Source organism: Hydra vulgaris, chromosome 09 (assembly GCF_038396675.1).
Source record: "Hydra vulgaris chromosome 09, alternate assembly HydraT2T_AEP".
Lineage (NCBI taxonomy): Eukaryota > Metazoa > Cnidaria > Hydrozoa > Anthoathecata > Hydridae > Hydra > Hydra vulgaris.
In genome coordinates this window covers 35314740-35458918 of record NC_088928.1, presented here as the reverse complement: position 1 = coordinate 35458918, position 144179 = coordinate 35314740, and the positions used below count along the sequence as shown (strand labels likewise).

The window sequence follows — 144179 nt, the reverse complement described above, 5'->3', positions numbered from 1 at the left end:
ATTTGTATTATACTCTTGATCTTAACATTTGTATTACACTTTTGATCTTAACATTTGTATACTCTTGATCTTAACATTTGTATTATACTCTTGATCTTAACATTTGTATTATACTCTTAATCTTAACATTTGTATACTCTTGATCTTAACATTAGTGTACTCTTAATCTTAACATTTGTATTATACTCTTGATCTTAACATTTGTATTATACTCTTGATCTTAACATTTTTATTATACTCTTGATTTTAACATTTGTATTATTCTCTTGATCTTAACATTTGTATTATATTCTTGAACTTAACATTTGTATTATACTCTTGATCTTAACATTTTTATTATTCTCTTGATCTTAACATTTGTATACTCTTGATCTTGACTTTTGTATTATACTCTTGATTTTAACATTTGTATCATACTCTTGATCTTAACATTTGTATAATACTCTTGATCTTAACATTTGTATACTCTTGATCTTAACATTTGTATTATACTCTTGATCTTAACGATTGTATTATACTCTTGATCTTAACATTTGTATTATACTCTTGATCTTAACACTTGTATTATACTCTTGATCTTAACATTTTTATACTCTTGATCTTAACTTTTGTATTATACTCTTGATCTTAACATTTGTATTATACTCTTGATCTTAACATTTGTATTATACTCTTGATCTTAACATTTGTATTATACTCTTGATCTTAACATTTGTATACTCTTGATCTTAACATTTGTATTATACTCTTGATCTTAACATTCGTATTATACTCTTGATCTTAACATTTGTATACTCTTGATCTTAATAATTGTATTATACTCTTGATCTTAACATTTGTATTATACTCTTGATTTTTTCATTTGTATTATACTCTTGATCTTAACATTTGTATTATATTCTTGATCTTAACATTTGTATTATACTCTTGATCTTAACATTTTTATTATACTCTTGATCTTAACATTTGTATACTCTTGATCTTGACTTTTGAATTATACTCTTGATCTTAACATTTGTATTATACTCTTGATCTTAACATTTGTATTATACTCTTGATCTTAACATTTGTATACTCTTGATCTTAACATTTGTAATATAATCTTGATCTTAACGATTGTATTATACTCTTGATCTTAACATTTGTATACTCTTGATTTTAACATTTGTGTACTCTTGATCTTTACATTTGTATTATACTCTTGATCTTAACATTTGTATTATACTCTTAATCTTAACATTTGTATACTCTTGATCTTAACATTTGTATTATACTCTTGATCTTAACATTTGTATTATACTCATGAGCTTAATATTTTTATACTCTTGATCTTAACATTTGTATTATACTCTTGATCTTAACATTTATATTATACTCTTGATCTTAACATTTGTATTCTTTCGATCTTAACATTTGTATTATACTCTTGATCTTAACATTTGTATTATACTCTTGATCTTAACATTTTTATACTCTTGATCTTAACATTTGTATTATACTCTTGATCTTAACATTTGTATTTAACTCTTGATCTTAACATTTGTATTATACTCTTGATCTTAACATTTGTATTATACTCTTGATCTTAACATTTTTAAACTCTTGATCTTAACATTTGTATTATACTCTTGATCTGAACATTTGTATTATACTCTTGATCTTAACATTTGTATTACACTCTTGATCTTAACATTTGTATAATCTTGATCTTAACATTTGAATTATACTCTTGATCTTAACGATTGTATTATACTCTTGATCTTAATATTTGTATACTCTTGATCTTAACATTTGTGTACTCTTGATCTTAACATTTGTATTATACTCTTGATCTTAACATTTGTATTATACTCTTGATCTTAATATTTGTATACTCTTGATCTTAACATTTGTATTATACGCTTGATCTTAACATTTGTATTATACTCTTGTTCTTAATATTTTTATACTCTTGGTCTTAACATTTGTATTATACTCTTGATCTTAACATTTGTATTATACTCTTGATCTTTACATTTGTATACTTTCGATCTTAACATTTGTATTATACTCTTGATCTTAACATTTGTATTATACTGTTGATCTTAACATTTTTATACTCTTGATCTTAACATTCGTATTATACTCTTGATCTTAACATTTGTATTATACTCTTGATCTTAACATTTGTATTATACTCTTGATCTTAACATTTGTATTATACTCTTGATCTTAACATTTGTATTATACTCTTGATCTTAACATATGTATTATACTCTTGATCTTAACATTTGTATTATACTCTTGATCTTAACATTTTAATTATACTCTTGATCCTAATATTTGTATACTCTTGATCTTAACATTTGTATTATACTCTTGATCTTAACATTTGTATTGCACTTATGATCTTAACATTTGTATACTCTTGATCTTAACATTTGTATTATACTCTTGATCTTAACATTTGTATTATACTTTTAATCTTAACATTTGTATACTGTTGATCTTAACATTTGTGTACTCTTGATCATAACATTTGTATTATACTCTTGATCTTAACATTTGTATTATACTCTTGATCTTAACATTTGTATTTTACTCTTGATCTTAACATTTGTATACTTTCGATCTTAACATTTGTATTATACTCTTGATCTTAACACTTGTATTATACTCTTGATCTTAACATTTTTATACTCTTGATCTTAACTTTTGTATTATACTCTTGATCTTAACATTTGTATTATACTCTTGATCTTAACATTTGTATTTTACTCTTGATCTTAACATTTGTATACTTTCAATCTTAACATTTGTATTATACTCTTGATCTTAACATTTGTATTATACTCTTGATTTTAACATTTGTATTATACTCTTGATCTTAACATATGTATTATACTCTTGATCTTAACATTTGTATTATACTCTTGATCTTAACATTTTTATTATACTCTTGATCCTAATATTTGTATACTCTTGATTTTAACATTTGTATTATACTCTTGATCTTAACATTTGTATTGCACTTATGATCTTAACATTTGTATACTCTTGATCTTAACATTTGTATTATGCTCTTGATCTTAACATTTGTATTATACTTTTAATCTTAACATTTGTATACTGTTGATCTTAACATTTGTGTACTCTTGATCATAACATTTGTATTATACTCTTCATCTTAACATTTGTATTATACTCTTGATCTTAACATTTGTATTTTACTCTTGATCTTAACATTTGTATACTTTCGATCTTAACATTTGTATTATACTCTTGATCTTAACACTTGTATTATACTCTTGATCTTAACATTTTTATACTCTTGATCTTAACTTTTGTATTATACTCTTGATCTTAACATTTGTATTATACTCTTGATCTTAACATTTGTATTTTACTCTTGATCTTAACATTTGTATACTTTCGATCTTAACATTTGTATTATACTCTTGATCTTAACATTTGTATTATACTCTTGATCTAAACATTTTTATACTCTTGATCTTAACATTTGTATTATACTCTTGATCTTAACATTTGTATTATACTCTTGATCTTAACATTTGTATTATACTCTTGATCTTAACATTTGTATTATACTCTTGATATTAACATTTGTATTATACTCTTGATCTTAACATTTGTATTATACTCTTGATCTTAACATATGTATTATACTCTTGATCTTAACATTTGTAATATACTCTTGATCTTAACATTTTTATTTTACTCTTGATCCTAATATTTGTATTCTCTTGATCTTGACATTTGTATTATACTCTTGATTTTAACATTTGTATTACACTTTTGATCTTAACATTTGTATACTCTTGATCTTAACATTTGTATTATACTCTTGATCTTAACATTTGTATTATACTCTTAATCTTAACATTTGTATACTCTTGATCATAACATTAGTGTACTCTTGATCTTAACATTTGTATTATATTCTTGATCTTAACATTTGTATTATACTCTTGATCTTAACATTTGTATACTCTTAATCTTAACATTTTTATTATACTCTTGATCTTTACATTTGTATTATACTCTTTATCTTAACATTTGTATTATACTCTTGATCTTAACATTTGTATTATACTCTTGATTTTAACATTTGTATTATACTCTTGATCTTAACATTTGTATTTTACTCTTGATCTTAACATTTGTATACTTTCGATCTTAACATTTGTATTATACTCTTGATCTTAACACTTGTATTATACTCTTGATCTTAACATTTTTATACTCTTGATCTTAACTTTTGTATTATACTCTTGATCTTAACATTTGTATTATACTCTTGATCTTAACATTTGTATTATACTCTTGATCTTAACATTTCTATTATACTCTTGATCTTAACATTTGTATGCTCTTGATCTTAACATTTGTATTATACTCTTGATCTTAACATTCGTATTATACTCTTGATCTTAACATTTGTATACTCTTGATCTTAACATTTGTATTATACTCTTGATCTTAACATTTGTATTATACTCTTGATTTTTTCATTTGTATTATACTCTTGATCTTAACATTTGTATTATATTCTTGATCTTAACATTTGTATTATACTCTTGATCTTAACATTTTTATTATACTCTTGATCTTAACATTTGTATACTCTTGATCTTGACTTTTGTATTATACTCTTGATCTTAACATTTGTATTATATTCTTGATCTTAACATTTGTATTATACTCTTGATCTTAACATTTGTATACTCTTGATCTTAACATTTGTAATATAATCTTGATCTTAACGATTGTATTATACTCTTGTTCTTAACATTTGTATACTCTTGATTTTAACATTTGTGTACTCTTGATCTTTACATTTGTATTATACTCTTGATCTTAACATTTGTATTATACTCTTGATCTTAACATTTGTATACTCTTGATCTTAACATTTGTATTATACTCTTGATCTTAACATTTGTATTATACTCATGATCTTAATATTTTTATACTCTTGATCTTAACATTTGTATTATACTCTTGATCTTAACATTTATATTATACTCTTGATCTTAACATTTGTATTCTTTCGATCTTAACATTTGTATTATACTCTTGATCTTAACATTTGTATTATACTCTTGATCTTAACATTTTTATACTCTTGATCTTAACATTTATATTATACTCTTGATCTTAACATTTGTATTTAACTCTTGATCTTAACCTTTGTATTATACTCTTGATCTTAACATTTGTATTATACTCTTGATCTTAACATTTTTATACTCTTGATCTTAACATTTGTATTATACTCTTGATCTAAACATTTGTATTATACTCTTGATCTTAACATTTGTATTATACTCTTGATCTTAATATTTGTATTATTCTCTTGATCTTAACATTTGTATTATACTCTTTATCTTAACATTTGAATTATACTCTTGAACTTATTTTTTGATTACTCTTGATCTTAATATTTGTATTATACTCCTGAATTTAACATTTGTATTTTACTCTTGATCTTAACATTTGTATTATATTCTTGATCTTAACATTTGTATTATACTCTTGATCTTAACATTTGTATTATACTCATGATCTTAACATTTGTATACTCTTGATCTTGATATTTATATTATACTCTTGATCTTAACATTTGTATTATACTCTTGATCTTAACATTTGTATACTCTTGATCTTAACATTTGTATTATACTCTTGATCTTAACATTTGTATTATACTCTTGATCTTAATATTTTTATAATCTTGATCTTAACATTTGTATTATACTCTTGATCTTAGCTTTTGTATTATACTCTTGATCTTAACATTTGTATACTTTTGATCTTAACATTTGTATTATACTCTTGATCTTAACATTTGTATTATACTCTTGATCTTAACATTTTTATACTCTTGATCTTAACATTTGTATTATACTCTTGATCTTAACATTTGTATTATACTCTTGATCTTAACATTTGTATTATACTCTTGATCTTAACATTTGTATTATACTCTTGATCTTAACATTTGTATACTCTTGATCTTAACATTTGCCTACTCTTGATCTTAACATTTGTATTATACTCTTGATCTTAACATTTGTATTATACTCTTGATCATAACCATTGTTTACTCTTGATCTTAACATTTGTATTATACGCTTGATCTTAACATTTGTATTATACTCTTGATCTTAATAATTTTATACTCTTGATCTTAACATTCATATTATACTCTTGATCTTAACATTTGTATTATACTTTTGATCTTAATATTTGTATACTATTGACCTTAACATTTGTATTATACTCTTTATCTTAACATTTGTATAACACTCGTGATCTTAACATTTGAATACTCTTGATCTTAACAATTTATTAAACTCTTGACCTTAACGATTGTATTATACTATTGATCTTAACATTTGTATACTCTTGATCTTAACATTTGTATACTCTTGATCTTAACATTTGTATTATACTCTTGATCTTAATATTTGTATTATACTCTTGATCTTAACATTTGTATTATACTCTTGATCTTAACATTTGTATACTCTTGATCTTAACATTTGTATTATACTCTTGATTTTAACATTCGTATTATACTCTTGATCTTAACATTTGTATTATACTCTTGATCTTAACATTTGTATTATACTCTTGATCTTAACATTTGTATTATACGCTTGATCTTAACATTTGTATTATACTCTTGATCTTAATATTTTTATACTCTTGATCTTAACATTTGTATTATACTCTTAATCTTAACATTTATATTATACTCTTGATCTTAACATTTGTATACTTTTGATCTTAACATTTGTATTATACTCTTGATCTTAACATTTGTATACTCTTGATCTTAACATTTGTATTATACTCTTGATCTTAACATTTGTATTATACTCTTGATCTTAACATTTTTATTATACTCTTGATCCTAATATTTGTATACTCTTGATCTTAACATTTGTATTATACTCTTGATCTTAACATTTGTATTGCACTTATGATCTTAACATTTGTATACTCTTGATCTTAACATTTGTATTATACTCTTAATCTTAACATTTGTATTATACTTTTAATCTTAATATTTGTATACTGTTGATCTTAACATTTGTGTACTCTTGATCATAACATTTGTATTATACTCGTGATCTTAACATTTGTATTATACTCTTGATCTTAACATTTGTATACTCTTAATCTTAACATTTTTATTATACTCTTGATCTTTACATTTGTATTATACTCTTGATCTTAACATTTGTATTATACTCTTGATCTTAACATTTGTATTATACTCTTGATTTTAACATTTGTATTATACTCTTGATCTTAACATTTGTATTTTACTCTTGATCTTAACATTTGTATACTTTCGATCTTAACATTTGTATTATACTCTTGATCTTAACATTTGTATTATACTCTTGATCTTAACATTTTTATACTCTTGATCTTAACATTTGTATTATACTCTTGATCTTAACATTTGTATTATACTCTTGATCTTAACATTTGTATTATACTCTTGATCTTAACATTTGTATTATACTCTTGATATTAACATTTGTATTATACTCTTGATCTTAACATTTGTATTATACTCTTGATCTTAACATATGTATTATACTCTTGATCTTAACATTTGTAATATACTCTTGATCTTAACATTTTTATTATACTCTTGATCCTAATATTTGTATACTCTTGATCTTGACATTTGTATTATACTCTTGATCTTAACATTTGTATTACACTTTTGATCTTAACATTTGTATACTCTTGATCTTAACATTTGTATTATACTCTTGATCTTAACATTTGTATTATACTCTTAATCTTAACATTTGTATACTCTTGATCTTAACATTAGTGTACTCTTGATCTTAACATTTGTATTATACTCTTGATCTTAACATTTGTATTATACTCTTGATCTTAACATTTGTATACTCTTAATCTTAACATTTTTATTATACTCTTGATCTTTACATTTGTATTATACTCTTGATCTTAACATTTGTATTATACTCTTGATCTTAACATTTGTATTATACTCTTGATTTTAACATTTGTATTATACTCTTGATCTTAACATTTGTATTTTACTCTTGATCTTAACATTTGTATACTTTCGATCTTAACATTTGTATTATACTCTTGATCTTAACACTTGTATTATACTCTTGATCTTAACATTTTTATACTCTTGATCTTAACTTTTGTATTATACTCTTGATCTTAACATTTGTATTATACTCTTGATCTTAACATTTGTATTATACTCTTGATCTTAACATTTGTATTATACTCTTGATCTTAACATTTGTATACTCTTGATCTTAACATTTGTATTATACTCTTGATCTTAACATTCGTATTATACTCTTGATCTTAACATTTGTATACTCTTGATCTTAACATTTGTATTATACTCTTGATCTTAACATTTGAATTATACTCTTGATTTTTTCATTTGTATTATACTCTTGATCTTAACATTTGTATTATATTCTTGATCTTAACATTTGTATTATACTCTTGATCTTAACATTTTTATTATACTCTTGATCTTAACATTTGTATACTCTTGATCTTGACTTTTGAATTATACTCTTGATCTTAACATTTGTATTATACTCTTGATCTTAACATTTGTATTATACTCTTGATCTTAACATTTGTATACTCTTGATCTTAACATTTGTAATATAATCTTGATCTTAACGATTGTATTATACTCTTGATCTTAACATTTGTATACTCTTGATTTTAACATTTGTGTACTCTTGATCTTAACATTTGTATTATACTCTTGATCTTAACATTTGTATTATACTCTTAATCTTAACATTTGTATACTCTTGATCTTAACATTTGTATAATACTCTTGATCTTAACATTTGTATTATACTCATGATCTTAATATTTTTATACTCTTGATCTTAACATTTGTATTATACTCTTGATCTTAACATTTATATTATACTCTTGATCTTAACATTTGTATTCTTTCGATCTTAACATTTGTATTATACTCTTGATCTTAACATTTGTATTATACTCTTGATCTTAACATTTTTATACTCTTGATCTTAACATTTGTATTATACTCTTGATCTTAACATTTGTATTTAACTCTTGATCTTAACATTTGTATTATACTCTTGATCTTAACATTTGTATTATACTCTTGATCTTAACATTTTTAAACTCTTGATCTTAACATTTGTATTATACTCTTGATCTGAACATTTGTATTATACTCTTGATCTTAACATTTGTATTACACTCTTGATCTTAACATTTGTATAATCTTGATCTTAACATTTGAATTATACTCTTGATCTTAACGATTGTATTATACTCTTGATCTTAATATTTGTATACTCTTGATCTTAACATTTGTGTACTCTTGATCTTAACATTTGTATTATACTCTTGATCTAAACATTTGTATTATACTCTTGATCTTAACATTTGTATACTCTTGATCTTAACATTTGTATTATACGCTTGATCTTAACATTTGTATTATACTCTTGTTCTTAATATTTTTATACTCTTGGTCTTAACATTTGTATTATACTCTTGATCTTAACATTTGTATTATACTCTTGATCTTTACATTTGTATACTTTCGATCTTAACATTTGTATTATACTCTTGATCTTAACATTTGTATTATACTGTTGATCTTAACATTTTTATACTCTTGATCTTAACATTCGTATTATACTCTTGATCTTAACATTTGTATTATACTCTTGATCTTAACATTTGTATTATACTCTTGATCTTAACATTTGTATTATACTCTTGATCTTAACATTTGTATTATACTCTTGATCTTAACATATGTATTATACTCTTGATCTTAACATTTGTATTATACTCTTGATCTTAACATTTTTATTATACTCTTGATCCTAATATTTGTATACTCTTGATCTTAACATTTGTATTATACTCTTGATCTTAACATTTGTATTGCACTTATGATCTTAACATTTGTATACTCTTGATCTTAACATTTGTATTATACTCTTGATCTTAACATTTGTATTATACTTTTAATCTTAACATTTGTATACTGTTGATCTTAACATTTGTGTACTCTTGATCATAACATTTGTATTATACTCTTGATCTTAACATTTGTATTTTACTCTTGATCTTAACATTTGTATACTTTCGATCTTAACATTTGTATTATACTCTTGATCTTAACACTTGTAATATACTCTTGATCTTAACATTTTTATACTCTTGATCTTAACTTTTGTATTATACTCTTTATCTTAACATTTGTATTATACTCTTGATCTTAACATTTGTATTTTACTCTTGATCTTAACATTTGTATACTTTCGATCTTAACATTTGTATTATACTCTTGATCTTAACATTTGTATTATACTCTTGATCTTAACATTTTTATACTCTTGATCTTAACATTTGTATTATACTCTTGATCTTAACATTTGTATTATACTCTTGATCTTAACATATGTATTGTACTCTTGATCTTAACATTTGTATTATACTCTTGATCTTAACATTTTTATTATACTCTTGATCCTAATATTTGTATACTCTTGATCTTAACATTTGTATTATACTCTTGATCTTAACATTTGTATTGCACTTATGATCTTAACATTTGTATACTCTTGATCTTAACATTTGTATTATACTCTTGATCTTAACATTTGTATTATACTTTTAATCTTAACATTTGTATACAGTTGATCTTAACATTTGTGTACTCTTGATCATAACATTTGTATTATACTCTTGATCTAAACATTTGAATTATACTTTTGATCTTAACATTTGTATTTTACTCTTGATCTTAACATTTGTATACTTTCGATCTTAACATTTGTATTATACTCTTGATCTTAACACTTGTATTATACTCTTGATCTTAACATTTTTATACTCTTGATCTTAACTTTTGTATTATACTCTTGATCTTAACATTTGTATTATACTCTTGATCTTAACATTTGTATTTTACTCTTGATCTTAACATTTGTATACTTTCGATCTTAACATTTGTATTATACTCTTGATCTTAACATTTGTATTATACTCTTGATCTTAACATTTTCATACTCTTGATCTTAACATTTGTATTATACTCTTGATCTTAACATTTGTATTTAACTCTTGATCTTAACATTTGTATTATACTCTTGATCTTAACATTTGTATTATACTCTTGATCTTAACATTTTTAAACTCTTGATCTTAACATTTGTATTATACTCTTGATCTGAACATTTGTATTATACTCTTGATCTTAACATTTGTATTACACTCTTGATCTTAACATTTGTATAATCTTGATCTTAACATTTGAATTATACTCTTGATCTTAACGATTGTATTATACTCTTGATCTTAATATTTGTATACTCTTGATCTTAACATTTGTGTACTCTTGATCTTAACATTTGTATTATACTCTTGATCTAAACATTTGTATTATACTCTTGATCTTAACATTTGTATACTCTTGATCTTAACATTTGTATTATACGCTTGATCTTAACATTTGTATTATACTCTTGTTCTTAATATTTTTATACTCTTGGTCTTAACATTTGTATTATACTCTTGATCTTAACATTTGTATTATACTCTTGATCTTTACATTTGTATACTTTCGATCTTAACATTTGTATTATACTCTTGATCTTAACATTTGTATTATACTGTTGATCTTAACATTTTTATACTCTTGATCTTAACATTCGTATTATACTCTTGATCTTAACATTTGTATTATACTCTTGATCTTAACATTTGTATTATACTCTTGATCTTAACATTTGTATTATACTCTTGATCTTAACATTTGTATTATACTCTTGATCTTAACATATGTATTATACTCTTGATCTTAACATTTGTATTATACTCTTGATCTTAACATTTTTATTATACTCTTGATCCTAATATTTGTATACTCTTGATCTTAACATTTGTATTATACTCTTGATCTTAACATTTGTATTGCACTTATGATCTTAACATTTGTATACTCTTGATCTTAACATTTGTATTATACTCTTGATCTTAACATTTGTATTATACTTTTAATCTTAACATTTGTATACTGTTGATCTTAACATTTGTGTACTCTTGATCATAACATTTGTATTATACTCTTGATCTTAACATTTGTATTATACTCTTGATCTTAACATTTGTATTTTACTCTTGATCTTAACATTTGTATACTTTCGATCTTAACATTTGTATTATACTCTTGATCTTAACACTTGTAATATACTCTTGATCTTAACATTTTTATACTCTTGATCTTAACTTTTGTATTATACTCTTTATCTTAACATTTGTATTATACTCTTGATCTTAACATTTGTATTTTACTCTTGATCTTAACATTTGTATACTTTCGATCTTAACATTTGTATTATACTCTTGATCTTAACATTTGTATTATACTCTTGATCTTAACATTTTTATACTCTTGATCTTAACATTTGTATTATACTCTTGATCTTAACATTTGTATTATACTCTTGATCTTAACATATGTATTGTACTCTTGATCTTAACATTTGTATTATACTCTTGATCTTAACATTTTTATTATACTCTTGATCCTAATATTTGTATACTCTTGATCTTAACATTTGTATTATACTCTTGATCTTAACATTTGTATTGCACTTATGATCTTAACATTTGTATACTCTTGATCTTAACATTTGTATTATACTCTTGATCTTAACATTTGTATTATACTTTTAATCTTAACATTTGTATACAGTTGATCTTAACATTTGTGTACTCTTGATCATAACATTTGTATTATACTCTTGATCTAAACATTTGAATTATACTTTTGATCTTAACATTTGTATTTTACTCTTGATCTTAACATTTGTATACTTTCGATCTTAACATTTGTATTATACTCTTGATCTTAACACTTGTATTATACTCTTGATCTTAACATTTTTATACTCTTGATCTTAACTTTTGTATTATACTCTTGATCTTAACATTTGTATTATACTCTTGATCTTAACATTTGTATTTTACTCTTGATCTTAACATTTGTATACTTTCGATCTTAACATTTGTATTATACTCTTGATCTTAACATTTGTATTATACTCTTGATCTTAACATTTTTATACTCTTGATCTTAACATTTGTATTATACTCTTGATCTTAACATTTGTATTATACTATTGATCTTAACATTTGTATTATACTCTTGATCTTAACATTTGTATTATACTCTTGATATTAACATTTGTATTATACTCTTGATCTTAACATTTGTATTATACTCTTGATCTTAACATATGTATTATACTCTTGATCTTAACATTTGTAATATACTCTTGATCTTAACATTTTTATTATACTCTTGATCCTAATATTTGTATACTCTTGATCTTGACATTTGTATTATACTCTTGATCTTAACATTTGTATTACACTTTTGATCTTAACATTTGTATACTCTTGATCTTAACATTTGTATTATACTCTTGATCTTAACATTTGTATTATACTCTTAATCTTAACATTTGTATACTCTTGATCTTAACATTAGTGTACTCTTGATCTTAACATTTGTATTATACTCTTGATCTTAACATTTGTATTATACTCTTGATCTTAACATTTGTATACTCTTAATCTTAACATTTTTATTATACTCTTGATATTTACATTTGTATTATACTCTTGATCTTAACATTTGTATTATACTCTTGATCTTAACATTTGTATTATACTCTTGATTTTAACATTTGTATTATACTCTTGATCTTAACATTTGTATTTTACTCTTGATCTTAACATTTGTATACTTTCGATCTTAACATTTGTATTATACTCTTGATCTTAACACTTGTATTATACTCTTGATCTTAACATTTTTATACTCTTGATCTTAACTTTTGTATTATACTCTTGATCTTAACATTTATATTATACTCTTGATCTTAACATTTGTATTATACTCTAGATCTTAACATTTCTATTATACTCTTGATCTTAACATTTGTATACTCTTGATCTTAACATTTGTATTATACTCTTGATCTTAACATTCGTATTATACTCTTGATCTTAACATTTGTATACTCTTGATCTTAACATTTGTATTATACTCTTGATCTTAACATTTGTATTATACTCTTGATTTTTTCATTTGTATTATACTCTTGATCTTAACATTTGTATTATATTCTTGATCTTAACATTTGTATTATACTTTTGATCTTAACATTTTTATTATACTCTTGATCTTAACATTTGAATACTCTTGATCTTGACTTTTGTATTATACTCTTGATCTTAACATTTGTATTATACTCTTGATCTTAACATTTGTATTATATTCTTGATCTTAACATTTGTATACTCTTGATCTTAACATTTGTAATATAATCTTGATCTTAACGATTGTATTATACTCTTGATCTTAACATTTGTATACTCTTGATTTTAACATTTGTGTACTCTTGATCTTTACATCTGTATTATACTCTTGATCTTAACATTTGTATTATACTCTTGATCTTAACATTTGTATACTCTTGATCTTAACATTTGTATTTTACTCTTGATCTTAACATTTGTATACTTTCGATCTTAACATTTGTATTATACTCTTGATCTTAACACTTGTATTATACTCTTGATCTTAACATTTTTATACTCTTGATCTTAACTTTTGTATTATACTCTTGATCTTAACATTTGTATTATACTCTTGATCTTAACATTTGTATTTTACTCTTGATCTTAACATTTGTATACTTTCGATCTTAACATTTGTATTATACTCTTGATCTTAACATTTGTATTATACTCTTGATCTTAACATTTTTATACTCTTGATCTTAACATTTGTATTATACTCTTGATCTTAACATTTGTATTTAACTCTTGATCTTAACATTTGTATTATACTCTTGATCTTAACATTTGTATTATACTCTTGATCTTAACATTTTTAAACTCTTGATCTTAACATTTGTATTATACTCTTGATCTGAACATTTGTATTATACTCTTGATCTTAACATTTGTATTACACTCTTGATCTTAACATTTGTATAATCTTGATCTTAACATTTGAATTATACTCTTGATCTTAACGATTGTATTATACTCTTGATCTTAATATTTGTATACTCTTGATCTTAACATTTGTGTAATCTTGATCTTAACATTTGTATTATACTCTTGATCTAAACATTTGTATTATACTCTTGATCTTAACATTTGTATACTCTTGATCTTAACATTTGTATTATACGCTTGATCTTAACATTTGTATTATACTCTTGTTCTTAATATTTTTATACTCTTGGTCTTAACATTTGTATTATACTCTTGATCTTAACATTTGTATTATACTCTTGATCTTTACATTTGTATACTTTCGATCTTAACATTTGTATTATACTCTTGATCTTAACATTTGTATTATACTGTTGATCTTAACATTTTTATACTCTTGATCTTAACATTCGTATTATACTCTTGATCTTAACATTTGTATTATACTCTTGATCTTAACATTTGTATTATACTCTTGATCTTAACATTTGTATTATACTCTTGATCTTAACATTTGTATTATACTCTTGATCTTAACATATGTATTATACTCTTGATCTTAACATTTGTATTATACTCTTGATCTTAACATTTTTATTATACTCTTGATCCTAATATTTGTATACTCTTGATCTTAACATTTGTATTATACTCTTGATCTTAACATTTGTATTGCACTTATGATCTTAACATTTGTATACTCTTGATCTTAACATTTGTATTATACTCTTGATCTTAACATTTGTATTATACTTTTAATCTTAACATTTGTATACTGTTGATCTTAACATTTGTGTACTCTTGATCATAACATTTGTATTATACTCTTGATCTTAACATTTGTATTATACTCTTGATCTTAACATTTGTATTTTACTCTTGATCTTAACATTTGTATACTTTCGATCTTAACATTTGTATTATACTCTTGATCTTAACACTTGTAATATACTCTTGATCTTAACATTTTTATACTCTTGATCTTAACTTTTGTATTATACTCTTTATCTTAACATTTGTATTATACTCTTGATCTTAACATTTGTATTTTACTCTTGATCTTAACATTTGTATACTTTCGATCTTAACATTTGTATTATACTCTTGATCTTAACATTTGTATTATACTCTTGATCTTAACATTTTTATACTCTTGATCTTAACATTTGTATTATACTCTTGATCTTAACATTTGTATTATACTCTTGATCTTAACATATGTATTGTACTCTTGATCTTAACATTTGTATTATACTCTTGATCTTAACATTTTTATTATACTCTTGATCCTAATATTTGTATACTCTTGATCTTAACATTTGTATTATACTCTTGATCTTAACATTTGTATTGCACTTATGATCTTAACATTTGTATACTCTTGATCTTAACATTTGTATTATACTCTTGATCTTAACATTTGTATTATACTTTTAATCTTAACATTTGTATACAGTTGATCTTAACATTTGTGTACTCTTGATCATAACATTTGTATTATACTCTTGATCTAAACATTTGAATTATACTTTTGATCTTAACATTTGTATTTTACTCTTGATCTTAACATTTGTATACTTTCGATCTTAACATTTGTATTATACTCTTGATCTTAACACTTGTATTATACTCTTGATCTTAACATTTTTATACTCTTGATCTTAACTTTTGTATTATACTCTTGATCTTAACATTTGTATTATACTCTTGATCTTATCATTTGTATTTTACTCTTGATCTTAACATTTGTATACTTTCGATCTTAACATTTGTATTATACTCTTGATCTTAACATTTGTATTATACTCTTGATCTTAACATTTTTATACTCTTGATCTTAACATTTGTATTATACTCTTGATCTTAACATTTGTATTATACTATTGATCTTAACATTTGTATTATACTCTTGATCTTAACATTTGTATTATACTCTTGATATTAACATTTGTATTATACTCTTGATCTTAACATTTGTATTATACTCTTGATCTTAACATATGTATTATACTCTTGATCTTAACATTTGTAATATACTCTTGATCTTAACATTTTTATTATACTCTTGATCCTAATATTTGTATACTCTTGATCTTGACATTTGTATTATACTCTTGATCTTAACATTTGTATTACACTTTTGATCTTAACATTTGTATACTCTTGATCCTAACATTTGTATTATACTCTTGATCTTAACATTTGTATTATACTCTTAATCTTAACATTTGTATACTCTTGATCTTAACATTAGTGTACTCTTGATCTTAACATTTGTATTATACTCTTGATCTTAACATTTGTATTATACTCTTGATCTTAACATTTGTATACTCTTAATCTTAACATTTTTATTATACTCTTGATATTTACATTTGTATTATACTCTTGATCTTAACATTTGTATTATACTCTTGATCTTAACATTTGTATTATACTCTTGATTTTAACATTTGTATTATACTCTTGATCTTAACATTTGTATTTTACTCTTGATCTTAACATTTGTATACTTTCGATCTTAACATTTGTATTATACTCTTGATCTTAACACTTGTATTATACTCTTGATCTTAACATTTTTATACTCTTGATCTTAACTTTTGTATTATACTCTTGATCTTAACATTTATATTATACTCTTGATCTTAACATTTGTATTATACTCTAGATCTTAACATTTCTATTATACTCTTGATCTTAACATTTGTATACTCTTGATCTTAACATTTGTATTATACTCTTGATCTTAACATTCGTATTATACTCTTGATCTTAACATTTGTATACTCTTGATCTTAACATTTGTATTATACTCTTGATCTTAACATTTGTATTATACTCTTGATTTTTTCATTTGTATTATACTCTTGATCTTAACATTTGTATTATATTCTTGATCTTAACATTTGTATTATACTTTTGATCTTAACATTTTTATTATACTCTTGATCTTAACATTTGAATACTCTTGATCTTGACTTTTGTATTATACTCTTGATCTTAACATTTGTATTATACTCTTGATCTTAACATTTGTATTATATTCTTGATCTTAACATTTGTATACTCTTGATCTTAACATTTGTAATATAATCTTGATCTTAACGATTGTATTATACTCTTGATCTTAACATTTGTATACTCTTGATTTTAACATTTGTGTACTCTTGATCTTTACATCTGTATTATACTCTTGATCTTAACATTTGTATTATACTCTTGATCTTAACATTTGTATACTCTTGATCTTAACATTTGTATTATACTCTTGATCTTAACATTTGTATTATACTCATGATCTTAATATTTTTATACTCTTGATCTTAACATTTGTATTATACTCTTGATCTTAACATTTATATTATACTCTTGATCTTAACATTTGTATTCTTTCGATCTTAACATTTGTATTATACTCTTGATCTTAACATTTGTATTATACTCTTGATCTTAACATTTTTATACTCTTGATCTTAACATTTGTATTATACTCTTGATCTTAACATTTGTATTTAACTCTTGATCTTAACCTTTGTATTATACTCTTGATCTTAACATTTGTATTATACTCTTGATCTTAACATTTTTATACTCTTGATCTTAACATTTGTATTATACTCTTGATCTAAACATTTGTATTATACTCTTGATCTTAACATTTGTATTATACTCTTGATCTTAATATTTGTATTATTCTCTTGATCTTAACATTTGTATTATACTCTTTATCTTAACATTTGAATTATACTCTTGAACTTATTTTTTGATTACTCTTGATCTTAATATTTGTATTATACTCCTGATTTTAACATTTGTATTTTACTCTTGATCTTAACATTTGTATTATATTCTTGATCTTAACATTTGTATTATACTCTTGATCTTAACATTTGTATTATACTCATGATCTTAACATTTGTATACTCTTGATCTTGATATTTATATTATACTCTTGATCTTAACATTTGTATTATACTCTTGATCTTAACATTTGTATTATACTCTTGATCTTAATATTTTTATAATCTTGATCTTAACATTTGTATTATTTTCTTGATCTTAGCTTTTGTATTATACTCTTGATCTTAACATTTGTATACTTTTGATCTTAACATTTGTATTATACTCTTGATCTTAACATTTGTATTATACTCTTGATCTTAACATTTTTATACTCTTGATCTTAACATTTGTATTATACTCTTGATCTTAACATTTGTATTATACTCTTGATCTTAACATTTGTATTATACTCTTGATCTTAACATTTGTATTATACTCTTGATCTTAACATTTGTATACTCTTGATCTTAACATTTGCCTACTCTTGATCTTAACATTTGTATTATACTCTTGATCTTAACATTTGTATTATACTTTTGATCATAACCATTGTTTACTCTTGATCTTAACATTTGTATTATACGCTTGATCTTAACATTTGTATTATACTCTTGATCTTAATAATTTTATACTCTTGATCTTAACATTCATATTATACTCTTGATCTTAACATTTGTATTATACTTTTGATCTTAATATTTGTATACTATTGACCTTAACATTTGTATTATACTCTTGATCTTAACATTTGTATAACACTCGTGATCTTAACATTTGTATACTCTTGATCTTAACATTTTATTAAACTCTTGACCTTAACGATTGTATTATACTATTGATCTTAACATTTGTATACTCTTGATCTTAACATTTGTGTACTCTTGATCTTAACATTTGTATTATACTCTTGATCTTAATATTTGTATTATACTCTTGATCTTAACATTTGTATTATACTCTTGATCTTAACATTTGTATACTCTTGATCTTAACATTTGTATTATACTCTTGATTTTAACATTCGTATTATACTCTTGATCTTAACATTTGTATTATACTCTTGATCTTAACATTTGTATTATACTCTTGATCTTAACATTTGTATTATACGCTTGATCTTAACATTTGTATTATACTCTTGATCTTAATATTTTTATACTCTTGATCTTAACATTTGTATTATACTCTTAATCTTAACATTTATATTATACTCTTGATCTTAACATTTGTATACTTTTGATCTTAACATTTGTATTATACTCTTGATCTTAACATTTGTATACTCTTGATCTTAACATTTGTATTATACTCTTGATCTTAACATTTGTATTATACTCATGATCTTAATATTTTTATACTCTTGATCTTAACATTTGTATTATACTCTTGATCTTAACATTTATATTATACTCTTGATCTTAACATTTGTATTCTTTCGATCTTAACATTTGTATTATACTCTTGATCTTAACATTTGTATTATACTCTTGATCTTAACATTTTTATACTCTTGATCTTAACATTTGTATTATACTCTTGATCTTAACATTTGTATTTAACTCTTGATCTTAACCTTTGTATTATACTCTTGATCTTAACATTTGTATTATACTCTTGATCTTAACATTTTTATACTCTTGATTTTAACATTTGTATTATACTCTTGATCTAAACATTTGTATTATACTCTTGATTTTAACATTTGTATTATACTCTTGATCTTAATATTTGTATTGTTCTCTTGATCTTAACATTTGTATTATACTCTTTATCTTAACATTTGAATTATACTCTTGAACTTATTTTTTGATTACTCTTGATCTTAATATTTGTATTATACTCCTGATTTTAACATTTGAATTTTACTCTTGATCTTAACATTTGTATTATATTCTTGATCTTAACATTTGTATTATACTCTTGATCTTAACATTTGTATTATACTCATGATCTTAACATTTGTATACTCTTGATCTTGATATTTATATTATACTCTTGATCTTAACATTTGTATTATACTCTTGATCTTAACATTTGTATACTCTTGATCTTAACATTTGTATTATACTCTTGATCTTAACATTTGTATTATACTCTTGATCTTAATATTTTTATAATCTTGATCTTAACATTTGTATTATACTCTTGATCTTAGCTTTTGTATTATACTCTTGATCTTAACATTTGTATACTTTTGATCTTAACATTTGTATTATACTCTTGATCTTAACATTTGTATTATACTCTTGATCTTAACATTTTTATACTCTTGATCTTAACATTTGTATTATACTCTTGATCTTAACATTTGTATTATACTCTTGATCTTAACATTTGTATTATACTCTTGATCTTAACATTTGTATTATACTCTTGATCTTAACATTTGTATACTCTTGATCTTAACATTTGCCTACTCTTGATCTTAACATTTGTATTATACTCTTGATCTTAACATTTCTTTTATACTCTTGATCATAACCATTGTTTACTCTTGATCTTAACATTTGTATTATACGCTTGATCTTAACATTTGTATTATACTCTTGATCTTAATAATTTTATACTCTTGATCTTAACATTCATATTATACTCTTGATCTTAACATTTGTATTATACTTTTGATCCTAATATTTGTATACTATTGACCTTAACATTTGTATTATACTCTTGATCTTAACATTTGTATAACACTCGTGATCTTAACATTTGTATACTCTTGATCTTAACATTTTATTAAACTCTTGACATTAACGATTGTATTATACTATTGATCTTAACATTTGTATACTCTTGATCTTAACATTTGTGTACTCTTGATCTTAACATTTGTATTATACTCTTGATCTTAATATTTGTATTATACTCTTGATCTTAACATTTGTATTATACTCTTGATCTTAAGATTTGTATACTCTTGATCTTAACATTTGTATTATACTCTTGATTTTAACATTCGTATTATACTCTTGATCTTAACATTTGTATTATACTCTTTATCTTAACATTTGTATTATACTCTTGATCTTAACATTTGTATTATACGCTTGATCTTAACATTTGTATTATACTCTTGATCCTTATATTTTTATACTCTTGATCTTAACATTTGTATTATACTCTTAATCTTAACATTTATATTATACTCTTGATCTTAACATTTGTATACTTTTGATCTTAACATTTGTATTATACTCTTAATCTTAACATTTGTATTATACTCTTGATCTTTATATTTTTATGCTCTTCATCTTAACATTTGGATTATAATCTTGATCTTAACATTTGTATTATACTCTTGATCTTAACATTTTTATTATACTCTTGATCCTAATATTTGTATACTCTTGATCTTGACATTCGTATTATACTCTTGATCTTAACATTTGTATTACGCTTTTGATCTTAACATTTGTATACTCTTGATCTTAACATTTGTATGATACTCTTGATCTTAACATTTGTATTATACTCTAGATCTTAACATTTGTATACTCTTGATCTTAACATTTGTATTATCTTCTTGATCTTAACATTTGTATTAAACTCTTGATCTTAACATTTTCATTATACTCTTGATCTTAATATTTGTATTATACTCTTGATCTAAACATTTGTATTATACTCTTTATCTTAACATTTGAATTATACACTTGAACTTATGTTTGATTACTCTTGATCTTAATATTTGTATTATACTCCTGATTTTAACATTTGTATTATACTCTTGATCTTAACATTTGTAATATAATCTTGATCTTAACATTTGTATTATACTCTTGATCTTAACATTTGTATTATACTCATGATCTTAAAATTTGTATACTCTTGATCTTGATATTTATATTATACTCTTGATCTTAACATAGGAATTATACTCTTGGTCTTAACATTTGTATACTCTTGATCTTAACATTTGTATTATAATCTTGATCTTAACATTTGTATTATACTCTTGATCTTAACATTTGTATACTCTTGATCTTAACATTTGTATTATACTCTTGATCTAAACATTTGTATTATACTCTTGATCTTAACATTTGAATACTTTCGATCTTAACATTTGTATTATACTCTTGATCTTAACATTTGTATTATACTCTTGATCTTTACATTTTTATACTCTTGATTTTAACATTTGTATTATACTCTTGATCTTAACATTTGTATTATACTCTTGATCATAACATTTGTATTATACTCTTGATCTTAATATTTGTATTATACTCTTGATCTTAACATTTGTATTATACTCTTGATCTTAACATTTGTATAATCTTGATCTTAACATTTGTATTATACTCTTGATCTTAACATTCGTATTATACTCATGATCTTAACATTTGTATACTCTTGATCTTAACATTTGTATTATACTCTTGATCTTAACATTTGTATTATACTCTTTATTTTAACATTTGTATTTTACTCTTGATCTTAACATTTGTATTATATTCTTGATCTTAACATTTGTATTAAACTCTTGATCTTAACATTTTTATTATTCTCTTGATCTTAACATTTGTATACTCTTGATCTTGACTTTTGTATTATACTCTTGATCCTTACATTTGTATTATACTCTTGATCTTAACATTTGTATTATACTCTTGATCTTAACATTTCTATACTCTTGATCTTAACATTTGTATTATACTCTTGATCTTAACGATTAAATTATACACTTGATCTTAACATTTGTATACTATTGATCTTAACATTTGTATTATACGCTTGATCTAAACATTTGTATTATACTCTTGATCTTAATATTTTTATACTCTTGATCTTAACATTTGTATTATTATCTTGATCTTAACATTTGTATTATACTCTTGATCTTAACATTTGTATTATACTCTTGATTTTAACATTTGTATTATTCTCTTGATCTTTAAATTTGTATTATATTCTTGATATTAACATTTGTATTATACTCTTGATCTTAACATTTTTATTATTCTCTTGATCTTAACATTTGTATACTCTTGATCTTGACTTTTGTATTATACTCTTGATCTTAACATTTGTATCATACTCTTGATCATAACATTTGTATAATACTCTTGATCTTAACATTTGTATACTCTTGATCTTAACATTTGTATTATACTCTTGATCTTAACGATTGTATTATACTCTTGATCTTAACATTTGTATACTCTTGATCTTAACATTTGTGCACTCTTGATCTTAACATTTGAATTATTCTCTTGATCTTAACATTTGTCTTATACTCTTGATCTTAAATTTGTATACTCTTGATCTTAACATTTGTATTATACGCTTGATCTTAACATTTGTATTATACTCTTGATCTTAATATTTTTATACTCCTAATCTTAACATTTGAATTATACTCTTGATCTTAACATTTATATTATACTCTTGATCTTAACATTTTTATTATACTCTTGATATTAACATTTGTATTATACTCTTGATCTTAACATTTGTTTTATACTCTTGATCATAACATTTGTATTATACTCTTGATCTTAACATTTGTATTATACTCTAAATCTTAACATTTGTATTATACGATTGATCTTAATATTTTTATTATACTCTTGATCCTAATATTTGTATACTCTTGATCTTGACAGTTGTTTTATACTCTTGATCTTAACATTTGAATTTCACTTTTGATCTTAACATTTGTATACTCTTGATCTTAACATTTGTATTATACTCTTGATCTTAACATTTGTATTATACTCATGATCTTAACATTTGTATACTCTTGATCTTAACAATTGTGCACTCTTAATCTTAACATTTGAATTATACTCTTGATCTTAACATTTGTATACTCTTTATCTTAACATTTCTTTTATACTCTTGATCTTAACGTTTGTATTATACTCTTGATCTTAACATTGGTATTATACTCTTGATCTTAACATTTGAATACTTTCGATCTTAACATTTGTATTATACTCTTGATCTTAACATTTGTATTATACTCTTGATTTTAACATTTGTATTATTCTCTTGATCTTAACATTTGTATTATACTCTTGATCTTAACATTTGTATTATACTCTTGATCCTAATATTTGTATTATACTCTTGATCTTAACATTTGTATTATACTCTTGATCTTAACATTTGTATACTATTGATCTTAACATTTGTATTATAATCTCAATTTTAACATTCGTATTATACTCTTGATCTTAACATTTGTATTATACTCTTGATCTTAACATTTGTATTATACTCTTAATCTTAACATTTGTATTATACTCTTGATTTTAACATTTGTTTAATTCTCTTGATCTTAACATTTGTATTATATTCTTGATCTTAACATTTGTATTATACTCTTGATCTTAACATTTTTATTATTCTCTTGATCTTAACATTTGTATACTCTTGATCTTGACTTTTGTATTATACTTTTTATCTTAACATTTGTATCATACTCTTGATCTTAACATTTGTATAATAGTCTTGATCTTAACATTTGTATACTCTTGATCTTAACATTTGTATTATACTCTTGATCTTAACGATTGTATTATACTCTTGATCTTAACATTTGTATACTCTTGATCTTAACATTTGCCTACTCTTGATCTTAACATTTGTATTATACTCTTGATCTTAACATTTGTATTATACTCTTGATCATAACCATTGTTTACTCTTGATCTTAACATTTGTATTATACGCTTGATCTTAACATTTGTATTATACTCTTGATCTTAATAATTTTATACTCTTGATCTTAACATTTATATTATACTCTTGATCTTATCATTTGTATTATACTCTTGATCTTAACATTTGTATACTATTGACCTTAACATTTGTATTATACTCTTGATCTTAACATTTGTTTAACACTCGTGATCTTATCATTTGTATACTCTTGATCTTAACATTTTATTATACTCTTGATCTTAACGATTGTATTATACTATTGATCTTAACATTTGTATACTCTTGATCTTAACATTTGTGTACTCTTGATCTTAACATTCGTATTATACTTGTCTTTTGAATTATACTCTTGATCTTAACATTGGTATTATACTCTTGATCTTAACGATTGTATTATACTCTTGATCTTAACATTTGTATACTCTTGATCTTAACATTTGCCTACTCTTGATCTTAACATTTGTATTATACTCTTGATCTTAACATTTGTATTATACTCTTGATCATAACCATTGTTTACTCTTGATCTTAACATTTGTATTATACGCTTGATCTTAACATTTGTATTATACTCTTGATCTTAATAATTTTATACTCTTGATCTTAACATTCATATTATACTCTTGATCTTAACATTTGTATTATACTATTGATCTTAACATTTGTATACTATTGACATTAACATTTGTATTATACTCTTGATCTTAACATTTGTATAACACTCGTGTTCTTAACATTTGTATATTCTTGATCTTAACATTTTATTATACTCTTGACCTTAACGATTGTATTATACTATTGATCTTAACATTTGTATACTCTTGATCTTAACATTTGTGTACTCTTTATCTTAACATTTGTATTATACTCTTGATCTTAATATTTTTATTATACTCTTGATCTTAACATTTGTATTATACTCTTGATCTTAACATTTGTATACTCTTGATCTTAACATTTGTATTATACTCTTGATTTTAACATTCGTATTATACTCTTGATCTTAACATTTGTATTATACTCTTGATCTTAACATTTGTATTATACTCTTGATCTTAACATTTGTATTATACTCTTGATTTTAACATTTGTATTATTCTCTTGATCTTAACATTTTTATTATATTCTTGATCTTAACATTTGTATTATACTCTTGATCTTAACATTTTTATTATTCTCTTGATCTTAACATTTGTATACTCTTGATCGTGACTTTTGTATTATACTCTTGATCTTAACATTTGTATCATACTCTTGATCTTAACATTTGTATTATACTCTTGATCTTAACATTTGTATTATACTCTTGATCTTAACATTTTTACTCTTGATCTTAACATTTTTATTATACTCTTGATTTTAACATTTGTATTATACTCTTGATCTTAACATTTGTATTATACTCTTGATCTTAACATTTGTATTATACTCTTGATCTTAATATTTGTATTATACTCTTGATCTTAACATTTGTATTATACTCTTGATCTTAACATTTGTATACTCTTGAACTTAACATTTGTATTATACTCTTGATTTTAACATTTGTATTATACTCTTGATCTTAACATTTGTATTATACTCTTGATCTTAACATTTGTATTATACTCTTGATGTTAATATTTGTATTATACTCTTGATCTTAACATTTGTATTATACTCTTGATCTTAACATTTGTATTATACTCTTGATTTTAACATTTGTATTATTCTCTTGATCTTTTAATTTGTATTATATTCTTGATCTTAACATTTGTATTATACTCTTGATCTTAACATTTTTATTATTTTCTTGATCTTAACATTTGTATACTCTTGATCTTGTCTTTTGTATTATACTCTTGATCTTAACATTTGTATCATACTCTTGATCTTAACATTTGTATAATAGTCTTGATCTTAACATTTGTATACTCTTGATCTTAACATTTGTATTATACTCTTGATCTTAACGATTGTATTATACTCTTGATCTTAACATTTGTATACTCTTGATCTTAACATTTGCCTACTCTTGATCTTAACATTTGTATTATACTCTTGATCTTAACATTTGTATTATACTCTTGATCATAACCATTGTTTACTCTTGATCTTAACATTTGTATTATACGCTTGATCTTAACATTTGTATTATACTCTTGATCTTAATAATTTTATACTCTTGATCTTAACATTCATATTATACTCTTGATCTTAACATTTGTATTATACTATTGATCTTAACATTTGTATACTATTGACCTTAACATTTGTATTATACTCTTGATCTTAACATTTGTATAACACTCGTGATCTTAACATTTGTATATTCTTGATCTTAACATTTTATTATACTCTTGACCTTAACGATTGTATTATACTATTGATCTTAACATTTGTATACTCTTGATCTTAACATTTGTGTACTCTTGATCTTAACATTTGTATTATACTCTTGATCCTAATATTTTTATTATACTCTTGATCTTAACATTTGTATTATACTCTTGATCTTAACATTTGTATACTCTTGATCTTAACATTTGTATTATACTCTTGATTTTAACATTCGTATTATACTCTTGATCTTAACATTTGTATTATACTCTTGATCTTAACATTTGTATTATACTCTTGATCTTAACATTTGTATTATACGCTTGATCTTAACATTTGTATTATACTCTTGATCTTAATATTTTTATACTCTTGATCTTAACATTTGTATTATACTCTTAATCTTAACATTTATATTATACTCTTGATCTTAACATTTGTATACTTTTGATCTTAACATTTGTATTATACTCTTGATCTTAACATTTGTATTATACTCTTGATCTTTACATTTTTATTCTCTTCATCTTAACATTTGGATTATACTCTTGATCTTAACATTTGTATTATACTCTTGATCTTAACATTTTTATTATACTCTTGATCCTAATATTTGTATACTCTTGATCTTTACATTCGTATTATACTCTTGATCTTAACATTTGTATTAGGCTATTGATCTTAACATTTGTATACTCTTGATCTTAACATTTGTATGATACTCTTGATCTTAACATTTGTATTATACTCTAGATCTTAACATTTGTATACTCTTGATCTTAACATTTGTATTATACTCTTAATCTTAACATTTGTATTATACTCTTGATTTTAACATTTGTATTATACTCTTGATCTTAACATTTGTATTATATTCTTGATCTTAACATTTGTATTAAACTCTTGATCTTAACATTTTTATTATACTCTTGATCTTAATATTTGTATTATACTCTTGATCTAAACATTTGTATTATACTCTTTATCTTTACATTTGAATTATACACTTGAACTTATGTTTTGATTACTCTTGATCTTAATATTTGTATTATACTCCTGATTTAAACATTTGTATTATACTCTTGATCTTAACATTTGTAATATAATCTTGATCTTAACATTTGTATTATACTCTTGATCTTAACATTTGTATTATACTCATGATCTTAAAATTTGTATACTCTTGATCTTGATATTTATATTATACTCTTGATCTTAACATTTGAATTATACTCTTGGTCTTAACATTTGTATGATACTCTTGATCTTAACATTTGTATACTCTTGATCTTAACATTTGTATTATAATCTTGATCTTAACATTTGTATTATACTCTTGATCTTAACATTTGTATACTCTTGATCTTAACATTTGTATTATACTCTTAATCTAAACATTTGTATTATACTCTTTATCTTTATATTTTTATATTCTTGATCTTAACATTTGTATTATACTCTTGATCTTAACATTTGTATTATACTCTTGATCTTAACATTTGAATACTTTCGATCTTAACATTTGTATTATACTCTTGATCTTAACATTTGTATTATACTCTTGATCTTTACATTTTTATACTCTTGATTTTAACATTTGTATTATACTCTTGATTTTAACATTTGTATTATACTCTTGATCTTAACATTTGTATTATACTCTTGATCATAACATTTGTATTATACTCTTGATCTTAATATTTGTATTATACTCTTGATCTTAACATTTGTATTATACTCTTGATCTTAACATTTGTATTATACTCTTGATCTTAACATTTGTATTATACTCTTGATCTTAATATTTGTATTATACTCTTGATCTTAACATTTGTATTATACTCTTGATCTTAACATTTGTATACTCTTGAACTTAACATTTGTATTATACTCTTGATTTTAACATTCGTATTGAACTCTTGATCTTAACATTTGTATTATACTCTTGATCTTAACATTTGTATTATACTCTTGACCTTAACATTTGTATTATACTCTTGATTTTAACATTTGTATTATTCTCTTGATCTTATAATTTGTATTATATTCTTGATCTTAACATTTGTATTATACTCTTGATCTTAACATTTTTATTATTCCCTTGATCTTAACATTTGTATACTCTTGATCTTGTCTTTTGTATTATACTCTTGATCTTAACATTTGTATCATACTCTTGATCTTAACATTTGTATAATAGTCTTGATCTTAACATTTGTATACTCTTGATCTTAACATTTGTATTATACTCTTGATCTTAACGATTGTATTATACTCTTGATCTTAACATTTGTATACTCTTGATCTTAACATTTGCCTAATCTTGATCTTAACATTTGTATTATACTCTTGATCTTAACATTTGTATTATACTCTTGATCATAACCATTGTTTACTCTTGATCTTAACATTTGTATTATACGCTTGATCTTAACATTTGTATTATACTCTTGATCTTAATAATTTTATACTCTTGATCTTAACATTCATATTATACTCTTGATCTTAACATTTGTATTATACTATTGATCTTAACATTTGTATACTATTGACCTTAACATTTGTATTATACTCTTGATCTTAACATTTGTATAACACTCGTGATCTTAACATTTGTATATTCTTGATCTTAACATTTTATTATACTCTTGACCTTAACGATTGTATTATACTATTGATCTTAACATTTGTATACTCTTGATCTTAACATTTGTGTACTCTTGATCTTAACATTTGTATTATACTCTTGATCTTAATATTTTTATTATACTCTTGATCTTAACATTTGTATTATACTCTTGATCTTAACATTTGTATACTCTTGATCTTAACATTTGTATTATACTCTTGATTTTAACATTCGTATTATACTCTTGATCTTAACATTTGTATTATACTCTTGATCTTAACATTTGTATTATACTCTTGATCTTAACATTTGTATTATACGCTTGATCTTAACATTTGTATTATACTCTTGATCTTAATATTTTTATACTCTTGATCTTAACATTTGTATTATACTCTTAATCTTAACATTTATATTATACTCTTGATCTTAACATTTGTATACTTTTGATCTTAACATTTGTATTATACTCTTGATCTTAACATTTGTATTATACTCTTGATCTTTACATTTTTATTCTCTTCATCTTAACATTTGGATTATACTCTTGATCTTAACATTTGTATTATACTCTTGATCTTAACATTTTTATTATACTCTTGATCCTAATATTTGTATACTCTTGATCTTTACATTCGTATTATACTCTTGATCTTAACATTTGTATTAGGCTATTGATCTTAACATTTGTATACTCTTGATCTTAACATTTGTATGATACTCTTGATCTTAACATTTGTATTATACTCTAGATCTTAACATTTGTATACTCTTGATCTTAACATTTGTATTATACTCTTAATCTTAACATTTGTATTATACTCTTGATTTTAACATTTGTATTATACTCTTGATCTTAACATTTGTATTATATTCTTGATCTTAACATTTGTATTAAACTCTTGATCTTAACATTTTTATTATACTCTTGATCTTAATATTTGTATTATACTCTTGATCTAAACATTTGTATTATACTCTTTATCTTTACATTTGAATTATACACTTGAACTTATGTTTTGATTACTCTTGATCTTAATATTTGTATTATACTCCTGATTTTAACATTTGTATTATACTCTTGATCTTAACATTTGTAATATAATCTTGATCTTAACATTTGTATTATACTCTTGATCTTAACATTTGTATTATACTCATGATCTTAAAATTTGTATACTCTTGATCTTGATATTTATATTATACTCTTGATCTTAACATTTGAATTATACTCTTGGTCTTAACATTTGTATGATACTCTTGATCTTAACATTTGTATACTCTTGATCTTAACATTTGTATTATAATCTTGATCTTAACATTTGTATTATACTCTTGATCTTAACATTTGTATACTCTTGATCTTAACATTTGTATTATACTCTTGATCTAAACATTTGTATTATACTCTTTATCTTAATATTTTTATATTCTTGATCTTAACATTTGTATTATACTCTTGATCTTAACATTTGTATTATACTCTTGATCTTAACATTTGAATACTTTCGATCTTAACATTTGTATTATACTCTTGATCTTAACATTTGTATTATACTCTTGATCTTTACATTTTTATACTCTTGATTTTAACATTTGTATTATACTCTTGATTTTAACATTTGTATTATACTCTTGATCTTAACATTTGTATTATACTCTTGATCATAACATTTGTATTATACACTTGATCTTAATATTTGTATTATACGCTTGATCTTAACATTTGTATTATACTCTTGATCTTAACATTTGTATACTCTTGATCTTAACATTTGTATTATACTCTTGATCTTAACATTTGTATTATACTCTTGATCTTAACATTTGTATTATACTCTTGATCTTAATATTTGTATTATACTCTTGATCTTAACATTTGTATTATACTCTTGATCTTAACATTTGTATACTCTTGAACTTAACATTTGTATTATACTCTTGATTTTAACATTCGTATTGAACTCTTGATCTTAACATTTGTATTATACTCTTGATCTTAACATTTGTATTATACTCTTGACCTTAACATTTGTATTATACTCTTGATTTTAACATTTGTATTATTCTCTTGATCTTATAATTTGTATTATATTCTTGATCTTAACATTTGTATTATACTCTTGATCTTAACATTTTTATTATTCCCTTGATCTTAACATTTGTATACTCTTGATCTTGTCTTTTGTATTATACTCTTGATCTTAACATTTGTATCATACTCTTGATCTTAACATTTGTATAATAGTCTAGATCTTAACATTTGTATACTCTTGATCTTAACATTTGTATTATACTCTTGATCTTAACGATTGTATTATACTCTTGATGTTAACATTTGTATACTCTTGATCTTAACATTTGCCTAATCTTGATCTTAACATTTGTATTATACTCTTGATCTTAACATTTGTATTATACTCTTGATCATAACCATTGTTTACTCTTGATCTTAACATTTGTATTATACGCTTGATCTTAACATTTGTATTATACTCTTGATCTTAATAATTTTATACTCTTGATCTTAACATTCATATTATACTCTTGATCTTAACATTTGTATTATACTATTGATCTTAACATTTGTATACTATTGACCTTAACATTTGTATTATACTCTTGATCTTAACATTTGTATAACACTCGTGATCTTAACATTTGTATATTCTTGATCTTAACATTTTATTATACTCTTGACCTTAACGATTGTATTATACTATTGATCTTAACATTTGTATACTCTTGATCTTAACATTTGTGTACTCTTGATCTTAACATTTGTATTATACTCTTGATCTTAATACTTTTATTATACTCTTGATCTTAACATTTGTATTATACTCTTGATCTTAACATTTGTATACTCTTGATCTTAACATTTGTATTATACTCTTGATTTTAACATTCGTATTATACTCTTGATCTTAACATTTGTATTATACTCTTGATCTTAACATTTGTATTATACTCTTGATCTTAACATTTGTATTATACGCTTGATCTTAACATTTGTATTATACTCTTGATCTTAATATTTTTATACTCTTGATCTTAACATTTGTATTATACTCTTAATCTTAACATTTATATTATACTCTTGATCTTAACATTTGTATACTTTTGATCTTAACATTTGTATTATACTCTTGATCTTAACATTTGTATTATACTCTTGATCTTTACATTTTTATTCTCTTCATCTTAACATTTGGATTATACTCTTGATCTTAACATTTGTATTATACTCTTGATCTTAATATTTTTATTATACTCTTGATCCTAATATTTGTATACTCTTGATCTTTACATTCGTATTATACTCTTGATCTTAACATTTGTATTAGGCTATTGATCTTAACATTTGTATACTCTTGATCTTAACATTTGTATGATACTCTTGATCTTAACATTTGTATTATACTCTAGATCTTAACATTTGTATACTCTTGATCTTAACATTTGTATTATACCCTTAATCTTAACATTTGTATTTTACTCTTGATTTTAACATTTGTATTATACTCTTGATCTTAACATTTGTATTATATTCTTGATCTTAACATTTGTATTAAACTCTTGATCTTAACATTTTTATTATACTCTTGATCTTAATATTTGTATTATACTCTTGATCTAAACATTTGTATTATACTCTTTATCTTTACATTTGAATTATACACTTGAACTTATGTTTTGATTACTCTTGATCTTGATATTTGTATTATACTCCTGATTTTAACATTTGTATTATACTCTTGATCTTAACATTTGTAATATAATCTTGATCTTAACATTTGTATTATACTCTTGATCTTAACATTTGTATTATACTCATGATCTTAAAATTTGTATACTCTTGATCTTGATATTTATATTATACTCTTGATCTTAACATTTGAATTATACTCTTGGTCTTAACATTTGTATGATACTCTTGATCTTAACATTTGTATACTCTTGATCTTAACATTTGTATTATAATCTTGATCTTAACATTTGTATTATACTCTTGATCTTAACATTTGTATACTCTTGATCTTAACATTTGTATTATACTCTTGATCTAAACATTTGTATTATACTCTTTATCTTAATATTTTTATATTCTTGATCTTAACATTTGTATTATACTCTTGATCTTAACATTTGTATTATACTCTTGATCTTAACATTTGAATACTTTCGATCTTAACATTTGTATTATACTCTTGATCTTAACATTTGTATTATACTCTTGATCTTTACATTTTTATACTCTTGATTTTAACATTTGTATTATTCTCTTGATTTTAACATTTGTATTATACTCTTGATCTTAACATTTGTATTATACTCTTGATCACAACATTTGTATTATACTCTTGATCTTAATATTTGGATTATACTCTTGATCTTAACATTTGTATTATACTCTTGATCTTAACATTTGTATACTCTTGATCTTAACATTTGTATTATACTCTTGATCTTAACATTCGTATTATACTCATGATCTTAACATTTGTATACTCTTGATCTTAACATTTGTATTATACTCTTGATCTTAACATTTGTATTATACTCTTAATTTTAACATTTGTATTATACTCTTGATCTTAACATTTGTATTATATTCTTGATCTTAACATTTGTATTAAACTCTTGATCTTAACATTTTTATTTTTCTCTTAATCTTAACATTTGTATACTCTTGATCTTGACTTTTGTATTATACTCTTGATCCTTACATTTGTATTATACTCTTGATCTTAACATTTGTATTATACTCTTGATCTTAACATTTCTATAATCTTGATCTTAACATTTGTATTATACTCTTGATCTTAACGATTAAATTATACACTTGATCTTAACATTTGTATACTATTGATCTTAACATTTGTATTATACGCTTGATCTTAACATTTGTATTATACTCTTAATCTTAACATTTGTATACTCTTGATCTTAACATTTGTATTATACTCTTGATCTTAACATTTGTATTATACTTTTGATCTTAACATTTGTATTATACTCTTGATTTTAACATTTGTATTATTCTCTTGATCTTAACATTTGTATTATATTCTTGAACTTAACATTTGTATTATACTCTTGATCTTAACATTTTTATTATTCTCTTGATCTTAACATTTGTATACTCTTGATCTTGACTTTTGTATTATACTCTTGATCTTAACATTTGTATCATACTCTTGATCTTAACATTTGTATAATACTCTTGATCTTAACATTTGTATACTCTTGATCTTAACATTTGTATTATACTCTTGATCTTAACGATTGTATTATACTCTTGATCTTAACATTTGTATACTCTTGATCTTAACATTTGCCTACTCTTGATCTTAACATTTGTATTATACTCTTGATCTTAACATTTTTATTATACTCTTGATCTTAACATTTGTATTACACTCTTGATCTTAACATTTGTATAATCTTGATCTTAACATTTGAATTATACTCTTGATCTTAACGATTGTATTATACTCTTGATCCTAATATTTGTATACTCTTGATCTTTACATTTGTGTACTCTTGATCTTAACATTTGTATTATACTCTTGATCTTAACATTTTTATTATACTCTTGATCTTAACATTTGTATACTCTTGATCTTAACATTTGTATTATACGCTTGATCTTAACATTTGTATTATACTCTTGATCTTAATATTTTTATACTCTTGGTCTTAACATTTGTATTATACTCTTGATCTTAACATTTGTATTATACTCTTGATCTTAACATTTGTATACTTTCGATCTTAACATTTGTATTATACTCTTGATCTTAACATTTGTATTATACTGTTGATCTTAACATTTTTATACTCTTGATCTTAACATTTGTATTATACTCTTGATCTTAACATTTGTATTATACTCTTGATCTTAACATTTGTATTATACTCTTGATCTTAACATTTGTATTATACTCATGATCTTAACATTTGTATTATACTCTTGATCTTAACATTTGTATTATACTCTTGATCTTAACATTTGTATTATACTCTTGATTTTAACATTTGTATTATACTCTTGATCTTAACATTTGTATTTTACTCTTGATCTTAACATTTGTATACTTTCGATCTTAACATTTGTATTATACTCTTGATCTTAACACTTGTATTATACTCTTGATTTTAACATTTTTATACTCTTGATCTTAACTTTTGTATTATACTCTTGATCTTAACATTTGTATTATACTCTTGATCTTAACATTTGTATTATACTCTTGATCTTAACATTTGTATTATACTCTTGATCTTAACATTTGTATACTCTTGATCTTAACATTTGTATTATACTCTTGATCTTAACATTCGTATTATACTCTTGATCTTAACATTTGTATACTCTTGATCTTAACATTTGTATTATACTCTTGATCTTAACATTTGTATTATACTCTTGATTTTTTCATTTGTATTATACTCTTGATCTTAACATTTGTATTATATTCTTGACCCTAACATTTGTATTATACTCTTGATCTTAACATTTTTATTATACTCTTGATCTAAACATTTGTATACTCTTGATCTTGACTTTTGTATTATACTCTTGATCTTAACATTTGTATTATACTCTTGATCTTAACATTTGTATTATACTCTTGATCTTAACATTTGTATACTCTTGATCTTAACATTTGTATTATAATCTTGATCTTAACGATTGTATTATACTCTTGATCTTAACATTTGTATACTCTTTATCTTAACATTTGTGTACTCTTGATCTTTACATTTGCATTATACTCTTGATCTTAACATTTGTATTATACTCTTGATCTTAACATTTGTATACTCTTGATCTTAACATTTGTATTATACTCTTGATCTTAACATTTGTATTATACTCTTGATCTTAATATTTTTATACTCTTGATCTTAACATTTGTATTATACTCTTGATCTTAACATTTATATTATACTCTTGATCCTAACATTTGTATTCTTTCGATCTTAACATTTGTATTATACTCTTGATCTTAACATTTGTATTATACTCTTATTTTTAACATTTGTATTATACTCTTGATCTTAACATTTGTAGTATATTCTTGATCTTAACATTTGTATTAAACTCTTGATCTTAACATTTTTATTATTCTCTTCATCTTAACATTTGTATACTCTTGAACTTGACTTTTGTATTATACTCTTGATCCTTACATTTGTATTATACTCTTGATCTTAACATTTGTATTATACTCTTGATCTAAACATTTCTATACTCTTGATCTTAACATTTGTATTATACTCTTGATCTTAACGATTAAATTATACACTTGATCTTAACATTTGTATACTATTGATCTTAACATTTGTATTATACGCTTGATCTTAACATTTGTATTATACTATTGATCTTAATATTTTTATACTCTTGATCTTAACATTTGTATTATACTCTTGATCTTAACATTTGTATTATACTCTTGATCTTAACATTTGTATTATACTCTTGATTTTAACATTTGTATTATTCTCTTGATCTTAACATTTGTATTATATTCTTGAACTTAACATTTGTATTATACTCTTGATCTTAACATTTTTATTATTCTCTTGATCTTAACATTTGTATACTCTTGATCTTGACTTTTGTATTATACTCTTGATTTTAACATTTGTATCATACTCTTGATCTTAACATTTGTATAATACTCTTGATCTTAACATTTGTATACTCTTGATCTTAACATTTGTATTATACTCTTGATCTTAACGATTGTATTATACTCTTAATCTTAACATTTGTATACTCTTGATCTTAACATTTGCCTACTCTTGATTTTAACATTTGTATTATACTCTTGATCTTAACATTTTTATTATACTCTTGATCTTAACATTTGTATTACACTCTTGATCTTAACATTTGTATAATCTTGATCTTAACATTTGAATTATACTCTTGATCTTAACGATTGTATTATACTCTTGATCTTAATATTTGTATACTCTTGATCTTAACATTTGTGTACTCTTGATCTTAACATTTGTATTATACTCTTGATCTTAACATTTGTATTATACTCTTGATCTTAACATTTGTATACTCTTGATCTTAACATTTGTATTATACGCTTGATCTTAACATTTGTATTATACTCTTGTTCTTAATATTTTTATACTCTTGGTCTTAACATTTGTATTATACTCTTGATCTTAACATTTGTATTATACTCTTGATCTTAACGTTTGTATACTTTCGATCTTAACATTTGTATTATACTCTTGATCTTAACATTTGTATTATACTGTTGATCTTAACATTTTTATACTCTTGATCTTAACATTCGTATTATACTCTTGATTTTAACATTTGTATTATACTCTTGATCTTAACATTTGTATTATACTCTTGATCTTAACATTTGTATTATACTCTTGATCTTAACATTTGTATTATACTCTTGATCTTAACATATGTATTATACTCTTGATCTTAACATTTGTATTATACTCTTGATCTTAACATTTTTATTATACTCTTGATCCTAATATTTGTATACTCTTGATCTTAACATTTGTATTATACTCTTGATCTTAACATTTGTATTGCACTTATGATCTTAACATTTGTATACTCTTGATCTTAACATTTGTATTATACTCTTGATCTTAACATTTGTATTATACTTTTAATCTTAATATTTGTATACTGTTGATCTTAACATTTGTGTACTCTTGATCATAACATTTGTATTATACTCTTGATCTTAACATTTGTATTATACTCTTGATCTTAACATTTGTATACTCTTAATCTTAACATTTTTATTATACTCTTGATCTTTACATTTGTATTATACTCTTGATCTTAACATTTGTATTATACTCTTGATCTTAACATTTGTATTATACTCTTGATTTTAACATTTGTATTATACTCTTGATCTTAACATTTGTATTTTACTCTTGATCTTAACATTTGTATACTTTCGATCTTAACATTTGTATTATACTCTTGATCTTAACATTTGTATTATACTCTTGATCTTAACATTTTTATACTCTTGATCTTAACATTTGTATTATACTCTTGATCTTAACATTTGTATTATACTCTTGATCTTAACATTTGTATTATACTCTTGATCTTAACATTTGTATTATACTCTTTATATTAACATTTGTATTATACTCTTGATCTTAACATTTGTATTATACTCTTGATCTTAACATATGTATTATACTCTTGATCTTAACATTTGTAATATACTCTTGATCTTAACATTTTTATTATACTCTTGATCCTAATATTTGTATACTCTTGATCTTGACATTTGTATTATACTCTTGATCTTAACATTTGTATTACACTTTTGATCTTAACATTTGTATACTCTTGATCTTAACATTTGTATTATACTCTTGATCTTAACATTTGTATTATACTCTTAATCTTAACATTTGTATATTCTTGATCTTAACATTAGTGTACTCTTGATCTTAACATTTGTATTATACTCTTGATCTTAACATTTGTATTATACTCTTGATCTTAACATTTGTATACTCTTAATCTTAACATTTTTATTATACTCTTGATCTTTACATTTGTATTATACTCTTGATCTTAACATTTGTATTATACTCTTGATCTTAACATTTGTATTATACTCTTGATTTTAACATTTGTATTATACTCTTGATCTTAACATTTGTATTTTACTCTTGATCTTAACATTTGTATACTTTCGATCTTAACATTTGTATTATACTCTTGATCTTAACACTTGTATTATACTCTTGATCTTAACATTTTTATACTCTTGATCTTAACTTTTGTATTATACTCTTGATCTTAACATTTGTATTATACTCTTGATCTTAACATTTGTATTATACTCTTGATCTTAACATTTGTATTATACTCTTGATCTTAACATTTGTATTATACTCTTGATCTTAACATTTGTATTATACTCTTGATCTTAACATTTGTATTATACTCTTGATCTTAACATATGTATTATACTCTTGATCTTAACATTTGTAATATACTCTTGATCTTAACATTTTTATTATACTCTTGATCCTAATATTTGTATACTCTTGATCTTGACATTTGTATTATACTCTTGATCTTAACATTTGTATTACACTTTTGATCTTAACATTTGTATACTCTTGATCTTAACATTTGTATTATACTCTTGATCTTAACATTTGTATTATACTCTTAATCTTAACATTTGTATACTCTTGATCTTAACATTAGTGTACTCTTGATCTTAACATTTGTATTATACTCTTGATCTTAACATTTGTATTATACTCTTGATCTTAACATTTGTATACTCTTAATCTTAACATTTTTATTATACTCTTGATCTTTACATTTGTATTATACTCTTGATCTTAACATTTGTATTATACTCTTGATCTTAACATTTGTATTATACTCTTGATTTTAACATTTGTATTATACTCTTGATCTTAACATTTGTATTTTACTCTTGATCTTAACATTTGTATACTTTCGATCTTAACATTTGTATTATACTCTTGATCTTAACACTTGTATTATACTCTTGATCTTAACATTTTTATACTCTTGATCTTAACTTTTGTATTATACTCTTGATCTTAACATTTGTATTATACTCTTGATCTTAACATTTGTATTATACTCTTGATCTTAACATTTGTATTATACTCTTGATCTTAACATTTGTACACTCTTGATCTTAACATTTGTATTATACTCTTGATCTTAACATTCGTATTATACTCTTGATCTTAACATTTGTATACTCTTGATCTTAACATTTGTATTATACTCTTGATCTTAACATTTGTATTATACTCTTGATTTTTTCATTTGTATTATACTCTTGATCTTAACATTTGTATTATATTCTTGATCTTAACATTTGTATTATACTCTTGATCTTAACATTTTTATTATACTCTTGATCTTAACATTTGTATACTCTTGATCTTGACTTTTGAATTATACTCTTGATCTTAACATTTGTATTATACTCTTGATCTTAACATTTGTATTATACTCTTGATCTTAACATTTGTATACTCTTGATCTTAACATTTGTAATATACTTGATCTTAACGATTGTATTATACTCTTGATCTTAACATTTGTATACTCTTGATTTTAACATTTGTGTACTCTTGATCTTTACATTTGTATTATACTCTTGATCTTAACATTTGTATTATACTCTTAATCTTAACATTTGTTTACTCTTGATCTTAACATTTGTATTATACTCTTGATCTTAACATTTGTATTATACTCATGATCTTAATATTTTTATACTCTTGATCTTAACATTTGTATTATACTCTTGATCTTAACATTTATATTATACTCTTGATCTTAACATTTGTATTCTTTCGATCTTAACATTTGTATTATACTCTTGATCTTAACATTTGTATTATACTCTTGATCTTAACATTTTTATACTCTTGATCTTAACATTTGTATTATACTCTTGATCTTAACATTTGTATTTAACTCTTGATCTTAACATTTGTATTATACTCTTGATCTTAACATTTGTATTATTCTCTTGATCTTAACATTTTTAAACTCTTGATCTTAACATTTGTATTATACTCTTGATCTGAACATTTGTATTATACTCTTGATCTTAACATTTGTATTACACTCTTGATCTTAACGATTGTATTATACTCTTGATCTTAATATTTGTATACTCTTGATCTTAACATTTGTGTACTCTTGATCTTAACATTTGTATTATACTCTTGATCTTAACATTTGTATTATACTCTTGATCTTAACATTTGTATTTTACTCGAGATCTTAACATTTGTATACTTTCGATCTTAACATTTGTATTATACTCTTGATCTTAACACTTGTATTATACTCTTGATCTTAACATTTTTATACTCTTGATCTTAACTTTTGTATTATACACTTGATCTTAACATTTGTATTATACTCTTGATCTTAACATTTGTATTTTACTCTTGATCTTAACATTTGTATACTTTCGATCTTAACATTTGTATTATACTCTTGATCTTAACATTTGTATTATACTCTTGATCTTAACATTTTTATACTCTTGATCTTAACATTTGTATTATACTCTTGATCTTAACATTTGTATTATACTCTTGATCTTAACATATGTATTATACTCTTGATCTTAACATTTGTATTATACTCTTGATCTTAACATTTTTATTATACTCTTGATCCTAATATTAGTATACTCTTGATCTTAACATTTGTATTATACTCTTGATCTTAACATTTGTATTGCACTTATGATCTTAACATTTGTATACTCTTGATCTTAACATTTGTATTATACTCTTGATCTTAACATTTGTATTATACTTTTAATCTTAACATTTGTATACTGTTGATCTTAACATTTGTGTACTCTTGATCATAACATTTGTATTATACTCTTGATCTTAACATTTGTATTATACTCTTGATCTTAACATTTGTATTTTACTCTTGATCTTAACATTTGTATACTTTCGATCTTAACATTTGTATTATACTCTTGATCTTAACACTTGTATTATACTCTTGATCTTAATATTTGTATACTCTTGATCTTAACATTTGTGTACTGTTGATCTTAACATTTGTATTATACTCTTGATCTTAACATTTGTATTATACTCTTGATCTTAACATTTGTATACTCTTGATCTTAACATTTGTATTATACGCTTGATCTTAACATTTGTATTATACTCTTGTTCTTAATATTTTTATACTCTTGGTCTTAACATTTGTATTATACTCTTGATCTTAACATTTGTATTATACTCTTGATCTTAACGTTTGTATACTTTCGATCTTAACATTTGTATTATACTCTTGATCTTAACATTTGTATTATACTGTTGATCTTAACATTTTTATACTCTTGATCTTAACATTCGTATTATACTCTTGATTTTAACATTTGTATTATACTCTTGATCTTAACATTTGTATTATACTCTTGATCTTAACATTTGTATTATACTCTTGATCTTAACATTTGTATTATACTCTTGATCTTAACATATGTATTATACTCTTGATCTTAACATTTGTATTATACTCTTGATCTTAACATTTTTATTATACTCTTGATCCTAATATTTGTATACTCTTGATCTTAACATTTGTATTATACTCTTGATCTTAACATTTGTATTGCACTTATGATCTTAACATTTGTATACTCTTGATCTTAACATTTGTATTATACTCTTGATCCTAACATTTGTATTATACTTTTAATCTTAATATTTGTATACTGTTGATCTTAACATTTGTGTACTCTTGATCATAACATTTGTATTATACTCTTGATCTTAACATTTGTATTATACTCTTGATCTTAACATTTGTATACTCTTAATCTTAACATTTTTATTATACTCTTGATCTTTACATTTGTATTATACTCTTGATCTTAACATTTGTATTATACTCTTGATCTTAACATTTGTATTATACTCTTGATTTTAACATTTGTATTATACTCTTGATCTTAACATTTGTATTTTACTCTTGATCTTAACATTTGTATACTTTCGATCTTAACATTTGTATTATACTCTTGATCTTAACATTTGTATTATACTGTTGATCTTAACATTTTTATACTCTTGATCTTAACATTCGTATTATACTCTTGATTTTAACATTTGTATTATACTCTTGATCTTAACATTTGTATTATACTCTTGATCTTAACATTTGTATTATACTCTTGATCTTAACATTTGTATTATACTCTTGATCTTAACATATGTATTATACTCTTGATCTTAACATTTGTATTATACTCTTGATCTTAACATTTTTATTATACTCTTGATCCTAATATTTGTATACTCTTGATCTTAACATTTGTATTATACTCTTGATCTTAACATTTGTATTGCACTTATGATCTTAACATTTGTATACTCTTGATCTTAACATTTGTATTATACTCTTGATCCTAACATTTGTATTATACTTTTAATCTTAATATTTGTATACTGTTGATCTTAACATTTGTGTACTCTTGATCATAACATTTGTATTATACTCTTGATCTTAACATTTGTATTATACTCTTGATCTTAACATTTGTATACTCTTAATCTTAACATTTTTATTATACTCTTGATCTTTACATTTGTATTATACTCTTGATCTTAACATTTGTATTATACTCTTGATCTTAACATTTGTATTATACTCTTGATTTTAACATTTGTATTATACTCTTGATCTTAACATTTGTATTTTACTCTTGATCTTAACATTTGTATACTTTCGATCTTAACATTTGTATTATACTCTTGATCTTAACATTTGTATTATACTCTTGATCTTAACATTTTTATACTCTTGATCTTAACATTTGTATTATACTCTTGATCTTAACATTTGTATTATACTCTTGATCTTAACATTTGTATTATACTCTTGATCTTAACATTTGTATTATACTCTTTATATTAACATTTGTATTATACTCTTGATCTTAACATTTGTATTATACTCTTGATCTTAACATATGTATTATACTCTTGATCTTAACATTTGTAATATACTCTTGATCTTAACATTTTTATTATACTCTTGATCCTAATATTTGTATACTCTTGATCTTGACATTTGTATTATACTCTTGATCTTAACATTTGTATTACACTTTTGATCTTAACATTTGTATACTCTTGATCTTAACATTTGTATTATACTCTTGATCTTAACATTTGTATTATACTCTTAATCTTAACATTTGTATACTCTTGATCTTAACATTAGTGTACTCTTGATCTTAACATTTGTATTATACTCTTGATCTTAACATTTGTATTATACTCTTGATCTTAACATTTGTATACTCTTAATTATAACATTTTTATTATACTCTTGATCTTTACATTTGTATTATACTCTTGATCTTAACATTTGTATTATACTCTTGATCTTAACATTTGTATTATACTCTTGATTTTAACATTTGTATTATACTCTTGATCTTAACATTTGTATTTTACTCTTGATCTTAACATTTGTATACTTTCGATCTTAACATTTGTATTATACTCTTGATCTTAACACTTGTATTATACTCTTGATCTTAACATTTTTATACTCTTGATCTTAACTTTTGTATTATACTCTTGATCTTAACATTTGTATTATACTCTTGATCTTAACATTTGTATTATACTCTTGATCTTAACATTTGTATTATACTCTTGATCTTAACATTTGTATACTCTTGATCTTAACATTTGTATTATACTCTTGATCTTAACATTCGTATTATACTCTTGATCTTAACATTTGTATACTCTTGATCTTAACATTTGTATTATACTCTTGATCTTAACATTTGTATTATACTCTTGATTTTTTCATTTGTATTATACTCTTGATCTTAACATTTGTATTATACTCTTGATCTTAACATTTGTATTATACTCTTGATCTTAACATTTGTATTATACTCTTGATCTTAACATTTGTATACTCTTGATCTTAACATTTGTAATATAATCTTGATCTTAACGATTGTATTATACTCTTGATCTTAACATTTGTATACTCTTGATTTTAACATTTGTGTACTCTTGATCTTTACATTTGTATTATACTCTTGATCTTAACATTTGTATTATACTCTTAATCTTAACATTTGTTTACTCTTGATCTTAACATTTGTATTATACTCTTGATCTTAACATTTGTATTATACTCATGATCTTAATATTTTTATACTTTTGATCTTAACATTTGTATTATACTCTTGATCTTAACATTTATATTATACTCTTGATCTTAACATTTGTATTCTTTCGATCTTAACATTTGTATTATACTCTTGATCTTAACATTTGTATTATACTCTTGATCTTAACATTTTTATACTCTTGATCTTAACATTTGTATTATACTCTTGATCTTAACATTTGTATTTAACTCTTGATCTTAACATCTGTATTATACTCTTGATCTTAACATTTGTATTATACTCTTGATCTTAACATTTTTAAACTCTTGATCCTAACATTTGTATTATACTCTTGATCTGAACATTTGTATTATACTCTTGATCTTAACATTTGTATTACACTCTTGATCTTAACATTTGTATAATCTTGATCTTAACATTTGAATTATACTCTTGATCTTAACGATTGTATTATACTCTTGATCTTAATATTTGTATACTCTTGATCTTAACATTTGTGTACTCTTGATCTTAACATTTGTATTATACTCTTGATCTTAACATTTGTATTATACTCTTGATCTTAACATTTGTATACTCTTGATCTTAACATTTGTGTACTCTTGATCTTAACATTTGTATTATACTCTTGATCTTAACATTTGTATTATACTCTTGATCTTAACATTTGTATTATACTCTTGATCTTAACGTTTGTATACTTTCGATCTTAACATTTGTATTATACTCTTGATCTTAACATTTGTATTATACTGTTGATCTTAACATTTTTATACTCTTGATCTTAACATTCGTATTATACTCTTGATCTTAACATTTGTATTATACTCTTGATCTTAACATTTGTATTATACTCTTGATCTTAACATTTGTATTATACTCTTGATCTTAACATTTGTATTATACTCTTGATCTTAACATATGAATTATACTCTTGATCTTAACATTTGTATTATACTCTTGATCTTAACATTTTTATTATACTCTTGATCCTAATATTTGTATACTCTTGATCTTAACATTTGTATTATACTCTTGATCTTAACATTTGTATTGCACTTATGATCTTAACATTTGTATACTCTTGATCTTAACATTTGTATTATACTCTTGATCTTAACATTTGTATTATACTTTTAATCTTAACATTTGTATACTGTTGATCTTAACATTTGTGTACTCTTGATCATAACATTTGTATTATACTCTTGATCTTAACATTTGTATTATACTCTTGATCTTAACATTTGTATTTTACTCGAGATCTTAACATTTGTATACTTTCGATCTTAACATTTGTATTATACTCTTGATCTTAACACTTGTATTATACTCTTGATCTTAACATTTTTATACTCTTGATCTTAACTTTTGTATTATACTCTTGATCTTAACATTTGTATTATACTCTTGATCTTAACATTTGTATTTTACTCTTGATCTTAACATTTGTATACTTTCGATCTTAACATTTGTATTATACTCTTGATCTTAACATTTGTATTATACTCTTGATCTTAACATTTTTATACTCTTGATCTTAACATTTGTATTATACTCTTGATCTTAACATTTATATTATACTCTTGATCTTAACATATGTATTATACTCTTGATCTTAACATTTGTATTATACTCTTGATCTTAACATTTTTATTATACTCTTGATCCTAATATTAGTATACTCTTGATCTTAACATTTGTATTATACTCTTGATCTTAACATTTGTATTGCACTTATGATCTTAACATTTGTATACTCTTGATCTTAACATTTGTATTATACTCTTGATCTTAACATTTGTATTATACTTTTAATCTTAACATTTGTATACTGTTGATCTTAACATTTGTGTACTCTTGATCATAACATTTGTATTATACTCTTGATCTTAACATTTGTATTATACTCTTGATCTTAACATTTGTATTTTACTCGAGATCTTAACATTTGTATACTTTCGATCTTAACATTTGTATTATACTCTTGATCTTAACACTTGTATTATACTCTTGATCTTAACATTTTTATACTCTTGATCTTAACTTTTGTATTATACTCTTGATCTTAACATTTGTATTATACTCTTGATCTTAACATTTGTATTTTACTCTTGATCTTAACATTTGTATACTTTCGATCTTAACATTTGTATTATACTCTTGATCTTAACATTTGTATTATACTCTTGATCTTAACATTTTTATACTCTTGATCTTAACATTTGTATTATACTCTTGATCTTAACATTTGTATTATACTCTTGATCTTAACATATGTATTATACTCTTGATCTTAACATTTGTATTATACTCTTGATCTTAACATTTTTATTATACTCTTGATCCTAATATTAGTATACTCTTGATCTTAACATTTGTATTATACTCTTGATCTTAACATTTGTATTGCACTTATGATCTTAACATTTGTATACTCTTGATCTTAACATTTGTATTATACTCTTGATCTTAACATTTGTATTATACTTTTAATCTTAACATTTGTATACTGTTGATCTTAACATTTGTGTACTCTTGATCATAACATTTGTATTATACTCTTGATCTTAACATTTGTATTATACTCTTGATCTTAACATTTGTATTTTACTCTTGATCTTAACATTTGTATACTTTCGATCTTAACATTTGTATTATACTCTTGATCTTAACACTTGTATTATACTCTTGATCTTAACATTTTTATACTCTTGATCTTAACTTTTGTATTATACTCTTGATCTTAACATTTGTATTATACTCTTGATCTTAACATTTGTATTTTACTCTTGATCTTAACATTTGTATACTTTCGATCTTAACATTTGTATTATACTCTTGATCTTAACATTTGTATTATACTCTTGATCTTAACATTTTTATACTCTTGATCTTAACATTTGTATTATACTCTTGATCTTAACATTTGTATTATACTCTTGATCTTAACATTTGTATTATACTCTTGATCTTAACATTTGTATTATACTCTTGATATTAACATTTGTATTATACTCTTGATCTTAACATTTGTATTATACTCTTGATCTTAACATATGTATTATACTCTTGATCTTAACATTTGTAATATACTCTTGATCTTAACATTTTTATTATACTCTTGATCCTAATATTTGTATACTCTTGATCTTGACATTTGTATTATACTCTTGATCTTAACATTTGTATTACACTTTTGATCTTAACATTTGTATACTCTTGATCTTAACATTTGTATTATACTCTTGATCTTAACATTTGTATTATACTCTTAATCTTAACATTTGTATACTTTTGATCTTAACATTAGTGTACTCTTGATCTTAACATTTGTATTATACTCTTGATCTTAACATTTGTATTATACTCTTGATCTTAACGTTTGTATACTCTTAATCTTAACATTTTTATTATACTCTTGATCTTTACATTTGTATTATACTCTTGATCTTAACATTTGTATTATACTCTTGATCTTAACATTTGTATTATACTCTTGATTTTAACATTTGTATTATACTCTTGATCTTAACATTTGTATTTTACTCTTGATCTTAACATTTGTATACTTTCGATCTTAACATTTGTATTATACTCTTGATCTTAACACTTGTATTATACTCTTGATCTTAACATTTTTATACTCTTGATCTTAACTTTTGTATTATACTCTTGATCTTAACATTTGTATTATACTCTTGATCTTAACATTTGTATTATACTCTTGATCTTAACATTTCTATTATACTCTTGATCTTAACATTTGTATACTCTTGATCTTAACATTTGTATTATACTCTTGATCTTAACATTCGTATTATACTCTTGATCTTAACATTTGTATACTCTTGATCTTAACATTTGTATTATACTCTTGATCTTAACATTTGTATTATACTCTTGATTTTTTCATTTGTATTATACTCTTGATCTTAACATTTGTATTATATTCTTGATCTTAACATTTGTATTATACTCTTGATCTTAACATTTTTATTATACTCTTGATCTTAACATTTGTATACTCTTGATCTTGACTTTTGTATTATACTCTTGATCTTAACATTTGTATTATACTCTTGATCTTAACATTTGTATTATACTCTTGATCTTAACATTTGTATACTCTTGATCTTAACATTTGTAATATAATCTTGATCTTAACGATTGTATTATACTCTTGATCTTAACATTTGTATACTCTTGATTTTAACATTTGTGTACTCTTGATCTTTACATTTGTATTATACTCTTGATCTTAACATTTGTATTATACTCTTGATCTTAACATTTGTATACTCTTGATCTTAACATTTGTATTATACTCTTGATCTTAACATTTGTATTATACTCATGATCTTAATATTTTTATACTCTTGATCTTAACATTTGTATTATACTCTTGATCTTAACATTTATATTATACTCTTGATCTTAACATTTTTATACTCTTGATCTTAACATTTGTATTATACTCTTGATCTTAACATTTGTATTATACTCTTGATCTTAACATTTTTATACTCTTGATCTTAACATTTGTATTATACTCTTGATCTTAACATTTGTATTTAACTCTTGATCTTAACCTTTGTATTATACTCTTGATCTTAACATTTGTATTATACTCTTGATCTTAACATTTTTATACTCTTGATCTTAACATTTGTATTATACTCTTGATCTAAACATTTGTATTATACTCTTGATCTTAACATTTGTATTATACTCTTGATCTTAATATTTGTATTATTCTCTTGATCTTAACATTTGTATTATACTCTTTATCTTAACATTTGAATTATACTCTTGAACTTATTTTTTGATTACTCTTGATCTTAATATTTGTATTATACTCCTGATTTTAACATTTGTATTTTACTCTTGATCTTAACATTTGTATTATATTCTTGATCTTAACATTTGTATTATACTCTTGATCTTAACATTTGTATTATACTCATGATCTTAACATTTGTATACTCTTGATCTTGATATTTATATTATACTCTTGATCTTAACATTTGTATTATACTCTTGATCTTAACATTTGTATTATACTCTTGATCTTAACATTTGTATTATACTCTTGATCTTAACATTTGTATTATACTCTTTATCTTAACATTTGTATTATACTCTTGATCTTAACATTTGTATTATACTCTTGATCTTAACATTTGTATACTCTTGATCTTAACATTTGTATTATACTCTTGATCTTAACATTCGTATTATACTCTTGATTTTAACATTTGTATACTCTTGATCTTAACATTTGTATTATACTCTTGATCTTAACATTTGTATTGTACTCTTGATTTTAACATTTGTATTATACTCTTGATCTTAAAATTTGTATTATATTCTTGATCTTAACATTTGTATTATACTCTTGATCTTAACATTTTTGTTATTCTCTTGAGCTTAACATTTGTATACTCTTGATCTTGACTTTTGTATTATACTCTTGATCTTAACATTTGTATTATAGTCTTGATCTTAACATTTGTATTATACTCTTGATCTAATATTTGTATTATACTCTTGATCTTAACATTTGTATTATACTCTTGATGTTAACATTTGTATTATACTCTTGATCTTAACATTTGTATACTCTTGATCACTACATTTGTATTATACTCTTGATCTTAACATTTGCATTATACTCTTAATCTTAAAATTTGTATTATACTCTTGATCTTAACATTTGTATACTCTTGATCTTAACATTTGTATTATACTCTTGATCTTAACATTTGTATTATACTCTTGTTCTTAACATTTGTATACTCTTGAGTTTAACATTTGTATTATACTCTAGATCTTAACATTTGTATTATACTCTTGATCTTAACATTTGTACACTCTTGATCTTAAGATTTGTTTTATACTCTTGATCTTAATATTTGTAATATACTCTTTATCTTAACATATGTATTATACTCTTGATCTTAACATTTGTATTATACTCTTGATCTTATATTTGTATTATACTCTTGATATTAACATTTGTATTATACTCTTGATCTTAACATTTGTATACTCTTGATCTTAACATTTGTATTATACTCTTGATCTTAACATTCGTATTATACTCTTGATCTTAACATTTGTATTATACTCTTGATCTTAACATTTGTATACTCTTGATCTTAACATTTGTATTATACTCTTGATCTTAACATTCGTATTATACTCTTGATTTTAACATTTGTATACTCTTGATCTTAACATTTGTATTATACTCTTTATCTTAACATTTGTATTGTACTCTTGATTTTAACATTTGTATTATACTCTTGATCTTAACATTTGTATTATATTCTTGATCTTAACATTTGTATTATACTCTTGATCTTAACATTTTTATTATTCTCTTGAGCTTAACATTTGTATACTCTTGATCTTGACTTTTGTATTATACTCTTGACCTTAACATTTGTATTATACTCTTGATCTTAACATTTGTTTTATACTATTGATCTTAACATTTGTATACTCTTGATCTTAACATTTGTATTATACTCTTGATTTTAACATTTGTATTATACTCTTGATCTTAACATTTGTATTATACTCTTGACCATAATATTTGTATACTCTTGACCTTAACATTTGTATTATACTCTTGATCTTAACATTCGTATTATACTCTTGATCTTAACATTTGTATTATACTTTTGATCTTAACATTTGTATTATACTCTTGATCTTAACATTTGTATACTCTTGATCATTACATTTGTATTATACTCTTGATCTTAACATTTGCATTATACTCTTGATCTTAAAATTTGTATTATACTCTTGATCTTAACATTTGTATTATACTCTTGATCTTATTATTTGTATAGTCTTGATCTTAACATTTGTATTATACTCTTGATCTTTACATTTGTATTAAACTCTTGATCCTAATATTTTTATACTCTTGATCAAAACCCTTGTATTATACTCTTGATCTTAACATTTGTATTATACTCTTGATCTTAACATTTGTATACTTTCGATCTTAACATTTGTATTATACTCTTGATCTTAACATTTGTATTACACTGTTGATCTTAACATTTTTATACTCTTGATCTTAACATTTGTATTATACTCTTGATCTTAACATTTGTATTATACTCTTGATCTTAACATTTGTATTATACTCTTGATCTTAACATTTGTATTATACTCTTGATCTTAACATTTGTATTATACTCTTGATCTTAACATATGTATTATACTCTTAATCTTAACATTTGTATTATACTCTTGATCTTAACGTTTTTATTATACTCTTGATCCTAATATTTGTATACTCTTGATCTTGACATTTGTATTATACTCTTGATTTTAACATTTGTATTACACTTTTGATCTTAACATTTGTATACTCTTGATCTTAACATTTTTATTATTCTCTTGATCTTAACATTTGTATTATACTCTTAATCTTAACATTTGTATACTCTTGATCTTAACATTTGTGTACTCTTGATCTTAACATTTGTATTATACTCTTGATCTTAACATTTGTATTATACTCTTGATCTTAACATTTGTATACTCTTAATCTTAACATTTTTATTATACTCTTGATCTTTACATTTGTATTATACTCTTGATCTTAACATTTGTATTATACTCTTGATCTTAACATTTGTATTATACTCTTGATTTTAACATTTGTATTATACTCTTGATCTTAACATTTGTATTTTACTCTTGATCTTAACATTTGCATACTTTCGATCTTAACATTTGTATTATACTCTTGATCTTAACATTTGTATTATACTCTTGATCTTAACATTTTTATACTCTTGATCTTAACATTTGTATTATACTCTTGATCTTAACATTTGTATTATACTCTTGATCTTAACATTTGTATTATACTCTTGATCTTAACATTTGTATTATACTCTTGATCTTAACATTTGTATTATACTCTTGATCTTAACATTTGTATTATACTCTTGATCTTAACATTTGTATACTCTTGATCTTAACATTTGTATTATACTCTTGATCTTAACATTCGTATTATACTCTTGATCTTAACATTTGTATACTCTTGATCTTAACATTTGTATTATACTCTTGATCTTAACATTTGTATTATACTCTTGATTTTTTCATTTGTATTATACTCTTGATCTTAACATTTGTATTATTTTCTTGATCTTAACATTTGTATTATACTCTTGATCTTAACATTTTTATTATACTCTTGATCTTAACATTTGTATACTCTTGATCTTGACTTTTGTATTATACTCTTAATGTTAACATTTGTATTATACTCTTGATCTTAACATTTGTATTATACTCTTGATCTTAACATTTGTATACTCTTGATCTTAACATTTGTGTTATAATCTTGATCTTAACGATTGTATTATACTCTTGATCTTAACATTTGTATACTCTTGATCTTAACATTTGTGTACTCTTGATCTTTACAGTTGTATTATACTCTTGATCTTAACATTTGTATTATACTCTTGATCTTAACATTTGTATACTCTTGATCTTAACATTTGTATTATACTCTTGATCTTAACATTTGTATTATACTCTTGATCCTAATATTTTATACTCTTGATCTTAACATTTGTATTATACTCTTGATCTTAACATTTGTATTCTTTCGATCTTAACATTTGTATTATACTCTTGATCTTAACATTTGTATTATACTCTTGATCTTAACATTTTTATACTCTTGATCTTAACATTTGTATTATACTCTTGATCTTAACATTTGTATTTAACTCTTGATCTTAACATTTGTATTATACTCTTGATCTTAACATTTGTATTATACTCTTGATCTTAACATTTTTATACTCTTGATCTTAACATTTGTATTATACTCTTGATCTTAACATTTGTATTATACTCTTGATCTTAATATTTGTATTATACTCTTGATCTTAATATTTGTATTATTCTCTTGATCTTAACATTTGTATTATACTCTTTATCTTAACATTTGAATTATACTCTTGAACTTATTTTTTGATTACTCTTGATCTTAATATTTGTATTATACTCCTGATTTTAACATTTGTATTATACTCTTGATCTTAACATTTGTATTATACTCTTGATCTTAACATTTGTATTATACTCTTGATCTTAACATTTGTATTATACTCTTGATCTTAACATTTGTATACTCTTGGTCTTAACATTTGTATTATACTCTTGATCTTAACATTTGTAATATACTCTTGATCTTAATATTTTTATACTCTTGATCTTAACATTTGTATTATACTCTTGATCTTAACATTTATATTATACTCTTGATCTTAACATTTGTATTCTTTCGATCTTAACATTTGTATTATACTCTTGATCTTAACATTTGTATTATACTCTTGATCTTAACATTTTTATACTCTTGATCTTAACATTTGTATTATACTCTTGATCTTAACATTTGTATTTAACTTTTGATCTTAACATTTGTATTATACTCTTGATCTTAACATTTGTATTATACTCTTGATCTTAACATTTTTATACTCTTGATCTTAACATTTGTATTATACTCTTGATCTTAACATTTGTATTATACTCTTGATCTTAACATTTGTATTATACTCTTGATCTTAATATTTGTATTATTCTCTTGATCTTAACATTTGTATTATACTCTTTATCTTAACATTTGAATTATACTCTTGAACTTATTTTTTGATTACTCTTGATCTTAATATTTGTATTATACTCCTGATTTTAACATTTGTATTATACTCTTGATCTTAACATTTGTATTATATTCTTGATCTTAACATTTGTATTATACTCTTGATCTTAACATTTGTATTATACTCATGATCTTAACATTTGTATACTCTTGATCTTGATATTTATATTATACTCTTGATCTTAACATTTGTATTATACTCTAGATCTTAACATTTGTATTATTCTCTTGATCTTAACATTTGTGTACTCTTGATCTTAACATTTGTTTTATACTCTTGATCTTAATATTTGTATTATACTCTTGATCTTAACATATGTATTATACTCTTGATCTTAACATTTGTATTATACTCTTGATCTTATATTTGTATTATACTCTTGATCTTAACATTTGTATTATACTCTTGATCTTAACATTTGTATACTCTTGATCTTAACATTTGTATAGGCCCCTTCCGAGCAAAATTTTAAAAAACCGTATAAAACTATTTGGTTAATAAAACTCATTTGCTTTCATAACTTTTTCAATGTGGCTATGAATATTATCTACTTCTGGTATTTCTGAATGACCAGAAATCGAATATTTCATTTTTTTTTTTTTTTTTTTTTTACTTTTTAATAAATTTTACTTTTCAAAAAAATCAATGACCGCATAAGATATAATGCTGTTCCTGTTTTGCGTGATAAATGAGTCACTTAACGTGATTAATTCTGTGAAATCATTTTCTTCAACTGTTTTGTACAATATTTTTTTAAATGCGCTAGCTAAGTTGTTTCCGGTTCTGCCGAAAGATGTTTCCACCCATGAAACACTGTATTTTGTTTTTGTCGTGCTAAAAAGTCAAGCTGTAAATGTTTAGCTTTCTTCGGTAATAGTAGGAGCCAATTTTTTTCTATAGGACCTTTTTTTTTGCTCAGAAAATTCAGGATATAGAGGACTTTTTTTCGAAATTAACTAATGCGCCCCCCACCCCACCCCCTACTTCGAAACCCGTGTCGTCGGCCATGCATTTTGCAAGTCAAACATGACTAAAAAACATCTTTTATCTTAATTTTTTTCCTCCCTCATTATGTGTTTTTGGTGAATATGTTTCTGATACTTTGCTTGATTAATGATCTCAGGATTAGATTTTTTTACAACTTGTAAGTATCAAATCTGTTGCTTTTCGGGATATGAAAATAATATTGAGTTTGTTATTAAAAATACCGGTAGACATAAAATGGTTTTTCCAGTTGTTTTCCGGTAGGTTTGCTTTCTTCTTCATGTAGCTCAAATATTTTATTCAAACTAGATTTTAAATGCTCTTTGGACGTTCTAGCTTGGCAGTAATGTGAACTGACTCAATAAAATGTGTTCATATGCTTCCTGACCATGTCTTTCTGCTCTTTTGAATCTAACACAACTCTTTTCTGATTGGTGACTTTCTTTTTGGACATTTCTCTTCCATGTTTCTGGCGCACAAAGTAGTTTTCTTGTTTTCTTGTTTTTTTTTGTAATTGCACCACTGAAAAGAAAAAATATTTAAGTACATTATTTTCTATCACCTCTATCTAATTTTGCAATAACTTTGAGACAATTAATCTAAGTTCAATGGCTTCTAAACATCACCTTAAATTATCATTTTTTTCAACATTTGAGGAGAAGTCACTTTCCATCATGAAATTGTCTGTTTCTACTATGACATTGTCAGTTTCTATCCTGAGATTGTCAGTTTCTACCATGACATTATCAGTTCCTACCATGATGTCAGTTTCTATCAGAAATTTAAATAAAATAATGTTAATAACAATTGTAATCAATTTTATCTATACAAATTTAGATAAAATGTTAGATGTGCCTATCAAATAGATTACAAACAAACCTTATTTATTGGCCCCTCCATTCATATATTTGCTGATAACACCTGCATTAAAGAGAACATAACATTAATAACTTGAATGCAGTGAAATGACGCTCTTATGCACCTATAGCGCTGCTTACTAAATCCACAAGAAGCATATTTCAGTTATTCGATAGGTACTTCAGGATTTTTCAACTATTTTGATATAATGGTATATTATGCGTGTATACCTCTATCATCAACTAATTCACCACACAAGTACCACTAAGTACCAGTGATGCTTGATAAAGTTAAATCTTAAAAACATCACTATAAAATGTATAAACTTTATGTATTTCTTTGTATATCAAAAATTCTTCCTTTGCTTGAATTATAGTTGGAACAATGTATGCATTAAACGAACTATAACTCAAGCAAATGAAAAAGTTCATAAACATTAGAACTCGTTAGAACAAAGAGGTAGAACATTTATTGACTCAGTTCTAATATAGACATTTAAAAACAGTCGCCTAAAAAAACAACAACAAAAAAATAACTCTAAATTGGTATACGAATGTTCTGCACTTTTTTCCTTTTTGACATTTTTGACAATTTGACAAGCTTTGTTTGGTTTAAAAAAATTATAATTGGAAAGTTTTTTTAAAAAAGTGGAGTCTGATTGGATAACTTTAGATTTGACTATTAGGCGGTATTTCATTGAGTTCATTTCAAAAAATGTTATCTCAAAGACTCGCAGAAAATGGCATAATTTATACTTCGTTCTCTCACCAGCTCAACTACTATATTACCTTGGTTAAAACATATTAAAAGCGTTCTCTAAAGATTTTTGCAATGATGTTTCACCAACATCTTTGTTCTTCAATTGAATCTACTCATTTTAACAATACTGATTTTAAGAAAAACTGTAAAAAAATCAACATGTCATAATCTTAAGGTTACAAGGTTCCAACAGTTATTTAGACCTAGCTGTTTTGATTTTTTTAAATTTCAATTTAAGATTTTAAGAACTTTAATGGTCCAAAAATTGATTTAATATGGTTCGGACATGTACCAAATTGATACTGGTTACAGAAAAAGGGGAATCTGTAGGCCCCCACAGATTCCCCTTTTTCTGTAACCAGTGGGGGGGGGGGGGGGCCGGGTAGAGCGGCGATTGCCCCTTTTTAAATAATTAGGAAAGAATTTTTTTTTTTAAGTAAATTTATATATTTAACTCAGCATGTTGTTTGAAAACGGAAGTAAATTTGTTGACTTTTAAAATTGATATGAAATTAACATATCAATATATGAGTTAATTTCATATTTACATAGATTAAGATTTACATAGATTAAGACAAAAAATATATAATGATTTGTGTGTTAGATTGTTCACAAATCATTAAAGCAAAATTGTCCCTTATTTTACTAAAACAGTTTGGATCCACCACATCAAAAAAAAAATCGCCACCAACCCCTCCTCTCTCTTTATCTTTTTTCCTAGATAATGAAATTACAAAAAAATTGAAAATCGCCTCTCTTACTAGATGATCTGAATTCGCCCCTGGTTACAGACTGGCGGATCTAGATCTTATTTCAACATTTTAAGAATATCGATGCAAAAGTTTCATTTTAGCCATAATTGTGGGTTAGAACCTTGTTGTTCTGAGGTCGCAATATATAAAAAAGTTAAAAAAGAAAAGGAATGTTTGAAAGTTTAAATAAATTTTATTGATATGCAATTTTATAAATGTGGCCCAAATTACGGAGGGAATTTATTATGAGGATGATTAGTAAAAAAGAACAGAGTTTTAAATTTTTTTCTTTGTTCTTATAAATTTTTATGATGACTTTAATATTTTAACTATAAAGAAGCTTTTGAAAAGTGTAGTTTATATGTAATTCAAGCTGATGACGGTATTATCTAGATAACATTTTTAAAAGGATAACATGGTGGGTTGGGGGGTTGGAGGAATGGCCGGTTACATACAAGGAGCGATGGGGAAGGGGAGGGGGTTTACGGGGTGAATATTTTGCGCGTATTGCAATTTTACTTTATCAGTAGTAATTAGGTCTTTTTTGATTAATCGATTAATTGATAAGTTTTTTTTTCGAGTTGATTAATTAATCGATTAATTAAAAATTTAAACAACTATTAGGTATTTTATAAATAGGACGAAAGAATTTTATAGGATAAAGGTGATTTATAAATAGGATGAAAATATATTTTATAAATAGGAAGAAAGTGTTGTAGAATTTTGCGCCATTATACATCGGTTTTTTGCCAATCATGATTTACTGAATAATTATTCAGTTAACCATGAAACAGTTACGGATTCCAGTAACAAAAATCGTGACTTATATATATATTTATTTTATTCGGAAATATAAATAATTTTATGCGGAAATATAAATTAAATTATGTGGAAATATAAATTAAAAAATGCGAAAGTATAAATTTTTAATATATAAATTTAAAAAAAATACAATTGTTGTATAGCTGCAGACAATTTCTCGCCGATATACCAGGTTCTGAACTTATTAACAGAAAAGAAAGAAAGTGTTCTAACATATCTGCTATAAGCAACGCAATCAGCACTGCGATCAACAGAGATAACTCATTAACACGAGCTGGAACCTGTGATAGTTTGGCTGAACAGTGTTTCATGTGTCTCAGACGTTTGTTTCTAGGCAACTTAAAGTTATAAAAATAACAAGAAAGTGTTTATAACTGGTTCTACATGAAAGGAACAGTATTAGAGCTCTTGATTTAAGGTGGTACCCCAAGAAATACAATAAAGACAGAAATTAAAGAAGTACATTAACAAAAATTAAAGAAATACATTAAAGACATACAAAAAAGACAGAGTTATGCAAAAGAGACTCAACATATATCGATACCAAAGTTAGATTTTTTGGATGAAACGGGGTTCAACCTCCACACCTCATCTAATTATGGATATACTCCTTGAAACACGAAATAATACATAACGGTTCCAGCTAACAGAGGAAAAAATATAAACTTGATGGGAACTATTTCGATTACTTTTAGAATTACAAGCTCCTTTCTGACAAATCTAGCATGTTACCTTTAGCTTTGGAGCTTTGTCTCTGGACAACCACCTCATATTAGCGTGAAATAACAAAACATTATTAGATGCATCCAATTCACAGCGAAATTTTGAAAACAGGCGGCTATTTAGAGCACTAACTTTTACAAAAATCAAGGCACTTACAACGTTTTTCAGTATTTGTTCAAATTCGTGCGACAATGTAATTGTTGCTAACATTATTCGATAAATCATACAATGAGTTCTAATGATATTCGGTGATGCATTCATTACCAGACGTAAAAATCCAGACGAAAAGTTCTAGCATTACCGAAGCCCCGTCTGTGTAAACAACACAAACATTTTCTTAAGGAATGTCATTATTTTGAAAAAAAGATCCAACTGTATCAAATACATCGTGTGTAATAACGGGTGATGCGGAAGTTATCGGACAAATCCTAATTTCATTATTTGAGCATAATAATTAGTTTTTGTGGTTTTATGCGTAGACATAAACGTTCTATAAAATACAAACTTTATTATTTGAAACACAATTATTTAAAATAAGGTTAAATGCAGCTGAACGAGAACCTTTTCGAAAGCGACAAAAAATGTTTTTTGTAAATAAACCTAATATAAAAAAAAAGAAATCGTAAATCATTTTGAAAAGGAAGGATTAGCTCGAAGTACAATATATGATAACCTAAAAAGACTTGAAACTGTTCAATCGTTTTCTGATAGAAAGCACCCTGGTCGTCCGACATCCTGGACTAGAGAAAAGAAAGCCGAATTAACGAGACTTGTCAACAATCGAAAAGGGGTCAGTCAGAGAAAAATAGGTATTAAATTCGGTGTAAATCAATCGACAATTGGTCGTCAGTTTAAAATAAAATGAATATTAAATATAGAAAACGTGAAAAGACTCCAAAATACACTATAGAACAACAAATTAAGGCAAAGAAAAGAAGCAGGAAACTAGTTAATCAACTCTATAACACAAAATCGCTTCTCGTCATCGATGACGAAAAATACTTTTGTTTTGCAGGGGACAACATGCCTAGAAATTCTGGATATTACACAAACAACAAAAAGACATGCTCAGAAAGTGCTCGTTTTATAGGAAAAGAGAAATTTCCAAAAAAATTATTAATGCGGATAGCCATATCTGACCGTGGTATGTCCGAGCCATTGTTTCGCACTTCCAAGGCTGTAGCGATCAATTCATCAATCTATATTAATGAATGTTCAGAAAAACGACTTCTTCCATTTATTCACAAGTATCATGGAGACTTTAACTATTTATTTTGGCCAGATTAAGCAAGTTCTCATTATTCTAAAGATTCTTTAAATTGGATGGACCAATATGTCTATTACGTTGATAAAGAATCCAATCCCCCGAATGTGCCTCAAGCACGACCAATTGAAAATTTTTGGGGACATTTGGCACATAAGGTTTAAGAGGGAGATTGGCAAGCTTCAACAGAGCAAGTTTTGATTGATCGCATTAAACTAAAACTACAAGAAATTGATTTAAACTTTTTACAGTCGCATATGAAAGGCGTCAGAGCAAAATTGAGATCAATTGCAGATGGTGGTGTTTTTTCATATAAAAAATAATATATTTTTATTAAAAGATAAATGCTTTATTTAAAAAAATATAATAGTAGTTTGTTTTTTTATTTATAAATAAGTTATTGACGTTTTTATTTTGTCCGATAACTTCCGCATCACCCGTTAGTTGTAGTTTAGAGTGATTTATTAAAAAGAAACTCATCTTTGAATTAGCCTTCATTCATATACCTCACGTAAACCTGTAAGCCACATCTGTTGATTCAACAAGTTAGATGCTAAATACTTCAAGGGAAGCAGATTTCATTTGCTGAATTTCTTGCTTAAGAATATCAGCAGACATGTCATCAATTTTTCTACTGACGGTGTTATTAGACAAGGAAATTCAGTTTGTTGACATATTTTACTACAAGCATAACTTAAAAATGTTTTTGGTTGCTGGCAACAATAGATTTTTGGCAACGGTGTGAGGTTTCTTGGCTCTGGCGATTCTGAGAGCCACCAAATACAAAGCTTTAATGGTGGCTACATTTTATCAGTACGTAGCATTATTAAATGACGGGTAACCATCATTTGATACATTTAAAATTAATTCACTTGTTTATTTTCAAATTTTAAACCATTAATCGTAATATAACAATTGAACAATATTTACTTGGTAAAAGGTAACTTGGTATGCGAAAGAAAATCTTATTGGTAATAATTTTAATAATTACTTAATCACCAACAGAATTTCTAAAAACATTAAACACAACCTTCGTAAATTTATTTGAGTTTCTGATTCAGATACCCAGTTATTATTCCTCAGCTTAATTACAATATTTTTCTTTACTTTAATCATGACTCCTCCAACTCGTCTCTCGGACAAAACCTTTTTAAAAGTTACAAGATGGAAAATAAAATTATGCTTCTTTAGTGCGAAAGTACATGTGCTGCGACTGCAACTTTAGTACCATCGGAATGCACTTTCTCGACTGATGGGCACGTGGTCATTTGACGACAAAAACGCCAATTGGTTGCAAGAATTGAATTGTCTAAAATAATCAAATGGCTCCTGACATCTGTTGAATGAATCATAGTATTGTACATCTTACTCTTAGCAGCCATTTTAACCGAGGTAATAGTGAGAAAGAGTTTCAGCACCTTTTTTTTTTTTATAAGAAAAGTCAACGAAAGTGTATGCAAACATATAACTAACGCAAACTTCAAATAACTTAATGCTAAAACATATTAAAACATATATCAAGTTTTAAAGTTTTATTTTCACTTGAAAATTGCATTGCGACAACCTCTCTTTAAGATCTTTGATCCGTAGCACTTATTTCTGTTTTGATAAGTCGTTTACTTACTATATAGTTTTAAAACTTTCGATAGAGAATATGTCTGAGTAGCTAAATGGTATGCACGCAGTGTTTCAAAGCAAAAAGCCTCGGTTCGATTCTTATCACTAGCGTTTTTTTAAATCTTAATCTTTTTCGATTTTTCTAATATATAGAAGTATAAGTAAGCGATTTCTCCATTCATCCTGAACTTGATTTCTCCATCCATCCTGAACTTGATTTCTCCATTTATCCTGAATCTGATCTTGATTTCTTGCTCTTGATAATATTTCAAAGCATTTCCAACATAAAATAGTGACAAAAAATTACCCTACATTATTAAAATAGGAGATAAAACTACAAATATAACACATTTATCTGACATACTATGCAAAGAACATCCGAACTTGTTTTTATAATTACAAAAACACCAAAAGTTTATCACCTCTGTATAACATTCTTCGGCATGGATTGTCAAAGTAAATTAAATTAGGTTTTTTTTACATTTAATTTATTCAAATTTCTTTCAACACATTTTTTCGTCAAATAGGCAATGGTTAGATTAATTGTCTCGGTTACTACGTAGGAGAACTGAATAAAAATTTTTAATTTAGTTACGCTTTGTGCTGCGCTCGCCTGGGCAAAAATGGGACAACGGTCACACTAGAAATGGCTCTATTATTTAATACCTTGTTAACACTTCGTGACAATTACGATTACTTTTTAGAATTAATTTATAATTATTTGTACATAACTTATGAAATGCTTCATTTAAAGTTTTTAAATGTTTGCAAAAGCAACTGTGCCTAAAAATATTTTATTTTGTCATAACTTTCTTTTAAAATTACAAAAGATATAAATTAATTTTTTTGTCCGAGCAAAAATTAATTTTTTCCAACATCAAAATAGAAAAAGTCGACAAAAGCTGGAAAATGGTATAAAATTTTAACAAATAATATTTAAAACGTTAATTGATGGTTGTAAACATTTGCATAGAAAACAGTGTAAGTTGGATCGATAAACAAGAACTTAGTTTTAGTAATATAATTTTGGGTAATACTACGCTTATCCTACGCTTTTCCTGCTTTTTTCATGAAAGACATTTTATTCAACGCGAAAATTTAGAGTATAGTTTTTGCGAATTCTTAATTTACGTAACATTTTAAACTTTAATTGTTCAAATTTTTTAATGCTCAAGATTCAGTTACTATAAGTAGTTTAAGTTTGTTTTAAAATATTTAAAACATTATAACGTAATTCACACACACATAAACATATATATATATATATATATATATATATATATATATATATATATATATATATATATATATATATATATATATATATATATATATATATATATATATATATATATATATATATATATATATATATATATATATATATATATATATATATATATATATATATATATATATATATATATATATTTATATATATATATATATATATATATATAATATTAGATTATTTTAAAAAATACAACTTTGTGATGGTACCTCAAGTTTCATGCCTTTAAATCTTTAAATCAAAAAAAAACTTTTTCTTGATTTAAAGAATAAATATGGCAATCGATTGCCGAAAGGCATGAAACCTTAAGTACAATCACTAAGTTTTATTTTTTTAAATAATCTAACATTATATATATGTTATTATATATGTGTAAATATTATATCCGATATTAGTACTGGTACGGTATTAGTGTACATATTTTAATCAGGATTCATTATGCTAAATTATTATAATTATAACTCGTAATTTTATTATAATTAGTAAAGTATAAAAAACATTTTAAAAAAAATCTAGCATTATTTTAGCGAAAATAATTTATAAGAATATTTACTTTCTATGCCATGAAGAGAACAAATACTACAAAAAAAACAATAAGCACAAAGAAAATCTTTATGATGAGCCACCTGTTCGAAGATATTGATTGAAAATACTTCAAAAGTTCACTATGTGCCGCTTCAACATTCATTTCTGTGTCTTCCACGTTGCTGTCAATCCTTTAATAAATTGAAACAAAATTTATTAATTATAATGGAAACTTAAAAAAAAGCCGGAAAATAAAACTAATTCGATATTTAAAATTGAAACATTGTTGACCTTTTAATTTGTTCTTCTTGCTCGCTGACAAGATGTGCTAACTGCTGAAATATTCCACCAAGTTCAACAATTGTAGACTCAATACTTTCCATCGCTGTTGCACGACTTTTAATGTATTCATCATTAAGATCGTTATCTTGTTTGTGCTGACTAAGAAGTGGCCCCATATCAAGCGCGACCGCTTCATTATTTCCTAAAGGTCGGTTTAAAAGAGAACTTCCGCTAAGTTCTGAAATGTGCATATTGTCAGTAAGAGCGCCTTGCGAAAATTGCTCACGACGGTTTTTCTGTTGTTTCATATTCTGAAACAAAAATACTCAAAAATTTTATATAAAATATGAAAATGCGATATATAAAAATATAATAAAAATACGAATATTAAATAAACAACCTACTTCAGTGCGGACCTCTAGCACATGTTTAAAATCTTTTGACATATTTGCTAACTTACTCTAAGATGATATATAAATTCTCTCACTCTATATATTCATATATATGTAAATGTGTGTATATATATACAGGGTGTCTGCCAATATTTTAAGGTGGATTTCCCTGATTTTTCCAAGATCCACTAGTTTTTTAGAAAAACTAGACTTAGATTCTTTTGGAAAAATCCTCTTTAATTGCAAAAATGTAAACATTAATACAACCCACATTAAAGTATGAAGAGAAGTTCATAAAACTGTCTGTCGAATAAAATTTTATAATACGTGTACAATATAAAACTTACTTAAGTTGTAAAAGTTTGATGAAGAGCCATTTCCCCTAATTTCTACTGACTTTTCCAAAATTTAACCCAATTTCCCTGATTATCCCCTGAATTTTTTGCAGATATCTGAATTCCCTAACTTTTCCCTAATTTCCTTGATCTGGCAGACACCCTGTATATATGTGTATATATATATATATATATATATATATATATATATATATATATATATATATGTGTATATATATATGTGTGTATATGTATGTATATATATGTGTGTATGTACATGTATATGTATGTATATATATGTGTGTATGTATATGTATATATATATGTGTGTATATATATGTGTATATATATATGTGTGTATATATATATATATATATATATGTATATATATATGTATATGTATATATATATATATATATATATATATATATATATATATATATATATATATATATATATATATATATATATATATATATAAATATACATACGCACACATATATATAAAGTTTGGGTTCACTTGCTTCATTTTTTAAGTCTATGTAAAAAATCTTCAAGAATTGAAGCTCCTTTCTAAGGAGCGAAAACCGACCCGAATACCCGTGGGTACCCGTTGACGGGTAATTTTAATAACTTAAGTTACCCGATATCCAAGCCTTTGGATCGGGTATTACCCGATTTAAACTACCCGAATATTACCCGTAGAAGTACTCGAAAATCGGGTAATAAAATTATCCAATAATCGGATATATCAGGTAATAAAATTACCCGATAATTCGGGTAATAAAATTACCCGATCCTCGAACCGAAATTTTTGCGCAAACGGGTATTTTCGTTAATTTTTTCGTTTTTTTTTTTATTGCATTTTTTTAAATTTAGCTAAATTTCAATTCTTTTAATATCACTTTTATTTCTATTTATTAGTTCCACCCACTCTATGTAAGTAATAACTTTTAATTAGCTAAAAATTGATACTTATATGGAATAGATGGAATTAATACTCAATTCTTAACAGTTTTTTTTAAACATTGTGCTATCACCTCTTAAATATAAAAGTAAAAATTTCTTTTTTTCAATTTATTGCTGTTTTATTTAATGCGCTACTTGCTTTTGTTACCCGTACTTCGGAACTACTCGCTAGTCAGGTAATATAATCAGGTATCACATGCTTTTTTCCGTAACATTTCTTTAAAATATGTAAAATAGTTTTATATACTTTTTTAAACTTTTTTATGACTATTTTAAAGTCTTCTTTTTATTAATTTAATTATGACTATTTCAAATCTTTCCTATAAAATTATATATGTATGTATGTACGTATGTATTTATGTATGTACGTATATAAATTTTATTTTCATATATCCATTTATTTTATGCCTATTTTCAGCCATAATATATATATATATATATATATATATATATATATATATATATATATATATATATATATATATATATATATATATATATATATATATATATAAATATGTATATATATATGTTTTTATATTTTTATTTATGCCTATTTTATAAAATAAAGAGAAGCCCATAGTTTTAAAGTTTTAGGGCCTTCTCTTAACTATCTTCTTATTTTATTCATATATTCATTTTTTTAAGACTTTCTCTTTTTTTACTAGTCAAGTAGTTAAATTGGGTAGCATATTTTAATATGCCACCTGATTTTAATACGCCATCATCGGAACTAACCGAAATATGGAACTACCCGCTAATCGGATAATTTTTTAAAAAATTCGGGTAATATATATTTTTTTCTTTTCTTTGTCTGATGACAAAGCCTCCTGCAAAGAGTGTCATAAAGAATTTACAGCAACGCAGGGATGTACATGTGTTTTGCGCAAACACCTCAAAGGAAAACATGCAGATCTGTACACAGAATTGGAAAGAAAAGATGCAGATAGAATGAGGGCTAATGACTTTTGAGGTTAATTCTGACGATTCTGAATCGCAATCACTAATTGGACCTACTGAACCACAGCAACCACCCACCAAAAAGCCAAGAGAAGAACTGGAGAAGAGGAAAGTCCAGATTAAAAAGGTCTGGGATGAGGATAGTAATAATCGAGTAAGGCTGATCACAGACATCCCTAGGTGGGTGGTAGAAGAGATGAAACCATTTTCAGTAGTGGAAGCTAAAGCATTCATTCGCATGCTCAAAAGTGCTACCTTAGGCCAATACAATGAAATTTCAGCACATACACTGAGTTGCAGAGCAATTCCAAAAATCTATAAGTTTATGAAAAAAACAATTATTGACTTATTAAATGCAGAAAAAGATGGACTTGAAGGAATTGCCTTAACATCAGATATCTGGGGCGCCAAAACAAATCATTCTTACATAAGTTTGACAGGACACTACCTGGACAAAATTTCCACCTGAGAAGATTCCTTTTTGCAATGAAGTATTTTCCAGAGGACTACCATTGGTGGATCACCATTGTTACAGACGGCGCTGCAAACATTTAAAAGGGATCAAAAACAAATAGTGACATTGATACCAACATGTGGTGCGTCGACCACAAGATCCACTTGATTGTCATGGGTTCACTAGCTGCAAAAGACAAAGAAAAGAAAATGTACATATGTCCACAATGGAATCAACTTCACAAAAAGATGACAGGATTGGTAAACTATTTTCACAACTCAGGGAAGAGGACAATCGATCTTGTCAACAAAGCAAAGAACTTTAAAATGACAACAACTAAGTTGGTACAGAACTGTCCGACGTGCTGGAATTCAGACTTAGCCCAGCTGGAATCAAAAAATTGCGCTTCTTTCAGCTATGGAGCAAATAGTTGGACCTGATGGTGACACATCTGGCTCAGAATTGAAAAAATTGATGCCAGACGAATCTGAGATTAGCAAAGTCAAAACCATCATTAGAATTTTAACCCCACACTGCAATCCACACCACCTGAAACCTCATCCCAAAACATAGAGGCCACGGACTTTTTGGATGCTGACAGTTTGATGGCTACTTTGTTGGACAATCATCACACACAAAGGTATGGAGCAACATGTATGCACCAAAGAGGGAAATCAGTTGCAAAAGAAAATGTAATAAAGGAGGTAGACAAATACCTTGGTGATGCACCAGCCAAGAAAACAGTGGACATTTTGGACTTTTAGAGGGTCAATGCAGGCAAATACCCTATGCTTACAAGGCTTGCTAGGTAGATTCTGGCTATCCCACCCTTATCTGCTTCTTCTGAAAGAGTGTTTTCAAGTGCAGGGAGCATTTGCACTGTAAGAAGAACAAATTTAAGTGTTAGCAAAATAGAGCAGCTAGTGTTCATGAAAGAGAACAGTAAATTACTGGATAAAATTTCAGATTTAAAATGGCCAAGCTACTTTTAATTTTTTGCTAATCTTGAAACTTGAACTCCATCAGTACAAATATTCATATTTCAATTTTTTTTGTTATTTGTAATTCAATGTGATAAATGAACTGAGTTAAATTGTTTTGGTATTTTTACTTCTTCTGGTATTTTTACAGGTATTATATGGGTATCAAGTATCGGGTGTTAAAAACAATCAGGTATTACCCGATTTAAAAAGAAAAGGGAATTTTATAACTTTTGGGTAATTACCCGAATATTTAAATTTGACTAATATCCAAAACAACTACCTGGATCCGAGTTCGGGTCTCAGGTCCCTACTCCTTCCATTCAAAACTAGCGTCATATTAATTTTAAGCATTTATTATGACATTTTGATTATAAAGATACTCATACACCTATTTGTGAACACAAAGTATATGTTTATCATTACAATAAAGAATACTTTGGGTATACTTTTTCCTGTTATAATTGGAGATATTTTGATTGCCTTTTTTTTCACTGTCATGTTTTATAGTATTCTTATGCAGAAAGGTAATCAAAACATTGTTAGTGTTAAATATTGTAACATTTATAAAATAATTCTTTTGCACATTGAAATAATTTGAAGAATTTTGAGTATTAAAATTTGAAGAAAAGAATAGTATTTTATTTTTGATTGAATGAAAATGGGTAAAAAGAGTTGATAGTGCTTCAAAAACCAATGTTTCTTGAAGTGCAGTCATGAATTAAATGCATGTTGCAAAGAAAGCTTGAAACTGGCTTTAATCAGAGTGGTCATTATTTAGGGGGGCCTAGAGCAACGCTGAATCACAAAGACATATTTATCTGTGTTTAAAGTAAAAAAAATTGCAGTCGAACTGGTCTTGAAAATTGCCTAGAATCTAATTCGATGCGGAAACACCAGCATTTGAAAACAGTTTGAAAGGATGCACTGCTGCTAAAAAACCATTACTACAAAGCTAAGAGACTGAGATGGTCAAAAATACATAAAAATTGGATAATTCAACAATGGTCTCAAGTCTTGTTCATAGATGAATCAAAGATCAAAACTTTGAAATTATCTTCGAAATCAGTTCAAAAGGAAATCGTCGACAATATGTTCATTGGTTATTTGGAGATCGCATGATAAAAAAATTCATGATACCAACATTCAAGCTTGGAGGGTCAGTCATGACCTGGGGATGCTGGGCTGGAAATATGGAATTGAGGGCATATGGATAAAAAATAATACCACAGTATTGTCAAAATAAGCATTTCCATGTGGAAAAAGAATTGTGGGTTTCAGATTTGTTTTTCAACAGGATAAAGATCCTAAATACACTTCTAAATTCTGCCATAATTGTATCGCAGCCAGAGAAAAACAAAAAGAACTTAAATATATGGAATGGCCTCCTTAGTCGCATGGTTTAAACCCGATCAAGTTGTTGTATGATTAGTTAGAAATGTGAGAAAAATGCAACCAACCAATCAAAAACTCCTTTGGGTATTTATAAAAACATGCTGGAATCCAATATCAACTGAAACATTGCCGAAATTGATTATAAGGATACACAGAGTATGTGCTGCTGTTATAAAAGCGAAAAAAGGATACTTTGAAGAATTTAAAATTAAAAAAAAACAGAAATACTAAAAGACTTTTTATTTCAGCTTGTTTTTGTTGAATGAATATTTTATAGTAAACAATATAAGTGTTTAAAAAGTATAGGAAAAATCTAATTTAATAAAAAAAAGAAAATATACTGCATAATCTTCAAAATAATCTTCTATTTTGCTAAAAGTGTGATTATTTTATTGTAAACAATAAATAAAAAAACAAATAAATACAAACGATGAGCAAAATCTTTGTTTTTGCATATTATAAACTTATCAAGTGAACCCAATATATATATATATATATATATATATATATATATATATATATATATATATATATATATATATATATATATATATATATATATATATATATATATATATATATATATATATATATATATATATATATGTATATGTATATGTATATGTATATATATATATATATATATATATATATATATATATATATATATATATATATATATATATATATATATAAATGGCCTAAAACTTAACATAAAACTAAAATTTGAATGATAAAATTAATAGCATCATTACTTGAAGTGACATGACCACAGTGTGTGAGTGTGTTTTTACATTTTTACTAGATGAGGAATCTTTGTTTTGCGCTATCTAAAACAATGAAAAATAATTATTTAAAACATTTTTACATATATACGGAATTTTTAACTTAAAAAAAAAATACCTGTTGAAGGCTAGCAATTTGTTGGTTGAGGTGATTAATATCCTAAAATATCAACTAACATTAATTAAAACATTTATGCTTAAAACATTTTGCTTAAAATATTTATGCTTACTTCAAAATAAATAAAAAAGTTATTCTTTATTAAAGATAATTATCTGTGATTCATAAAACAATCAACACAGTAACTCTTAAGATCTTTTAAAACTAAAGAAAGTAAATTATAACTTTAAATTCAAGTTAGGGATTTAGTGGTAGCACAAATTTAAAGTTGCTCATGTTCAATGTCATGTGTTTTAAAAGATACATAATTTTTTTTTCCTTTATCTTTTTACTATCTTTTAAATTTTATTACTTATCTTTTAAATTTTGTAGCTTCATTTTAATCTTTTTCACATTTTAAATATGCCATTATTAATTATGAAATAACTATTATTTTTGCATCCTTTTTATTATTAATATTCTTAATATTTTGTCTAGAGTATTTTAATCAGACTTCAGTCTTGGCTTTATAATTATTCTGTAATTTTTTTAAATTTTTATCTATATCATAAAGTTGATTAAGAACCAGTAGGACAAATATATCTCTGGCTGATATAAATTTCTTTTTTAAAAATTAATTAATGATAGAAAAATGTAGAAAAACTGTTGATCAGTCTTTATATTATCTTCAAATCTTGAGAAATTCTTTAACAAAATACAAGCGGTAACTAGAGATTTGGACTAAAAAGTAACTCTGTTGATGTAACTAGAGGTTCGGGCTAAGAAGTAACTCTGTTGATTAGGAGTCATTGTTTTCTTTATGTCTCCTTTTTAATAGCAGTGATGAATTGCTTAATGTGACCTAACTTGATGAGCAATGGTAGAATAAGCACTTTTTGAGGTTCTGTAAGTGGTTTTCACTTTACATTGTCCTTGCCAACAAAGAACTTGGTCTACTGTGGCTAGTCCTTTCTGAGATGGCGCCTTAATATCGTGGCTATCCCAAAGGTAAAGAAAAAACTTTGTGAAACAGTGGTAAAGCCCCATGAAGAATGACACAATTTAAGTCTGCAATGACCCTTCATCTGTTTTAGTTTTCTTTAAGACTTTAAAAGTGCAAGCCATCAGAATGGACAGATTTAGAGGCTCCAGAATGAACTGTCTATAAATAAGACACCATTTACTTGGGTTACATGTGATATCAATAGCTTTGAAAAGACTGACCACATTATTGTAGAAGTACAGCTGATCTTTCTGAAAGAAGTTAGAAAAGATATCTTAAAAAGTATATCTTAAATATAAATTAAAATTAAATATAAATAAAGTCAGAAAGTTTGGCCTCCTCTCCTCAACTGCACTTGCAAAACTCTTATTTTTAAATATTTTCCTTGTTGTTGAATATGCTGTTTTCTCCTAAAGATGGGTGATCCCCTTACAGAGTAAGAAGATAGCTAAAATCATATAACTATACAAATTTGAAGACAAGACACGTTGCTTTACACAGAGTATAAACCACATAATTCGATAAATTATACATGAACTAAACTGAACTACATATCTCTTCATACACCAATATGTCATGCTTATGTAAGCATTCTAGGCCTTTTCAATATTTTACAACTTACTACCACATTATACTTTTTTGGATCTTGTTTTTCCAACTGTCCACACACATTCCAAAATGCATCTGTTTGATATAAGCAACCTTTTGATACCATTCAAATTAAATAACTGTACTTCAAATACAATTTGATGTTCCTTTATTTACCAATAATATGAACTAAAATTTTAGATCAATTTATTTGTTGAATGATGACTTTTGGGCATTTGAAGAACACTCTAGAAAGTTTTGGTAGTTTCTTGAAAGTTCTAGAACATTCTGAAAAACTCTGTGACCTTCTAGACAATTTGAGCAGTTCAGGAATATTCTAGAAGAATGTTTGTTATTCAATAATAATTAAGAACTGTTTTTAAAACACACACATTTTAAAGCATTGTGGTTTCAGTCACAGAAACAAAATTTTTGTAGAACAACAGCTATTTTCTATGTCTTTTCAGCAAAATACATTAGGAAAAAAGCATTCAGCCCAAACACAACACAAAAATAAGAATTATATAATTAAAGAGGAAAACCAAATTTTAAATTTCTTATAGCTGTTTAAAGATTATTTAAAGAATTTATAAGATGTGGAAACCCTGGCCCAGTTGTCCTTTAACTTACATTAAAACGAGTTCAAAGTCATACAAAAATAACTTTTTCTTGTCTCTTGAGACAAAGAATGTAAATAATAGTATTATAATTATATTATGATTTCAGAAAAAGTAAATTTAATAAAAAGAATGTTTAGGTAGTCCTTTAAAAAATTCTTCAAAAACATGTAAAGAGATATCCAAGATTACAAAAGTTATAAAACTAATGACTAAGCAGTTTTTGATGAATATTGTGTTTGCACAGAGGTCCTTTACAACAATTGTGTTTGCACAGAGGTCCTTTACAACAGTCGCAAATTGGTTTGAAAAATACAGTACTTTGAAAAAAATGTACACATGTTTCAAGATAAAATGTATATATGTATGTTTTGCGGTGTTTGAAATTATTATTAACCAATTAAATTGTAATATTGAAAAGTAATATATGGAATATATTAATAATACTAAAATTGTTGTTTTAGTTGAAGCTCGCCTTCTCCATTTTTTCTTGCTTCAATGAGTCTTTAAAATATATGCGCCAATCTGTATACTGAATAGTTTATTTAGTATATTATGTGTTTAATTTATGATAGTTTCCATATATGACGTTTTTGTAAATTTTTTTTTTAAGATATCAAAATATTTTTTGTCGGACAATCAGAAAATTATATTTATTTGTATAATTTTTTACTAAATTCTAAAAAATATTCATAATACAATTAGAAGTAAAACAATATACTTGGTTTGTCAATGGTTAGGATTATTTTTAAATTTATATATCTTTTATAAAAGATCTTTCATAAAAGATAAAGAAAAATATTTTATGAAAATACATAGATTAATATAATTGCTTTGTTTTTTTTAAAAAAAAGCATTATTTGTTGATTCTATAAAATATGTTTAAAGACATTAACTTTTTCATATAGATAACATATTAGTGTAATGTAACGGATGTACTATTGCTTTAATATAGAGACGTGGCTGTCTAAGTAGCGGATTCGAATCTTCCATTGGAAACTATTTTATTTAACTATAAATGTTACATTACATTATATTGTTGCTGTAGTTTATTTAGGTAGTCATAGTCGAGAGTACATATACTGACTGACTTAAATAGGGATAGGTGCAAATAATAATTAACATATTAGAAACAAAAAACTTTTAATCAAAGTAAGAGTTGAACATTGACCTTACACAATAACCTTTTTTCTATTTTCATCCATAAACATTGCAATTTTTTAATTGAAAACTTCAAGAAGATAATAATATATATATAATTGATACAATATATTCTTAAACAGACAAATAATATATATTTCATTAAGATGTGAAAGTTTACTTTTTTATATAAAAATCTAGATAAAGATTTATACTTACAATTGTTAAAAACAAGTTATGCTACTAAAATCTCAAAACCTCAAAAACAAGTTATGCTACTGAAATCTCAAAACCTCAAAAACAAGTTATGCTACTGAAATCTCAAAACCAAATATATTATTTTTAATCACAATTAAAAATAATATATTTGGTTTGTATAATTTTTTACTAAATATTTGTACTTTTTTTTACAAGTATTTTTACATGTTTGTATAATTTTTTGCTAAAACCCACAATTTTGTGGGTTTTAGTAAAAAATTATGCAAAAATGATTTGCTGATTGTGGTAAAAAAAAATCTTCAAAAAATAAATCAACAATGACGTCATATACAGAAATGTTATGAATTAAAAGCACTTGAAATAAATTACCCAGTTTTCAGATTGCAGTATATATTATACAGACTCCAAGAACAAAAAAAACTTCAAAAAAGTGAGAAGGCAAGCTTTGACTAAAACTATAATTTTAGCTTTATTGATATGCATTTATTATTAAGTGTTAATAAAAAAACTTCCTAATGCCTAAACCTTTCTTTAAAAGATTTTTTTTGTTAAGATTGTAATGTATTCATGGAGAAAAAAATACAACCATTAAAAGTAAGAAAATAATTTCCTTACTTTTTCATCTGTTTATACGGCTGACTAAATTTAGCTCTGATTCAAATCAACAAAAAATATACAAAAAGCATACTGGTAAAGACATAGTTATAAAGTCAATCAAAAAACAAGTAGGTTGGAAATACAGAAGATTGAAAATTCATTCAATCGAAATTTTAGTATGTTTGAAAATTACTAGTTTATGTTTTAATTAGATGTAATTATGAAAAATCAAAAGTTATCAGTTGAAAATTAAAATCGTCTTAATCTACGATTTTAGAAATTTCAAAATTAGGTATTAGGTAAATTAGGTAAAATCAGTTACAAGTCACCTGTAGAATAGTAAATAGCAAAAATTTTGATTCTCTCCAAAAAATCTTGTTTGGTTTTTACAAATATGGTGCATCTATGTTTTCAAAATAAACTCTAATTTAAAAAATGTAATGTAAAGTTAATGTAATGTAAAGTTATAAAAAATCATAATAAGATAATAAAAATTATAAGATACATAGAATTACACAAGATAATAAAAATCGTACAAACTTAATTTATGGAAAATATAGTAAAAATATAATTAGTTATTAGGAATGACAATTATATATACATATATTTTTGTATATATATATACATATATATATAATTAAAAGTTTCCATCTTCTTGTATCAAATTATTAAATGAAGAGTTTGTTTGCAATCTTTGAGAAGTAGTAAAACTAAAGGTAGATATAACTAGAAATAATACTTATCAATTTTTATAAATAAAAAGATTTAACACCTGTTTTATAATGTAAGTAAGCTCTTGAATTTCCACTGGTTTATCATTAAACAAAGATTTCTGCTTTGCAACTAAAAAATATAATTCAATATTGAGTAATAAAAGGTTATATATGTTAGAGGCTTTAAATTTTTATGATAAAAACTTACGAATTGCTAACTTTTCAAGTTTGCTAAATGTATTGCCAATATCTTGACTGATTTGCCTGAAATAATTATAAGGTATCAATGAAATAATTATAAGGTACCAATGAAATAACTATAAGGTACCAATAAATAATTATAAGATACCAATAAATAACTATAAGGTACCAATAAATAATTATAAGGTACCAATGAAATAATTATAAGGTACCAATGAAATAACTATAAGGTACAAATGAAAAAAAAAGTCATAAAGATAACTATCAATCAGAAAAATAACTTTTACTTTAAGTTTAAGATTTTAAGTTGCAAATTAAGTTTGTAGTGCAAAGAGATAAGGAGATAAAGAGATAAGATAAGGATATAAGGAGGTTTAATAACTTTTAAGATGATTTTGCAGCGAGAGAAAAAAAAATAAAAAAATAAAAAGGAAAGGCAATTATACTTAAAACCTAATCTTTTTTTTAATATATATCCAGCATAAACATATAAACTATTATAAAGAAATATAATATATAAAATAGACAAAAAAAAAATTGGTAAACAAATACATTGAGTTTCATTGAGTTTGCATGCAAATCTAGTGTCTTGATACCCTTAGCTGTTATTGGAAAAGATTTTAAACAAACTTCACGGCTCATAAGGCTCAAAAAGACAAAAAGTGCTTTTTTCTTTTTGAACCGAATTTTCAGAAAAACTTTTATATATCTTGGAAACCTTTGTATTTCTTAAAAACTTTTGCATTTCTTGAAAATTTAGCACTTCTTGAGAACCTTTGCATTACTTGAGAACTTTTGTATTTCTTGGAAATTTTGCATTTCTTGGAAACTTAGAAACTACAGAAGTTACAATCATAAATCTCATAAATAATACTTTTTTTAATTAAATAATACCTGATTTTTAATTAATAAAATAAAAGAACATAATAGCTTTTGTACAACTTACTATTTGTAGAATTTTATTTTGCCCAGGTAATTTTATGTCTATAATAAGTTTTGCAGGGACTACTAAAATAATGGGACGCGAAACTTCAAATTGATGCTACATTGACGACAGGGCCGATCGTAAATGGTGATGCTAGTTTGATTTAACAAAGAAGTCATGAAAAACTTACATTAATCTAATTATATTCACAATTTAGATTATAATGAGATACAAATTTATATTACACATATAATGTATATATTTTTTAACAGTATCGTACTGATAAAGTATAGATTAATGCAATAGAAATATGGGAGATATTTACAACATTTTTCAAAAAAAAAACTTTTGGTTTTTTTGAAAAAGGTTGTTAGTTTTATTGAAAAATCTGGATTTTTCTGATTTTTTAAAGTAGCAAAATTAAAAAATTGTATTAAGTAGTTTGTAATTTAAGTAATTTATTTTAAGTTATGAATCTATTAAATGTTACAAAATGTCATATTTATAATAAATAATAATGGTGTTACTATTATTAGTTGTAATCATGCCAAGAAAATGTTTAATAGTTAATTGTACCACAAATTATTCAACATCAACTTCAGAAGAAAAGCTTCATGTTTACATGTTTCCAAGTGACCCACAAAAGTTACAATATTGGTTGTCATCTATTCCAAATGTGTTTGAAAAAGTAACTTCAAATATGGGTGTGTGTAAAAAACACTGGCCACCAGGCTGCAAAATGCGCAAGCCTTCTTGATCAAAGTTTGAGGTAAGCATTCTTTAAGTTATTTTTATTAACAAATCTTACAAATTGTAAGATTTATTAAAATTATTTTATGAATTTATTAAAATTAGTCATTGCAATACAATAACTAATTTTATTAATATCTTTTTTTTAGGTTCCTATCGGTCCCCCATCTATTTTTCCTGGATACACATCTACAATGGTGCGCCAAACAGCCTCAACACAACCAAGATCTACAAATATAAATAACATTTCTTGAAATCACGAAATGCAATACCTGATGAAATGGATGATTTCAATCAAATTGATTTAATTAGATTTGTTTTAGATTTAGAATTTTGATGTTGAAATAAAAGTCTGAAATAAAAGAAAGGTAACATAAATGATTTTTTCCTTGTTTTATGATATTTGTTTGTTTTGATTTAAAGTTTACTTGTTATCTATTTTAGATATCCTCAATACTTTGGATTCATTGAAAATTTAAAAGTCATATTGTTTGATGTTTCTCAATCATGTCTGCTCGAAACAATATTTTCTGTTGAAATCAATTGTCATTCATGCCTAGTTAATATTTATTGTTGGCATACAAAAGTTAACTGCTATGACCTGCTCAGTTTTTCACATTGTCTTACTTGGTGGTCACAGCTTGAAGTTATTGTTAAAAGAGTTTGTACCTCTAGTCCTGAAATAAAAGATGAGGTATTAAGTTTGATTAGTCAATTTGAAAATACTTACAGTGATGCTTCTGAAGAAATTTCTTTCCTCATTGAACAACTACACCTCACCACTATTCTCCGAATGGTCATCGCTTTTCTACTTTATGTATACGCCGTGCACTTGAACTGTATTTGTCCTCCAGATGTTGTTATCGACATTTAAGAAATCTCTAACTCTTTCTAAATTTCAAATTTAGGAAGAGTTAGAGAAGTTGGAAATGAAAAAGAGTGCAATGTTACAATCAAAAATGCTTTTGAAAATTTTAATAGTACTGAAAAGTGAAGCTGCCTTTTCTTTGATGAGATGTATATTAAACCAAGTGTTAGTTTCAGAGGAGGACACCTCATTGGATATAATGAGGACAATCCAACTAAAATTGCAAAAACATTATTAGTCTTTATGATTAAAGCTATGTTTGGTAAACCTTCTTTTGTTTGGAGAACTGTACCAATATTCAAACTGTCAGTACATTTTCTTCACAATTTGATCAAAAACATAAATAAACAAATAATTGATGCAGGAGGAGAACTATTGTGTCTCTTATCTTATCCATCCCACAAATCAAAGTGTTTACCAAAGTTTTGTTGTTAATAAGAGTTTTCCATGGCAAGGTGTTATAGTAAAAGTGAAAACCAGTTCACACAAAAGCATAAGAAATAATTGATTTACGGAAGAAACACAAACAATCACTTTAAAAATTAATAATCAACCTGTCTCTGGTGATTGGTCTCACATTGTTCAATTATATAACAGACAGAAATTGTGTGTTGCCAAAACTACAAAGCTTTCACGCAAGTCAGTGTACCCTAGTTTGATTGATAGACAAAATGTCGCAAACATGTTTGCTGTATTTAATGAAAAAACCTTTACAGCTTCGAGATTAGCTAATTTTGAGAACACTGCCTGTTTTTTGGCACCAATTGTTTCATTATAAAATATGCTAAATGTAAAAAGGAAAAGTTGTGATGTTTTACTTAATGATACCAATTGGCCTCCTTTCCAGACACTCGATGACTTTAGATTTAAAGAAATTTTAGCCTTTGCTGATGCAGCTTCTAAGATATCAGAGGGAAAGGGATTTAAGCGTCATAATACTTTTACACCAGAAACAAAACACGCTTTAGTTAACACCCTACAAGGATTGGTAGAAATAATAAAAAAGCTGCTTTCAGAAGATATGTTCTTCTTGGTATTTTTCAAATAATTTGTTTTGAAGGTGAATTCGGCATCTACAGGTATTTTTGTGTTACTTATAGTTAAGAAAATATTGTAGATTTAAAATCTAAAAATCAAATATTTCTCTCATTTATTTATTTAAAAGTATTCATTTTTAACATACATAAGTTTAACAATAGGTTTTTATTCGACAGTTGCTGTTTTAACTATAATTTAATACTAGGTTTAACTCAATTTGTTTGGTTTTATCTTTTTGTAAATTTTTTGCGTATCTGTAGACAACTAAGCGGTGGAAATTATTTTATCTCAGCAGAGCAAGTATTGAACAGTTTGCACTTTCAGCGGTTAAAATTATTCAGCAAACTAGTTTCTTTGGATGAAACTGACATTTATTGTTCACGCATTCATTCAGACTGTGGCACAATGGATCTAATGGAAGAGGATATTATTTGTTTAGAATGTTTAATTAATGCAGACAATGAATCTATTAACGATCAGGAGAGTGCTGCCCTTTTTTATATGGCTGATTATGTACAGCACAAGATCGATCTGCAGCGTATACTTGATAGAACAACATCACAGTCTGATAGTTCTGAATTTACAGATTATGTTTCACGTGGTAAATTGCATTATTCTGGTGATACTCTTTTCCAGTTTATTTGTTTTTGTTATTTACTGTTTAACAGCGTTCTAAAGTATAAGAAATGTTTTCAATGTGTTCTTTACTTGAAGAAATTATTTTTATTCTTGCATTCAACATTACCATTTGATTTAGAAACGGACGGTATAGATATTACAAAAGTTATCTCAATAATAACAAACTGTTTCTTGAAAGGTGTTACGACCCCTGATGATACATCTGATATTGTTTCATTAAACATAGAGGACAGAAAAAGAAAGAAACTCAATACTTAGAGGTCTGTTCTTTTAGTTTTTGTTGGTGATCTAATTAATAAAGTTTTGAAATGTATTTATGGTTTTACTTATTTATTTGATTTAAAATTTATTTATAATTATATATTTATGATTATGGTATGAATATAATATATGATAAATAATGATTAGTTAATTAACAGTGTCTTTAAAAATGATTATTTACAGCTAAATTAGAGTTATTTACAGATTCTTTGTAAAAAGTTGTTTTATTTTTTAAACTTCATTAACACAATTTAATTTTTGTTTGAAAATAGTGATAAATAATTGAGCCATAAATTTTTAAAATTATATTTCTATTGTTTATTATATTATTGTTTAATAATAGAAGTGTTTCGCTTTTCTTTTTTTTCATCAGCCCTGTCATCAAAACTACATGAAATAAGAGTTTCACGTCCTGTTGTTTTAGTAGTTCCTGACGTTTTGAATGAATTGTTTAAATTGCTAGGTCATGAGGATAAAAGTAATTGCAATCAAAAATTATTTCAAAGAAATCAAAGTATTTCAATATATGAACTTGGTTGCCTTGATCAGAATAAAATGATGCTTTGAAATAAACCAAATTTATTTCCAATAACAGCTCAATCAAATAAAGTCAAATGTCGAAAGTAGGTTGTCTGTATGTATTAATCAAATCATAAAGGTATTCATATTTAAACTTCGGTTAAAAAATATTTATTTATGGTGCTCCAAAATTGTCAACTTTCTCAAATTAAAGTTTGTATAAATATGTAAAGATCTTATATGCTACCATATAAATAAATTGTAAACATAAGTTTTTATCCATATATATATACCAGTATTTAATAAATTGTAAATATGCATAAATTTATAATATATAATTTATTATAAATTTTTCTAGCCCTGGTTATCAAACCTTTCTAAAATTGATAACTTTGCAGGGACCAGGTTCATAAAAAGCTCCATATTAAGCTGGGTCCCCGGCCCTGATTACTTACTACAACTATACTACTTCTGTTATAATTTACAAATAAATTTGAAAATCTTATTTAACTTATAAAAAATAATTTTTTAATGACAAATTAAATAAATATATAATCAATAAAAATACTAAAATTTAAAATTTTGAAAACTTTAATTCATAAAAAACATTAAAACATCAGACTATTCAAGAGAAATTCTCTCAATTTTTAAAATTGATCTTTATTAGTTGATTTCTTATTAAACCAAGTGTAACTGGTTAACTAATGATGATTTTGCCAGAATGTGCTAAAACTTTGTAAATGAAAGCTGAAATATTGAACTAATCATGTCTAACAATTTCTTACATGTATTATTGCAGTATTTATCAATTTATTCCGGCTCAATTGGGTCTTTGCAATTGATTGCAATTAGAATATTATGCAACTAATAATTTTCTCATGCACAACAACATACTGTTGTTGCATACATTCCTTCTTCAATATAACAACAGCAAAAATCTGTAACTTTTACAACAACAACATACTTTATTGCTTGCTAGAAAAATCTTTCTAATATGCTGTTATCTATATTTACTATAGAATAGAAAATAAATTTAAAAATTTTCAAAAAGTACCTTGACAAAAGAGTAAACTGACTTGGATTAACTACTCGACCATTTTGTCTTTGATTTAGTTTGTATCCATTAACCTAAAAAAATTATTATATGCAAAGAAACATATATTCTGAAAAAAGAACAAACAAAAGAAAGAGAAATATTATTTCACTACAACAAAGTTCTTTACTCAAAACATTTTCTACTAAAAGGATGACCCAATAAAAAATACTACTAATGTTGTTATACAAAAGATCAAATGCTTTTTAGTGAGATCAAATATCAAAAAGTATCTATTTTGTAAGACAGCTTTTTATTATTATTATTATTAAAATTTGATTTTTCAAATATCAAAAAGTAACTATTTTGAGAGAGCTTTTTCATTAACAAAATGAATATAGAAGATGCATCCAATATGTATTATAAGGTTTCTTATATAATAAAAAAAGAAGCTCGCATCTAGGCTGAAGAAGTTATACTTCCATGTACAACCAAAGAAATTGTTAGGTCATTACTTGAGAAGAAGCGGTAAAAGATGTTTCTTTATCAAATACTACAGTTAAATGAAATTAATGAAACCAAAAAATCTATATATATTACAGTTGGATGAATCCATGTTTTTACTGGCACAGTTAATTGTAATTTGTCGCTATATTCACAAAAATTATTTCAAATTTTATTCCTTCCTTTCCAAGTTCAAATAATGCCAATGTCATCTGGAAAATGGATGAAAAAACTTATGAATTTCAAAATATTAACCTTTTGTGCAGTAAATAAATGTTAGCCTTAAGGTATATTATATAAAGTAATATTTATTCAAAATATTACCCTTTTGTGAATGAAGTACCACTGCCAAAGATCTATTCAAAATAACACAATCAAATAATTTCTAGTTAAAAATGAAGAGTTTCTTTCTTTTATTAATTTTACAGATTTACAGTGATTAATAAATGTAGCATTTATGGCTTGAATAATTCACAAATTTGTATGAGCTCACAAACTATTTGCGACTTTCCAGTTAGCTATATTAAGAGTTAAACCTTCCATTAAATTTAAAAATGTGCATGTTCTTAAATTGAACTTTTTATAAACTATATAAATGATCAGTTTTTTTATATAAAAACAAAACAGGATTTATTTTTTAGTTGTTAAACCAATTTATATAAACAATTACTTTAAAAATATTATCTACAAGAACTATAAAAATATTATTTATAAAAAACAAACAAGTAAATTATATATTGAAACAATATTATACTATTAAATATTTTTATATTTATACAAATATAAAATATTAAATATTATACTTATATCTTTATTTTTTGGTATTGATATAATATAAACATTGATACTAATCTGTTTAATTTTTGATACAAAGAAGATAGGGTCTACTGTAGAAAAAAAAATTTTTTTGAGACATTAAGTTTGCAAAAAAAAATGTAACTAAAGACCTGAAATTTAGGAAACAACATTTATTACTCTACAAGAAAATCGTAACAATTTACTGTGTTGCTTCTCATAGGACTATGAATAACATTCTTATAGGACTAACAATAAAAGATAAAAATGTTTTTGCTACCCATTCCACCCCATCACAAGAGTAAAGTGGGTGTCTTTTTATTAACACAATTTTATTAATATCCAGCATCTAAAAGGACAGAAAACAACAAAAAGGTAAGGGTTTTATTTGTTAACTTATTTATATTCAGATTTTATTCTGAATGACTTTTACAATAGCAATTTTAACTATATTAAAGCTACCTGGCAAATATACAACACATTATGTTGCGTTGTATATTTGCCAACTGTAATCAATGTTGCAAATTTCCAATTTGCAAACTCAGATTTATACTTTTTTACTTCTTCTCCATAAAGCTTTTTGCAGATCACACAATATTGAGTTTTATCTTACCAAAACATAAATGGTAGTATCATCAACGAACCATGTCAACTTAGTTGAGAAAATTTCTGGGAGAAAGCTGAACACAAGTCTAAGCAGAAAATCACTTTAGATACAAAAGCTAGAGTGACAAGAATGTCAAGCAATGGATCAACCTGTCTGTCGACTATATCATGTAGGATGTGATTAGTGGAATAAGAGATGAGATTTATAAAAAGTTCTTAGCCAACAATTCAGCTTTGTCTTTAGGTGAGGTAATAAAATCTGAACCATTCAAGAGAGGTGGAATAACAAATTTACCCTCATTATAGATACAGTTAAAGATTCTCCATAAGTCCCTAGAGCCTAATTTTTGGGATTAAATACAAGATTTTGTGACCTGAGATTAGCAGGCTTTGGCATTAGACAAACCTTTTTACAATGGTTTCTAGCAATAGTAAACAGACATCTGTTTTCTGGAGAATTGTTTTGGCAACAGATATGGAAGCAATGGTAACAATTGGAAATTGCAGCTGCACATGAAAGGAAAACTATAGAAAAAAGTAAGGCTTGACTTAGAATTATTGAGAGGGAAAAAAAGATTCTATGCCAGTCTGAGTCCAATAAATTACCGAAGAAGCACATTTGTCAGCATAAAGATGAAAGATTTCAATTCAAGGGCCATCAGGAAGAAAATCAGCGAGAGAGACCCAGCCAGCTTTAAGGTGTTTATAAGAGGTACAATCAATCCCCTATTCTGATGATAAAGAAGAATGAGACAATAGTTTAGAGAAATTGAACTGTAATCAGAAGCACCTAAGGGTAAATATGGAGAAACCGAGCACTGACTGAATCAAGACATAAAACACAGAATCAAGACATAAGTTGAGTAGAGAAAAAGTTGTGGGCCTTAACACCTACAGAGTCACTAAGACTAGAACCAAACCATTCAGTGTGATGAGCATTAAAGCTCTAAACCAAAAACAGAAATAATATCAAAAAAAGTGCAGTCTTGAGATGAAGAGAGCACTATAGAATATAGAGAAAGGCGATAAAGTGAAACGATGCTAAACGAAAGCACATAAAGAAATAGTCTGTGGATTCAAACCTAGTTTCCCAACAAAAATTGGGAAACTAGGTTTGAATGAATGAATTAGAGTAAGATAACTATCAACACTAAAATAACAAGATAAGACAGCTGAACTCAAATTAGCCTCACAAAGAGCAAGTAGGTCTGAAGAACTTTGCAAGAGATAAGACTCAACAGAAATGTTACTTCAAAGACCAGGAATATTAGTGAATGATAGAATTAGAGAACTTGGTGATGACAATATTTTTTTGCGTTTAATAGTTTTTGATACTTTAGTCATTTTTAAATCGGTTAAAGAAATTGACTCAAAGCACAGGTAGTACTTAGTACACTATTTAATAGTCTAAGTAATTGCCCTAATAAACTCGTATTAAAAGGGTCCAAACGTGGCTTCAATAATGCACACCAAAAGTATGAACATCCATACGTAACACGACACTGTTAGTACTCTAATATTTTACAGTTGTTAATGAAATCAGTTTACCTGAGAGCTCCAAATAATTAGGGAAACCTGACTACCAGCCAGCCTAAAAACCATAATACTGAATTTTTACTTCTTTTACTTTCACTTCTTGCAAACAAGCAAGATTGTTATTAAAACAGCTTCATTGCAATTGTGTAGTTGCCCTGTCAAATCCTCATTATCCCTCATTTTATTTTCATATAAAATTTTCAAGTGAAAATAAAATATCTGCTCTGTCTTTTTTTAAGATTTCTGGCTTTCTCGTGGTCAACCTATGCTTCCAATTCCTGCTAAATGACATAAGCTAATGTTTGACAAAAATAATTTTCTTAAATATTTTTTTCTTTCCAAATTAATCTTTTTTCAAAGACAAAAAGCAAAACTTTTGACTTATTTTTGCACATTTAAAATATTAAAGTAATTAAATCTTTATTTTGTAATCTCTTAATCTTAACATTTAAAACAATGAGACCAAACAAAGATCAAATACTAAAACATATTAATTATTAATAATTGAGTTTCTATGTGTTTTGCTAGAAAGAATTGTGCTTTGTGTCAAAAGGATGCTATACAGAAATGTTGAAAACAAGTTTTGTTCTTAACATAATATTGATGAAGGTTCTTCATAGATTACATAAAATAGTTCTTGTATAGATTATAAACTTAAAGATAAATCAGAGCTTGTCTAACTAAAACCACAAGTTGCTTTGTTCTCTGATAATAGTCTTATTTATACTCTGATAAATAAGTTACAAAAACTTACTGTACATTTTTAAATTGCAAAAAAGTCAAGCTGCTTCTGTAGTAAAATGAGATAAGTAGTCTCTCTGACTTCAATTGCTAGCCTTCATAGAACAATAAACATATACTTAATACTTTTATCAGTCATTAAAAAATTAAAAAAAAAAATTCTTATGATTGATTTTAAAAAAATATCTTTTTAAAATATCTTTTAGTTAAAATATCTTTTAGTTAAAAAATATCTTTTAGTTTAAAAATATCTTTTAGTTAAAAAATATCATTTAGTTAAAAAATATCTTTTAGTTAAAATATTTTTTTTCCTTTTCTTTCTTGAAGGGTGTTTGGTTATCTTTATATTAAAATGCAGGTTTCAATGAAACTTTTAACAGAAAAAAGTTTGGAAAAATTTCACCTTTTTAATATAATAAAACTATTTAGATGTTTATAAAAAGAAAATCATACAAACCTGTCGTGACTGCAATGATTTCACAGCTGATAAAAACTCCACAGTTCTATCTCTACATGACATGTCAACTGAATCAATATTGGATACACTGTAATTTTCAACTGTATCCTTGTAGTCTCGAGATGAATAATTTGGTGTATATAAATATTTTTCTTCTTTACTAACAGATTTTGTACGACGCCTGACAGTGCTCATTGGTTTACTCTATATTTTTTCTATTTTAGTCCTGTTGATGAAGTGTATAATTTGCTATTCATAGTGCCTAAAATATGTCTATATATATATATATATATATATATATATATATATATATATATATATATATATATATATATATATATATATATATATATATATATATATATATTCTTATAATTTGACATCTAAAAATACAACTTTGTTTATTGTTTTATTAACAAAAGTAAAAACTGAATAAATAATTTTTTTACTGTTTAGATACATTGACTGAAAATAGGTAAAACATGAGGGTTTCGGTATAGAACTGAGAGTTTTTAAATTATGTATACATATATACGTATGTGTGTGCGCGTGTGTATGTGTGAGTATGTGTGTGTGTGTGTGTGTGTGTGTGTGTGTGTGTGTGTGTGTGTGTGTGTGTGTGTGTGTGTGTGTGTGTGTGTGTGTGTGTGTGTGTGCGTGTGTGTGTGTGTACAAGTGTATGTGAACATTTATACATGGGATACACTGTTTAACCGTTTAACCAAACCATTTAAAATAAAGAATCGTAAAGACTTTAAATTATATACTTAGTTATAATTATTTTAATTCTATAAAATAATTATAACTAAATATATAATCTAAGTTACGTATATATTAACATGCTATCGTAAGGCCCTATGAATTTTGTTATTGAAAAATACGAATTACTAATAATAATATTCAAATATTTGGAAATTAAAAATTAAAAACTCAATATTAAGCAACAATTTAAAAACTTAGTAGATATACATAGGTGAAATATAAAATTTTCCTAACAATAAAGCAATGAAGTTTTCAAATTATTATTCATGCCTATAAATTTAGTTAATCAAATTTGCTCTACCAAATTTTCTTCCGTAAAATGACGTTGTTTTGATTGCGTGTAAACAATCACCAAAGTTTATTTATTTTGAAGGGAATCTGTTACCGGAACATTTTTGAAGATTACTAAAACTTGCTTAGTAACGTGCCAATTTGTTTCAGCAAAGGATGATACAAAAGATTAATACAAAGAAATTTTATCTTCATATAATTTAGTTTTTTTTCATTTAATTTTAAATTTAATTTTTATTTTTTGTGGCTTTTAGTATCTATAGTTTATAGCTAAATATTTTTACTCATGTGAATTTCACAAATATGAATAGTCTTTAATTTACTTGTTTTAATACATAATTGTTTAATTCTTTTTTAATTATAAAATAATTTTTCTTGAATAAAATTTAGACAATTTTAAAAACGCAAATACATACTGATTTTCAAATTTGGATGCGTGTAAACCTGATTAAGCATAAAGCTGTTCTGAAAGCTTGTCTAACCGCTAACCTTCAAATGCGCAAATTGTGCACACATAAGTGGACACAACAGATACTGTTACAGATACTGGGATAAACGCAAAGTTAAAATTGGTTAAACACAAGCTGGTGCAAATATAAGTGCACCAAATAGAATGTATGCATGTGTGTATGTATGTATGTATGTATGTATGTATGTATGTATGTATGTATGTATGTATGTATGTATGTATGTATGTATGTATGTATGTATGTATGTATGTATGTATGTATGTATGTATGTATGTATGTATGTATGTATGTATGTATGTATGTATGTATGTATGTATGTATGTATGTATGTATGTATGTATGTATGTATGTATGTATGTATGCAGGGCCGTACCGTGAAACTTTGTAGTGGGGTCGTTTTTTAAAAAAAAATGCAGTTTTAAAAAACCAAAAAAATATATTACTAAATTGACTTAATAAAATTTTCGTGAAACATAGCTATATTTGTGTAAACAATGTTTACATAAACGAATTTATTGTTCTCCGAATATTTTTTCATTTTATATACTGCATAGACGTATAAAAAACTCCTTGTTTGAAAATGGGTATCGATATAAAGGTTAATAATACTTTGATAAATGGTCTAAATTTTTATTTAAAAACTAAACTTTTTTCATACAATTTTCTAGGATGTAGAGTAAAAAATAATTTTGAGACTTGTTTATAATCAACAATTTCATTGTAGTGGATATTCATGGTGGCTAATGAACCAAATCTGCAGTCATACTGGCTCTCAACCATGTCCTTAATTTTCGCATTGCTGAAAAGCTGCGTTCACATTCTGCGGACGTTACGGGTAGTGTACATCCGATCTTGAGAAGCACAAAGAAATTAGGATATTGATTTTCATCGCAGAATTTAATGGCTTTAGCTAGAGTATTACGCCTATCTTCAGGTTTAATAACAGACCTTTTTTTTTTCCAAAACATGAATTCTTGATCTACAGCTTCTGAGTTTGGAAAATCCCTTTTATACATTTCAACAAACTCTTGGAAAGCAGTTGTCTCCTCACTGCAAATTATTGAGGGAACCAAGCATAAAACCTTAGCAGAAATGCAATTTGTCATTTGGAATCGTATTTTGATTTCTGAAACGATGGTGTCAAGAAAAGGTATAATCAAGGCCTGTTTATAATATTCATGGGGACTCGTTATTTCTGTAGGCCTGTCTCATAGTGATTCTGGGAATCGTTGGTTCTACAAATAATTTATAAGCCATTTGATAACAAATCAAAGAGGATAAAAGAATATAGAATTTTTTAATTTTATTTAATGAACATTTGAACAGTTTATTTCTAGATAATTGCAATGGTCTTTTGACTTGGTTATACACTCATACATAAAATGATAAAGTCGACACTAGAACATGGTAGAAACAGACCAAAGACAATCATTAAACACTATTGGATGTTAAGAGCAAAAATTTGTCTAGAATACAACAGCTATTGTTGTTTCAACTTCAGAGGAAATTGATCTTTCGAGCTTTACTCATGGCGAATTTGGAAATCACTTCACCGTAGCACAATTTTTTGGCAAGATCATGCTCAATGGAAATAACCAGAAGATTCGTGAGTCGTTCTTGGCTCATTGTAGACCTTAAAGCTGTTTTAAATAGAGCAAGCTTACTAAAAGATCTCTCGCCTTCTGCAACAGAAACAGGGATGGTGTTGAAGATGCGCAGCAAAATGCAGACTGATTTGAAGAGCGGCTGAAGACCTTTCTGGTATATTCCGTTCAATAACGTCATGGAAGTGAGAGATTCTTTGGACCAAAAAGATTGGATCGCTTCAGAGCATCGAGGTGGCGGACCTCTTTAATAAGTTTCTCTTCCTCAACATCGGTCGCGTAGATTTGTGCCAAGACCTCGCATTTCTCCTCCAATTGGATAGGTGCTTCAACACTTTCTTCTGATTCTTCTTCATTTGACATAACAAGAGATTTCAATGACCACAAGAACGAAAACATATTCGTCGTCTTCTCAGCAGCTTGGAATCTATCGCTGACCTGCTGAATAAGAGTATCAAGAGCGGTATTGAATACGCTCACCTAAAACTCTTTTGCATCGTCTTCATGGAAATGAGCGGTGTTCCTCACCTCTTCGTGAAAGGTCTTCCTTTTTTTCGTCCTCTTCTTCACAAATTCTGATTGAAAACCAAAAGAAGCAAGACCAGATGCTATCAAACGTGCCTCATTAAGGATTTTACTTCATTCAATTGATCAGCTGTTAGATCAAAATCGCGGAGCTTTTTCAAAGATTCGAGGATTTCCCTGGATCGCTTGACTAACGGCTTCACGGCCTCGATTCGCGCACTCCATCTGGTTTGCGACGTTTGATGAAGGGACAAACCAGTGGTTTCAATCAAGACTTTCCACCGACTAGGGCTTCCACTGAAAAGATTGTAAAGTGACTGGACTCGGCCAAAGTAGTTCTTGACTTCAACCGAAGATTCAGCAGAATGAACACCAGCAAGGTTGAAACTATGAGCGCTGCATGGCATATAGAGACTTTGAGGATTTTTTTGCAGTATAATCGCCTGTACTTCTTTGTATATACCGGACATGTTCGCTCCATTGTCATATCCTTGACCTCTGCAGTTTTTGAGATCGATTCCATTTTGTTCTAAGACGTCCATAATAAGCTTGGCAATGTCAGCACCTATCTTTTTTTCAAGATTCTCGACCCTCAGAAAGCGCTCCTTCACGGTCCATCTTTTGTCAGTACCAAAGTATACAAAGCGGAGAACAAAGGTGATTTGCTCGGTGTGAGAGACGTCCGGAGTCCCGTCCACGAGAATGGAATAGTAGATGGCCATATGAGCTTCGTTGATGATGGCACCGTGAACGATTCCTCCGCACTCTTTAATGAATTTATTTTGAGTGCTCCAGCCCAAGTAATGGGCATTCATTTTGCTACCTTCTTGTTGGCAGCGGGAAACTTCTTCTAAGTGTAGTTGGAGAGTCTTGTTGTGCTTGGCCAAGAGCTCTAGGGTAGCTAGAAAGTTGCCATTGTCGTCTTCTCCAATCATTTTTGATGAACCTAAAAATTATAATAATAAGACAGATTTATTTAAAACAATAAAGAAGCATTTGTTTTATTTTATGATGATTCTATGATGATTTTATATTATGATTTATGAATATTATAACATATTTATTTAAAAGAATAAAGAAGGATTTGTTTTATTTAATGATTTCCAAAATATCTTGTTAATCTTATAAATATAAGCTAAATAGATTTAAAGATAGTCGGTATCACAATAGAATAATTGTAAATAGATTTACCTTTGAAACTAAGGTTTCGTGACGCTAAAAAAAGAGTAACATCTAAGATGCATCGTAGAACTTCACGCCACCTGGCTGCTTCATTTCTTATCGAGTTTTCAAGAGCTGCATCTATTCCGCTTTGATTTTCTAAGCTTTCTAGCGCCTTTTTCCATTCTATGTAAAAGTTTCGATGCTGGGCGTTATTCTGGTGACTTTTGACTTTCTCAGATAGCTTGTGCCAGTTGCAGCTTATTCCATCATTCCATCTTAGAAGGTGCGACTGGTGTCCGATCCCAAAAGATTGTTTGCTTCCAAACAGAGAACACGGAAAGCAAATAAATGATTTCTTAGATACACTCCAGACCAGCCAATCTCGGCATGTCTTCTCCCCGTTGAGAGAAGTTTCGTAGAAAATTGATTCAGGAACCTTCTTCTTATTAGAATCTTTCGGGAAAGCTGAAGGATTTCGAGGAAGCCCCTGTAGAAGCACAGAATCTCTTTCCACTTTGGAAAGATGTGCTACCCACAAAGCAGGATCATTGGAAGGAATGGTAGCGATGGGTTCTTCTGTTGGCAACACCTGAGAATAAATTTTAAAAAATCTTATTTTATTAGCTTAAAAGTTTATTAACATCATTTCTTTTAAAGAGGTAGAACTTACCAAAATATTCTCTTCATTCACAGCTACCATTCCGATTTTTGATAGGGGCTCTCCCGAGCTTTCAGAAATGTCAGTGACATCGTTTTCAGTTCCAACCTATAAAAATAAGTTAAACATTTATATAACATTGAATTAATCAAATGGGAAAATATCCTTTCACGGGTAAAACTATTTACTACTTGAATCGATTGACTCGGCAGGAAAGAGTTTGAAGCAGTAGGACTTTCATCTTCTCCTTTTTTTTTAACTGTAATACCACAGTCTTGAAGAGTGCGTTTGTTCTTTTCCTCATTCGCAGTTCTTTGAGCAGCATTCTTTCTTACATGACAACCAGAATCTTTCTTTTTGAAACCAGACATGTTTTAATTCTTTTTGAAACAGCATCCGCTCATAAGCAAAAAACTGTTTGAATTTCTTCTTGATTGGGTCTATCAGACTATCGCATCGATATCACGTGTTTCAAAATTGTTTCAAATTTGAGAAATTTTAAAAATTAGAGAAATAAATTTAATAAAATTGTTTTAATATTTTATATCAATATCAAACTACTTGGATTTAATCTAATCTCTTTTTTTAATAAAGTAAAAAAAGCTTTCCCCAATATGTTTGCCTGTTATCCTGTCAAGATTCAAAAAGTCAAGAAATACTTCTCTTATTTCTTTTTCTCCGTTTACGTATCTCATACATACTGATAGAATTTGTTGGTTTGCAGTTGTTACCTCAACTGCTGAAATTGAATGGTAACTTGAAGCTTTAATTTCATTAATTAGCCGCTCTTGTATACATTTCTTTTTTAATTATATCAATTAATTCATTTTGACTCTTGGGGCCAAGGTAGCTGACATCTTTGCGTAGTGGTGTTTTTATATGTGCATTAAGTTCAGCGTTATGGCGAGCTATTTCTTGCACAATTGCAAGAAAGTTTCCAGGATTACCATTTTGGTCAGAATTTTCCATACACTTTTCATAAGTTTCAAGAAATACAATTCCTTGTTTCCCCATCAAATGCACTATACTACCTAATGTTTCAACAATGTACAGGTACATTTGTTGTCGGTTTTTCAAAGTGCTATCGCTTTGTAATAGAATGGTTTGTCTTGGATCTTCAAAATGACAACAAATACCAGTAGCTTGTTCGATAGCTTCTTTAAGGTATCTTTTGCCTATATGTATTTTTTGTTTCTCTAAAATATTGTGCCATTCCTTATATCCACGGTTAACAAAAGCTCCCAAAGATTTTTTTATCCTGCTTTCGAAATAAAGTGCAGTATATGTAGTAGACTGCGTCATCACTTTTGCTGTAGACAAATCCATTTTGTAAATATTCTTCTTTACAAGCGCGTTTGTAACCATGTTTTAATGTTTTGAGAAATTGAAAATGTATCTTCTGTTTTAAGTTATTCGTAAACATTTTGTATATTTCATGTGGTGATAATTCTTGATTTCCGCGAAAGAGTTTGTCAATATCGTTTTTCTTCTTCTTTAAAATCACATTTTAAACTTGTTTGGTCTACTTCGCATGACAAGCTTTTGTTAATATTATTATCATCTTTAATGAATTCCTCTTTTTCTTCTACTTCGGGTAATGTTTTATCGGTTACATTTTGAGAACTACCAATAATAAAAAACACTTGAAACGTAAGTAATTAATAATAAACTTTCAGATCTTAAACTATACCAAAATTAAAAAAACTCGCGTAAACATTGCAAGAAAACAAGTAATAACAAAAGTACTATCATAAAAAAGTTTAACGTATAGATAATATCTATATCTAGTTAATATCAGACTAATCAAACTATTTATTATAAAAAGAAGATCAAAATAACTTTTTTACTTAAAATATCCAGCAAACGATTTGCATTTCTTTGCAGCATTTTGAAGCTCTTTTCTATCAGCTGCTTGATTCCTAATTTGGTTAGGCATGTTAACTCTATCGTTTGCTTTTAAAAGTGAATTAGTATTAGTAGAGAATTGTAATTATAAATAAAAAATAATCTCTCCAGAGTAAAAACTCCGGAGAGATTATTTTTCATTTTTCGTTTACAAAAGATTTCACAACGCAACGACTTGTAATTTTTATGATAACTTTTTTTTGTAATTTGTAATTTTTATGATAATTTTGTAATTTTATGATAATTTTATGATAATTTTATGATAATTTTTATGAAAATTTTTATGAAAAATTGTTTCATGAGAATGATTCATAAAAATCAAATAATTATCATAAAAATTTTGATTAAATATTTTGACATCGAAAAGAGTGTAGAAATAAGTTTTGGCGTCAAACTGAAATGCGGTAGTGGTGTAGTGGTAGAGCGCTCACTTCATAAGCGAGAGGTTCCAAGTTCGATCCCCACCACGTCCCTGGTAGTACCGCGCTCAACTTGTTTCTCCGCGCAGCGGCCTTGTTCGTCAAGTGTCGTGTTTCGGAGTTATAGAGTTGAGAGAGGGTTATAACCACAATTAAGTAGCCTCGTCTTTAGTGGCCTTCGGGCCTTGGGGAGGTGAATTAACAAAAAAAATAAATTAAAAAAGGTACTCTGCATAAAAAGAGGGGTCGATCGCACCCAACGACCCTCTCCACGTTACGGCCCTGTGTATGTATGTATGTAATGTATGTCTTAGAAGTGTAGTATAAACTATTCAACTAATGAGTAAATATTAAATTTAATCTTAAGAAAACTTGAGGTTTTACGGCATTTTGTCGTAATAGCATGAAATAAGTAAACTGTTTACTAAACATTTAAAAAAAAAAATGTTTAAATGTTTACTAAACATTTAAAAAAATGTTTAAATGTTTACTAAACATTTAAAAAAAAGGAAAAACACGATATTTTTTATTATTGACTTTTGTTCAATCTTGCTATAAATTTGGTCTTATGACGTAGGTGGCCAAATTATTATGGACAGTAAAAAAGATCTGTAATTTTCAAGTTTAAATAAATTTAATAAGTAAATGGTTAACTGGCAGTTATTTTTGATCGTTGGAGGGCTTTATTTAGAATAAAAAACAACATAATTACTTATTTATAGCTAATTAATTTTTCATAAAAGGCATTAACATAATAAATTAGGTAATAATCGTAATATTTTTTTTCCCCACCCTTTGCTACAATAACGGTTTTCAGGCGCCGGGACAGACTGGAGTTATGATGCCATTCTCTATTAAGTTTTCTATCTATTTGGACTTGATGGTTAGTGATTAGCTACAGCGGCAGTGGCGCAGTGGTTAGAGCGCTTGCTTTTAAAGCTGGTGATCGAGGTTCGAAACGAGTTCTGGACGTATTTTCGCACCTAAATAACAAAACAAAACAAAACAAAATAGTGATGGTCTCTTAGGCCATTTTCCCTTGGTTGAGATCACAGACCACATCATTATTCTTATAGGATGTTTAACCTTTCCGAACACACTTTTTTTTGGTTTTTAATACAGATGTCTCTGAATTTATGGTTGCAACGTGGAGAAGCAGTCCCTTTTCTGCCTTTTCATTTCAACGTGGTCTGCTTCTAGGGCATATTTGTATCGCTTTTTCTTTTTATTTGGTTTACAAACGGCTTCAAAACTTCTATAACTGCTGTTATCTTTTTATGAGAATGCGTGGAATGAAGAAATAAGGCTTGTACTTCCCTACGTTTTCTCTTGGGTTAAGTCTGAAGACTTGCCTATACTAAAAATAAATAATGAGAGGTTAGAATCGTTACAAAAAGATATTTATGTATTGAAAATAGAAAAAAAAAATTAATAATGCATTAGAAAAACTAACAAATTAGTAACCAATATTTACGTTTTGATAGGCCTGAATTTGAAAAACTTGCAAAATTATAATCCAAAAAAAAACAATCGAACTTACTATTTCTCGCATAAGGCAGGCAGTGCCACATTTTAAAAACAATAATAATAATATCAGTAACTAAAATATACAAGAAATATTATTTTAAAACAATTTATTCGCACGTAAAATTTTAAAATTACAAAAAAAGTAAATTGTTACTTAAAATGTTGTATACAAGTTTTCTTGCAATGCCAGTTATATTTGAAAATCCTTTAGACATTTGACAATTAGAACTAATGCACCTTAAAACTGATAAACAACCCCATGTATATAAACGTTTAAATACATAAATAATTGCATGAATCTATTCAATCGTGATTCTTTTGAGATTTTGGATGCCGCTCGAACCAATTATAAATTATAGGTAAAAGAAGCGATCCACATTATATAGGAAAATCTCTTAAACAAACTTTTTATTATATTATTAGTTTATCTATTTAATTTAATTTATTTTTATTTTGGTTTATATTGATTGAACATTTACCGAGTTAATTTTGTAGCTATTTTTATTGGTTTATTATGTTTATTTTTTGTCAGTTAATATTTTTCTGTAAAGTCTATTTATTTTTAACACTTAATTATTTTGTAATATTAATTACTAATAATAGTATTTTCAACAGCTTCATACTGATTGAAGTAAGTAAGTGTCCTTGTCTGCTAGTGAATTAGAGTCTTTTTGTAATGAAACCGAAACTTTTATTTACATTTGCTGAACAAATGCAAAATAATTCAGTATAATTACATGTTTACAGATATCATTGGTTTCGGTTACCAAAACAAATCGAAACCAAACTTATGTATAGTTACTCTAAATATTCGGATTATTTTAATATTTAAATAAATTATATATAGCCATAATGCGCTTTGTAGCTTTCGTGAGTTTTATGAAAATCCGTTTCCTGAGAAAGTTACAGTGCTTTAAAAAAAAGTTCACCTATTTAGATTTTATTGCTTGAAGCTTTTTTTAGAATATCATAAAATAAAAACTAAAAAGGTATTGAACAATTTTTTTCTTATTTACAAAAAAAAAATTGTTGAAAAAATCTTGCATCTTGGATGACATACTAAAACAAACAACTGTAAATGAAAACGTTATTGAACATAATCACAATAATTATTTATTGTGATTATGTTTATAGGTATTTAGTTCATTTTTTAAGCTGCTAATGAATTTTATTCGAACCTTGACAAGTTCTTCGTCCATCCATGTCTAAAAATTAAATGGATTCAAATCTGTAAATAAGGCGTGCTAGACAAAAAAAATCTACTTTGTGTTCTATCATGTTTTAACTGCATGAGCAGTGTGGGTATGCGCCATAATTTGTTGAAACTGCTACCATTCGTTTTAATCAATCAGGATGTCTATTAAAAGAAATACACATTTCTGTAGCGTTTGTATATAGATGTGTTGATTAAATTGGCCTGTATAAATGTTTAAATTAAAACAGCCCCATATATCTCCTTACCGCCACCTTACATCCTTGGTACAAAAAATGCCAATACTCTTTATCGCTCATTTTGAGATCTTATCAAAATATTTTAAAAGTATTTAAACATTTTTTAAATATTTTTTAAACTAGTGATCAAAAGCAATTTTATGCAACTTTTTATAGGAAATTGTCAAAAAATATAATTTAATATATATAAATTAATAAATTATTTATTTATAATATTTGGGTTGGAATGAAAGTAGAACAGAAATCAATTTAAAAGTTTGTGCATTTTTTTTATTTTTTTTTACAATATTTCCGGTCAGTTTTTTGTATTTCTTCAATTAAACTTAATAATTAAAGTGAGAGACATAAAGCGAATTTGTTATTTAAATGTTCGTTGTAGAGAACTTCTTATTAACATGTTCGTTGTAGAGAACTTCTTTTTTACATGTTCATTGTAGAGAAATAGTTTCTTCGTCGTGCTATATAAAAAAAATAAAAAATAAAATAATATTTTTTTAAAGAGCTTTTAGCAAAAATGGTAACTTTTACATGTTTGAAAAAAACAATACTTTGCAATTATTGCTTTAATAACTACAATAGTTTTAATCATTTTTTATTTTATTTTTTTTCTCTAACGAAAATTTTTCTTCGTTTTCTCTAACGACAATTCAATAGCTGCATATTCAAGTTTTGTAGCTTGCACTAATTAATACCACTCGTTTTAATTAGTTAACCTATAGTTATTAGTTAATCGGCAATAAATACCGCCTTGGTATTTATTGTTGATTGCTACCGTGATAGTATTTATTGGCAATTGCGACCGCCTTGGTATTTATTGTCGATTGCTATAACCAGTAAAATTGAGTTATATAGTATCCAAAATTGACTAATCGTTGAAAACGCAAAACTGTTTTATGTTTAGGCTGCTTGTTTTTTTTTATTGCAATTTTTTGATTGAATTCATTTAAAAACATAACCACAATTAATTTTTTATTCCAATTACTATTCACAATAAACAGACAAGAAACATTTTTTGATTTCAGAGACATAAGTTCGTTGCCTAGAAACAGTTTATCAATTAATAATTTGTCGTAATAATTTAAATAATCATAATTTTCAATTTAAAGTGAAATAGTTACATTAACCTTGAATTAGTTTTGAAGAAAAGCATTATATAGATATAATATAAATGCAATTATTTTAATTAACATAATAATTTCTTTCAGTAAATAATTATTATATATTACATATAAGAAGATCTGGTTTTTCATAAAATAACTGCAGTGATCCTTAGAATGTCTTTAAATTCAGTCAAAAAAGTAGACTTAAAACAAAAAGTAAACTTAAAAGCAAATGTAAGTTTCTTTAGTCTTTAATTTACACCTAATTAAGTTGTATTGTGTAAATATTTATAAATGAAAAATAAAAAAAATATGTTTAGATTTGTTACTAGTAATTATATTAATTATGCAATGAAAGTTAATTTTTAAACAAAAATAATATATATAAAGTATATATATTAGTATATTTTCAACTTAACAAGTTTTTCCTTTTTTTTTTATGTTTTTAGATAAAGAACAATGAAGATGTTTTTTCTCAAACTTTTGATTTAGGTATTTTATTAAAATAAGAATGTAATTGCTATAAATAATAATAATGCAGCAAACGCAAGTACATAGAAGCTCAATGAGATGTAAAATTGACTATGTTTGTAACCCGTTTCAAAAAATTCAGATTTTAGGAAGAATGCTGTATTTTTACTTTTTATAAAAGTATATCTATAAAAAAATTGGGTACTTGAGAAAATTTATTTATCAAAAATTAGGCTACTTGAGCTAGGGGAAAATTGGGCAATTAAAACATCTCAAAAACAACGAATTGCATAACAAAACATCTACTGATAAAAAATTTAAGGAATTATGGTGATAACCTGGGCAACAAAGGGTTGTTGGATGGCAGGTGAGTAAGACGCACCGGCACATTTTATTGTAGATTAAAAAAAAAAAGTATTGCGACTTTTCTTTTAGTTGCTTATAAATTTTTGCCATCACTTTAATGTTTTACCAATTTATTGAACTTTCTGTTATAAATCGCCGTTTTTTCCTAAGCCTTACTGTTCTCCTTAAAACCTAATTATAATATAACTAGGTATAATGAATGGTGAGTCGGATTTAAACTATTAATTATACCTTGTTATATTGTAATATTAATTAAACTTCGCAGCCCAGTGGGCACAGTACGTTTTTAAAACGTTCTTTGGACGTTTTTATTAGGTTTAAACCTTATAAAAACGTCTAAAAAGCGTTTTAAAAACGTACTGTGCCCACTGGGAGGGCTAGTGGAGCAACTTTTTAATCAGTTTAACAGATATAATGAATGGTTAATCGGATTTACATTATTTTTTCACTATTGGAAAGACAACTGCTAAAATTTTTATTATTATAGTTAATATATATTATGCATTAAGGTGGTAGACTGCTAAAAAAAAAATTTTAAAATCTGACATTATTCCAATTGATTTTCTCATTTTAAACACGATAAATAGGATTAAAAAAAAAAAAAAATTTTTTTTTTTTTTCCTCTTTCTAATTTTTGGGCAAATTTAAGTGTTTTTAGGCCTAAAAAGTGCAAAGTTCTTGGAAAAGATATCTCAAAAAGTAAAATATATCAAGTCTCAAAATTTTACAGTTGTGTACCTTTTAAGTAGATAAATGTCCTGAGATAAACAAAAAATTTGAATCTTTTTCAATTTCGATGCACCATAAGCTTTTTCTATGCGTCTAAATTTAGGCCAAATTCCTGACCCCAAAACAGCCCAAAAAATTTAATTTTAATTTTTATCCAAAATTTCTTTATCTCAGGACATAAAGCTCATAAAAATGAACATCTGTACAAAATTTCAAATCAATTGGACAAATACAGCTCCCGCAATCTTATCCAGAATATGAAAAACTTTACAACAGAGAAAAATGCAAATAAAACTTTATATTTTGAAAATACAAATATATTAACACTTGAAAACAGGTTAAACCCCCCCCCCCCTTTTCATATAATGTTCCTTCTTCATCATTGTGCTTATCATCAAACCCCTTCCTTGTTGCTCTAAGCTTTTTTCTTTGTTTTTTAAACTTTTCAGATGATTTTATGTCCATAAGCTTTTCACGTAGCACATCACTATTTTGAAAACCGTTTTTAGTAAAATGTCCTGGTAAAATTCCTAAACTGTGAAGAACATCTATCATACCAGTTTTACCATCATTAAACTGTATGACAGCAGATGCAACACTAATTTCAAGTGTTGACCTACTCACGTACACATTTTTTGGGCATTTTGTCCAAATTACATTATTGAGCGATTCATTTGCATTCTGTGTTTCTCCATCAAGACATCTTTTTAATAACTTGTTTGCACCAAGATCTTTGTGTGAAAAAATAGGTTTTATAATTTCACAAACAGCTTCTGGAATGTTTATACTGTTTTTATAAGTCAAAGTTTGACTAATCTTGTCCCTTTGATATTTACACCACGAATCGCTAGTACGAGGACAATACTTATGGCGTTCTTCATCGCTGCTGCTTTCAGAACAGTGATGAATTAGTCCTGCTATGGATTTTTTCATGCCATACAAATTCCCTTTGTTTTGTCGTATACTCATTCCATAATAGTTTTGCAATGTATTAATGACTTTATCTGTCATCCTTCTTTTTCCAGTAAGTCTTTTACCATCTTTTAAAACTTTTCCCTTGTACAATACTTTAAGAGAGCGTAAACGAGACCCAACTCTTTTTTGAACATGACTGACACATTCACTTTTTTCAATTTTATACCCTGGGTAAACATTATTACTTTCTATATTTTGGTAAGACTTACTGTCACCATCACCACAGTATTTTGTATAACGCAGTTTGTTAAAAACAGTTGATCGTTTAAATATTTGCAATGCCCCAATAGCTTCCATTGCACCTGCACTACCTTTGTGATTAATTGGGCAAATATGTGATTCTACCCAGTCATTGTATCCCGGTATATCTTTGTTTCTCTGCCAATATTGGCAACTTTTACAATCCTTTATGAGAGTTTGAGTGTCAACACACTTCCCATTACTAATAGCTGTAACAACACCGTTCAGCGAGGAAAAACCGCGTCGCTGCCACGTTCCATCAACACTTACAGTAACATTTTTTATATCAGGGTCACCAATAGTAGACTCACTTGTACGTTGTGCTTGTGCAGCTGCTCGCTTCATTAAATCTTGGGCAACTTTGATATAAGACGAATGCAATTTATAGACAATGTTATTGTATGTTTTTTTTTGCATTGGTGGTGGACTGTTTATTATGTTACAAAAACTTTCCATTGCAGCATAACCTTTTCCAATTTCTCTGAAAGCTACACACATTCTGATATTAATGTCAAACGATTTCATGCCTTGTGTTTCATTATCACTGTTTTTTTCAATTTTTTTTGAGGTAAAAAACTCATTTTGCCATTGACATTTTTTTGCAGTGCAAGACAAAACAAGTTGATGTGAAAATCCTTTCTTTCTTGATAAATCATTATTCAATTTTATTAAAGATTGGCATTTTGGACAAGAACCAACAAGATTTAAAATTGAACTCAAGACATCAGAATTAAATATAATGTAACATTCAGGATTACTATCTTGACTAATACTTGGAGTATCAGAAGTAGGTAAATTTAACTTTTCAGCAGATGCTGATTTGCTTGAAGAAGTATTTGTTAGAGATGTATTATTTGATGTATTATTTGAACTTGAAGTAGTATATTCAGAAGTCAAGTGAATTTTATTCGCAAGTAATCTATAACATTTACGTTTTTTGCTTTTAGACTTATTTCTTCTTTCTGCAGAACCCATGTTGATAGTATGCACTTTTATCGAGTTAATATATAGTAATAAACCAATTCAGCAACGTTGTTCTTTCACACCATGTCATTTAAACATAGAAAAACAAAAAACAAAGAAGTAGCTATTGGTTTGAGTGCTTAGATTTTGTAAAATTTAGTTAAAATTGCCTTATTTTGACGTTGTTATGAGCGTTGCTAGGGGAAGCAAAATCACCCTACTAAGTTTAAACTGTTTTTTCAGGCCTTTTTATGTTTTTTTGTAAAATAATATGTATGTTTTTAAAAACAGCAATAGTTAAAGTTTTTAACTAATCAACTTTTGAAAAACTACTTTTTTCAATGTTTTTTAGCAGTCTACCACCTTAACTATAATAATTAAAATATTAGCCGGTTAAGTTTTTTATTCAATAGTGACAAAAACAAAACCTTTACCGAAATTTGTTAATGTTATATTTGTTAATACACTAACAAATATAATCTGGCAAATTTGCCTCGTCCATTACCGTCTAAAACTCGAGATTTTGTCGTCAAAATTGTCACAACAAACAAATGTTGAAAATAGTAAATTATTAGTAAGTAAGAAATAGTAAAAAAACATATCAGTCTTAGCCGTCCGGTATGATTATCGGTAGTCCGGTACCGGTAGTCAAAAAATGAAAAAACTTTTCACATTGAAAAAAATAGTCATTGTATTATTCCCATCTTGATCTCTATTTTAAATTAGATGAAAATTTTTAATTTTATATACAGTAAGTTTTTTGTTTTTTAATTAAAGAACACTGCTGCGAATATCGTTAATAATGCAAAACATTTTGTTTGTTGCAATATAAAGTAATCAGTTTTAAAGAGAGTGCAATCATTTCAGTAGATATTTAAATTGCAAAAAAAAAAGTTATTTGCAAGTTCAAAGTTTAAATTAAATACAAATTAAATATATTTTAAAATAAGTTTTAAATTTCAAGGACTTTTACAAATATTACTAATCAAGTAAGTCAAACTCTACGATCAGTACAAATAGTACTAACGTCTGTTCACAAAAAATCCGGAATGAAAAATTGTTCTTAATTGAATACAAAATTAATCAATTTTTGACAAAAATTTTAACTAAAATGAGTGACTGGACATTGTTAACTATTTTATAACCGAAAGTGGTCCTAAATCAGCGGCTTTTCGAACTTTAGTTTTGACTGAATCCATTAGGTTGAAAAAGTAGTCTGGATCAAACTCTTTCAACTTTAATCGAATTCTATTCTTAAGGTGGTCAAGATTTTTCGCAGTAAATCCATTTCCATAAACTTTTGCTTTTAAATGTGCCCAAAAATTTTCAATTGGCCTTAACTGCGGTACATTTGGGGGGTTATCTTTAGCGTCGACAAAGTTAATACCTAAAGTGTTGTAAGTTTCTAATGTGTGTTTTGCATAATGACATCTCGCTCCGTCAGGCCAAAATAAAATTTTCATGTTTTGATGCTTGGAATTTATAAATGGAAGAAGTCTTTTTGTAATACATTCTTTAGAATAAGTTTTTGCATCTAGTGCACAGTTTTTTACAGCAAAATAAGGCGATGAATGACCAAAACGACTGATTGCAATCCAAACGAGAACTTTATCGTCAAACTTTTTTTTGAAGTTGAATTTAATGTTAGGATCAGTTTGAAAACTATCCTTTGTATAGTAGCCAGAGTTTTGTGAACAATTTGCACCATTTACACAGAAATACGATTCATCGTCCATGATGATTTCAAACTCATTTGATGGCTTGAAAAAAGTTTTTGAAAGTTTTAATAAGTTTTTCTTTTGTTTAATTTCTTGCTTTTCTGTTGTTTTTGGTGCATTTTTTCTTTTGGTATACTTTAGTCCATGCATACTTAATAATCTATTTACGTATGAAACGCTTATCTTATATTTTTGTGCCAATTTTCTTTGCGAAATCCCGATTCTCTCTTCTGCTCTTGCAATCATGGACTCTCTCTTTTCTGGTGTAATTTTAAAAGGTTTTCTGTCGCAACCGATTTTTCTATTCATTGGCAAATTATTTTCAGACCTTTTAATTATGTCATAAATTGTAGATTTAGCGATTCCCATTTTCTTAAAATGATCCACTGTAAATTTCTTTCCACTGTTTATGTTTTGTTTATAAAAATTTCCAATCACATTTCTAACATCGTTCTCTTTTAGATGCTCCATGTTTATTTGAATTAATTATTTAAACTCAATTTTGCCACAAAATGAAACTGTTGTTGTTGACCGATTAAATTTAAAAATTTCGAATCGAAAATTCGAAATTTAGAACAATTTGTGTACATTTGAAATCAGTCCGGATTTTTTGTGAACAGACGTTATTAGTACAAATAGTACGATTAGTACAAATAGTACGATTAGTACAAATAGTACTAATCAAGTAAGTCAAACTCTACATCATAATAAAGATAACAATATTCACTAATATTCGTAGTCTTCGAAGTAACTTTTCTTCTGTTGAATCTTATTTCTAGCAAAGTTCACCAGACCTACTTGCTCTTTGTGAGACTAACTTGAGTTCAGCTGTCTCATCTTATGATCTTAGTGTTGATGGTTATCTTCCTTTAATTCGTAAAGACTCCAAAAGTCACATGCTTGGCCTTGGAATTCACATTCATAAGAATTCACCCATTTGTCGGGAAACTAGGTTTGAATCCACAGACTATTCTTTCATGTGCTTTCGTTTAGCATCACTTCACTCTATCGCCTTTCTCTTTGTTCTATATCGTTTTCCTTCATCTCAAGACTGCACTCTTTTTGATATTACTTCTGATCAAATTGACAAAGCTCTTTATCCATCAGCCAATATTGTTGTTGTTGGTGACTTTAATGCTCATCACACTGAATGGCTTGGCTCTAGTGTCAGTGACTCTAAAGGCGTTAAAGCCCACAACTTTTGCTTTTCTCAAACTCTAACTCAAATAGTCAACTTTCTAACTCGCTTTCCAGACAACCCGAATCATTTACTTTCTCTACTCGACTTATGTCTTGTTTCTGATCCACATTTACCTTTAGGTGCTTTTGATCACGGTTTGATCACTCAAAAAATATTATCTCATTCTTCTTCATTATCTGAATCCCCCTATCATTGTACCTCTTACGACTACCTAAAAGCTGACTTGGACTCTTTCCGTGATTTTCTTCGTGATGCCCCTTGGGTAGAAATCTTTCATCTTCCTGCTGACAAATGTGCTTTTTGCATAACTTTATGGATTCAGACTGGCATGGAGCCATTTATTCCCTCTCAATGATTCCAAGTCAAGCCTCACTCTTTTCCATGGTTTTCCTTACATTGTGTTGCTGCAATTTCCAATCGAAGCCGTTACTTCCATATCTATAAGCAAAACAATTCTTCAGAGAACAGACGTCTGTTTATTACTGCTAGAAACCATTGTAAAAAGGTTTTGTCTAACACCAAAGTCCGCTATTCTCAGGTCACAAAATCTTGTATTTAATCCCAAAAATTAGGCTCTAGGGACTTAAGGAGAATCTTTAACTGTATCTATAATGAGAGCAAGTCTGTTATTCCACCTCTCTTGTAGAGTTCAGACATTGTCACCTCACCTATAGACAAAGCCAATTTGTTTGCTAGGAACTTTTCATCAATATCATCTTTTGATTCCACTAGTTGCGTTCTACCTGATTTAGCCATCAAACAGGTTGCTTCCATTGCTTGACACATCATTCGTATCACTCCAGCTTCTGTATCTAAAGTGATTTCCTGCTTAGACTCTTCTACAGCTTGTCGTCCAGAAGTGTTCTCCAGAGCTGTCGTCTATACTTTCAAAATTATTTAACAAGTACTTATCAGAGTCTTGTTTTCTATCTGTTATCCCTATTTTTAAAAATTCTGTAGGGCGATCTGACTCGTCTAACTAACGTCCCATTAGTCTTTTTCTTATCATAAGCAAGGTTTTTTTATCTTTAATTAATAAACACTTAATCTATTATCTTGAATCTAATAACTTACTTTCTGATCATCAATATGGATTTCAATCTTCTCGTTCTACAACTGATTGGCTCGCAGTAATAACCGATAGTTTTTATTGTGCATTAGATAAAGGTGGAGAGATTAAGGCCATCGCTCTTAAAATTTCTAAAGCTTTTGATAAAGTTTGGCATGCTGGTCTTCTCCATAAGCTTTCTTCTTACGGTGTATCTGGTAACATCTTTAAGATTGTTGAATCCTTCCTTTCCAATCGTAGTATAAAAGTTGTCCTCAATAGACATCATTCTTCTTCTTATTCTGTAATTTCAGGGGTTTCTCAAGGTTCAGTCCTTGGCCCTATACTATTTTTAATTTACATTAACGATCTTCCAGATATTCTCACATGTAAGATGGCATTGTTCGCTGATCATATTACCATTTATTCTTGTAATGATAAGAAGCCAACACTCTCTGATTGCTTGGAGGGGACATTTGAGCTTGAAAAGGACCTCACTTCTGCTGCAGCATGGGGCTCAGAGTGGCTGGTGAACTTTAATTCAAATAAAACTCAATTTTTTTCAGCCAATCGTTATCGCAATAACTTAGATCTTTCTATATTTATTGATAATGTACTCGATGTAGGTAATGTACTCGATGTAATGCATGATTCCACGATGTAATGATGATAATGTACTCGATGTAATGCATGACTCGAACGGTAATTTACTCGATGAGTTATCTACAGTTCATCTTCTAGGATTAACTCTTACTTCCGATCTTTCTTGGAAATCATATATCAAATCCATTGCAAAATTAACATCTGCTAAGGTTGCATCTCTTTACCGAGCTCAACACTTTCTTACACCCCCTTTGATAATCGAAATAAAAAATAGGTTTTGTGAGTTTTTTTATTTCAAACAACAAAGGCATACCAAGTCCTTAGTATAAGTCTTTGTTATATTTTTACTATTGTATGATTTAAAAGTTATAGGAAAATACAATTTTTGAAGTTGATTTCTTACTCCTTAACAACGTCATAGCAAAGGATAAACAACTTACTAATTCTTTACATCTAGAAGATTTTCCTCTATAACTTTTTTTTATTATTATTATTATTATTTGCCGTATATTAAAATTTACAATGAAATAAGTTGTGTTAATAAATAAGAGAGCTGGAGCAAGCAGAAGACATAAACTGTCTTATCATCGAGCCCCATTTACATTGAGAAAATTGTCAGTTTATATTTAAAAAAGAAAAGTAGCTAAGTACATAATAAGAACTTTAGACACGTTAGTTACAATATAAATATTAATATAATATAAATATTAGTGTTGAAATATAACGCAATATATCAAAGATTAACAACAACATAAAAGTATTAAAGTTTTTTAATAAAAAAAAAATTAAATAAAAATAAAACTGCTACAAAAGTCAGTAGTGTCAATAACTATTTTTTTAGATAATTTATATTATTTATGTATTTATTTAAAAAGAGATATTTTAAATCAAAGTCATTTTGTAATAAGAGACTCTAAGATTCTTTCCTGAATTGTTTCAAAGAGATGTTTTGAATATTTTTTTTTTTTGTAATAAATTTCGAAAAGTGTTTCCATAGAAACGGTCCACGGTATTGGATTTGGTAAGAACTTAGTTTTAAATTAGTTTTTGGTACAATAAAGTTGTTAATGGAAAATTTAATAGGATACTTGTGCTAGATATCACTAAATTAAGACTGAAATACAATAGGAGAAAGCCAATGTTTTATTTTAAACATGAATTGTAGAACTTGGTGTATATTAAGTAAAAGATAGACAATATTATAGTAAAAGATAAAACTATGAATAAATGAAAAGTATATTTTTTTCAAGGAAGCAATGTTAAGATATGGTTTAGTTTTATATAATATGGAAATATTTATTGAGATTTTATTTTCTATGTATTTTATATGTGGTTTCCATAACAAATTTTCATCTAGTATTACTCCTAAAAAATTAACGATTGGTTCCTTTTTAATAAATGTTTTATTGATTAAAAGATTAGGTAATTTTAGAGGAACATCATCACCTTTGCTGGGTTTGGAGAATGAAATAAATTTAGTTTTTTCTAAATTATTATTTATTACAGTAATGAAAATAATAATGGTCCTAAGATTGAACCTTAGGGCACATCACATGTAATGTGTTTTACTTTTTCAATTTTTTTATAAATACTACATTGTGACCTGTTCGCCAGGTAATCTTCAAACCAAAGTAAGTTTTTATTTCTTACTCCATAGAGTTCCAGTTTATTTATAAATATCTTATGGTTAACAGTGTCAAAGGCTTTTGACAGATCAATAAAAACTCCTTAGGTAAAATAGTCATTATTGAATGCATCTGATACATGATTAATCAGTTTGATTACCGCATGGTAAGTTGAATTATCTTTTTTAAACCCAAATTGTTTACAGTACAGAAAACTGTTTAACATCAAATAGTTATAAGTCTGTTGAACATAATTCGTTTCAATAATTTTGAGAAGCAAGGTAAGACGGAAATAGGTCTGTAGTTGGAAACATTAGTTTCGTCACAAGATTTTAAAAATTGAAGTGATTACGGCAACTTTATGTTTTTTCGGCACAACACCTAGTTTTAATGAAAGGTCAAAAATATGAAATAATGACGGTTCAATGATATCGAAAGCTGACTTAACAACATTTACATTAATTTTGTCAATGCCCACACTTTTATTACTGTTAAGACTATTAAAAGCATTCCTTATCTCGCTTAGATTTAAATTAGATTCTTCCATAATGGTATTACGCGGTTTAATATAAGATTCAAACTCTATGGTACTTGGCGGAATTTTACTCGGCAACGTCGGCCATACTTCAAGAAAAAATGAGTTTAGTTTTTCAGCTATTTTTTTTTTTATCATAAGTCGTTTCCCAGTCAATTGAAAGCTTTACGGGGAGATTATTTTTTACACATTTATTTCTACCAATTATTTATTTAGTTATATTCCACGTTTTTTTAGTGTCGCTGGTGGGTTTTTTCAAGCAACTTTGCATCATAAATTTTTTTAGAGTAATTTTTTGTTTTTTAAATAAGTTTTTATAGTTTTTGTAGTTTACTTCATTTTTATAATATTTATGCCTTAAATATTTCACATAAAGTTTTCGTTTTTTTTAAGACGATTTTATTAGTCCCTTGGTCATCCAGGGTTTAAAAGAGACTTGGATTTTATAATTATTTTTTTAACGGGAAATGCTAAGTCATACTGTTTACAGAATTGCGCTAAAAATATTTCATATGCATTATTAACTTCATGGGATTGTAAAATAAGATTCAAATTGATACTTTCTGATAAAAGAGTTCGAAAATACAATAACGAGTTTTCATTGATCTGTCGCATTAAAATTGTAGAGTTCGAGGGGGATTATTTTGGGTAATATTATCAGTAACTAAGAATATTGGAAAGTGATCTGTTAAATCAGTTTTTATGGCCGTTCCTAAACGACAGTTTTAAAAATTGTTAGTAACTATATTATCAAGTAATAACGATGTAGTCTTAGTTATTCTCGTTGACTTATTTATTGGTAGTATTAGGTTATATTGGGTTAGAGTATCTAAAAAGTATTGAACATTTTTATTTGAAGCATAATTAAGCAAATTTAAGTTAGAATCACCAGCTAAGTAAACATGTTTCCGTGTTAAACTAGTTTTGGTTAAAAAAACTGCTTAAATAAGTTTTAAATTTGCTTAAACTACCAGATGGTTGTCTATAAATATAATTAGTTACAATATTTTTGGTGGTTTTGTTTATAATTTCTATGTACATTATTTGAAATTCGTGGTTTAGTTGATGCAATAAGAGTTTAAGATTTTCAAAATTTTTGTTAATACTTCGAATGTTTACATTTAATATTGAAAAGTTATTTTTGTTCGTACGGAGATATTGAGTAGATTCAGAAATTGATTAATACTCGCTTTATAAATTTTTTCTATTAAAATAGTTATCATAACTAGCATTCTCATCATTAAAGTTAAATGAAAATTTGACCTCCATTTTTATAAGAAAAATTTAAAATAATTAATTAAACAAAGTATTATATAGAAAGTAAAATAAAATTGTAGTATATATAAATATGTTACGAAAATAATATTTTACTTTTGTTCGCAGCCCAATTCCGAATGATCAACTTACCGTAAGAGATAAATGCATATTTTCCAGCCGCTCGTTCAACTTTCATCTGATCTTGTAGAGCTTTCCTCATTGTGACAGTTTCGGCACAAAAATCTTTTTTTTCAAAAAGCTTTTGCTGTTTTTCTTCAAAAAGTTTCGTTTCAAAAACATGTGCTCTGTTTCATAATTTTAATCTAAACGAACAATCAACTGTTGTCTTGATTTAAAATAAAAATTTAAATTTAAATAAAAAAAAGGATACAAGAATGATAGTATTCAAAAAGGCAGATGATATAAAAAGTAGAAGCAGGTAATCATGAACAAAGAATGAATCAAAGTTAAAGCAAAAACATGATCCGGGTTTTTCAATTTTTCTTTTTCTGTAACTTTAGAAGTATTAAAAGTATATTCAAACAATATTCAATATCTGTCAAAATAAGATAACCATTTTTTATATTGAATCTATATGTAACGAGACTTTTCATCAGAACAATTACCCAATGTTCAAAAAATGACACAAAACTGTAATTAGTTATTTTATGGGATTGAACGATGTACTAAGGCAACTTTTACCGAAAGAAGAGTTTTTCATACGTCTGTTTTCATTTTGATTTTAAATCATAATAATAATAGTTTCTTTTTTCTTTAAAGTTACATTTCTAAAATGCTTGGGTCTTTTGGTGGCAACGTTTTATAGAAAAAACATTGATTTATAGGATTTTCTAATTTTACCATGTTTTGCTAACGAAAACGTAATATCTTCAATTCTGTTTAAGCTTAAGTTTCCTTAAATTTGCACTGAATGTTTATTCAATTATTTACAAGGACAGGTGCTGAATTATAAAATTTAAGTAAAAAAAAAGTTTGAGTTTGTCAGATTGACAAACTTCAATACAAACTACAAAACAAACAAATTAAAATCAATAAACTTTTTACAATAAAAACTACTATCAATGACTTTGCTATTTATAAATGTTGCTTAATCTCTGAAACAACGCTTAGTTGAGCCCAAAACCCTTTGATTCATTTTTAAAAATCAAAGAGTCAACTAAAAATCTTTGTTTAGAAAATCAACAGAATTATTTTTCATTTAAATTTGAATATTAACGAAAATAAAGTTTTCATGATAATGGAAACAATCTGCATGGTAAAAATCATAGCGTACAAGCGCAAATACTTCAAAAAATCTACTAGTATAATATTATCGATGCAGATTTTAGTTATTGGAGATGTAGCAATGTTTTTCTCAATTGCTTTATTTTTGGTGTCATTAAAAACGAAAAAAAAAAAAAAGTTATTAGAAAAAGTATTTTTGGATCTTTTTACTCTGGCAGTCAGAGGCACGCAAACCTCACAGAAAGTCTGCAACAAATTTAAAGCAAGTTTGATTCCTCTCGATTGACACTAAGAATACACGCCAACATCATTTATGATATTTTTAAAATAAAACAAACCTAACAAAGGCCGAACCTTTGATTTGTTATTAGCTAATAAAAAAAGACGATATCTTTTGCTTTGTGGCTTAATTTAAAAATTTCTTTTTTTTCTTTAAAAACGCTTTAAAAACGTTTCTTTAAAAACGCTTTAAAAACGTTTCTTTAAAAACGCTGATATCTTACAGTGCCTTTTTGAAATTTATTTTTATTTAAAAGCCTATTGAAAATGCTAACATGCTTTTAAAATAAAATTAAAGTACTTGCAATAATAGCGCCTTTTTTAAAAATTCTAACCTGTACTTTTAGCCTATGACCGCCGCGCACGGTGGTCATAGGCTAAAAGTAGAAACCTTTGTTTTTAAATTTATGACATTTATTACGTTTAAGCAATGTTTATGACACGTGTTACATGTATAAACATTGCTTTTTACCTATAACATGGATAAAAAGTAACCAAGTTTTAACCTATGGTTACTTTTTAAATGTAGCCAAGGATTATGTTTTAAAAAGTATCAAGGGTTACATTCAAAAAGTAATCAAAGGTTTGTACCTTTAACTATGTTATAGGTACACATCATAGACAATGATTCCATAAAAATGAAATAAAGCTATGTGCTTTGAAGTTTCAAGTAAAATTTTCAATCAAAATTGATTTGAATGTAACACCGAAAACTTTATTTCACTCCTTTGTCTAACATTGAAATTGAATAACTTTTAAACGTTTTTTATTGAAAATAAATAATTGCTTTAATACCTACCATGTCAGCACCAAATCGGAGAAATTGATTATGGTTTATTTGTAATTACTTATCCAGTAGATAATTATATAGAACGAAATCATTTAACATCTATGATTATAAAATCACAAACTTATTTACCTTACTTAATTCCGTTCTCCATTGTAAACGTTTAATTTTGAATTTTTATTCCTTAACGGATGAATAAACTTCATTAAAACACAAGTTTTTGAAGTATTTGATATTATTTTGTGGTTATGTCTGTCATTATATTGGTCTGGAAAAGATATATATTGTTTTGCGGTAAGCGCAAGTTTGCGCACTCTACAATTCATGCGCCCTCTAATATTAGGGTTCACCTAAATTTTATTCATTTTAAAATTGACACAAACTTTCAATTCATTTTAAAGTTGACACAGATTACATCAAAAAATAAAAACATTTTCTGGTTTGTCATATTGAATAACGAATTGCAATATTTTGAACGAGTTCCAAATCTTTTTTGCGATAATTTAATAATTTATTAAAAGTAGATATAATTTTCTTAACTTGACAACACATGATTAATTTACGTAATAAATTTGAATCCGGTTTTTCCCTCGTGTGGTTTCAAGTTCTGCAAGTATCTAATTGACAAAACCCATAAGCAATAATTCCGAGAAGTAATTGCAAGTTTGGCAATTCATTTTTTAAATTAAACTTTGTGCAGTGCCGGTTTTTACATCCATTTAAAACAAACATGACATCCATTTAAAACATCGTGTCAATCAATTAAAACAATTTTTCTGACCTAAGACACGCTTTTTTGAAGCGTGTCTTAGGTCAGTGACATACCTCGACAGTAATTGGAAAAAAAACATTTTATTTTAAATAAAAAAACTTTTTTAATAATTTTCAAAAATTGAATAAAAAAAATAAAAATGTATATTAAAATAAAACCTTTTTTTTTTGAATAATATAGAATGTTGAGATTGCGCATGCGTTAAATGTTTTAATTGAAAATCACGATTGTTTTAATACACCTATCCGATCGGAAAAAACGCCTAGAAATATTAAGGTCTGGATCCCAATTGTGTGGGTAAAATTAAAATAAACTTTTATGTACAAAGGATTTTTAAGCAAACATTAGGCTTTCCTTTTGTTTAGATCATTTATCCTAAGATAAACTCATAATGGATTTAGATTTAATTAATAAAATAAAAGTTTATGAGTTAAAGCAGTATTTAAGACTTCAAAATTTGCGTGTTTCTGGAACAAAGAGGGAATAGATTGATCGTTTATTTTCTTCAATGGAAAACTTTATTGAGCCTGTACTAACTGCTACCGAGGCAGTCGAAGAACTTAAAGATGAATATCAAAAAAAACTTTTAATTAACAATGTTAAATGCAGTGATCCGTTTATCTTATTAGATGGTTGGTTACCTGAAGAGGACAGTATTAAACAATGGTCAATGGCATTTTATCCAGATATTTTTAACTATTTGACGTTTAACCCATCTGAATTAGGCAGCAATGACTTAAATGATTATAAAAATTCAAAAGCTTTTAGTTTTTTAAAACAGGCTGGCTTCAAAAACTCTCATATCACTGTATAAGTGAGGAAAATCCATTTTGTGCAATAAAAGGAGAATGCAGACATTCACAACGTAATAATGATACAAGCCATAAACAGTGGTTGATTATAGAAAAAGAAAATGCAAAAATCCGATCTTGTCACTGTACATGTATGACAGGAATGAACCAAACATGTAACCATGTTGCTGCAGCAACGTTAAGAATTGAAGTTGCTGTAAGAATGGGCTTAACAAATCCGGCTTGCACAATGGTTTCAAATCAATGACTTCCAAATCGAAAAGACGTTTTACCTGTTAAATTAAAAATCTAGATTTTAGCAGAGAAAATTTTTCTCAACATTTAAAAAAAAGAAGACCATTTGTCGACAGTTTGTATAAGAAATTTAATCCCATTTCTAATTATTCTACTAAATTTAATCTTCAGGATGTTGCAAAAGTGTTAAAAGAAATAGCGTCTAATTCCATTATTTTTAATGCTGTCTCGAAACCAGATATTGACTTTAGTTAAGAAGTAGTAAACGACATTAGTACTTGTCAATCAAATCTAATGAGTGTTAATGATATACTGGTAATGTCAAAAGATATATTATCACTTGAAAAAAACATAATACTTCATATGACACTTAAAAATATTGTAGAAATTAAGCAGTTGACCAAAGGACAAAATAAAAACAAATACTGGTATGAATATAGAAAAGGTGTTATGACAGCTTCAAAAAGTTACGATATTTGGACAAAAATAAACAAATTAAATAAAATTGATGCTGATATGTGAGAGTTAAATCAACGTATTTCTGGCATGTCATTTGTTAATTCAAACATACCTGCAATAAAGTATGGCAGGGAAATGGAACAGAATACTGTTAATTATTTTTATGAAATTTTAAAACTCAATCATAAAGGTGTAGCAATCTATGATGGTGGGTTATTTTTAGATAGAGATATTCCCTTCATTGGTGGTAGTCCTGATCGTATTGTTACTTGTTTGTGTTATCTACCTGCATGTCTTGAGGTTAAATGCCCATTTTCTATAAATTACTTGTCCCCACTTGATCAGAGCATAAAACATCCATATTTGATTAAAAGTGATGTTGGTATTTCTTTAAACAAAAATCATCCATATTATATGCAATGCCTTGTACAAATGGCTGTTACAAGGCACCATCACTCATATTTTATGGTGTGGACACCTCATGGAAATTTTATTGAACATATAAAATTTGACAATAATACATGGGAAGAAATCAAGTGTAAATTTATAGACTATTACTATAAATATTATTTGAGCACAATTTTTATTCAACACTGAGCTTTGTTGAATAATTAGAAATTGGATTAAACTTGTTATGCAAACTATCTACAAGTGGTTATTCAACTTATAATCAACCAAACTTTATGGCTTGTGTCATTAATACGCTGTGAATGTCTGAAAGCAAGAATGGTTGGAAAAACCATTGCCTATTGTTTAATACTGTCCTCTTCAGGTAACCAACCATCTAATAAGATAACTGATCATTGCATTTTACGTTGTTAGTTAAAATATTTTTTAATATTTATCATTTAGTTCTTAAACTGCCTCAGTAGCATTTAGTACACGCTTAATAAAGATTTCCACTGTTACAATATATGACAGTTTGTTTTATATTTGAAAAGGAAAAATAAATATGGCTACATTTCGAGAAATTTCTGTCCTTTTTATTAAAATTCTGACTCTGGTTGCCTTATCTCCCTTAATTTGCGTTTCAGTCCCCCCCTTCCCCAACGATAAAAGTGACAACTATGTCAAAATTATATGACTGTTCCTTTTTTTATATTACCAAAATCCTGGAGTTGTCCAATATCAGTCCCGACATTTCCAGAGCGAACGTGCGGGGAGATTAACACCCCCTTTTTGTAACAATCGCCCTCTACTTCTACCATTTGTCCTCTGTATTGAGTAAATTTCGTTATAAAGATCAAGCAATATATTTATTTGATACTCTAAATCTCATTTTTGAAAAATCTAGGGTTCGTGAGTTATAACAGTTTAAAGTGGGAATTACGGCATAATAAAAAAAATTTTCCTTATGGAATTGTAAGCATCATTAGGAAAGTAATTCAACGCGAAGTAAATTTTTTCTTGGTTCGTTACGTATAATTATTAGTGTTGGATCAGAAAGGGGCTAGGGAAGCAAAACTTGTTGTTCTTAAGATATTCGTCTAATAAAAAATATGTAAAAAATCATTTTTGTTATTGGTGTAGTTTAAAAAGGAAATGTTTGCTCTTTCAGAAAATATATACTTTTACACATGTTTTTCAATTAGATTATTCCAAAATTTACTTTCGATAATGACATGTATTAGTTTGTTCCCTTAACAACGTCCTTAGCAACAATGTTTTTTGGTTGTTTTGGGCCAAAACTATTAACCAAACTTGATAATGTAAACTTTCTTAAGAATGAAGAAACTTAAAGAATAAAAAGAATTTATTGATAAAGAAAAACACCAGGAAGGAGGAAAAAATTACTCTAAGCGACCATTTTAATTTTTTTATTTTTATTTGTAGCTTTCTCTGTTTGTGATATTTCAGACTTAAAACAAGCAAATCTCAGCTTTTATAAATTATTTTTTAATGAAAGTTTCAGGGTTTGTTCATCTGTATATAAGTTATTATGTGAACCAGAATCTATATAATACTTAAAGTATTTTAGGAGTTACGGAATGGTTTTTGTTGAATTTTACCCCTTTTTTAATTTCTCCAAATACGAAGAGCTACCATTATGGATCTAAACATATTTATAAGTTTTTACTGGTTCACATACTAACTGTATGTATATCCTGCATGCAAACCAAACATCAGGCAAAACGAATGTACAGATAACTAGAACTCTTTATTTTAAGAAAGTGATGTTTTAAGCATTTTTTTGCTGATTCAGCATTAAAGAAGGAAAATTATTTTTTTATTTTTTATATAATACAAATATAACTTCTTTATGCTGAAAAATAAAATAAACTTTTCAACAAATTGTCTTTTTTATTTTTTTAATAGACGACCACCTTAAGTTTAGGCCAGGAAGGCCAAGTTTTTAGGTCTTTTTTGTTCCCAGGCTTCAATCATTGCAGTTTTTTAAAAGTATCTTTATTTGACACTATAATGACAATTTCATACAAACTCTCCTCCCCCCACATGGTTTTAATATTATTAAAACTTGAAATATTAGTAAGTTTTACTTCTAGAAATAAGTTAACATTAATATTAATTTATTTAGAATTAATTTTGTGCTGTTTTTTCATTCACGCTCGCAAATGTGATCACTATTTTTTAATGCTGTTTAACTTTTATAACCTAATCAGGCCATGAACGCGGGCGGCGATCACCTTTTATTAATTGGCAAGTGAACATGAATTGCCCCCTCAATTTTTTGAGTTTGCGTACATACATACACTTGTTGAACATCACCCATCCCCCCCCTACACCCCACCCCCCTATGTACGCAAATTACTCAACTTAGGACACCTCCCCCTACCCCCTTGCTGTAATATATGTACGACCCCTAATCATGATTATTCCAAATACCTCTAAATGCCTCTAAAATGGACACCGAGGAGGTCATGACCACTTAACTAACTTATAAACATTTTAAATTATCAAATAAAACAGTGGTTTATCTAAAAAAAACGCGGACACGCGTAATAAAAATAAACAAAATTTAAGATTTTAGCAACTAAACAAAATCCGTTTCTACCAGTGTTAAACCTGAACTAAAAAAGCAGAGAAGGAGAGGGATTCCTTATCCTAGACTTGCTGGGGGTAAAAAACGCATGCCAAACTTTTTTTTTCTTTCAGAAAATATACAATTACAAGAATGTAATGTTCATGAAGGTTTGAAAAAAGATCAATGTAGTTGTAATCTTCCATTCAATCTTTACTATTTTACAAGTTCTTTAAAAAAAAGTTCTAGAGAAAGAGAAAACTGAAAAGTTTTATTAAAAAGGGATGGTAAAAATAAGAAAAAATGGAATCCATGCGACATTGATTGTGTATGTTCGATGGATTTTGTGGATGGAACACCTACCATTGCTAACATAAAGCCAAGAAGGAGTTTAAATAAACTTTGTACAAAATAGAATTTTTAGTTTTGAAAGGTATTAGCACAAATTCCTGTGCTAATACGCTATTCCTTGTATACTATTATTTAACGACTTAAAAATAAGAAAAAATGGAATCCATGCGACATTGATTGTGTATGTTCGACGGATTTTGTGGATGGAACACCTACCATTGCTAACATAAAGCCAAGAAGGAGTTTAAATAAACTTTGTACAAAATAGAATTTTTTAGTTTTGAAAGGTATTAGCACAAATTCCTGTGCTAATACGCTATTCCTTGTATACTATATTTAACGACTTTAAGGTTTTATATCTCCATCTCTTGAATTATTGACCAATACAGGTTTCAAGTTACAGAGTACAACAAAAACCCTCACAATATCATCAACATGACGCAAAATTGTTAGAGGAAAAAAATTCTTTAAAATTCTGTAAGTTTTCATTCTATTAATGACTCGTTCAACGTATATTCTTAAGTTAGCTAATTTTTTAGTTTTTTTACATTCAGATGCAATCATTTGACTTTTGAGACGAGCACCTGGAGGAATTATCCAAGTACAAAATCTTAAGAAAAGTTCTTCCTGAATTTAAAATCCACGATCTGCCATGACTTCATCGTCACACTCTAACAAGTCATAAAAACTACTGTCTTTTGTTATAAAATTATCTGAACATCTTCCACCATAACAATCAGATAAAAAAGTGATAAAACCACTAGGCGAAATTTCAACAAGAAACTTAAACAGATTGTGTTGTTTATATACAGACCAAGTTGAAGCTTGTGCTAAAAGAGACTTGGGTTGTTCAATAAAAACTTCAGCACAATGAATAATCACACAACACTTGTAATATCCTGCATTCTTAAACACTCTAGGCAAATTTTCACTGGTATGGTAGCAAATTTTCACTGGTATGAACACCTAACATTTCACAGCAATAGTAGGTGTTCCATCTACAAAATGCATCGAACAAACACGATCACTGTCGCATGGATTTCATTTTTTCTTATTTTTATCTTCTCTTTTTAATAAAATTTTCTACTTTTCTCTTTCTTTAGAATTTTTTAAAGAACTTGGAAAACAGTAAAGTTTGAAAGGACAATTACAACCACATTGTTCTTTTTTCAAACCATCATGAACATATCATTCTTGTTTTTTCCACTTAAAAAGTTTATAATGGCTATTCGAACACCCTATTACTGCACAGTTACCTCTGTTAGCCATCGTGTTGAATTCAAAAGATGAGATAAATAGAAATAAATACTCATTCAAATACAGATATTTAGGAAGTTTTTTCGACTTTTTACCCACACAATAAGAGTTCAGTCCCCGCCGCGCAAAATGGTAGAATTTAAGTTGAATAGGTGTATTGATTGGCACGATATTTTAAATGAATGTCATGGTTGTTTTAAATGGATGTCATGTTTGTTTTAAATGGATGTAAAAACCGGTATAGCGCTTAAATAATATGTAGCATATATGACTGTATAATTACTATGTGAATTGTACAGTTACTATGTGAACTGTATGGTTACTATGTAAACCGCACAGTTACCATGTAACTGTGCGGTTAGTATTGAAAATATGAAGTCTAAAAATAATGCTAATCAATAAAAATGGGAAATTTTTTTTTTTAGAAATCATTGAATGCTTCAAAATATTTGATATAAATGGATCAGGAATGATAACTGCAAATGACTTGCTTGTAGCAATATCAGAATTCGGTTTCAAATTCTCACGTGATGATATTGACATTTTAATGGAAGAAATTGATGCGGCTGGTGGGTTTTATGTATTAAATTTATAAATGAAAACTTAAATTTAATAAGACGTATACAATTTAAGCTAGAGCTACACTATGAATTAAAGGTTTTACATATTGTAAAGACTTGCATCTAGTATCGTTTTTACGTTAAATTTTTTTAGATTAAATACGTGTAAATTTTTTTTAAAAGATAATTGAGTGGTGTATAAGTTTTAAGAAGTCATCCTAACACCGTAACATCATATTTTCTTTTACTGCATAGAACTAGTTGTTGTGTACACAACAGAATCAACGTGGATTTTAACCAATAAACAAATGTAAAGTTATTTAAAAATAAGTATGTAAAACGTGTTTGTGTCATACATAATTTTGATAAACACAAATAAACCTTGTAAATACTTGTTACCTAAAAAGCTTTTTAGGTAACAAGTATTTATTCTTCTTTTAGTTCTTTTATAAGAAATTTTATTTTTATACTAGGATTAGGTGGAATAACTTTTAACAACTTTAAAGATATAGTTAGAAGAGTCCTTACGGAAAGACCAACTGAAATTGAGTTAGAAAGCGTTTTTAACTTTATTGATAAAAGTAACGATGGGTACGTGTCTTCTGTTGACCTTCAGCTAGTGTTCAGACAATGTGGAGAAATGTATACCGCAGATGAATGCTTAAAATTTATAGAGGAATGCAGCAGTAAGAAAAAAGGATTGTTTACATTGGATGGTTAGTTGAATACAATATATTTAAATGGGCAATAAATAGATATGAGACAAATAATGAATTAAATTGAAAATATTGAGTTAAATGCTCAATAATAAGTTGTAATAAATATTTATTAATGTGTATTAAGTCCTTTTCACTTTTGAATATGTATTGATTGGGGTAAAAATTTTATTCAGAGTTCAAAGATTACTGCAAAACAGTATTTCAAGATGGTAGCAATCAAACAACTGATGATAAGTTGCCAACTGACCACGAAGAAGAGCTCTTAATTGCTGAACGAGAACTAATGCAAAAAATCTGAATTTTTCTGATTACGTAGTTTACTTGTTATAATTGAACTTGTACAAACAATTTCATATGTTTGTTTTAAAATTTACTTTGATTATTTATTAAAAAGCTATTGTTTTTTTTAGCTAGCCGGACTTTTCGTTTGGAAAAATTTTTCAAACGAAAGGTCCACTATAATGAATTTGATACGAACTTAACTTAAGATGGGTTAAGGGAATGATAACTTTATTTTCAGAAAAATCAGTAGAATATTTATGAGAAACTTCATTAAAGTAAGATTAAAATGTTACTGGAAATTATACACGTTTTGCTTTAAACATAAATAGTATCACTTGGTGAATATTAAGTTTATAAATATTTAGAACTCGAAGCTGATTTTAGAGAGGTTTGAAACATGGGTTACTATTTACCCAAAATTATCTTGCAAGTATTATCCTGCAAGTATGCTTTTGTTTACTGTAACTTGTAAATTGACCCTTGGAGTACCCCGCAATATTTTAATTTTTTTTTAATATTTTGATTGTTTGAGTAAATCTAAGAATAAATTAAAGCAAAAACTACTGATGATCGACGTACCGCTCAGCTTTTTCTGAAGTTTTAATGATTGTTATTGTTAAATTTACCCAACAATTAGAGGTTTGTCATTATGGGTTTGACGATCTTAGAAAGGGATTGTGCCACTTGTTATTGCTTAAGTTCTTCTTTTTTTTTTTTTTTTTTTATAATAGGTTACCGGATCAATCCAAATATCAGATTAGATTTTTTTGTATAGAGTGCTCAAATTTTAGCCTTTATACTTTTTAGTCTTTTATGTCACCCTGTGTTTTATGTCACCCTGCGTTTTATGTCACCCTGTGTTTTATGTCACCCTGTGTTTCGTTTAAGAACTACAAAATATAAAATTTATTGAACTTCTTCAACTAACTTCGTTTTTACAATAAAGCATATTATTAATTAGTATTAAAAAATTTTCATTAATGTAACATGAGTTTATAAAGCAAAAAATCTTACTTAATTTAATGTGTAACAGATGTACTTGATGATGGAATATTTCTTAATACAATATTTTGAGAATTTGCAAATACTTTTTATTTAGATGTTAACTTTATAGGTAAAACTTAATTGTATTACTCACATTTCGTTTTTTATTCTAAACATACCAAGTTGACTCAGAACAGAAATGTTATAAAACAATCTATGCTAGCAACCGAACATTAGCTTTTGAACTTCATGCATCCAATAATTAAAGCTCACTAGCAAAGATATATTACAATTCTTTATTTCAAAAACTAAACTTATTAATAGCAATGTTCTTTAAATTTTTTAGTTGGTTTAAAAACCAACTGAAGCATTTTTTTTCTACAAATGTTTGAACTGTCATGGGATCTTTAAACATACAGCATAATATAAAAAAATAAAATAAACTTGGTATAGAATTCTTTGCAAATGGCCAAACTTGTACATAAACAAACAATGCACAAGAAAATCACTTGTTGATTATATATTGGGTCTGGTTACTTTATTTAAAACTTGATTTTTATAGATTTTTATCTCCTCGATCATTTTGCTACCATCCTCGACCATCCAACTTTTATATCGTTGCTGAGATATTGTAGGCAGTTTAACATTCGTTAATAATATTTTATTGTCTTTTGATTCGCGTTTTTAAAAACATATATAAAATATTTTTATAATCAAACTTCGCGGATTCTTGCATGTCTGACGGAAGAAGAACTTATTGTTATTTTTAGACCAAAGACCGCAAAAACTAACAATATTGTCTCATTTGAACCCTATAACCAGACTTATTCCTTTGATCTTGTTGTTTTTTTAATTTTATCTTTAATTCAAAAAATTAAAAAAGGTTTATTACATAAATTTTTTATTTTGTTGAACTTTTGAATTGCTTTAAATAATGTTTATAACAGTCAACATTGAGTCTATTGTAAATATACAAAGACATATAAGTTAAATAATTAAATATATACAAATAATTTACAGTAATTTTCCAAAACACACCAGACTACAAATTGCAGTTATATAGTTTGTTAATTTGCTGGATGTCAATGTCACTCAGAGATTCTCCACCCAGCTCTTCTTCAGGATTATCAATAGACTCTATAGTATTGTCACCGTATTTTGAGAAAGCTTTGTTATTGTAATGAAGGATACTGTGTTTGTCGTATGGTGCTCCTAAAGTGTCAAGTTTTCCATGATCATAACTCGCAAAATTTTTGAAAGCATCTATAAAAAGCATAAAAAAAGAAGTAAATATTTAAGAACTATATATATTACAGTGGGCATGGTACGTTTTTAAAACGTTTTTGGACGTTTAACCTTGGTTTGAACCTAATAGAAAAGGTCTAAAGTACGTTTTAAAAACGTACCATGCCCACTGGGATAAAATTTTACCGTCTTTTAATTTTAGACTAAGCTAATGACTTTATATTGTTTAAAACATTGCTCATTTTCTTCTCACTGAAATTATTAAAGATAAATATGTGTCCGGTAATATTTTCTGATATACTAAAATTTTTAAAATTCAAATTATGTGCACATGTTAAAAACTATAATGCTTGGAATGTTATTAAAAAAATAGAGTTTCAAATTTTAGAAAGGAATTGCAAAGGGCAAATTTTATTACGATTGAGATCAGTTTGTTGTATAAACTTCTGGTTCATTCATTTAATTTGTTATATAACTTTTTAAGTTTATTATAAATGCATAATATGTATTATAATCAAAAATATACCGTCAGCAATATTCCACCAAAGTATATTTACATAAAGCTCGCGATCAAAACGAGACTGTTCATGAAAAAAACCGATACCGTGCATTAGCTCATGAAGTACGTGCATTTGTGTTTGACAACCATCTCCGATTGAAATAACCTGTTCCCCTCCCTGTCTTCCGATTGCTGAGTAACACCTTAAAATATTTTTTAATTTTGATTTAAATGTAAAAATAATAAATTTTTACGAAGCTTAAAATTTTGGTAATAAATTAATAACTTTAAGCAACAAAATGTCATTGTTATGCCATTTCATGATGCTGTTTTACAATATGCGCTTTCTGTAACAACTTATTCTTACAGAAAATATTTCCGTTATTATTACTCAGAACAAGTACTTAAGTAATTACTTACCCTTTGTCTTTAATGAAATGAATATAATCGTTATCAGTTGTTTTCGCAGGTACAAATTTTAAACATGTTTTTAATTCGTATACTTTAAACGAGTTATCTATAATTTGGCGAACTTGAGGCTCTGGAGAAATTAAAAACAAAACTTTAATTAGTGTTAATTGTACATAAATATACAGTTGTAAAATAACTACCGTAAAAAAAACTTGTTTGTCTACTATTTTTTATTTATCATTTAGGTCTTGCTTTTTATTTATTTGTTTCACAGTTACATAATTTTTTTTTCTTATAAGATTTGTTTTTTGTCTCATAAAATTTGTTTATGCAACATCTTTTGGAAAAATGACAGACATGTTGGATGACGTGACAGACAATCAGCAAGATGCTGTTGACAAGCATGTTGTCGATTGACATATTTTTACAGCTGTCATAATCCTGAGTAGTTAAATTATTATTCCTGGTTTTATCAATAAATATATGATTGGGTCAAAGGTGCAAAAAGATGACGGATAAAAAGCTTTAAACTCAGTACTTAAGTTATTTATTAATATAGAATTACTAAAATATATACAAATTTAAACCATCTTAATTTTGTAATGTAAATATACTTAAAATCTAATTGTAGTTTGGTTTTAATTTAGATAAATATTTGGGATAAATATTAAAAGTTTAGATTATTTGCTTGATTAACTTTTTTTTGTTCCTGTCATTTTTTTAACTACAGAAATATATTTTAAACCTATATCAGAAGATATGGAATACGGTATGATTCCTCCCTCCCACTGCATTATGTCGCCCTTCATTGCTTTTCTTTTCCTTCCGCTTCCAACCATGAACTCAGCCACATTTTTTGTTACTAAAATGTCTCCTTCAACGACCATTTTTTTGGCTGGAAGAGCTAAAATAGAAATAAAATAGATTTCCAACAAACGCAGGTTTACAAAAAAAAAGTTTCACATAAATGTATATAATTATATATTATATATATTTAAAACGGTTCCACCACTAGGATTTATGGGGCTTTAAAACGATAAATTTAAAGACCCTAAAATTAATCATTATTATAACATTTATTTACTCAAAAAAACAAAAAAACAAAAAAAAACTGTTTTATTTTTAAATTGTTATTTTAACATTATCTTTCAAAGACTAAAATACATTGATAACTAACTAAAATTATATTTTTATCAAAAATATTTATTTAGGATGTTTATTTACGAATACAATATTTGTTAAACAATTCTTTTCATTATTTAATAAAATATTTTAAATTTTAAATTATTTAATACTTTCATGTTTTGTTTACTAAATTTAGTTTATTCAAAATTTTCTTCTTTTTATTTTTATAATGCAGTATTTGAAAATGAATTTGATTATTTAAAAAAATTCAAATAAAAGAAATTCGTTACGAAATGCACGTACGGATTTAAAATGACCTTGCTGACCAAAACTAAAGCCTGGTTTCCAATGTTGTAGAAATTTGCAAGTATATAACAATAGTTGTATATAATATTTTTAGTTGCATTTGTAGCAGAAATAATTTTTTTGAAATTTCCATAGCATAAACTTTATTCAAACGTTGCTGTCTGAATTACACCTTTGAAGACTATGTTTTTATATAAAAAACCAATTGTTTCAAAACTGTTGGAAATTCATAATGCAATTTAAAAAAAAAAAGAAGTATTTTAGGCAGTGTATCCTTTTTTTGGCCAGTTAGATGTTATTAACGCAGTTTTTAATTATAGTTCTTTCAATTTTGAAGTTCTTGTATAATTTTTTTTATTTAAATATACTTTCAAAACTTATATATAAATATTTATTTCCATTGTTTCATATTTTTATCTAATAGTTTAATTTCTAGACTATAAGCAATAGCTATGTAAAAGACCTCTGAACAGGTCTTAACACAACTTTCGTCAACTAATTAAGTAAGCAGTCTAGTTAATTAGCATTTCTAAACGCAATCTTTGAATATATTCAAGTATATTTTTAGTATTCGTATAATAATAATGATTTTTATTATTGTATATTTTATTTCCCAGTCTAAGAACTAGATTTTTTGCAGCTACCTATATAAAAGATTTCTCAACTTAATTCCCAATTCACTCATAAAACCATTGAATGCTTAACCTTATTGACATAATAATCGCTAATATAACAATATAATTTGTTCACTAAACCATGAATCCGTTGCTCTGACATTTAATCGGTAATAACGTTATACTTAAGAAATGACATCTACAAAGGTTTTTAATTATATATAAAGCAATTTACCTTTACTAGTCTGGAACACAATGCACATACAAACCAGAACAAGCTTTCTCATTTTCTCCTTAAAACAAATTTTAATATTTGTTCAAACTATTTTAAAACACAAAACAGTTTTGTATTGAGTAAATAAATACGGCCCAGACTTTTTAAGCGAAATAACTTTAAGTTACAACACCACATAACTAAATAAAAAAAATCAGGGGGTAGTAGTTATCTTTGTATCTATTTAAACTTTAGGTTTTTCTTCTGTAAGAAATAACTGTATGACTGTGTAAATATTTAAACCAGATAACTTATTGCAGCAACTATGAAAATTGTCCAAAAAAAAAGAAAAAAAAAAGAAGCTTTAAAATGCTTTTATAACTTTTTCGATATAGAAATAATTTATTTTCAAAAACCTCCTGATTCTTAATTTAAAGCCAATAAAATAGCTACATGTGGTTCATCAACTTTAAAAAATGAAACTTTACAAATTGCAAATGTATGGTGACGCTTTAAGCATTCGCATGTTTTCCCTAAACGACAGATGGTAAAAACACTTTAAATGGTGATCTGAGCAAACTGATAATCTCCAGATTTGTCCTGCATGCATTATTAATGAACAAATAACGATACAATAAAAAATGAAAATATAAATCGACGATGGAACCCTAATTGATAATTCTTATCTGACACATTGCTTTTATTTTTTTATATAAAAAAAGGGTTTGATTTTTTATGTTGATTTTAGAGATTTATCAATGAAATTTTTTAATGAAAGGAAATAACACATCCGGAGATAAAAATGAAATCAACTTTTTTTTCCTTAAATGGTTATCGCACCAGATTTTAAGTTAAAACCTTGTGATTATTATATACAATAACATTTTATTAAAACTAATGAGGCTATTCATAGCTGCATCTATTTCGACTACCAATAACCATTTACAATTTTAACAGCAAATTTCACTGCTGTTTCTATGCGGAAAGAAATTGCTCTGAACTCTGTCTCATTACATGTTATTTAGTAACTTATAAATAAAACCTTTGAATTGTAACATAATGAGATTAAAAAAAATTGCTGGAAAGTTTTTTTTTTTTTGGGTTTAATAAGCTTTTTCACCAGTTTTTTTGCGGAAACAATATTTTAATGCTTAGTTACTAGGAGGAGGAATTTCGTTTTTCAAGTGATGATCCTATAACTATTGGTGGCATAATGACCTAAAACTAACAAAGACATAAAAATAAACTATAAAAATGCAAAAAACTCTCTTTGTGTAAATCCATTTTAAAGTTTCTTCTACATTTTGAAAATTTGCTTCAATAACTGTTTGACTATTATATTGACTATTATATATTGCTTATATTCCAGTATTAACTACATTTTTGATGTTTAAGATATAAGAGAATAAGTTAGTTATAGAAATTAATTACCCTTCCAATATTTCAAAGCCAAGAAATCGTTTTTATGAGAATTTTATTGAGATGCCACTGATGCATTTTTTTAAAATTATGTCAGACAAAGCAGATATTAGAAATAAACCATTTTCTTATAGAATTGGTTTATATTCTTAGATCAAAGACTTCAATAAAAGAAATCTCATTTGAAGTATGTTAAGTACGGAAAAAAATAACAAGGCCATGTTTTCCGGAGAAATCTGTGCAAAGGAAAGTAAACACTGCTATTCAATGTTATAAGTTTGCAATTAAATCAACACAAAGTACGAACAAGGAGACAAGTGTTATTATTAGCTGATATAAATTATTTGACTTGTTGCTAACAAAATGCTAAATTGAAAGACAAACTCTTACATGAACTTAAGAAATCTTTAAATGGGTACAAAGGTCAATGAAGTATTGTGACAGAGGCTATTACAACCCATCCGCGAGACCTGTCACCTAAAAGAAATGAACTTGAAATAAATTATTGTCTACTGTTTTATACAGACAATTCTAGTTGTAAAAGTCATTAAAAATAGCGCAAGTGATTATTACACCACCTCATTGAAACGTGCAAAGATTACTAGTAAGATGGCAGCTAAAATAGCTGAAAATGAATGTTGTAAGGCAAAGATTGCCGAAGCTGTACTCAACGCAGTTAGTGAGGCATCAATTAGCAGATCTGTACTCCAAAAATTTATAACACTCGCACATGAAATAAGCTTAATTTGGTCTTATTTCAATCCTTCTAAAGAAATGTGGAGCTTATATTGTGATGGTAAGAGCATAAACAAACAACTTTATTATTCGACTTGCATTTTGTGCAAGTCTAAATCTTTGGTTATATCGTTGAAAATATTAGAGGAAGGCAACTCTTTCTCTATTTATAAGATGTTACACAAAGTTATTTTGAAATTTAATTTATTAAATAAAATTTTTGTTGTAATATGTGACATTAGGCCAGTAAATACATGTTCTAAAAATATAGTAAATAAATTTTTTGAAAAAAAGTATTCCAGGTATCACCGTTGTCTACTACATGTTTTTTATCTAAACCTACAGCATTTTAATAGAACTTAAAATTTGATTCCAGCATCGCTTAATATTAATTCCTGGTTCATTAATGAGTTGACTAGTAACTACCATGATTTAATTAAAAAAAGTTATTAAAAGTAAGAAATATGGCAGAAAGGATTATACGGAATTGGATTTGTCATGTAAAGGATACAAGACTTATCGAGACACAATGAATTTACCCGCAATTCGTTTTTCTTAACCGAATTTTTATTTCGAATGCACAAAGGAATTCAAGAGCTATCTATTGCTTAAAATATGTGTTTATGACCCAGACATAAAATAAAAAAAATAGAAGCGTGTAATTTTATTGCATATCACTCAGCCCAGCCATGGTTTTCTTGCAAAAGAAATACTGACAATGCAACGAAGTTAAAATTGGCATTAAATGGTAATTGCTTTGAGTGTTTGGAAAGACACTGTGATATTTAAAATAATTTTCCTTTCGACACCGATTACACAAACCAAGTACGCAAAAGGTTGCTTGGGAAAGTTAAAATATTTCTTCAAATAAACTTCACAAACTTAGAGGCTGCATTTCTGAGACATTGTAATAAACTTTGATCTGTCTATCTGTTATTGTAATAAAATATTGTAATAATAATTTAGTGTTTGACCTATATTTACTTCATAACGCAATGTTCAAAGGTTTAAAACCGAAAATTTATAATTCTACAAGTAATATCCTTACCCCAAATTGTATCGATCATTATATGCTGTTCGCATGGTGTTGTCAACCGTAGGTAAATTTTTTTTTCAATTAATAATTTATTTTTTGAAGGATCAGATCACCAATTAGTGGTCTGATGAAAAATCTTGTTTCTTTTTAAAAAACATAACTTTTCAACAAATTTCAAAAATTGTTTTAAAAAACTTTTACCTACTTTTACTAACTCAAAATTTTGTGGTCTTAATTTTTTTATTTTTACATATTTTATGTTAAAATAAATAGTTTAATATTTGCTAAGGAATTTTTTATGTTAGTTTCTTACCAAAAAGTAGTTTACTTTAACATTTTAAGTCTGAAATGAAAAAAAAAGGTGACTTTTGCCGTTTTTAACCTAATCTGCCTCACTGTGCGACATGTTTGTTCTAAAGGTTATTCATTTTGAATTTTGTGCGACGCTTTAGGTTTGTTATATTCATTTTGAATTCATTTTAAAAGGAAAATCGACCAATTTTAAAAGTTTTGTTTAAATTTTGTTTACAAAGTTTATAATGGTTTAAATGAGTTAACTTAAATAAACAATTTTTTGAAAACATAGTGTTTTGAATCTTTTGATAGAGCTGAGAGAAATTTAAACTTGGTGCGCGGCCATTTTAAAGCAAAATTTATTTTAACACTTAAGTTCAATAAACTTTTATAAGGTTTAGCATTTGAGTACTTTAGATTAAGTATATTAGTGATGTAGTGATATATGTCGTATATAGTGATATAACAGTTAGTGAGTGCTCTAGCAGTGCTAATTAAGGGAGGGAGGGGGGGGATGTTGAGGACTATTGATCCTAGTATTGCAATTTCGGAGGCCTTTATTCAAGATAAAAGATTTCCTTAAAAAAACTCTATAAATGAAATTTTTGATTAATGTCATGGAAACTTGCTTTCTGCTTTAAATAGCCCCCGGCCCCGAAAAATCCTAGTTCGCCACTGGGTGCAAGTCATGTCTGTTTTTTGAAATGATTTTTAAATTGCCTATGTTCTATGACATTTTTTTTAAAACGTCAATTTTATCGCAAGTTTGAAGTGGTAGAGCTAAGATACTGTTTTTATTATCAAAGGTATGAAAAGTATGTGTTTAAGTACATTATTTTGGATGAGTTTTCCAGCAAACTTTTTTTGTAGTGGATTTGCAGTGGACCGATATAGATATTTTGAGCGGTTCATTGTAATTTTGCTCATTGGTTACATAATGGATTATTAGGGGCATCCGCTATAAGTAGCCAGCCAACAATTTTTCAATATTTGATATAGTGGCTAGTTATCGGCTGGCCGTTTTGTAACCAATGATAAAAATTACAGTGGACCGTCTAAAATGTCTATATAGGACCGCTCTAGGATGTTCTGCTATAGAATGTTTGCTGGGTCTACAGACTATCAGTTTGTTAAAGTATGCTGATCTAACGTGCACATAGATACAATCGAGCTAAACCATACAGGAAGGAACTTTATTAAAATGACAAGAAGAATTTATTGATCAACATTAAAAATATTTGTAAAGTTAAAGAATAATCCAATTAGGTTTTGTTTGTTGTTTTAGCCAAAAGTCATTTTAGAGGCATGCAACTGCATATAAAGAAAGTGGTGTTAACTTATATTGTTGGTTCTAGTTTCACCTTTGCAAAGTTTTTAGTGAAATCTTCAAAGCTACGCTGTAAATTGAAAATAGTTACAATGTGCTGAATGACATAAAAACAAGATGGCTAGCAATTATCTTAATAGAATCGTAATTGATAAGGCAACATTTGGATTATAATTTCTTAATAAGTTGGACAACTTTTTTGTTATAATTTCTTTCATAATGCTTATCATTTTTCATTTCGTAAAAATAAAATAAAATTTGTAAAATAATTTGTAAACTTTATAGACTTATAATAATTTACAAAAATAAAAGATTTGAATTTAAAACAAGGTTTGCATCATATTTTGGGTAGCAAATGTTTTAGCACACTGTTTTTTAGTAATAACATCTGTGGATGCTATTCCTAAAAAACTCGTTGTTATTGACTTTTAACAAAATTTCAAATGCTTTATAAGTAGAAGTTGGCTTTAGAGATTAAAAAATTTGCAATTTGCTTTTAATTCAGAAATGATTCTGAAACGGGGTTTTTAGCGCCAGGCTGCTTCTTTTTTTTTTTTTTTTAATGACTTATAGTAATGGAAACATTTCTATTTTGTGTATGCGTGTGTATATTAAACATATTTTCATTGGTTGTAATCAAATTTACAAAAAAAAGGAAATGTTATCAAATTAGTGAAATAGATTTAAGTATGAAACTAAAAAAAGAAAAAAATTTAATGAAGATACGCTAAACCGCATGTTTTGATTTAAGAATAACTGACGCTATTTTTTAAATATCAATATAGTTATTGTTGTCGGAAAAAATCATTGTTGAAACAGAAACAAATCCTTTTTTGGTTTTTAAAAAAAATGAATAAGTAATGAATAGGGGAGAGGAGGGCACATTAGGACACTTTTTTAAAAAGATATTACAGTTTGTACTGTTTGACAAAAAATTAAATTTTTTGCTGAAAAAGTTAATTTAGGTATTCGTTCTTCATAAAAAAGCAAAGTCGAGCTAGTTCAAATAAATTACAGTTTTTTTTTCTTCATATAAACCGAAGCTACCCATTGTCCAAAACTACCCCACAAGAGGGGGTAGTTTAGGACAATGTTGGGGCAGTTTAGGAAATATAATAAGAAGACAAGAAATGTTTCTTAAATCCTAATTTTTTCGTTTAGCAGTAATTATTAACAATAAGAGAATCAACAGAACTATTGGGAGTAACATAATTATTCTTATAAAGATCTCAAACCATTAATGAGTTTTTTTGTATACTCGAATAAACTAAAATGAAAATGCTATTCAATCACATATCACTCTTATTAATAAAAAGATATCAATAAAAAATTAAAGACTGTGAATACAAAATAGATGTAGGTAAACATGAAATTTTTCTTTTGTTCGAATCGAGAGAATTCATAACATTCAACCAAAATTTGAATATTATACCAGAACCTCCTGACATGCTTTCTGCATTGTTTGGAATAGGAAGTTTAGCTAAGACTTCTGCAATTGGCACCGACCACTTATTTTGTATATCAGAAAAGTAAAAAATATTAAATCCTACTTTTTTATTCAAAAAATTAACAACCAAAATATTTCCATTTATTTCTTCAATTCTGCAAACAAAAGCTAACGTTGCATTGTTAACTGTTGAAGCACATTGTACTAAAAAAAATCTCCATAATTTAATGCTTTTGTTTTCAATTTTTCTGTGTATACAACAAACTTGTCTTTGAAATTTAAACTTATTTTATTTTGCAAACAAGAATTACTTTTATTGTGCATACAGGTAGAACTAGAGACTGTTGCAATAACTAATTTTTTTGGGGGGTTGATATGTTTGTTAAATAGTTTCTGTTTTGTGTAAGTTAAAGATTCTGTTTTTGGTGGTCTTTCTGGTGTGTCTGTTAAAATTCTTGATCTTCCTTTTTTTCTGCCTCTTGATGTTTTCTTTCTTGAAGGTGCTTTTGGGTATTGTCTAATCATTTCAGGAGATAAAAATAGTGCAGATGGCTGTGATGGCTCATCAGTTGAGTTTTTATATGCATTAAATGACTAATTATTTGGCAGAGTAGCTTAAAAGTTTTTTATATAGAATGATCAATAACATTTGAAATTTTAAAATCAACGAAGCTTTTTTTATTATTGTCATTATTACTAGATTGATAAGAGATGCTATTAAGGCTTCTCTTATCAATCTAGTAATAATGGATTGTTACCTTTGAACAGTCGAAATCTTCATTTGTAAATGCATTTCTTGAAAAAGAAAAAATACCACATTTTTTGAACCCTGCAGTAATATTATTTGGTGTAAATAAGCTATTATACGCAGGGGTTACTATACTGGCTAAATCATGAACTGTTACAGTTCTTCCAGTTTGATTTAACAACCAGTCATTTTGAGATACAGAAAGTTTTTGTTTAAAAGGACCCAATACTGAAACATCAAGAGGTTTAAGTCTATGTGTACAATATGGTGGGAATGTAAGTAAAACAATTCCATTTACTCTGCAACAGTACATTAGCTTTTATGGTTATCTAGCAATAACAAAATCTCCTTTTTTATATTGCATTTTGAATGTAACTTTAAATGTTGGAGCACTCATATAAAAAGTGCTCCTGTCATCCATCCACTACTGGGATTGTTAGCAAATCCAACACAACCATTAGGTCATCTTGTTAGCATACGCTATTGAAATCTTGCTCTAGGATAAGTAAAAACTGGTGGTATAGTGTTTCCAACTGCATTAATAATAGCACACATAGTTACACTTAACATGACACTTGTTTTGTCTAGGTTAAATATGCGTCCTGGAGAATATTTTGACTTACAGAGTCAGAGTCTCTAAGTACAGACTTTGACTTACAGAGTAAGAGTCTCTAAGTTAATTTGAAATTCATTCACATTTTGACGGTTAAAATTTGTTGCTCTTGATAGACTTGTATTTTCTGAATTGCGCAGAGAAAGCTTTTTGTGTCTTATCATAAATCCTTTCATCCATTCAATGCCAGCAATTTTATTTTGGCTCCATAGTTCAGGACATTTTTTCAAAGCATTACTATATTCATATGCTAATGCTAGAGTATTAACTCTAGCTTGGTAATAAGTTAAACTATAATTTATTTTTGATGATTTCAACATATAACTTTCTAACATAGCTTCTTCTACATTTGTAAATACTTGATTCACAGAATATTTGGTTGAAAAGTTATCACTTTTCGATTTTCTATTATTTCTGAGCATTTTTATTCTGTAAGCTAATGTACTTTTAGAGTACCCAAATACACCAGCAGCTTCTCTTAACTTCATTGTTTTATCAAATACATGTTTTACTACAATTTTTAAATTTTCCTCGTTGATAAATCTTTCACATTTCTTTTTATAATTGCGCACCATCTTTAAACATAGTATAATTTTATTTGAAGATTGTTATGATTCGCGTTATGACACGTCCTAATGTTATGACACGTTCTAATGTGCCCCGTGAAAATCTTCCGATGCTGCCTCAACCCTGATCTCAAGAAACATTCCACAATTTCTTTGTGAAGAATTTATGTTTTATCGTTGAATTTTTAATACAATGGCAGAACATATCCCTTTCACTAAAAATGCAAAAAATAATTCCTTGGGTGGAGTAAATTTCTTTGTAAATCCTTACACTTAAGAATTAAAAAAATTAGAAAAAATATCAAAAACCACAAAACGTTTGTAGAAAAGCTACCTGACTGCCTTTGAGAAAAAAATCCTATGACGCTTATGTGTGATAGTATTTTCATTCGACGAATATATTTAACTTTGTTGAAGAGATAGTATTTTTTGGATTATTCGCGTTGTCCTAAACTACCCCTGTCCTAAACTACCCCCCTCTCCCCTAATGTTACTAAATAAAATATAGATGTATAGCAGACTAATTTTTTTTTTGAGGAACACAGTTTAAAAAGATTTCACATAGCGGACGTAGACATAGCGGAACACAATTCAGAAAAAAGTGTTTTAAAAAGAACACAGTCAAAAAAAAAAAGATAAAGAGAGAGAGATTTTATAACGTTGAAATTAAAAATAGAGAGATATTATGGAATAAGTAAAACAAAAATTCGTAAAAACAAAAACTTTGGTGTCTAAAAACAGAAAAATATTAAGTTAAATTATTAACGGTTAAATTTATAAACTGCACCCACAACTAGTTTATACTTTTTTGAACGAGTTCCGCTTCAATTCTGCTTGCACACCTATTATTTGTAAGCATAGTTTTTTTTTATTTTTTATTTTTATTTTATATTTATCTATTTTCTGAGTTAGTTCTGAGAGGCAAAGAATACAACAAAACGGAACATTTGTTTTGCCAGCTTGACATTTGATTTGAGCATTTGCTATTGTCGTTATATTTGTCAACTTTATCGAAGTCAAGTGTCATTAGGCTTCTTTTAATAACTTTTAAAATCTAAGTTTATACGTCATTTAGATTTCTATTTTAGATTTATTTCTATTTAGATTTATTTCTATTTGATTATTAAATATTTTTTTTAGTAAAAGCAATCTTCTTGTGTATAGAGTTCAAGCAAAATGTGTATAGAGTTTTTTTTATTTTTTTTATTTTGAAAAATAAATTTAGTTTAGAAATTTATATTTGTGATAACTTAATAAAGTTTGTTGCGTAATTAAGCTTAGAAAATTTCTTTTATTAAAGATTTAACTTAAGTTTATTAGAGACATAATGAATAAAATTTTCAAATAACTTGATCATTCTAGAAATAAATATGAAATCTGACATTTATTATGTAGGGTTGCTAGACGTCCGGCTTTTACGGAGGAGAATACAGCGCCAAACTAGTAAAAATAAATTTTTTTACTGTGTTCTCCGTCGTTAAATTCGGATATCCGGTATCCATATTTATATGTAATTAAAATTTTAAGATAATGTCCGGAGTTTCATTGGGTCCGCTGTGAATATAATAGTGCCCCTTATAAAGTAGTTTAGCTATATTAATAATATAACTAGCAGAGACTTAAGTGAATTTTTAACTAAAACTATAAATAAAAACTTAAAAATGGTTCCAAAAGAATCTAAAACAAAACTGCCTTAAACAATTAAAAAAAAACTTAACATTAAATAAAAAGGTGTGCGTTGTCAATATGCTTTGTTGTACAATAAGATACACTGTTAGTATTTGTTATTAAAATCAAAAAAGCTTAGATCAATCAATTTGATGTTTTAAAAAAAGACTGAGGTTTTGCGTCATTCAAAAATTTAGCAGTAAATAATTCGAGCCAGTTTACACTTGTTCAAATTTGAACTTAGTCAGTTTTTTGGCAATTGCTTTGTGCTTTTGATGATTTGCGCTTATGTTAATTTGCACTTATGATATTGTTTGCAAATTCTTTCGGCGCACTTATGCCAATTATAAAATTCTTATTAATCAGCCTTCTCGGTCTAAATTTGTGTAGTGGTAACTCAGCTCTGGTTAACATACTACTGTTATCTGGTTAACATACTACTGTTATCTGGTTAACATACTACTGGTATCTTTAATGATATATTAAGTTATGATTTAACATATAGTATATTATAAATAACAATCAGTTAAGTTGATACTATGACTGTATATGTTATTTAAATTGTTCAATTTTAAATATTTTAAAAAATTTTAATAACAAGTACTCAAGTTTGAACTTAAGGAATATTTTAATGACACTATATTTATTACAAACTTTTAAAAATATCGAATAAATAAAAGATTAATTTTTAATCGTTCAATTTACAACATTTTAGTACATGTTAATTAAAAAAAAAAGGTTCAACTAACCTGATCTCGAATTTTTTAATTTTTACCTTACACATGATTGGTCTTTGAAAAAAAAAGCCACTTAATAACTGCAATCCTTTGTTATTATAAAAAAAATTTATGTATTGAATTCTACTTTCTTGTTTGTTTAGCGATCTTTTTTTACAATTTTATTAGAGTTTTATCATTCTTACAATACTTGTCATTTTTATATATTTTCTGTTTATAAATAAACATTATTTTAATAATTATTATAAACTTTTATCTTCAACCAGGTATCAATATTTTTTATAAATATTTTTATAATAGGCATCAAGGTAGACATTTAGAAATTTATAGTTATCATATTATTTATTATATTATAAATACAAACTAAAAAGTATTTTAGTAAATTATTAAACAAACTAAGCATTTATAAATTTGATAACAAGATACTGAGTCATATTGTTAAATACATAGCCGGCGTTAAATTCATTCCGACGTTTAATACATAACTGACGTTATATACATAGCTGATGTCACCACTTTCTGGAAGGTCCTTTAATATTGGCTTCTTCAAAAAATAGTAAAAAATTTTTCTAAAAATTTTCTCAAAGTTTTGGAAGTTTCAAAAATTTTTTCATGAATTTAAGCCTTTTAAGTCAATTAAAACTTTTGGATTGCAACTTCTGGACATGGTAAAAAATGAACAACGTAAAAGACCGTGTAAGACCATGCTTTTAAGTTTCAGTTTGATCACTTAGCAGCCAAATCAACATAGAATATATGTGACCAGATAGGCCAGGGTTGTTAATGCGACAGTAAAGCGTTGCTTTTAATGCTTCGGTAACGGCGACCTAACGTTATAACCTCAACCCAAATCCGGCAAACCAATGGAATTTTATTAGGAGAGTTTTAAGCAGTAAATAAAAAGTGGTCCAAGGTTAACTATGCGCTGCTTAACACGCAAACTTGGATGCTTTCAAGATATAATAGAATACCTATTTTACTAAATAAGACCTTTAATTTGGAAGCTTGGATACTACACAAATACTTGCATAAACTTCTTCTCTTGCACCGTATATTCAACTGGCTTGACCATGTCACTACCGGAAAAGAGAAGTAGGTACTCTACGTAAATCACAATAAGAAGCTCAGCGGGTAAAACAAGAACAACTACCAAACAGAATCCGAAGTTAACTATACCCCAAAGAGTGGTTGCTTTCAGTTTAGTGGAATATGAGTGGTATTGAGTACTGTGAACTCATTCTGCCAAATACCACAATTGCAGTAGCAACTTACTGTGGTCAATTCAACAAGCTTATAGTTTCAACGTTTAAAAAATGCACGGAGCGCTACGACGTTTAATTCTCTATGACAACGTCCGTCTTTGCATTGTATAATAGTAGAGGCAAAAACTATTGGAGCTTTACTGGGAAATGTTGCCTCATTCACCCTTTTCACCCGACTAAACGTAAACAAGTTATTATTTGTTCGATCACTAAGCAATAGGTTGCACAATCAAAAATTAGACAACGAGAAGGCACTCCGTAAGCTCCTCGTTCATTACTTTGGTTCAAAGCCTAAATAGTTCTACGCAAATATAATTCGTTTTTAGTTTGACCGTTTGCAAGTAATCATAAATAATAATGAGTCGCTTTTTCGTGTTTATCAATTTTATTGCATAAAACGTTCCTTATGTGAGTATCTATGATATTCTGTAGAAAACAGATATGTGATACAGTACCATACATTATCAATAATTACATGGTTTCTGCGTGGTCTGTAAAAAAACCTCAAATGTTGCATACATATTGTTTTTAGAGATGACTTATTTCACATTATGTCGTTAAATTTTTCAGTTATTGTGTTAACACCGAGTGCTTATAAATTAACATTTCATATTTTATTCAAGTTGTTATTGAGTTAATTTTTTTTAATTTTAAACTATTTCCGACAGTAGTTATACAATCGATATTGAAAGAGAAAATAAAAAAGAGAACAAGCGCAATTATATCAAACACACTAAAATAAGAGGACTCGCACATAAAAGTCTTATAAAAGTCTTTTTAATATAAAAATGCAGAGGTTTCTACCCGAAGGTAGAAACCTCTGCATTTTTATATTAAAAAGACTTTAATAGCATTATTTTTAAGTAGCTACCTACCAAATCAGATGACTGCCCTACAGATGTTAAAGAGTAGAATTTATATACTTTATACTTTTTTTTATCTTTTATTACTTTTTTTATTACTATTTGCATACCTTTATTTTTATTAATAAACTTGTTAAGTTTAAAATACTGTTGAATTTTTCTTTTAGTAAGTTAGTAATACTGTTGAATTTTTCTTTTAGTAAGTTAGTAATGGTCAGCCAAACTACATGAACATTTTACAAGCAAATGAATAAAAATAAATGGTTAGCAAAAACTACGTGACGTTTTACAAACAAATAAATAAAATAAAACAGTATAACAATTATTTAAGACTTTTAATTAAGACTAATGTGCCACTAATCTAACTATTATCACCTATTGTTTAACCTACATTTTAAATGAATTTGTGATTTTCAAAGTAATTTTTTATCCGTCAATATTACCTCTCAAAAAATTCTCTAGACCTACTTACTTTTTGTGAAATTAATAAAAATTGAACTATATAACCTTAGTATCTCAGTGAAGGCAGATGTTACTCCTTGGTTTGTTAAGACTCAAATTTTTGTTTGTGATAATCAAGTAACAAATTTTATCATCTGATTATTTTTTTATGTACATTTGTTTAGCACCATTTTACTTATTTAACTATTTCTCAGTGCTTTATTGTTCGCCTTATTCTCAAGACTTTTATTGACTGCCTAAGACTGCACTCTTTTGGTGTTGTTTCTAATTGATTACGGTCTCATATATCTGACAATTTTGTTGTTTTGATGAATATGAATCTCATCAACCTGGTTTGGATCTAGTACTCACATCGAATGTACTCATATTATAATATGCTATTGAAAAATAGCTCAGGTTTAGTAATAGTAGTTCGAATGAGAAAAACTTTGGAAGTCATAGTAATTAAATATATAAAGAATTGATTAACTTGCTTATCTGAAATAGGTTGAAGTGATCAAAATGTCTAACAATGGATAAACTTTTTCATCATCAGGAAGAGGTTAAAAACAATGGATAAACTTTTTCATCATCAGGAAGAGGTTAAAAACAATGGATAAACTTTTTCATCATCAGGAAGAGGTTAAAAAATAAGTTAGATAAAGAGCTTATAATTTTGTATTAAATTTGGAGAGTAATAAGATCAAACTGATATATAAGAGATGAACTAGATTCAAAATTATATTGTTTTTATTAATGACACTATAACGATTATTCAAAAGTCTTTAGAGCCTAAGTATGAAATAAAATACAAAAATTAGTTATCGGAGAAGAATAGATCTTTTTGATAATTGATAATGCTTTTTTGCATTCATAAAAAGACGAAACGAGAATAAAGACTGCTGGAAACAGCAAATGAATAAAACAAAACAAACCAGTAGACTGAATTTCTTCTCTAATTTATCTTTTCAATTCAATGACTACACTCTTCAGGACAAACAGATGTCCAAGACATCTTAGTTGCAAAAAGCCTTTCTTTAAAATTATCTTATCTGGTTTTAAACGATTAATTAATTCTGAAAAATGACTCCATAAAATTCATAGGAATTCTTATTAATGAAAATTTTTCATGGCTTTTTTGCATATGCGAAATTTTTGCGCATAAATTACATTTAATCAAAAATTGGTAAAACAATTGGTTTTATGTAATTCGTCTATACTTGACAAAATCTGAAACTAATATATTTAACTCATATATTGTTTCATAAATTATCCCAATATTACATAGACTACTACTTAACCAACAAATCTTTAAAGGTAAAAAAATTAAATATAGTTAAGCACTTAAGCCTTAAAACTTAAGCCGCTAAAACCCTTAAGTTTGTTATTAAAGTATAACTTTTAAGCTTGGTAAATATTTATTTTTATATGAACATTGAATATCTTAGTTTATATTTTTTTAAATTTTTTTTTTTTTTTTTTATTGCCTCTTATTTTTTATATGTAACGGAGATTGTAAGTCTGTCTATTGTATATATAACGGAAATTCTCAGTTTATTTGAATGACAAACATGAAAGTTTTAAATCTTTATATTTACTTTTATTAATTCAATGTACATAATTATAAAGACTGTATCCTTTATATTATAATAGAGCTTTTCGCAATTTTTTAACATTAAATTATTTTAAATTTTTAAAGTCTGCATAGGGGCTCTATAATTAGATTGTGACGACTTTAATCATCCGTTCATTGAGCCCTTGCTTGATTTTATAAATCCACTCACTAGGATATATAAAATAATTAGATATTATGGTTTATCCTCCTCCGGCTAATTGCTCTATAGAAGCCATCTCTATAGTAACCAAGGTCCGCGAAGACAAGTTCAGCTCTCTAAAGAGCATCATAACCCGTTTCAAAGGATCAAAAGTAGGTGTGTTTGAGGAAGTACAGAAGTAAATAAAAAAAAATTAAAAGTAGCCGAGTTAAAAAGATAGCTTAAAAAAAGCGGATAGACGTTATATATATGCATATAGAGAGACAATAAAAAGTAAAATTGTAAATATATATATATATATATATAAAATATATATATAATATATATAAAATACTTAAATAAGTTTGTAAAAATATATAAAATAGTTACAAAATAGTCATTAATTATCAAAATCTATCGTTAGTAGAATTGTACCAATATTCAAACTGTCAGTACACTTTCTTCACAATTTGATCAAAAACATAAATAAACAAATAATTGATGCAGGAGGAGAACTATTGTGTCTCTTATCAGATACCCATCACACAAATCAAAGTGTTTACCAAAGTTTTGTTGTTAACAAGAGTTTTCCATGGCAAGGTGTTATAGAAAAAGAAAAACCAGTTCACACAAAAGCATAAGAAATAATTGATTTACGGAAGAAACACAAACAATCACTTTAAAAATTAATAATCAACCTGTCTCTGGTGATTGATCTCACATTGTTCAATTATATAACAGACAGAAATTGTGTGTTGCCAAAACTACAAAGCTTTCAAGTCAGTGTACCCTAGTTTGATTGATAGACAAAATGTCGCAAACATGTTTGCTGTATTTAATGAAAAAACCTTTACAGCTTCGAGATTAGCTAATTTTGAGAACACTGCCTGTTTTTTGGCACCAATTGTTTCATTATAAAATATGCTAAATGTAAAGAGGAAAAGTTGTGATGTTTTACTTAATGATATGAATTGGCCTCCTTTCCAGACACTCGATGACCTTAGATTTAAAGAAATTTTAGCCTTTGCTGATGCAGCTTCTAAGATATCAGAGGGAAAGGGATTTAAGCGTCATAATACTTTTACACCAGAAACAAAACACGCTTTAGTTAACACCCTACAAGGATTGGTAGAATTAATAAAAAAGCTGCTTTCAGAAGATATGTTCTTCTTGGTATTTTTCAAATAATTTATTTTGAAGGTGAATTCGGCATCTACAGGTATTTTTGTGTTACTTATAGTTAAGAAAATATTGTAGATTTAAAATCTAAAAATCAAATATTTCTCTCATTTATTTATTTAAAAGTATTCATTTTTAACATACATAAGTTTAACAATAGGTTTTTATTTGACAGTTGCTGTTTTAACTATAATTCAATACTAGTTCCAACTTAATTTATTTGGTTTTATCTTTTTGTGAATTTTTTGCACATCTGTAGACAACTAAGCGTTGAAAATTATTTTATCTCAGCAGAGCAA

General features: G+C 26.5%; 4 protein-coding genes across 5 annotated transcripts; 1 reads left to right on the top strand and 3 right to left on the bottom strand.

Moving 5' to 3' along the window:
• Positions 1-65623: 65623 nt before the first annotated feature.
• On the bottom strand, positions 65624-88344 carry LOC100215175 (syntaxin-5). Its single transcript, XM_065805523.1, has 9 exons — positions 88049-88344; positions 83431-83504; positions 77384-77439; positions 77235-77305; positions 72320-72361; positions 72172-72246; positions 66336-66392; positions 65941-66242; positions 65624-65840 (listed from the first exon to the last, which is right to left on the bottom strand). Exons 1-9 carry the CDS (start codon positions 88241-88243, stop codon positions 65681-65683), a joined length of 1032 nt encoding a protein of 343 aa, XP_065661595.1. The 5' UTR covers positions 88244-88344; the 3' UTR covers positions 65624-65680.
• A 1841-nt stretch (positions 88345-90185) lies between these two features.
• Positions 90186-95397, bottom strand: LOC136084748 (zinc finger MYM-type protein 1-like). Its single transcript, XM_065805522.1, has 4 exons — positions 93711-95397; positions 93535-93630; positions 92892-93453; positions 90186-92646 (listed from the first exon to the last, which is right to left on the bottom strand). The coding sequence occupies exons 1-4, from the start codon at positions 93891-93893 to the stop codon at positions 91787-91789; spliced, it is 1701 nt and encodes a 566-aa protein (XP_065661594.1). The 5' UTR covers positions 93894-95397; the 3' UTR covers positions 90186-91786.
• A 4609-nt stretch (positions 95398-100006) lies between these two features.
• On the top strand, positions 100007-122504 carry LOC136085089 (uncharacterized). The gene is made up of 5 exons (XM_065806419.1): positions 100007-100159; positions 100375-100417; positions 121258-121401; positions 121866-122108; positions 122285-122504. The coding sequence occupies exons 1-5, from the start codon at positions 100100-100102 to the stop codon at positions 122407-122409; spliced, it is 615 nt and encodes a 204-aa protein (XP_065662491.1). The 5' UTR covers positions 100007-100099; the 3' UTR covers positions 122410-122504.
• A 1856-nt stretch (positions 122505-124360) lies between these two features.
• LOC100213063 (zinc metalloproteinase nas-13) lies at positions 124361-138474 on the bottom strand. 2 transcript variants are annotated; one of them, XM_065805521.1, is made up of 6 exons: positions 138394-138474; positions 127813-127870; positions 126278-126436; positions 125542-125662; positions 125149-125324; positions 124361-124640 (listed from the first exon to the last, which is right to left on the bottom strand). In XM_065805521.1, exons 2-6 carry the CDS (start codon positions 127862-127864, stop codon positions 124420-124422), a joined length of 729 nt encoding a protein of 242 aa, XP_065661593.1. In that variant the 5' UTR covers positions 127865-127870; positions 138394-138474; the 3' UTR covers positions 124361-124419. The 2 variants fall into 2 exon arrangements, with proteins under 2 accessions (XP_065661593.1, XP_065661592.1); XM_065805520.1 differs by having other exon boundaries at positions 138420-138464.
• Between the last annotated feature and the right edge of the window lie 5705 nt (positions 138475-144179).

What these genes read in the sequence shown, in the direction of transcription:
- LOC136085089 (XM_065806419.1), top strand. Translation starts at nt 100,100, where the DNA reads ATGTCTTTAAATTCAGTCAAAAAAGTAGACTTAAAACAAAAAGTAAAC. An exon ending in AAGTAAACTTAAAAGCAAAT is followed by an intron (nt 100,160 to 100,374) that starts GTAAGTTTCTTT and finishes TTATGTTTTTAG; the next exon opens with ATAAAGAACAATGAAGATGT. An exon ending in AGGATTGTTTACATTGGATG is followed by an intron (nt 122,109 to 122,284) that starts GTTAGTTGAATA and finishes AATTTTATTCAG; the next exon opens with AGTTCAAAGATTACTGCAAA.
- LOC136084748 (XM_065805522.1), bottom strand. Translation starts at nt 93,893, where the DNA reads ATGTCTGGTTTCAAAAAGAAAGATTCTGGTTGTCATGTAAGAAAGAAT. An exon ending in CGAGTCAATCGATTCAAGTA is followed by an intron (nt 93,631 to 93,710) that starts GTAAATAGTTTT and finishes TTATTTTTATAG; the next exon opens with GTTGGAACTGAAAACGATGT. An exon ending in ACGAAACCTTAGTTTCAAAG is followed by an intron (nt 92,647 to 92,891) that starts GTAAATCTATTT and finishes TATAATTTTTAG; the next exon opens with GTTCATCAAAAATGATTGGA.
- LOC100213063 (XM_065805520.1), bottom strand. An exon ending in TGTGTTCCAGACTAGTAAAG is followed by an intron (nt 126,437 to 127,812) that starts GTAAATTGCTTT and finishes TTTCTATTTTAG; the next exon opens with CTCTTCCAGCCAAAAAAATG. An exon ending in TTCCATATCTTCTGATATAG is followed by an intron (nt 125,663 to 126,277) that starts GTTTAAAATATA and finishes TAATTTCTCCAG; the next exon opens with AGCCTCAAGTTCGCCAAATT.
- LOC100215175 (XM_065805523.1), bottom strand. Translation starts at nt 88,243, where the DNA reads ATGAGCACTGTCAGGCGTCGTACAAAATCTGTTAGTAAAGAAGAAAAA. An exon ending in TTACTTACATTATAAAACAG is followed by an intron (nt 72,362 to 77,234) that starts GTGTTAAATCTT and finishes TTGATATTTTAG; the next exon opens with GATATTAATCACCTCAACCA. An exon ending in CAAGAAGAACAAATTAAAAG is followed by an intron (nt 65,841 to 65,940) that starts GTCAACAATGTT and finishes AATTTATTAAAG; the next exon opens with GATTGACAGCAACGTGGAAG.